This window comes from Coccinella septempunctata, chromosome 4 (assembly GCF_907165205.1).
Source record: "Coccinella septempunctata chromosome 4, icCocSept1.1, whole genome shotgun sequence".
Classification (NCBI taxonomy): Eukaryota; Metazoa; Arthropoda; class Insecta; order Coleoptera; family Coccinellidae; genus Coccinella; species Coccinella septempunctata.
The window spans coordinates 33233191-33377369 of NC_058192.1; the positions used below are offsets into that span (position 1 = coordinate 33233191).

The following is a 144179-nucleotide window of genomic DNA, read 5'->3' on the forward strand; positions in this document are numbered from 1 at the left end:
GACGATTAGCCATAATCTTCGAGAGAATTTTACCGGCCACATTAAGCAACGATATGCCCCTGTAATTGTTGCAATTCGACGTATCGCCTTTGTTCTTATAGAGGTTGATAACTAAAGCGTCTCTGAAGTCTTGTGGCACATCTCCCTGTTCCCAGATCTTGCGGAATAGTATTAGGAGACTATTGACAATGTCCTCATCCAAGGCTTTGAATATCTCCGCCGGAATGCCGTCTAGACCAGATGACTTATCATTTTTCATATTTTTAATCGCGCTTATGATTTCCGACATTGAAATTTCGTCATCAAGCGATGTCATCGGACTATACGCGGGAAGCAGGTCTAAAATGGATAAATCCGAGTCGTTATTTTGATTCAAGACCTGTGAGTAATGCTCCTTCCATCTTTCGAGAATTTTTCTATCATCAGTTAGAATAGCTCCATGAGCATCTCTTATAGGAAAGCTAGCTTTTCTGCTTGGACCGTAAACAGTTTTAATAGCTTCGAAAAAACGCCTGTAGTCATGGTTATCGGCGTAAGCTTGTATTTCCCTAGCTTTTTCTTTCCACCAGCTGTCCTTGATTTTTCTTATTTCTTGACGGACCTCGCGTTTTATGTTTATGAAACCTATTTGGGCTGCAACATCGCCAGGCTTGTTGATTGCGGTTTTCATCGATGAAAACACCACCGTATACTCCTCAGTGCAATCCTGTAGAAAGAGCTAACCGTACCCTGAAGACCATGATAGCACAGTTTTGTGAAGCCGATCAAAGAACCTGGGATGAAAAGATAGGAGAATTAATGTTTGCCATCAACACCGCTAAGCAGGAGTCTACTGGATTCACACCGGCATTTTTAAATTATGGAAGGGAACTAGAAGTCCCGAGGGCGATTTATTCGACAAACCCCCACAATAATGAAATGAACGGAGAATCCAACCGTACAGAAGAAGAAAACAGAGACATGACTTACCGTACTCAACAGATCAAGCATCTCCAGGAGGCTTATGAGTTCGTCCGTACTAAACTGTACCGTGCCTTCCAGCAACAGGCTCACCACTACAATCTTCGACGAAGAGAAATCCGATACCATGTGGGAGATCAAGTTCTACGCCGGGACCGTCCTTTATCCTCGGCCGTTGACAGTTTCGCCGCCAAGTTGGCTCCGAAGTTTTTCGGATCGTTTACCGTCGTTAAAGTTGTTTCACCTGTCGTCTATGACCTGAAAGATACAGAGGGTAGAAAAATCACTAAAATACACATTAAAGATTTAAAACCGTTTCATGCATAATATATATTATTGTCATGATCCGTTGACCGTTCTATAGAAATAACCTCTGAAAGGAGGGAACCCGTTATTTTTTTTTGCTACCGATTATATTATTATTTTCCGTTTACCTGTTAATCCGAATAACTGTAGGTACACTGACTAGAAATTGTCCTTGTCATTCTCATCACTGTCAAAGAGAGGCTGCCGTACAGTGTGATATCACCAGTGCATCCGGACAATCTGTCACCAAGAATCAGCAGGTAAAACCAGTAGAGAATTAGCCCCCCGTACCTGTCCAAGATGAAGAGGCCACCTGCAAGGAGAAACCTCGTAAATCTGAAGCCCGTTACTAAACATAGTTATAACCGATTACACCGTAACAATTCCGTTCAAATTCCGTACATGCACCACCGTTGACCGAAATACTGTATCTACAGATTTTCATCCGTTCAGCATGCAATTAAATATAAATCAAACCTGTTAAAACTGTCTGAAAATCTGTTATTTATGTAAGGAATACCAATAAAGGATACTGTTTCACATCACAACTGAGTATATCCGTCTATTAATCAAATGCATCTAACCAATTTCTATTCTGAACCGAATCGAAATTATGGTACCGTCAATTTAACACCGTCTACCTGAAAACAGAATACAGAGAAAAAAACCGTTCCAAGAAGAAAAGTGGACCACGAGGAACGATGAAGATCGGAGAATTTATTGTTAGAAATTACCCACCTGCGAGTCTCCTGCCGGCTCCGAGAGTCCCAACGTCCGTATAGCCAGGTCGAAAGGGGTGAACCGGTCCATTCAGTCCATTGAGCCCCACGTACCGGAGGTCTTCCACCTGTTGCAGCTCCCACGAATCCTGGGTAACCTACAAAACCACGATGGAATTCAAACATCCGCCAAACACGGTTAAATTAGGTACTCACCGGAGGAATGAAACATGGCACGTTTCCGACCAGCGATAAAGATGGATTTCCACATGGAGAAAGAAGATTTGCCACTATAATAATTGAACATCCACGCACGGAACGCTGAACAAAATTCTTTGACAAGATGACGGAGACCTGCGCCGAACTGACGGACGCTGACGTTTCTGCGTGCGCATTGGAACTACCACTGCCAACCATAGAGAGGAGTAGGTACTTCACTTCACTTGTAATAAGTTCTACTCTGTAATCTGTACTTGTGATCTGGTCACGTGCATATAGGTGGCGCGCGCGAAAGTAAGGTCATTATTTCTAGGGGTAGATAGAGTCGTGAAATTAAACTCACTATTTCATCGTAAGTTAATTTCTTCCGAGCTGAAGAGGGTGTAATGAAGTCCAGTTTTCTGAGGAAAATTGGAGTTCATTTTAGTGCATTTCTTTCGTTTTAAATTTCCGTCTTTGAAAATATTTTAATTCTCGAATATTCCGTACGTTCATTCCGACAGGCAGAGTAAATGTAAAAAACCGCTTATCTGTATTTCACGTTGTTTTTCTTACATGCCGCTGAAGATTTCGACGTTTTTCATCTGTTGATATGCGATAAACCGGAGCTGACAACGTTTTTCATTCTTGTCGCATTCTGGAATTTTCAGATTTTTACCGTGAGAGGGGATATGCCTATAAAAGCAAATTTTCCCCCCGCGACGGTCACTTTTTGACTTTTACTTCGGTTCTTTCACTTCGCTTCAGTATTTTCGATTTTTCGCTTTCTAACGTGGTGACTTCTGTTATAGATCCAGTTAATTTTCGGTATTTCTTTCGCCGTTGCAGAATAATCATTTTGTGTTTGCATCAGTGCTTAGAGTTAATTTTTTAGTTTTTTTCTTTTAAATCCTTTGAGTTCCGAGTGCTTGAAACAAAGGAGGTAGGTCCCCGTCTGTACCGTTCAATTTCTTTGTTAGACCTACGCCGTTACTTCCTTAACTTTGACACTGCTGTACTGTATCGTTTTCTGTTGTATTTTATCGTTCTTTACCCTGTTTCGCGAGTCTGACTTTTCCCTTCGCTATCAGTCATGGCGTGTTAACCCTTGGGGTACTGAAGGGAAAGTTCCGTCAACCCCCCTGTCCGCGTCATAAGTGTTAAATCCGAAATCTCTTCTTTTCTGTCAGTCATGGCGTGTTATAACCCTTGGGGCAGAGAATAAGAGATACCGCACGTAGTCAGTGAAATCCCGTAGTTGCGCTAAAAATAGACATTTTCTTCGCTGTCAGTCATGGCGTGTTAACCCTTGGGGCAGCGAATAAAAGTCTCGAACAGATCCGCCCTTATTGTGTTTCATTTCCGGGGAAATACAACTACATACCGATACCGTATAGCAAGTCCTTAGCATTCGTTCCGTCAGTTCTGGTTGGCGCATTTTTATTGAACCGTTAATTTTTCACTACACCCGGTATAAATTTCATAAGTGCTCGTGACCGGATAGGATTTCCCGAATGTATGTTCGCTTATAGAATCACTCATAGTTCGTACCTACACATATCTCACTTGTACATCTAATTAGTTTCCGAAGGTGTGAATAAACTTTTACATAATTCGATTTTGACTTCTTCGTTGTCGCTACCACCCTAGACAACATCGAGCTCTGTCTCCGGCTAGCAGCTTCTCTGGTAGGTTTTCTATTCTTCCTATTGAAAAGAATAGCTGGCGCTCGAGAAAAGGCTTCTCCGAGTAAACCTCGTTACAGACATCTCTGAACAACGTTAGACCTACTGTTCATGTATACGATATCCGACGATACGATGATCCGAAATTGCATTAATATGTTTTGATCGATGATTTCGAATATAATAAATTAAAAGAACAATAAATGCACTTTCGGATCATCGTTTATATTGTCGAATATCGTATGAATGAACATTAGGCGTATTTGTTGTTAGATATTACTGTTCTGAATATAGTCAATCTTCAACATTTATTATAACAACCTTACCTTCTTCCATACTTATCCTTTTCATAGTTTCGAATAAGACATAACATAGTGTCAATCGGATTTTAGGAAAACTAAATTTTTAACTATTTAGGTCTCAAACCAATTTATTCAGAAAATAATAAAATAGTAGTTTTCAAAATTTAGGTATATACATTGAGCACACCTCTTTAAATAAATATAATGGTCTATTCCTATATTTTTAGATTGCTTCGATCAGATGTACCCACATCAGCACTACGGCCTCTGTAAAATGTTATCTCAATTAGTTTTAGGAGAAAAAAACATGTCGAACAAAACATACCAAATATCTTTTTCATCATATTAGTAGACTTGAAAGTGGAGAGCTTTCTTCAAAATCGGTTATGTCATTTTGTTTTTTAGCAGATGTTTAAACATGTCCATCACTATATTGAATCAAAATCCATTTCAATCACTCATGACAAAGTACAATTAATTTCCTCCAGACAAAACAAACACACACAGCTTACGAAACTATTTCAAGATGGACGACAAGGAGAACGAACTACGAACAGCGTATGCCGCATAGCATAGCATAGAAACACGGCCGTGACTGCCACATGCGTGTATTGTAACGATAACTAATTGCCTATTGGCCGGTCGGGCCTGCGTAGATCCTCAATCCTCTGCCTACGTAAATAAGGCACCAACGTTGCCAGGCTATTAAAAATGTAGTAGATCTTGAACATTTTCATAAATCTGCTAGGCTTGTTTGAATTAGAACTAGTAGACTACAATTATATCAAGTGAATAGTAATTGAAGAGGGCTCATTCAGTTTTCTAGATCACAAGTATAGACAGCAGAATCTTTGATGGTTGAAGCAATCAGTGTATGGACAGGACATTATTTCATTTCATGTGACAACGCTGTGTCGATTAAGGAGACAAAGATATTATATGTGTAATATCTTTGCTTTTAATTGGTTGACGACCATCAATCCGAATGAATTAAACTCCATTTGGCGAGGAAACTATAGAAAAATATGCAAATATGCATTTTTCTCGTTCAATCTATATATCTTTTTTCCATTTATTGCACCTACGGTTGTACCCTCTATTCAAGAATATCTAGTATGAATGTTATTTATACATATAAATTATTCCTGCCACGGCTCAACCATTTATATACAGCTATCATTTAAATGGTGAGTTTTATGGAAAAAGATTAAGTTCGATGTGAGCTGATTAATTACCTACCTGGTGAAATCAGTTCAAACAATTGAAGCACTTATATAAGCTGAATCCGCTTTTTCAACTTCAAAATACTTGAATGTTTGGAACTATATGTACGATGTGTTTAAAACTCAGAAACATCGATATGACAATAATGAATAAAGGACCAGTATTTTTTTTCTCCTTGATATCTAGAAGTTATGTAGTAGGTATCTACATATGGCTTATAATAATAGTTATATTTGAAACCTTTCATATATTTGTCCAGTGTAGACCTCAATGATGAGTGTTGAAAAAATTCGCTAATAGACAGATTGAAAACCTACCATATATCCGTTTAATATACCTAAGTTCATGGAGTAGGAAGGTAGGTTGAAATATGTACGACTTATAGTCGTATAATTTGTGGAACTTTATAGACCTAGTTTATAAATTATGAAAAATTATTAAAGCTGGGAAATAAGCGATATATATTGTAGGATGCATATTGTTCCAATCGTAAAAACACAACTGGGAGACAAAATAGATCTCATTATGTATATAGGACTTCCACTTATAGACATTTCAAAAACCTATCACATATTCGTTTAATATAGGTGTAGGAAGTACGTCGGAAAGTACAATATATTCGACGTATAATTCCGAGATCTTGTAGACTTCGTTAATAACTGATGAATATGACGAAGAGTTTAAAATAATTGAAGTATATAAACAAAAAATAATCTTCAGTTCTTGAAAAAACTATTGATAAGCAAAAAACATATCGTGTGGTATATATAGCTAACGCTAAAAGAAGTTTTATAAACCTACTACAGAAAAAATGGTATAATATAGACGTAAAATACTTGTACTGTGATAGACCAAAACGAAAAATATACCATTAGGATGAATATTAGACGTATACTAAACCAAGGTGTGTTTCCTGGGTTATAACCGACTACACCGTTACAATTCTATTCAAATTCCGTACATGCACCACCGTTGACCGAAATATTGTATCTACAGATTTTCATCCGTTCAGCATGCAATTAAATATAAATCAAACCGATCAACACCGTCTGAAAAACCTGCTATTTATGAAAGGAATACTAATAAAGAATACTGTTTCACATTTCAACTGAGTATATCCGTCTATTAATCCAATGGATCTATACAATTTCTATTCTGAACCGAACCGAAATTATTGTACCGTCAATTCAACACTGTCTACCTGGAGAAAACACCGTCTACCTGAAAACAGAAAACAGAAAAAACCGTTCCAAGAAGAAAAGTGGACCACGAGGAACGATGAAGATCGAAGAAGTTACTGTTAGAAGTTACCCACCTGCAAGTCTCATGCCGGATCCGAGAGTCTCAACGTCAGTGCAACCGGGTCGGAAGGGGTGAACCAGTCCATTGAGCCCCCACGTCGAGCTGTTGGAGGCTCTCCACCTGCTGCAGCTTCCAAGAATCCGGGATACCCTACAAAACCATGATGGAATTCCAACATCTGCCAAACACAATTTAATTGGGTACTCACCGGGAGGATGGAGCACAGCACGTTTCCGACCAGCGATGAAGATGGATTTCCACATAGAGAAAGAAGATTTTCCACTATAATACACCCACACCATGTACCGGCGTACCGTCCTTGAACATCCACGGAACCGCTGAACAAAATGACGTTTCTGCGTGCGCATTGGAACTACCACTGCCAACCATAGAGAGGAATAGCAACTTCATTGACTAGGTTATTTCACTTGTAAGGGTTTATCTGTGTTTAACGTTGTTCTTCTTGCATGCCGTTGAAGATTTTGACGTTTTTCATATGTTGATATGCGATGAACCGGAGCTGAAGACGTTTTTCATTCTTGTCGCATTCTAGAATTTTAGATTTTCAACGTGTGGGGGGATTTGCCTATAAAAGCAGATTTTCCCCCGCGACGGTCTCTTTTACTTCAGTCCTTTACTTTGACTCTTTTCTGCTCTTTTACTTCAGTCTCTTTAGTTAGTTTACGCTCCGTACTTTCTGCGATTCAACGTTTAAGAATAATTTTGTGTTGCTAGCATCAGTGCTATTGAGAATAAATTTTTAGTTTTTCATTTGTTTTCCGGGAGTGCCTGAAATAAGGGAGGTAGGTCCCCGTCTTTGCCGTTCAGTTTCTTAATTAGACCTACACCGGTTACTTCTTTGACACTGCTGTACTGTATCGCTTTCTGTTATATTTTATCGTTCTTTACCCTGTTTCGCGAGTCTGACTTTTCCCTTCGCTATCAGTCATGGCGCGTAAGCCCTTGGGGTACTGAAGGGAAAGTCCCGTTCACCCCCCGGTCCGCGTTCCGCGTCATAAGTGTTGAATCCGAAATCTCTTCTTTTCTATCAGTCATGGCGCGTAAGCCCTTGGGGTAGAGAATAAGAGATACCGCTCGTCGTCAGTGAAATCCCGTAGTTGCGTTAAAAATAGACCTTTTCTTCGCTATCAGTCATGAAGCGTTATAGCCCTTGGGGTAGCGAATAAAAGTCTCGAATAGACCCGCCCTGGTTGTGTTTCATTTCTGGAGGAATACAATTACATCTCGATACCGTATAGCAAGTCATTTCACTTCGCGAGGTCATCCTTAGTATTCATTTCGTCAGTTCTGGTTGGCGCATTTTATTGAACAACTTTTGATTTTTCACTGCACCCGGTATAAACTTTATAAAGTGCTCGTGACCGGATAGAATTTCCCGAATCTATGTTTGCTGATAGATTCGCTCATATTTCATACCCACAAATATCTCCGTTGTACATATGATCAGTTTCCGAATGTGTGAAAAAACTAGTACATAATTTGATTTTGACTACTTCGTTATCGCTACCACCCTAGATAACAGCGAACTCTGTCTCCGACTAGCAGCTACTCTAGTAGTTTTGCTATTCTTCCTAGTGAAAAGAATAGCTGGCGCTCGAGATAAGTTTTCTCCGAGGTAACCACGTTACAGGTTTCGACACGCTGACCTATATCTGTATCACGATTCTGCGATGGAACACATGTTTATTTTTTGCGAGTATACGTAAACAGAAAATGTAACGTCCGTTCAAAAAAATTCGTCGTCAAGTAGGCTATGGAATTTTGAACGTCGATATTTCGTGTCTAAACGTAATTCTTAGCTCGTGCTTTACTATTTTCCAGGTGAACTTTCATTTTAGCATTTTGGGTTGTTGTTGAATTAAAATTATCAGCAAATTATAAAGATGGTTTTTACGGACGTGTGAAAGACTTTTACTATTGAATTCTACTTCAAAATTGGAAAGAAAATTGAAATAAAATGGAAATATTCTGTTCCGGCGACTTCATTGAAGCCTATGTTGCTGTAGATTATTAAGAATGAATTTTTCCATTGTACTGTTTTGCGATGTGTTGACGAAACAGGTATGTTCAAACAAAAAAGAAGTGGTATACCAAAAAAGAAAACTCTAGAGTTCAGTAATAATGAAAACATGGTGACAGAAGCTCGACAAACCTCTCTTCAGATTATATCTCAAATGGATGGAGTATCCGTTGTCATATGCCACCCGATTTTGAAAAAAAGATTTCCATTTGTTTTCATAAAGATTGACATGTTATCAGAAAACTGAAAAGGTTGTGATTACCTAACCTTGTAGCATCGAGAAAAATTGGAGTTCAGTATCATACTGAACTGATGCCTACTGACAGTATGCATCAGTCAAAGGCAAAATGTGGACCTACTTTCTTTTATGGAACTTCAATAGCAGAACGTTATGAAGGAGAAAGCATCATGCCTTTTTATAGCTGAATTGAATTTTAATAAATTGTCCAATAGCTATTTTCATGTAATTCAGTTCTTTTAGTTTAGTCATGGATTTTCAGTAATGACTGAATCAATTCAATACTAATAAAGAATTAATAAACATATTATTGAGAATCTTACTGTGATCTATTCATATGACTGAAGTAACTAGAACCTTCTTACGAAAAAACATACTACCACGATCAATTCAAGATTCATGTCTCTTACGTATGAAAGTAGTGGACGGTTAAAATTTTTACGAAGAACTTTTCTAACCGCCTCAGATTGTTTGGATTCTTGTCATCTTACTCAATGAAAGAAATGGTTTTCGAACGTTGGGTGAAATTTACAGGTAACCTTTTCTGAAAAGTGCCTTTCCGTACAAAATTACGATATATAGGTTAATGTCATCATTGTTTACACTTTGGGAAGATGAAGTAATTCAAGGAAAGACATACGTTCAGCCACCGAACATCAGCCTTCAAAATTTCATAGCCTACTTGACGACGAATTTTTTTGAACGCACGTTATTATTTTGCAGCGGATTAAAAGAAAAAAAATTTATGTTCGACTGCATCATAAACACTTTATTTATGAATTCGTTTAGTTTCCATACTTGACTACTTTATTGGACACCATTTTATTGGACTCAACTGTCACTATCATTCTGTCAAATAAATATACTAGATGCAAACAACACTTTATTCAAGGAAGAAGACTTTAACTTCAACTATTCTAAGCATTAGTGTGGTACCGAATATTAAAAACACATTCTGTGTTATTATAAAAATACACAGCACAGTTTTCGATCTGCAATACTTGATGCTTCATTATTGCTACTTCCTCGGACCAAGTTAGCATCAACTACTTTCTTGCCCAATTTCTGGAGGCAGCACTCATTTTAGTACTTTCCGATTCATCTATGTAGCCTACTTCCGCTACGGCTGAAGAACGCCAGCCTCCCAGACGCTTAATACTGTCCATTGTAGCCTCAGAATTTGCTAATATAGTTGCCGATGTTTGTCTATAAAACAGTGTATATGAAGACGGGTTTTCCAAACCGAGAAATTGCGCAACGAAGCTTGGTAGTTCGGCAATTTTGTGCAATGCAACTTTTGTAAGCAGACTGAGCCAGAATATAAAATCTTATTGGGCACAATGGGAAACGTTGAAGATTGATGGAGGTCTTCTAAAACGTTGTTGGAAAATGAAGATGGAACGGAGGAGAGACTTTAGTTGATTGTGCCGAAGAGCCGTGTGACGGACATTCTGACCAGACTACATAATGGAACTTCCGGTGGACATTTCGGGATAACTAAGTCAGACAGCGATTTTATTGCCTAAATTGTAAGAAGGACGTTAAAGATTGGTGTAGAAGATGCAAGATTTGTGCTGCTGCTGTGTGCTTCTCGCTGCTCGCACAGCGGAGGAGCAGGTAGTTCAGTACAGTATAGTTCACAGTGCAAACGACGGACTAGTGGAAATAAATACGAGTGTAAATAAATAATTTTAATCAGTCGGGCGTTTTAATTAAGCGAAGAAAACGTTACAGTATTAATAGTTTTGAATTATTCAAGAATAAAATAAAGTGGTTTTTAATAAATCTTGAGCCCTATGAGTTCTTTGGTGGGTAGTTTGAAAGTAATTTTTTGTTTTGAACGTAGTTTCATTTAACATCCTCAGGTTGTGTGAATGCTCATGTAATAAATATATTTCTGAGTATTGTAGGGATATTATATGAAATAAATGCATTATTTATTTTTTTTATTTATTATCTACTTTGAGCTATGGTTGTTTGTTCCATCTAGATCGTAACATTTGTTTATTTACGGCCGTTTTCAATAAACCTATCACCTATCTATCCATTGTTTAACTTACTGAAGATAGAAAAACCATCGGATTTCGTTTCTATGATATATCTGTAGATTTATTTTAGAATTGTTACCAATGGTTATCAATCGTCAGTAAGCGAAACGATGGATAGACAGGTTTTTTGAAAACGGCCGTTAATTATCGGCGGATGTTATGCATCTGAATTAATTTCGTTAATTATTCACCTTCATTAGTGTGAAGGCGTAATCCTTTTATTATTATACAGATTATATATTACTCTTATCTGTGACCGATATCCACGCAGAACAAAATAAAACGGGAGTGCATCATTGGACTTTCTTGGGTAGAACAAGGATAGAACGAAGCGAACGAAATGATAGAGTCGCCACGAAACTAATCGCGTAACACCGATTTGGTGAAATGTTGATGCTTGGAAAAAATGACAAGTGCACACACCAGTGTTTTAGACTATCTTACATAGGTACAAGCTTAGTTGCGCAGTAAAGAGTTACAGTCTGCCAATTTCATGTTTCACTTTTGAATATCCAAATGATAATATCTAAATTTCAGCCACTCAAATTTTTTGAAATTCCACTTTTTTTGCATCAAAAATGGTGTCTGCCGGGCATTTAGCAACGGTCAGAACGTCTGAAAAATTCATATTCTCTAGGTTTCCTAAGCAGATGTAAAAAAATTAAATCTTGCTAAAATAAATGCAAATTCATCATTTTTACCTATGATGTGCGCTGCGCATTAGTGAACGCAACATTTTACTCAGCTGGCAGAGGTGTCGTTCTCTATTCGGGTGAGTCCAAGGAATAATATATTGAAGAATCAGCCTTCCTATTTTTTGTTCTGTCGACGTTGCTAGCTCCCGTACTATAAGGTGCTGTTGATATACCTGCAGGTATATGCCTGTTTTGGTTCGACTTTCCGATGGTGCCAGATCTGCTAAAAACAGTCGCACATTTATTAAGAGTGATCTTGCGAGTAGCTTCTCACACCATTGCTGTTCAACTATGAACCTATTCTGAACCATTCGGAACCAAAACAAAGCTGGTATTTCATTCCCGTACCTGATACGGGAATTCCTGAGATGTTTCCAATGGTACTGTATCAACTGTGTTACCTTCAATAAATATAAAAAAATATTGGATTAAAGCATTTTTGGAATTTGATCTCTGCCCTAATGTCATCTGTCATAATGAGCGGTGTCACCTCTGGAAAATCGAAATTACCTTCAGCTGTGACACTACCCATCTGTGGATCTTTCAAACAGAGTTGTATTCAGCCAAAGTAACCAATTTTCAAATTTCACATACTCTACTATATTTGAACAACAAAGTACTCGAAAACGGCGCATTATGACAAAAAATATGAAAAATACTTTTATTTTACAAAACGTTCAAATATTAGGTCCTTTCGTTTGCACAAAAAGTGTAGCACTTTTCTAAACTCGATTTGATTTACACCAGTGTAGAGGAAGTGTAATTTATCTACACATAGTCAAAAGGAGATGTAGATAAACTACACTGGTGTAAATTCAATCAGCAAACGAATACTAAAATCGAGTGTAGAAATAGGCAACAAGAGTTCGAGCGCAAAAAGGATAGTTTTTACATGTAAATTATCATAAGGAAGTCTAAGGTCGATTTTGCAGAAATCGGTCAATTTTGAAAATTCAAGGTCATCCAGTAGGCGGGTCTGAGAGGGTGAGAGGAGAGTGGGGGAGAGGGTAACGGGTTTGATGATGAGGGGTGTGAGGGTGAGCGGGTTCGAGATTTTGTTTCATACTTTTCTAAACGTCGGGATTCGAACTCGGGACTTTTGTGTTACGTGATAGATAGATAGGTAGGTACCTTAGCGTTGATATTAGAGATACGTCATGCTTTTTAGGGTGGTAATGAGGAGATATGTCGCTAATCAAATAATGTAGAACAGCTGGATGCTTTCATGTTTATTTTTCAAATCATGAGTGAAAGGGTGATGGTGATTCATTGATTGAAACCTTGTGAAAGAAAAATCATTTATTTTATTTACAGTAACATTGATATTTGTTTGATGAAAACAGAGTGATCGCTGAAAAAAATTTAAATCACATAGTCAACAATTTTTCTAACATTGAAATCTTCTTCCTTGGTTCATCATATTCCTCAATCTTGCGTTTATTGAGTGAATAATGACCCCACGGTACAGTGTTGAATGTTCCGGGCACCAAACATCGTTTATCGTCTTCAGGACTTAAAGCTATTTTTTCCTGTGTCAGTGAATACACATGATGTTCCTTCGCCTGAATCAAGTTTTGAGAAATAATTTTATGTTTCCATGTTTCTAAACATTCAATGTAATCATCGAAACATATTCTGTTCTTAACGATTGATTTTTTAATACCCTTAGCTTTCTTGGTGGTACCATAATTTCGACACATGGATTCAATTTCATCAGCTTCATACTCTTCTTCCACCCATCGTTGTTTTTTCACATTCAGATCATCCTTAGAAGTTTTCACAGCATACAGTTTAGATCTGAGACCAACATAATCGGTCATAGGTATTCCATTGTTTTCATCCTTCATCATTCCTGATACCTTTTTATTAACTTGAGGAATACCGTAAGTATTATTCTTGGGATAATCTGAGGTATCAAATCTTTCATAACAGTCAAGTTTCATTCTTTCATAAGGATCTTCAGAGACCTCATAAATGAGAGAATCGGTATCTGTGTATAAGATGGTACAGCCAGCACTGAAAGCTTCATTCATGTAGTGGTAATGGAAGTCATAAATAGTATTTTTAGCCAAATCCAAGATACTCATTCCCACATAAATTGGCTTGTTCAAATAGATCTGCAGCTTTCGCATTTCAACAGCTACAAAGTTCTCATTGAAAATAACAGAGTTCTTGAATTCAGGTTTGGAGATATAAGTTTCCGCCCCATATCGTCCTTTCCATTTTGTTAGGACATTAACCCTTTTCCGAATATTCTCCATCGTTTTTCCTGTAACAATAGAAAAGAATATGTAGATATCTGTATAGGAAATCATATGAATGTAATTTAAATGGATATAACAACTTACCAAAAACAGCGTTGTTCATCAGTTTGAAGAGATTCTTCTCGAACTCATTTTCGGCATTCTTTCTCAGATCTGTATTGAGGTCGATGTAAGACTTGAGCCATGTAGATTGCTTGAACTTGAGCACTCGATGTATTTTTGTTATAATCAATCCATTCTTCAATGCTTGCTTCAGATTTCTGTAGTGGATGATATATTTCTTCTTTTGATGTAACGTGGCCATAAGTTTAGCGTTTTGCTGAGATGCATAACAAGGTGTTTGAGTTTTAGAGTTGTAATGTTCTGGACAGAATGGAAGATCTTTGTGCACATCATGCAATTCTCTAGGATATTCGAGATCGACTTCTAAAATATAACCCTCGGGAGCATCATCAGGAATTTGCAAGACATTTATATTTGTATCGGTCCACGTAAAACCGCCGTATGGTAGACATTGTGACATTGCCCATCCATATTGATTGTTGACATCAAAGTACATGAGGTAATTTTCTGGTTTAGTTGAATCATAGTTTGGTATATACTTGTTGTTCGCATGTGCTCGTCGTTTACCACATACTTGACTAAGGCCGCCCCGAATTCCTCTTTCAACAAACAAAAACATATCAACATCTGCGAGAAGTTCTAATTCCTGTTTTGTATATTTCAACATAGCATCCCACGTATATCCTGGTAAAGTAAAATAATGCGCAGGATCTAATCCATAAGTCTTATGGCAGATCGATCGAAATTGTTCAAATACGTCAGCCAGCAATAGAATGTCAGTTTTCATGTAGAGATCGCTGTATTCGCCCAAATTCTGACATTTGAATTTATTCCACACAAGTTGTGCTCTCTCATATCTTCTTCGTGGACATTTCCTACAATTCAATTTGTTATAGAATGCTTCAATAGGTGGAAGAGAAGTTTCATCGAATCGGTCATAGGAATCGATATAATCATATGGCATTACTCCTTTGTTCGTAAGAAGACTGATATGTTCTTCAGATTCCTCAGGAAATTGTGATTTCAAGTTCGGAAACTCTTCTAAATAGGACGCTAGTTTGTCTAAAGAGCAAGCCATGAATCGGAAACTATCAATGAATCGGAAATTAATGTGATAATCATCATAGTGTTTGGTGAAACTGATATATTTCTCCTTAGTTATCGGTAACAAATCGATTTTCCCTTCCATTCTTGTGGCAATATCTTGTATCAGAAAATTAGCGTCATATCCACTCAGGTTGTGAAATACTACAGGAATCATGTGACTATCCTTATAATTTATATTACACCCCTCATGTGCTGCTCCACGGTAATTCTTTTCGGGGATAAGATGATTATGATCTCTTACTTTTTTATCTTCAGGTTTGAACATTTCTTCACAAATATGACAGTGAGTTGCCTTCCGAAATTCGACTTCCTGTTTTGGCGTCATATCGATGTCGTAGGGACATAAGAAAACTGAGTCAACGTCTCCAGCAAATTGATTCATCTCATCTGCAAACCATTTCATGCAATTGGGACCTCGATGAGAACGATAAAAACTCAGAGAATCATCATATGAACACTTTACATAGTATCCTACAGCTGCAGCTTTATGTTCTTGATAGTTGTTTTTAGTGTTAGTAGGTTTTAGTATGCTCTCCAGATCTGCATAAATAATAAAAGGTACCTTCTCCTTGTTTTTATGATTTTTGAACTTGAGTGTATTGTTTCCTATCTCAGGCATCTTTATAGCTGTTTCATTCATGTTTCCACAATCCTCTGAATGACTTTTTAGTTTTTCTTCAGATCGTAAGTACCGGAGACATCTATCACATATAAATTTCTGTCCATGTTCCTTGCTCAATTGACTCGATACCAGACGAGAGAGATTTTTGATCCATACATAATGGTATCGCACTGGAGTATCATCGTTTGAATAGTGATCTTGTATAAGGAGTAAGTTGATATGTCTATTCATTTTAATTTTTGTTAGGTATGTTGGCAATGTAGTGAAGTTCTTATTTTCCTTTTTCAGAATATAAACATTAATGGATATCTGGTTTTGTTTTTCAAAGTTGGGTATCTGTTTCATTGTCATCGGAAATTGAATACCTTTCAACTTCAAAATTTTGGAATAATGAGGATATTTGGAAAATCGTTGGGGGTCCTTCTCAACAGGGTGTAATGCAGCCATCACAGACCATGCGAAACATGCTTCATCGTCGTTTTTCACATTGATACAAGCCTCTTTCCGTTTTATTTGAGGAGGAATTTCTATGTATGAGCTTCCAAGTTGGGGTGTGAACTTGTTTATATTCACCCCTAGGTTAACAACAATAACCAGAGCCCATCCGCTATCACGTTCTTGGAATTCCTCAAGATGTTTGAGAATTGATATCAAAACATTTATATTGAACCATTCAGTAATATTCGTGTCTCGGTAAATAGGTGTATTGGATGTTGTGAAGTACTTATATTCCTTTTGAATTTTATTGGCTGTCATAATCTGAAACTCTCCACAAAAAACCATATTGACCTTAACAGCTTCATCCTTCTTCAATGCATTCAGAATTCTTCGACGAAATATAGCTTCGCAGTCCATCAAAAAATCCTTAGGCTCCTTATGTTTCAGGTAACTAATCACACCTGTTCTTATTCTCGAGTCGAATGCTGATAATGAATCATTCCAATGGACTCTGTTCCAAGCAGTTTCCTTTCGTCTACTCAGACCTGCACCAATTCGTTGTTGTTGTTTGAATTGTTGTTTCAATGATTTTATAGAACGGATCTGAGCTTCGAGTTGCTGTTTTCCTCCAATTGAAGTACAACCTGGCAATTCCCGATACAGTTTTCTTATTGCTCTCGTACATTCCTTTATACCTTTTATTGCATGCTCATTATCAGATGTAGTGATAAATAAAGTCACAACGACTTTATTAGTCGAAGACAATTCTCTATGTTGAACATTTTAGATACAACTGAAACAAAATATCCATGTCAACATTTTAAATATTCTCAAAATCGGATACAACACACGAAAATAGCCGAAGATTCCCGAACATAGCCGCAGATTTCCGAAAATAGCCAAAGATTACCGAAGATACAAAACGTACACAAAAACGGATATAAAGCGGATACGAAGTGAATATAAATCGAGTACACAACACAGTTAAGCTGTGCAATACAGTTTCAAGCAGCTGAACAGGCAGCTTCAAAACAGCATCAGACAGACAGCTAAGCAGACATCTTCAGCACAGCTCCAGACAGCTTCAACACAGCTCCAGACAGCTAAGCTGACAGCTTCAGCACAGCTCCAGACAGCTTCAACACAGCTCCAGACAGCTAAGCTGGCAGCTGTTATGAAGGGTATAAGCGGATACAAAGTGGATACTTGTGGAATATATGGGAAAGAATTCAGTCTAACAAATAACTTGAGCAGGCATCTAAATGTATATAAAAAATTGACCTCTCTTGTCTTGTATGCAGGAAAAAATCACTAGGAACAATACTTTGAAAAAACACATAATCGAGAAACATGACGCAATTCATGATACTCTGAGAGAAAACTATGAAAAGATCTATTAGAAATATAAGTGTGGTAGACCGCAGGATGTAGAAGATAGTTATCCAAAATCGAATACTAGATGTTCTCATGAAGTTAGTAGTGGTGAATATTTTACCGAAATAAATTATATAGTCGATGAGCTGCGTACACTGCATAGAAAAAATAATATTCTCGTCTGAAAAGTACAATTTTTGTTGGAAGAACTATGAGAGCTTGGTGTCATTTATTATAATGATAGTATAGCAGACTGATAATATGATGTATGTATGAATCATACTTTTCTGATAAATATCAGAACTAATAATTTTATATTTTAATTAATAACATATATCCTAAGCATCCACAAGCAATAACTTATATCAGTCTTCAAGTCAAGTCATTAGTTTGATTTGCTTGCAACAATTTTGTGATTAAAACATAGAGATAAGAAGATTGGTCTCAGAGAAGTCCTTGGACTCAGTAAATCTTCATATAAACTGTCATCTATAATACATATTTATATAAATAAATAATGAGAGATTCAACGGCTTCTCCGGTTTTAAGGATTTACGTAAATTAGATGATAAAATTTTATCTAAAGATTTTTTCTGAATAACAGATACCTACTATTTTCATTTTATCAATAAATCTATCGAGGTCAACCAGGCGGTTCTTTAATAGCCATCGCATGCAACAATTTTCCTACACACACATATATACCTAGTATATAGCAGATGACAGCCCACTTTTCAGATGGGTCTTACAGACATCTCAATACTGATACTTGACCCTCGTAAGAGTTCTCTAGTGTGTTTTCGTTAATCGTCGTCCACCCTTTTATACCGCATAAGCGGAACCTCTATCGAAATCCAGATGAACATAATCTGAATGTTTTATAGCCAGGCGGCCCCTCAGGATTCTAAGACACTACACAGAGGTCTGAGGTTTAGATTATTATCATATAGAAAGATCGATTTTAATTGATAATATGGTAAGATATAATACATTATAATATGTGCATATCAACATGAAATAAGTACTTACGTGGTATGATAGGTTGATGAGTTGGGTGAAAGTTATGGTTTTTTTTAAAGAAGGAACAGTCCCTACGATCAGATTGGGGAACTGAAAAAAAAAAACGTTTATTTAGCCTGTATGAATTCAAGAAGATGTGCTAAGCAATAATGAAAATACCGCATAATTTTCATCCGTTAGTTTATTCTGTTATCAGCAGATCGAATGAATGTATCATGTCTATGTAGAATGAAATATTTCTTAGTCCAAATTTTCTCTTAATCCTGCGATATCTCCGAAATCATACATTATAGGGAAAAACTAAACCAAAAATCACCCCCTTCACTCCCTGTCGATTTACCACCTAATGAATAAGATGACAAAGTTTCAAAATCATATCTAATCATTTTATCACTTCCCCACTATTCAAATTCGACTATAATATTCATATCATAGGATACCCGGAAATGAAAAGAATTATTCTAAGTCCTAATTTTTTCTTCATCCTGCGATATCTCCGAAATCATGCATTTTAGAGAAAAACTAAATCAAAAATCACCCCCTTCACCCCCAGTCGATTAACCACCTAATGAATAAGATGACAAAGTTTCAAAATCATATCTAATCATTTTATCACTTCCCCACTATTCAAATTCGACTATAATATTCATATCATAGGATACCCGGAAATGAAAAGAATTATTCTAAGTCCTAATTTTTTCTTCATCCTGCGATATCACCGAAATCATGCATTTTAGGGAAAACTGAATAAAAAATCACCCCCTTCACCCCCTGTCGATTTACCACCTAATGAATAAGATGACAAAGTTTCAAAATCATATCTAATCATTTTATCACCCCCCACTATTCTAATCCGACTATAATATTCATATCATACGATACCCAGAAGTGAATAAAATTGTTCTTAGCACTGATTTTTTCTTCATCCTGTGATATCGCCGAAATCATGCATTTTAGGAAAAAATAAATCTAAAATCAACATCCCCCTCCCCCCGGATTTAACATCCACTAATAATTATTATTGTAACAGAGTTTCAAATCATCCCAGGTGACCATATCTCATAACAGTTATGAAGCAGAAATGTATTCCGCGCTCCTTGTTTTATATCAGATATATCACACTAAGAGTACAAATACAGAACGCTTATGTAGCAGCTATGCTCCTATGTCCGCCTCAAACAAGGAACACATCTCCTTTCTGAAAGGAGCATAAATAGTTCAAACATGGATCATGCAAATATTTGTTTCATGGGAGATCTATATATATTACCTTCATGTGCTATGTTTATCATGTTTCATTTGTTATTGAAAACGCTTTCAACAAAAAGATGAAAAATTATGGAAATTGCAATAATATTGAACTCGAATTTTGATTTTTCAAATAGTGTGTGTTTATCAATCATTTTTGAAAATAAAATTCAAAAATATCTCGCATCAGTTCGGTGAGGTATGTGAACGAATGAACTCATGTTCAAAAACAATATATTTTCATAAATTTCAGATTACAAAAATTAGAGCACACGTTAATAGAACTAGAAAGAATAAATTACATCATGCAAAATGCTGGGTTCATGATTGTTGTTCTCCAAGATTGATTAGGACATGTCTTTCTGGTCTTTGCACTTTCCTGCATTCCATAAAAAGAATAATCAACAGTTCATTAATCTTTTGGCTTAGGTCAAAAAGTTTTTAGAAGAATTGTGTCCATGCGTTGTGAGAATGAAAAGAATACTATACGCATATTTCATATCTTTCTGAAGAATTTTGATATATATAGGTATATGATTCATTCATTCATTTCTACATATGAGGTACAATACATGCAACACGTGAGGAAATAACCTATATCGAAATTTACACCAAACAGAACATTATTTATTCAAATATGGTTTTTATATGCTGGATATAACAAAAACATAGTCTAATATGTTTTATAGGACTGCTATGAAATATGAGAAGTGATTTATTGACCTACAGTTCGATATCCATCTAACTTTCTTTTCAGTAATTCCCCATTTCACTGGAAAATCACTATGGCACACAAATAACTTATCAAACGTACAATATCTGCACTTCACTTTCAGTAATCCACTATTCAACTGACAAAAGGTCTAAATGATAATAAAAATACATATCGAAACGACAGCAGTATCAATAGCATTTCTCACAATACTCCATATTTGCATAAAGTAAGTCAAGGGGGGCGTGTTCTGTGCATATTTGTTTACGTTTTACAGCGCCCTCGACGGTAGTTAAAACGCTTATGGTGTCATGCTCTGTTCATGATCTCAAAATGATACATGGCAAGTAAAGAACAATGTTACAAATATGTTACGTGGATATCATGGAGCGGGAACATGAAATTTACAAAATGCGGATGTAATTTGGATACGGCACAGGTACATCCCAAATATCGTATCAGACACGTAATGGTTACAGAAAAATAACACATAACAAAGTTCCCTATTTGATCTCCCAAGAAAACATAACAGATATGTTACTGGTCACCTGGGATATTATCTTCCCATTCTACCGTCTCTAAGATAAGATTAACAAAAAATAAATCTCGTCTTACTCACCTAGATATGTTTTTTTTCACGATTTCGTAACAATAGAACGCAACTAATCGAAACCCTGCGAACGAATGAAGAATTGATACAATACTGGCTGTATTTATATTCTCTCAAGCTGCCCTTAGTTTGAACAATGAAAATGATACCTGTTTGAAGACGATTTTGACGCGAATTCATGAAAGAACGATCCATATAAATTCGATATCCTATTTAATTTCGAATTAATTTTAGGTTGTGAGGTATCCTGGAGTAAATCACTGCTCCTTCACAACCATCCGGAAGGTATTTTAATTTTTTTATATTGATTTATTGAGGTTTAATCGGAAAATACTGTTCATTAAAGCTCCAATATTGTAGCCATTGGTATGTGTATATGCGCTGACGGGGTTCAAGTTACAGACAGGTCTGGACAAGAAAGAGTCATGGATAGATCGTGAGCCTTGTACCCGTCAGCGCATACACACATACCAATGACTACAATATTGGAGCTTTAATGAACAGTATTTTCCGATTAAACCTCAATAAATCAATATAAAAAAATTAAAATACCTTCCATATGGTTGTGAAGGAGCAGTGATTTACTCCAGGATACCTCACAACCTAAAATTAATTCGAAATTAAATAGGATATCGAATTTATATGGATCGTTCTTTCATGATTTTTGATTTAGTTTTTCTCTAAAATGCATGATTTCGGAGATATCGCAGGATGAAGAAAAAATTAGGACTTAGAATAATTCTTTTCATTTCCGGGTATCCTATGATATGAATATTATAGTCTAATTTGAATAGTGGGGAAGTGATAAAATGATTAGATATGATTTTGAAACTTTGTCATCTTATTCATTAGGTGGTTAATCGACTGGGGGTGAAGGGGGTGATTTTTGGTTTAGTTTTTCCCTATAATGTATGATTTCGGAGATATCGCAGGATTAAGAGAAAATTTGGACTAAGAAATATTTCATTCTACATAGACATGATACATTCATTCGATCTGCTGATAACAGAATAAACTAACGGATGAAAATTATGCGGTATTTTCATTATTGCTTAGCACATCTTCTTGAATTCATACAGGCTAAATACACGTTTTTTTTTTCAGTTCCCCAATCTGATCGTAGGGACTGTTCCTTCTTTAAAAAAAACCATAACTTTCAATCCCAACTCATCAACCTATCATACCACGTAAGTACTTATTTCATGTTGATATGCACATATTATAATGTATTATATCTTACCATATTATCAATTAAAATCGATCTTTCTATATGATAATAATCTAAACCTCAGACCTCTGTGTAGTGTCTTAGAATCCTGAGGGGCCGCCTGGCTATAAAACATTCAGATTATGTTCATATAGATTTCGATAGAGGTTCCGCTTATGCGGTATAAAAGGGTGGACGACGATTAACGAAAACACACTAGAGAACTCTTACGAGGGTCAAGTATCAGTAGGTATTGAGATGTCTGTAAGACCCATCTGAAAAGTGGGCTGTCATCTGCTATATACTAGGTATATATGTGTAAGTAGGAAAATTGTTGCATGCGATGGCTATTAAAGAACCGCCTGGTTGACCTCGATAGATTTATTGATAAAATGAAAATAGTAGGTATCTGTTATTCAGAAAAAATCTTTAGATAAAATTTTATCATCTAATTTACGTAAATCCTTAAAACCGGAGAAGCCGTTGAATCTCTCATTATTTATTTATATAAATATGTATTATAGATGACAGTTTATATGAAGATTTACTGAGTCCAAGGACTTCTCTGAGACCAATCTTCTTATCTCTATGTTTTAATCACAAAATTGTTGCAAGAAAATCAAACTAATGACTTGACTTGAAGACTGATATAAGTTATTGCATGTGGATGCTTAGGATATATGTTATTAATTAAAATATAAAATTATTAGTTCCGATATTTATCAGAAAAGTATGATTCATACATACATCATATTATCAGTCTGCTATACTATCATTATAATAAATGACACCAAGCTCTCATAGTTCTTCCAACAAAAATTGTACTTTTCAGACGAGAATATTATTTTTTCTATGCAGTGTACGCAGCTCATCGACTATATAATTTATTTCTGTAAAATATTCACCACTACTAACTTCATGAGAACATCTAGTATTCGATTTTGGATAACTATCTTCTACATCCTGCGGTCTACCACACTTATATTTCTAATAGATCTTTTCATAGTTTTCTCTCAGAGTATCATGAATTGCGTCATGTTTCTCGATTATGTGTTTTTTCAAAGTATTGTTCCTAGTGATTTTTTCCTGCATACAAGACAAGAGAGGTCAATTTTTTATATACATTTAGATGCCTGCTCAAGTTATTTGTTAGACTGAACTCTTTCCTATATATTCCACAAGTATCCACTTTGTATCCGCTTATACCCTTCATAACAGCTGCCAGCTTAGCTGTCTGGAGCTGTGTTGAAGCTGTCTGGAGCTGTGCTGAAGCTGTCAGCTTAGCTGTCTGGAGCTGTGTTGAAGCTGTCTGGAGCTGTGCTGAAGATGTCTGCTTAGCTGTCTGTCTGATGCTGTTTTGAAGCTGCCTGTTCAGCTGCTTGAAACTGTATTGCACAGCTTAACTGTGTTGTGTACTCGATTTATATTCACTTCGTATCCGCTTTATATCCGTTTTTGTGTACGTTTTGTATCTTCGGTAATCTTTGGCTATTTTCGGAAATCTGCCGCTATGTTCGGGAATCTTCGTGTGTTGTATCCGATTTTGAGAATATTTAAAATGTTGACATGGATATTTTGTTTCAGTTGTATCTAAAATGTTCAACATAGAGAATTGTCTTCGACTAATAAAGTCGTTAGTGGCTTTATTTATCACTACATCTGATAATGAGCATGCAATAAAAGGTATAAAGGAATGTACGAGAGCAATAAGAAAACTGTATCGGGAATTGCCAGGTTGTACTTCAATTGGAGGAAAACAGCAACTCGAAGCTCAGATCCGTTCTATAAAATCATTGAAACAACAATTCAAACAACAACAACGAATTGGTGCAGGTCTGAGTAGACGAAAGGAAACTGCTTGGAACAGAGTCCATTGGAATGATTCATTATCAGCATTCGACTCGAGAATAAGAACAGGTGTGATTAGTAACCTGAAACATAAGGAGCCTAAGGATTTTTTGATGGACTGCGAAGCTATATTTCGTCGAAGAATTCTGAATGCATTGAAGAAGGATGAAGCTGTTAAGGTCAATATGGTTTTTTGTGGAGATTTTCAGATTATGACAGCCAATAAAATTCAAAAGGAATATAAGTACTTCACAACATCCAATTCACCTATTTACCGAGACACGAATATTACTGAATGGTTCAATATAAATGTTTTGGTATCAATTCTCAAAGATCTTGAGGAATTCCAAGAACGTGATAGCGGATGGGCTCTGGTTATTGTTGTTAACCTAGGGGTGAATATAAACAAGTTCACACCCCAACTTGGAAGCTCATACATAGAACTTCCTCCTCAAATAAAACGGAAAGAGGCTTGTATCAATGTGAAAAACGACGATGAAGCATGTTTCGCATGGTCTGTGATGGCTGCATTACACCCTGTTGAGAAGGACCCCCAACGATTATCCAAATATCCTCATTATTCCAAAATTTTGAAGTTGAAAGGTATTCAATTTCCGATGACAATGAAACAGATACCCAACTTTGAAAAACAAAACCAGATATCCATTAATGTTTAAATTCTGAAAAAGGAAAAGAAGAACTTCACTACATTGCCAACATACCTAAAAAAAATTAAAATGAATAGACATATCAACATACTCCTTATACAAGATCACTATTCAAACGATGATACTCCAGTGCGATACCATTATGTATGGATCAAAAATCTCTCTCGTCTGGTATCGAGTCAATTGAGCAAGGAACATGGACAGAAATTTATATGTGATAGATGTCTCCGGTACTTACGATCTGAAGAAAAACTAAAAAGTCATTCAGAGGATTGTGGAAACATGAATGAAACAGCTATAAAGATGCCTGAGATAGGAAACAATACACTCAAGTTCAAAAATCATAAAAACAAGGAGAAGGTACCTTTTATTATTTATGCAGATCTGGAGAGCATACTAAAACCTACTAACACTAAAAACAACTATCAAGAACATAAAGCTGCAGCTGTAGGATACTATGTAAAGTGTTCATATGATGATTCTCTGAGTTTTTATCGTTCTCATCGAGGTCCCAATTGCATGAAATGGTTTGCAGATGAGATGAATCAATTTGCTGGAGACGTTGACTCAGTTTTCTTATGTCCCTACGACATCGATATGACGCCAAAACAGGAAGTCGAATTTCGGAAGTCAACTCACTGTCATATTTGTGAAGAAATGTTCAAACCTGAAGATAAAAAAGTAAGAGATCATAATCATCTTATCCCCGAAAAGAATTACCGTGGAGCAGCACATGAGGGGTGTAATATAAATTATAAGGATAGTCACATGATTCCTGTAGTATTTCACAACCTGAGTGGATATGACGCTAATTTTCTGATACAAGATATTGCCACAAGAATGGAAGGGAAAATCGATTTGTTACCGATAACTAAGGAGAAATATATCAGTTTCACCAAACACTATGATGATTATCACATTAATTTCCGATTCATTGATAGTTTCCGATTCATGGCTTGCTCTTTAGACAAACTAGCGTCCTATTTAGAAGAGTTTCCGAACTTGAAATCACAATTTCCTGAGGAATCTGAAGAACATATCAGTCTTCTTACGAACAAAGGAGTAATGCCATATGATTATATCGATTCCTATGACCGATTCGATGAAACTTCTCTTCCACCTATTGAAGCATTCTATAACAAATTGGATTGTAGGAAATGTCCACGAAGAAGATATGAGAGAGCACAACTTGTGTGGAATAAATTCAAATGTCAGAATTTGGGCGAATACAGCGATCTCTACATGAAAACTGACATTCTATTGCTGGCTGACGTATTTGAACAATTTCGATCGAGCTGCCATAAGACTTATGGATTAGATCCTGTTCATTATTTTACTTTACCAGGATATACGTGGGATGCTATGTTGAAATATACAAAACAGGAATTAGAACTTCTCACAGATTTCTCAAAATTTGATTCAGGCGAAGGAACATCATGTGTATTCACTGACACAGGAAAAAATAGCTTTAAGTCCTGAAGACGATAAACGATGTTTGGTGCCCGGAACATTCAACACTGTACCGTGGGGTCATTATTCACTCAATAAACGCAAGATTGAGGACCCGCTCACCCTCACACCCCTCATCATCAAACCCGTTACCCTCTCCCCCACTCTCCTCTCACCCTCTCAGACCCGCCTACTGGATGACCTTGACCGATTTCTGCAAAATCGACCTTAGACTTCCTTATGAGAATTTACATGTAAAAACTATCCTTTTTGCGCTCGAACTCTTGTTGCCTATCTACTCACATCAATGAACCCCACACTGGATATCGACATTTGCCAAAATAAACTCACCGATCTAGTGGAAGCACTTCAGAATTTCAATCACGCTAATGCGACTAACGAATTTTCGCGAATATTCACAAGATTAACACACATTCAGGGAAGACTGAATTTTATTATCACTTCCGATGAAACACAGTTACAACTGATCGAACAACTGAAGGCGACTACAACTAAGGCCTTGGAGACGCTGGAGCAACTGTGTAGTAGCAACACCCGTGGACAGCCATCCAGTCAGCAGGAACGGTCCCTCTTGGATGTGGAGGTTCCCAGTTCACCTGGGATGTCCCCGATCCAACCGGAAAGAGCTGAAACATCCCTGATTGATCATGGAGATGGGGTCAATCTTCTGACAGCTGCTGATGTCTCACATACTGGTACATCTGTAAGGAATAAAACATTAGAACATGTCATGGACGAGACAAGGCGGACATATACAGCATTATTGCGGCAGTTGCCGGCAATACTTGTCACACAGTCACAGGACTGTGGGACAGCATCACCTGAAGATCCGACACCAAGAAGATGGATTAATTCTACCCGCAGAGTGTCTTTTCTACACTTACCTGCATCTTGTGTGAGCTCTGGCAGGACCATGACCAGAGTGAGAGTACCATTGGAGCCGGAACCTCGACCGTCACCGGTGCCAACTATTCCTGTCCACAAATGGAATATTTCATTTGGTGGCACAGGTAGTGTGAGCGGCTTCATCGAGGAGGTGGAGAGATTGGCCGAATCTCGCAAGGTGCCCCTAGAACAAGTGTTCGAGTCAGTTTATGAGCTACTGCGGAAGGATGCCAGGGATTGGTTCATCCCCAGGAGGGGTACATTCAGGAACTGGCAGGATTTCAAGGAGCAACTTAAGGAAGCATTTTTACCGGTGAACTATGAGGAGAACCTGTTGGAAGAAATCAAAAGGAGAACGCAGGGCCCTGATGAAAAACTGCTGATGTACGTCACTCGAATGCAGAATTTGTTCCAGAAGTTAACATACAGTAGACCAACCGAAACGGAACAAATCCGAATCATCAGGCAGAGGCTATTACCGACCCTACAACAGGCCTTAACATTCCAGGAGACCAACACCTACGATGAGCTCCTGCGAAAAGGAAAGGTTTTCGAGTTAGTACAGTGGCAAATGAGCCAGTACACCAGGCCACCCTCTAAGCCAGGTCTTCTTGACGAGCCCCACCTGACGTATCGTCCGTCACAACAGAACCGGCAACAGGCCAGTTTCTCATTGGACGCCGAAAACATACCAGGAAACTCAGAGCCACCAGTACCAGTAGGTCACAACAGACCACAAACACCGCCATCACCGCCTAGAAACACCAGCCAAGACCGGATCGACCAACGGCACGAGTCGACAAGCAAAATACAGGTTCACCCAACCGAGCTTCATCACCTATACCAACACGACGATCAAACCAACAAGGAGACCGACAGGAAACACAGGGAAACCGGACTGATCCACCGACGAGGAAAGTATCTTTCCAAACACAGTGCTTCCGATGTGGTGAATACGGCCACATGCGACGGGAATGTCGAGGACGACCGAGGTTGTTCTGTTCTCGTTGCCAGAGGAAAAACATTCGCTCAAGCGATTGTCCATGCCGCCCGGAAAACTAAAGGGAGGTATGGAGAAGGGGTCGACCATATCTCCGGGGACGCTGACTCCTATGGCATCGACCGTGTGTAACGACAACCGTCCGCTGGTGGAAGTAAAAGTAGCCGGGAAGCGCTACAATGCACTGATTGACACCGGAGCCACGAGGAGTTTCATCAGTCAGAAAGTGGCAGAACAATGTGAACGCAAAGGAATCACCGGAGAACCCGTTGAGGATGGTTTTGTGGTAGTTGCCAATGGTCAGTATACCGCGACACCGAAACTTTATACTACCGCCATACACATCGCTGACTATTCTTTGACCGACATAAAGTTTTTGTTGGTGTCTGATTTACCGGTAGACCTCATACTAGGAACGGACGTACTGAGAGTGTACAATTTTTCCCTTAACCTTAGCACCGCCGAGTGCTATCTGGAAGGCCGCCTAATCTCCAAACCAACACCTAAAGTGGGAAAAACTGTGGAGGTACACGCCACTGGCGAACACTTACTGGAACTGACCGAGGCACAGAAAAAGAAGTTGGATGCTTTTCTCGCCAGAGAAATGAAGGAGTTCGAGAAGCTGTCCGGCACCACGAAACTGATAGAACACAAAATCAAACTCAAACCTGGGACAGAACCGATTAAACAGCGATACCGGCCACAGAATCCACAGATGCAGGAAATCTTCAACCAGGAAGTAGACCGAATGCTGGCTGAGGGAGTTATTGAGCCTTCTAAGTCGCCGTGGAGTTCACCTGTTGTGTTAATCAAAAAGAAGGACGGTAAATACCGGTTTTGTATCGATTTTCGAGCAGTCAACGAAGTGTCCGTTAAAGATGCGTATCCGTTGCCGTATATTTCGGGAATCTTGGACAAATTACGCAGAGCCAAATACATTTCGACGATTGACTTGAAACAGGGATACTGGCAAATACCGTTAGAAAAGGATAGCCGGCCTATTACAGCATTCACGGTCCCGGGAAGAGGACTATTTCAGTTCACCGTCAAGCCATTCGGCTTACACGCAAGCCCAGCCACGTTCCAGAGATTCCTGGATACCGTAATCGGTCCCGAAATGGAGCCCAAAGCGTTTGCCTATCTAGACGATATAGTCGTTCTAGGGGAAACCTTTGAAGAACACATGGAGAACTTAAGGGAAGTATTCAGACGACTAAGGGAAGCCAACTTACGTCTCAATCCTGACAAATGTGAGTTTGTCCGGAAGTCTCTGAAGTACCTGGGACATGTCGTCACTTCCGAAGGCATCTGTACGGATCCGGATAAAGTGGCATCCATAGTGTCATTTCCTGCTCCCAAGACCGTCCGAGAGTTACGCCGATTCCTGGGTGTTGCGAGCTGGTAACGTCGTTTCATCGAGAATTTCTCCAATGTAGTTTCTCCGCTAACCCTGCTGCTCAAGAAGAAACAGCGGTGGAAATGGGGAGAAGACCAGCAGGCTTTCGATATCCTGAAACACAAGTTGACTGAGTCACCGATATTGGCTTGTCCGGATTTCAACAAATCGTTTGTGATACAAACAGACGCCAGTGATACAGGCCTAGGTGGAGCTCTAACACAAGTGATAGATGGAGAAGAAAGGGTAATTGCCTATGTTAGTCGCACATTAAACCCAGCCGAGAAAAACTATTCCGTATCCGAGAAGGAATGCCTCGCCATCGTATTTTCCATAGAGAAACTACGTCCGTACCTAGAGGGATTCCGTTTCACGGTCATTTCCGATCATATGAGTTTAAAATGGTTAAATTCTATAAAATCACCGTCGGGAAGAATTGCTCGATGGTCCGTTTTTCTTCAACAGTTTGATTTCGAAGTACAGTACCGTAAGGGATCCCTGAATAAACTTGCTGACAGTCTGTCCCGGAATCCCTTACCGTCCGTAGATTCCGTATACCTGGCCGAAGTGGAAATTCACTGCCGATTGTACAACAGGAAACTACAGGAGGTTCAGAAGGACCCAGGAAATTTCCCAGATTATGCCATAATCGATGGGAAACTGTTCCGACATTTTTGGGATGCATCAGACTTCACGGAAATTGGAACTGGACAACCCTGGAAATTATGCGTACCCACCGAACAGCGTTCCGAAGTACTGAAGGAGAATCATGATTCGGAACTTGCCGGACATATGGGGATCGCCAAGACAAGTTCCAGGATTGCCCGGAATTACTACTGGCCTGGTATGTTCCGAGACATTGCGAAATATGTAAGAAACTGCACTTCGTGCCAACGCTACAAAGTTTCGCAACAGAAAACTGCTGGGAAGATGCAACCACACAGGATGGCAGATGCACCATTCAGGGAAGTATCTACAGATATCGTCGGACCGTTACCCCGAAGTAAAAAAGGTAATTCTTACATTGTGGTCATGCAAGATCGCTTCACGAAGTGGATCGAGTGCCGCCCGTTGCGAAAAGCTACAGCCAAAACCGTTTATTCTGCGTTATACGAACAAATCATCCTGAAATATGGATGTCCGTCCGTTGTTATCTCCGATAATGGAGTACAGTATGATAGTAAGTTATTTAAAAACAGCCTTCAGGAACTGAATATAGCTCACAGATTTACCCCACCGTACTCGCCACAGTGTAATCCGGTAGAAAGGGCAAATCGAACCCTGAAAACTATGAAATGAAAGGTTTAGCGGCATGCAGACAGGAATTGAATTCTGAAAAAAGTACCACCCAGAGCAGGATTCGAACCTACGCCCCCTGATTACCGGTCAGGTACTCTCCCAACTGAGCTACCCGGGCTGACGTGAGGATCCATCTGCATTGTCTGGCTACCACTATCCTCAGAATTCACATGTTAGTATTATCACTTTCGAACTCCGGCGTTCGGAAGCGATTGGAAATGTTATTAACATTTCCAATCGCTTCCGAACGCCGGAGTTCGAAAGTGATAATACTAACATGTGAATTCTGAGGATAGTGGTAGCCAGACAATGCAGATGGATCCTCACGTCAGCCCGGGTAGCTCAGTTGGGAGAGTACATGACCGGTAATCAGGGGGCGTAGGTTCGAATCCTGCTCTGGGTGGTACTTTTTTCAGAATTCAATTCCTGTCTGCATGCCGCTAAACCTTTCATTTCATTATATTTTCAGACACTAAACTATCATCACAATTGATATTTTCGGCTTAATTTGTTCAATGATCGGAGGTTCGCATCCGATCCCCGCTGATATCGCTATATGTCGACGACGCACCAGGAAATGGATATGTTGAATCCCGAAGATCATTGAAAGCGAATGTGTATCCCCTCCACCTTTAACATTTCCAATCGCTTCCGAACGCCGGAGTTCGAAAGTGATAATACTAACATGTGAATTCTGAGGATAGTGGTAGCCAGACAATGCAGATGGATCCTCACGTCAGCCCGGGTAGCTCAGTTGGGAGAGTACCTGACCGGTAATCAGGGGGCGTAGGTTCGAATCCTGCTCTGGGTGGTACTTTTTTCAGAATTCAATTCCTGTCTGCATGCCGCTAAACCTTTCATTTCATTATATTTTCAGACACTAAACTATCATCACAATTGATATTTTCGGCTTAATTTGTTCAATGATCGGAGGTTCGCATCCGATCCCCGCTGATATCGCTATATGTCGACGACGCACCGGGAAATGGATATGTTGAATCCCGAAGATCATTGAAAGCGAATGTGTATCCCCTCCACCTTTAACATTTCCAATCGCTTCCGAACGCCGGAGTTCGAAAGTGATAATACTAACATGTGAATTCTGAGGATAGTGGTAGCCAGACAATGCAGATGGATCCTCACGTCAGCCCGGGTAGCTCAGTTGGGAGAGTACCTGACCGGTAATCAGGGGGCGTAGGTTCGAATCCTGCTCTGGGTGGTACTTTTTTCAGAATTCAATTCCTGTCTGCATGCCGCTAAACCTTTCATTTCATTATATTTTCAGACACTAAACTATCATCACCTGAAAACTATGATTGCACAGTTTTGCGAAACCGATCAGAGAAACTGGGATGAAAAGTTAGGGGAATTAGTTTTTGCTATTAACACCGCTAAACAAGAGTCTACCGGGCTTACTCCGGCTTTTCTGAATTTTGGTAGGGAACTAAATTTCCCTAGGGCGATTTATTCGACAAAACCCCAAAATGAGGAAAACAGTAACCCAACCGAAGTAAATAGAGACATGACTCACCGTACAGAGCAAATCCGGCACCTACAGGAAGCACATGAGTTTGTGCAAGCTCGCTTGTACAGGGCTTTTGAACAGCAGGCTCATCATTACAACCTACGCCGTAGAGAAGTTCGCTTCCATGTAGGTGACAAAGTTCTCCGTCGCACAAATCCGTTATCATCCGCTGTCGACAGTTTCGCAGCTAAACTGGCTGCAAAATTCGCCGGACCGTATACCGTTATTAAGGTAGTCTCTCCTGTAGTGTATGATCTGAAAGATGAACAGGGTAAGAATGTTACCAACATCCATATTAAAGATTTAAAACCGTTTCACTCAGGATAGAGATATTTTTACTGTTCACCCGTTAATCAAACATGATCCCCAGTCATGTGAAATTTCGTTTTATTACCGTTCCGTTAACCATCACACTGGTGATTTGACAAACCCTTTGTCAATATCCTGACAGCAACCGTCACCGTATAAGATTTCATATCCTATTCAGTTCACCGAACAAATCAGTATCTACCATGTCATCTAACTAGAAACAATACTTTCTTTCTACATTTTGTTCAGTGGATTGAATGGATTCATGATACCGTTCAAGCTTTGCAGTTACAATTGGAAAACATTATCAAATGGTCAAATTCATCTAGATATAGCCAATCCGTTCAGCAGCACCGACATGTCAAAACGATATAAATTGTCAACTGTCTGTGTTTCTGAAAGGTACATCCTGTAGACAGAGCAAAGCACAGCTTGAAATCCGTTACATTAATTATTCTGTGAATTCACAAGGTTCCGAGACAAACCGTTGCTTTAAATATTGTATTCAGAATATTTAAGATGAATAACGATTAACAAATACTAACCGTACTACCTTAAAAACTGGATAGATAGTCTGAATTGTATCTAGTTCTCCTGTGTAACTTTTTCTATGAAATTGTAACACCGATACTGGTGAAAGTGCATATCCGTGATCTGTTCAATTAATTCTATCCAAGAAAACTGGAAAAAGCTCTGTATACTGTCAATGTTCTACTGTCAAAACATAACCTATGTGGCAATTAAGTATGTTCTAGGATATCAATTACTCCAACAAGATTTAAATGAAAGTTCAGCTGTTAACCTACCTAGCGGGGACTGTCGGATCAGAGAGCCTCCACCATTCCTCCGTCAGGGATTACGTTCCAACTCCGAACAATATTCTGGCACACAGTGAATGTCCACATCCACCTCCAGTCTTGTGAGAGGGTCCAATTCACCTCCAACAACGAGTGATTTCAAGCTTGGGTACATTTCCACCTACAACGAGAACACAAGTTAGTGAATGGTTCTTCCCACTTGAAGTACTAATCGAAAGAACTTTGGTTTGATGAAGGGGATATTCGAAACTCACCTGCTTGATCCATCTTCGTAGTCAAATGATACACCGAACCAACATCCAAGAAGGAAAAAGTGCCAACAAGTGGTCAACGTCAAAGATGCCTCATCAGCCCATTTCATCGTGAATAATAGTTCCCTAAAATCCAACCGTTAATAGGAAATGGAACAATCGATATGGAGTACTCACCGTTATATGTTGCCATCGATTTCATTTCCCAATTCTTGGGCGTGTGACACCCAAGGTTGCCACAGAAAGACCACAGTAACCTATCCCGTCCTACCCCATTTGTGTTCCGTTTAGACTTCCCGTTTAACGCAGACTTCTGTCGCCTGGCTATCTGGTGACGGAAACCAATCGGCAGAGGTCTCGAAGTTTTTCTACTGGTAATGCTTGGCGTGTGACACCCAAGGTTGCCACAGAAAGACCACAGTAACTTATACCGTACTACCCCTGTTGTGTTCCGTGTAGATTTCCCGTTTACCGCAGACTTCTCTCGCCTGGCTATCTGGTGACAGAAACCAATCGGCAGAAGTCTCGAAGTTTTTCTTCTGGTAATGCTTGGCGTGTACACCCAAGGTTGCCACGGAGAGACCACGATAAACTACCCCGTTATCCTGTAAATTGTTGCATTGTGTTTCACCTGCATCAACCCCGTCCCGTTTATTGAATAGTTTCAATTCTGATTGGCCTGTACACTGAAATTCACTGGAAGTGCTCGGGATCAAACCCATTGCTAAATTAACCGATTACACAGACTTGGATCTTTCTGAGACACCCGGTTGCTGTAAATTTTATATAAACCCCGTACATCCGTTTTTGTCTCAGAAGGAATCAAAGTAACTGCTATTAATTGTTTGCTTTCTTTAATACCTGATAGTTTGACTGAATATAAATTGATTTGAATATTCTTTGATTCATTGATTTCACTTTCTGATCACCGTGACAAGTTATTGCATTTCTATTTTCCTTATTTTTGAGCTTGGTCATCAGCTGTATATATTTCTTGACTTGGAAATAACTGTATGGTTCACTGTAATTTAGATTGTTGTAATAAATTCGGTTTTAAAGTACTTGTTATCGCTACCACCTTAGATAAACCCGAACTCTGTCTCCGACTAGTAGGTACCTGGGTGGGTTTGCTATTTCTCCCTATTGAAAGAATAGCTGGCGCTCGAGATTAAACCCTTTTCCGAACCAAACCCGTTACAGTATATCAAACTTTATTAACAAGTTGAATAAATCAAATAGTTTTACAGGCAGTTATACTTACTACTAACAAAGTACTCAATAACAAACATTATTTTTTTTTTCCACTCTGTAAAATGAAGGAATTCACCCAGCCTAAGATGCTAATATTGTGTGCTGATATGAAGTTCCCCAAAAACCTCCACCCATGAACGCAAAATGAAGAAAAAAAAATGAAGCAACAATGAGAGCGAAGAAAGCACAGCGGGCGAGCAAAAACAGTACAATCTTAACAACAAAAATCAAAAGAAATCGCTGAAGTATTCCTGGTTCTGAAGTAAAAACTTTTTGGTAATGATTTTGAATTCTTTCGAGTCATACCGATTCTTTATCCTACTTGGTAGTTTATTAAATAATTTAGGACCCAAATAAGTCAAAAATCTCTGACATAGATCAGATGGCATTAAAGGCACCGGCAAGTTTTTTTGACAAGCATGTCTCGTGTTGTAAAATCGATTTACATACAGGCTTTGACCTTTAGTTATGTAATCCAAAACGACGTGCAAATATAAATTTCCTACTCTCAGTATATTACAGTTACAGGTTGATCGAAGGGTAGTTGAACGGTTTTCTACACATGATTTTCAATATCAAGTTTTGGCAGGTCATTACTCTTCTAAAAACATTATTGTAGGCTCCCCCCCACACAGCAATGCAATATCTCAAATTTGATTCGACCAATGAATAATACACGATTTTGACCATTTCATTATTTAATATTTCGCGCAATTGATAGAATTTATAAAAAATATTTCTGATTTTTTTTATTCAAAAAGGCAAGGTGTTCGTCCCATCTGAGATTTTGATCAAGAAATATACCTAGATATTTCATTTTGTCTACTCTTTTGATTTGTGGGCAATTGCTGGTACTGTGTGTACAAAAAAGATTGTGAATTTTTATTATGGTTTGTGATGGCTGATCAGCCATTGTAGCACTGAAAGTCATAAAAAAGGTCTTGGTAAAATTTAAGGCCAGGAGGCCATCACTTAACCACGTGTAGACTGCACTGACACCCCTCTCCGCCCGCTCATACACCTCGTCCCAAGAATTACCCGAAAACAACAGAGCTGTGTCATCAGCATACGATATAACACGACATTCTTCGAAGAATGGTTTTCTCTTATGGTTTTTGCTCGATATAACAATGGTCTCTGTGTTCCTATCAATATATTTTCTCAGATTTTCTATAAAAAATGTATATGCCACTTCAACATCGGTATTATTTTCTAGAATTTCGTTCCAGTTTTCATTTTCTAAATCCTTTTTCAAATTAACATAGTTTATTTTATTTAACTTAACCTGCTTGTTAGGAATTGAGCGCGCGCTACCCGGTAAATTGATACTCAAAATAGTAAAATAATGGTCAGTTAGCGAACTTTGAATCACCGCCGGTATCATCTGGTGTTTAATTTTGTTTAAATTTTTAACGAAAATGTGGTCGATACATGTGGAAGAACTGGCGGTTACCCTTGTAGGTTTGTTTATACACTGAATAAACCCTTTGACTGCCATAATATTCAAGTAATTTGCAACAGAGAGCTCAGTCTCATCCAATATATCTATATTAAAATCTCCAACCATTATTTCAACTTCACTGTTCAACCCGAAATTTAACAACATATTTTCAATCTCATGCAGATAACCATCCAACCTTGTAGGTGGCGGTCTATAAACACCAGTAATGCCAAAACGTTCACTATTCACTGTAAACGTACATCTGATTACATTTATTTCAGTTAATTCAATCACATTTGATGAAGCATTAAAGGACTTTCTAATATAAATTATACAGCCGTCATTTCTATTGAACTTAGAATTGTTGTAGAATATATCGAAATCAGGTAATCGAAATATATCCACGTTATTAAGCTGAAAAGTTTCGGACAAAACCAATACATCTATCTCATCAAGATTCATCGCGTGCAAATATACCAACAGTTCGTCAAAATTTTTATGGAGACTACGAATATTCAAATGAACAATGTTCAACCTATTTGGACCTTCAAAAATCGTACGTACCTCTACCAAATCATCAATTTCTCTCGCGTCCAGCCCGCTGTACTCTCCAAGCTCATCACTAAAATCCAAAAAAGCAGAAATTTTACTGAAAAGTACGTCGGCAGCGTCACCGCATCACTCCAAATTATTTATCTTTAATAGATACTGAACTACAATTTAAAAAGATTATGGGAAAAACAAAATCAAAACATTCAAAACCCAACTCATTCAATCAAGTTTTTCATTGATTTAACATCACGTATCTTGTGGACTTTCTCGTTTATCTTCACATAAATATTTCCATATCTAGTGAAAACACTTTGTTTGTTGGTCAATTCCTGTGCCGAACGGTATAGTATTAGGCGATTCTTCGTTAAATCTTCAGCAATGCCCACCTTTGTTCCTTTCAATTTATAAACATTCTTCAAAACTAATTTTTTCGCTGCATATTGCTGAAATTTTATGATCACTGGCCGTGGTTTTTCACTGACCTTGCCGACCCTGTAGCATGTAGCGATGTTTTCTTGAGGTATTTTGATGTTCATTTTATCCTTACAAAGTTGGATGAAAATTTCCCTTGTATCTCGATCCTGTTCTTCCGGCAAGTTGTAAACACATATATCGTTTACCTTCCCGTTCTGCTGAACTTTGTCCATTTTCTCTTCAAGAATCCTTATCGCATCGGTATGTTTATCAACAGTTTTTTGGAAGGTAGCTAGTTTTTCCTCGACCTTGGCTAGTAAAGTACCAATGAATTCTTCATCGCAGAGCAGTTCTCGAAGCGAATCTTTTATAGCATTTTTAATGTCACCTGTTGTTTTTGGAGGCATACTTAATTTCACAAATCTTGATGGTATGCTTGATTAAAACAATTATTTCTTAGTTTGGAGATTCAGTTTATAGGGAGCGATACGAAGGCACGTCTCATACGTTGCGCATCTGGACGGTGAACTGTTACAATATTTAGTCAAAGACGCACCATGTAGATCAGAATCGGCTAATATTTTTTTGAGATCGACTCAAAAATCACAGGCGACCGACAGTTTGAGCACCCCTACTCTAGGGTATTATCTAGCGTTTTAAGTGTCCCTTAAACGTTTTCGAATGAAACCATAGCAGAGTGTCACCTAAATAGCCTCGGGTGTCCTTCAAATACAGGGATTGTTGGTCAAAACTGGTATAAAGCCTATGTGTACGTGCAAACTCAAGAAAATTGTAATAATTCATTTGGGCAGGAATAAAGTTTTGAGAGAATAATATATATAGAACTCACAATTTTGCATTTTTGTATATTTTATTAAATCTTTCATTCTCGCCCTTACATATGTAGTTACATTTAAACAAACATACACTCAGATATAAATAAATTCCTAGGAGGTAGAAAGAAGATTGAACCAAAATAACTGCTGTTATAGGTATTGAGCAAAGAGGCTGTTCGAAGAGAATATTACAAAATACAATTCAATTGAAGTAATAACATTATTAAGTCAAATTTGGCACAATATGGAGTATCAGAAAATGTAGTAAAAAATAATATTGATGAAAACTTCATTCACAAGAAACAACAGCAAATGTGTATATGTTAGCACATAAGTTTATGAGGAAATTTTTGATCTAGATCTTCCCAGTACAATTTTCTCACCCAATTGATCCGTCATTTCTGATCAGCTCAATTTAAGGAACTTCTCGTTAGACAGTGCTCTATAACGAAATATTATTTGTGAGTTGAATGAATATCTTCCAAAAACAAACGCAATATACAAAAATATAAATGCAAACACATTCTAAAAAAATGATTGATATCGATCAAGGAGAAAAGTAGGTCAGATTTACTTGATTTTCCTTGCATTGAAATTATTTTTAATGAACATCTATTGAATGAAGTTTCACCTGTAATAATTATCTTCCATAAACTCAAATCTATTGACAAACAATAATTTTTAAGATGAAAGAATAGTATTAGAAATTATATTTTGAACGAAATCCAATATCTATATATGTTTCTATTTTGATATTGTTCTTGATGGTAATTTACTAGTGGATAACAAACTTGACATATGCAATACTACTTACAGGAAATTTATCAGTTGATTGTTTCGAATTGAGCAATTCAGTTAACTAAGATTTTTAACGGGGTTATGTAGATTATATCGCATATACTTAATTAGATTCAACAAGTTCCTGCAAAGACTCTCTTGAAAAAATCTGCAAATCGAAGCTTTTGTGCGGAAATAATTTATTTTGAGAATAACATACCCATTCCACTTATTACTCAGCTTGCATAAAACATTTTTGAAAACTTCTATCCATGATACTCAAACCAAACTATATCAACAAGTTTACTTCTCTTAACACGTAAGTTAGGTTATTCCACTTGAAAACAGAATATATATTCCGAAAAATCAATAGAAATCAACTCCTTATTCACAAGTTTTCAATAATCTTGCTGCTATGAGGTCATCACATAATGTCAAGGAAAATTTCTTATGGATTTCATTTCCAAGATAAAAACAACATATTATGCTAATTTACTTACCCCAAAAATACATTTTAGTTTCTATATTGATATATCTAGCACGTATCAAGTATTTCCTAAATATTCGTATGATATTCAATAATAATATGAAAATGCTCTAGCGCTTCCATTAATGATTTATTTCTTGATTGTTTCGAATTACGTTAATATTTCTAAAATTTATACATCATCAGAAGAGGGGAAATCAAAAAAAGAAATATGTTTTTGAGGTATGATCAACAAGTTATGAAATCCATACTTTATTGTGTCATTTCTGAAAAGTTCAAAATCATTATGAGCTTAGATTATTCTTCTGAAAAAAGGAGATGTACGACAAAGTATATGTACCTTTGTATTCATAGTGATAACAGAAAAATGATGCGAATAACGAACACTGAACGATAACAATTTCACGTTAAAACATATGTTATCTACTTATATGGAGTAACAATTTTTGGATCAGTGAGTAGAATGAACTCATTCTTCCGAAGAAATAATAATTAATAATTATTAATTATACGCATGAGTGGAGGAGGATCTACCTGAAAATGTCTTTATGCCCAAACATTTATAAAACATACTTCCAAATGTCGCCAGAATTCATTCACACCAGCTATTATGTAGGTGATATCTTTGAGAACAAATTTTGTAATGATTTCTAATGAAGGATTTAAATAATCACCACAAATATCGAATAAAAGTTCTATAGATATAAAAACATCGAAATCGAGATTGTAGAACATCTTGCTTGAGCAATAGTAATTAATTATTTGGTTGATATTATTCTCTGAAGAACATTGAGTATCTTATGTGGAATTCTTATTTACGTACGTTAACGATTCTGCAAAAAACTTTTCAAACTGGTGCGCAACTAATCGAGTATTTTCTTTTCCTTCTTCCTTCTCTATTAAGACCAGCACGCACCTAATTAAACTGCTTATTATATATTTATGTTTCATCGTCGTTATTATTAATATTGATGAGAGAGACTGAAGATCAACATAAAAAGAATTAAATGTTTCGGATCATAAAATTCGCACTAATCCACTACAGTACTAAAAGTGGAAAATTAAGTACAGCCTAATATTTGTTCAACGTACAGGCTGAATCGACAACCCTTTTTCATTTTCCACCATAACTTTTCATTCAGGCTCATCAAAAATATGCATTGATATGACGATTTTTTTCTGGAAACTTCATTGCCGTTTAGCAGTGTTCGTAAATGTATAAATTAGATCCTTTAGACCAGTTTGCACCAAACGCACTTAGTGTTAATTGTCCCTTAAAATGAACCCTTTACTCAAATTACGTTGCACCAACTGTTAAGTGACATTCAAATGGCTAAAACTAGCCTTAAATTTAAGCGCTTCTGTAATTACCACTTAGGTATTCAAGGGCGGGATTCTTACCTATAATAATTTGTTGAACTCATAAACTGGCTGCAGAACTGCTGTGGTTTTTCTAATAACGTCAAGTACCTGTTATTTGACAATTCATTTCATTATCAATAATAATGCTGATTCAGCAACAAAAAGTTGTCACTCTTTGGTAATAATATAATAGTTTACTTGACACTGACTGACAGGACAATAAAGTTAGGTTAATGAAATGACAACGATCATCTTCAACCGGCCAACCAATGAAAAGGCTTTATTGGACTAGAATGAAGTTGCACCAAAATAAAAAACTGAAATATCACTACTCATTTTAAGAGGGATTGGTGCAAACGGGCCTTAGTCTGTTTTTGAACATCACATCCATATATTCTTCATTTGAATTTTTTTGTGCGCTAATCGGGTATATATATATATTCTTTTGAATGTCAGCAATACATTTTAGTTATCAAACAATATAGCATATGTATGAGTTTCAGCAAAGGTTAGTGTAACGGGGTACCATACAATTTGGAGTATGATACAAGAGCTTAGGGAAAAACCTCAGTAAAAAAACCCTGGCTACCCGTGAGTAGTGTAGTGATGGCAAATATGTTTACAGAATAAGCTTTTAATACTGAAGGGCTTCCTTTCCATTGACATGAAAATTTCTTTATCCTCTTTCCATTTCAAAATAATATCTGAAACAAAGAAACAGAGCAGAAAACGAGAAAAAAATGAATAATAAAGCGTTCATCCAAACTCATTCTAAGACTTGATGATGACTGAAGAAAAAAATAAATAATCATAGGTACATAACCTGTTTTTCAATTGCACTGGGAGGAATACCATCTCTGCGTAAAAAATCTTCTGCTGATCTTGGTGGAGGATCACTCTCGTCGTTAGGAATGCCTTCAGTACTCAAATTAATAATAGCCAAATCTTGCTTTTGACTGGGAGGGTCTTTCGACCAGGTCCAGTCTTCCAAGTGATGATTCTTCTATTCTTCAGTTATTCGAGGAACGCTACAGGCCCCTTATATTGGGGGATCATCTCCCATAGATATACCAGTGGTTATTCAGTAGAAAATTGAAAAAACGGGGAAGAAATTCAAAAAACTTCTGACACCTTATTGACAATTTGTCATAGCTAATCGGGTAAGTACACACAACGAAGTGAATCGTTAATACAAGTCGGACATTCGAAATTACAAAAAGTCGATCCTAAGCAACGAGAGAAGATAATGATGGTTTTTTAATGTTGTTCGGAAACGAAGCGAAACACATCATTTCTACGAAATCAATGAAATTTTCTTTTCAATGCATAATTTTTAATGGCCATGGTTTGATGCCTGAAAATTTTAATATAATGGAAAATTAACGGCATACAGACAAGAATTGAATTCTGAAAAATTAAAAACTATCGGATAACGTAGGCTTTAGAACAGGGAGTGGTACAGTTGGGGAGAAGGTCCAACCCTGGCAACCTTGCCCTACCATATGTTCAGGTAATAACCAGTCCTGAGTAAAACAGAATTTTTTTTTTACCAGTGACTTACACGTACTTCAGGACGTAGGTTGAATCGAGCTTCCATTATTAGAAGCTCCTCTAGTCACACCAAAGGATCATCATCTCATTTAGAAACAGCCTATGTAATAATGCTAGTAGTACATGTGCAGAAACTGGGTATTTATATTTTGCCATTCATATTGATTTCCCAAAATACTTTTCCTAAAAACTGATCCTCTTTATTCCTTCATGCTCCAATGGGTTCATGTTCACTCTCAATTATTATGATACCTTTTCATCTGTTCCATAGTGTGACATTGACTTTTTTCTACTCTCTATTTGCTACTTATTGGAATGTCATGGCGATTTTTTGGCAGTATGTTTTATGTTTCAATACTGGACGTACAAGGTTTATTATTTGATACAATATTTTCGTTTCGCAGTTCGCACTTAAAATAAGCAATTTGAAACCCACTCAAAAATATTAGTTTCAAATTCATAGTAATTATTTACCTAATGCGAAAGTTCGTTATAATGAGTCATAGTGTTGTTTTCCAATCCTTTGATATCTGAATTCACTTGGTGTTCAGATTCGTTTATGACACGATATGGTGTTTTAAGACTGTGCAAGTGTGTAAAGAAACGAAACACAGAATCGAGTTCCAGGAGGTTCAAAAAAATCAGAAGATTAGTGTTGATTGAAAGTATTATGTATTTCTAATCCGCCACTACTCGTTTCTACGAGGGACTTACGCGAAGCACTAAGAATGGTTGAGGAGTTTTCTCTGCCCTTGCGCGGGAGAGTGGTAGAGGTAGCCCCTAAACTACAGTCTCTTGGCTTCCACACTGGCGACCCTACAACATACATTTTCAATTATATTCATAGGTCAGTTGAACGTACTCAATTTTCAAGATCTGCCGCATGAGTGAAATTGAATAATACGTCTTAGAAAAGTATGATGTTGATTTATGAATTTTTCTGCAACATCATTTAATTCATTTTTACTCCATTTAGAGAAATCTGAATAATCGTACGTACACTTAGAAAATCTGCATATTGTTGGAATCTTTTTTCTATTGCTGAAAAAAATTCTTTTTTCTGTTAATATTTTCAGAATTCTGAGATTGCCTTTATAAGAATTGAGAAACTTACACCTTATATTATTTATCATATCAATATTGCTGTTATCGAAAAAATATCTTGTTTTTAATATTTATTGATCAAAAATTAGTAATTAATATTAATAATAGATTAAATAGGAGAAATAATTTCAGGAAAGTGAGTACGTATGCCAAAAACTTTTATTCAGGGTCGTTTGAAATCCAATAGACATAAAGCACTACAAGTAATGATGCAAAAGCAAGGGATGCTATAATAGTAAAATGTGAATAAAATTGCGAAAAGACACTGGTTAAGAACTCGATTTGATTCAAAAAATAATTTCCAAAGAAACCCAACAGCATATATTGTAAGCCGAATGAAATAAATATCAGAATTCGATGCTTACCCCTGAAAAACGAAGTAATTTGCTGAATCCTTTATGATAAGTCCACTTAATAATTGATTGATTTCTTCAACATTTCTGTTTTTTCTGACTTGTTTTCGGATTTCAAAATATGTACTTCTTAAAAAAAGCTCATGGCTACTTTCCGAAGTTTGGTAATTCGCGCTTCGCCACCTTGTGCACACTAATGCAGCCAATATATAAGAGCCGCTGTCCACCAAAATTCGGTACCGAATTCAGCACTGAAATTTGGATTGTTCACAAATCACATGCGCATGCTATTGATTTGAAATTTAAGTACTGAATTCAGCACTCAAAGAAGGAATTCGTAAGAATCTCAAGCGTATGGAATTAATATTAAATGTAAGTAGTGAATTCAGCACTTGAAGACGGAATACTTACAAGTCACATGCGCGAGCAGTTAATATAAAATTTCAGCACTGAATTCAGCATAATGGCAAGTCGCATGAACTTAGTCGATGATATGGTGGCAATAGTTAACCAGTGTCCGCTCAGAAGCTTGATACATATCACTTATGACTATCAAGAATGCATGTTAAGGAAGTGTGTATTGTGTTTATATAGAAAAAAAATATATATGATTTGGTGTTGTGATTAATTTTCATGTCATTTCCAATAAAACATTTTATTCAATTCATTCTTCGAATGGCGTTTCCATCGGCAAGTCAGGTGAAGATGATATAATGCTTCCTCTTCTGTCAGGTGCATAGTGCTGTGTGTTTTCAGACTTTCCCGACAGATAGCACTCTATGCAAGTTGGACTTTCACTGGTTAATATTTTGGCCGAGTTCTTCAGAGAAGACTTCAATTTTCTTGGGCTTTTTTTCTGGATGTCCCAATGATTCAGACCTCCATCTTTAGAACGTCGACTGAATTTAGGGCTGAAGTTATTAGGACCTTCCTTTTTGATACGATTTGGACTTCTTACTATCGGAGACTTTTTTGGGGATGGGTTTGAGGATATTGGCACATCGGAAATCATGTCCAATTCAATTATTTTCTTGTTGATCTGCTTACCTAATTCATCTGTCTTAACAGGCTGAAAGTCTTCAGGATTATGAGAGGATTGGATCAATTTCGCTTGACTTCCGGTGCTCCCTGCTGACAAAGTTGAGGTAGTGCTGAAAGAATAATAAAAAACGTTTTGTGAAAATATTTGAAAAATATAATAAATTCATGGTGAAACTGCATAATTGCATGAGGAAGATGTTCTTTTTATCGATAGCTTGGAAATTAAGATTGATAATAATGATATTATGTTTACATTGAATTCTGGTGCTGAATGCAACATCATTTCAACAGAGGTTCACTTCAAACTAGGATCAGTAGAAGAAATATCAAATGCAAGGGTATCTATCACTGATGGCGTTCGCTAAAAAAATGGTGATGGCGAGAGGATCTGCCTTATAAGGGGTCAATATCATAAAATACTATTTTATGTTGTAGATAATGCTGACACACCAATACTAAAATTGCAAAGTTGTTTAAATTTGAATCTGATCAAGTACATTATTATTCACCTTATTTATTCGATCAAAGAATTAAAATTTAAGGATAAAGCTCAAGTAGTTAATTCTTTTATGGAGGTTTTCAATAAATTGGTTGATATTCCTGCTGAAACTCGTCACTTGAAACTGAAGGAAAACGCCATTAGATTACATGATGAATCTTCAAAATTATGCACTTTTCCGAAACCTGTTAAACCATATTCTCCATCAGGAAAAAACTTTGACCTCACATCTCCGCCACTCCCAATTCTCAAGTGGTTGGGGTTCAGGAATGTCACCCGTAGGGACCTTTGCAGAAATTTTCAGATTCACTGTAACTGCCTAGACGTGCATGTCACGTTGTTTCAGCTTAGAAAAAATAGCAATAGATAAAGTTGTTAAGAATCACTGTGCTTTTATTCAAAACAAAAGGAGACGTGTTCAGGATAGCCAGTGGCTGAATACACACCCCTTAACAACTCCCTTTGGAAGATACACATTCTTTCGTATTGCAACACTGCATAGCGGAAACTGATATTCTTCGGTTGCGGCTGTCCAAGTTGCACACATTTTTAGCTCCGATTAAGGAGCCTTGGATTAGGGAAGGCGAGGTGAGGGGCCTCTCCTTCAAAGGTGGTATGCTGTTCTGCTCTCCCAAGGATACTAATCCGAGGGCGTGTATACTTGCTTCCACTGATTAAAGGGCTCAATTACTAACAAGTTTCTGTTTCAGAGATCCGGTAGGGCTTCAGATTCTAGACTGTAGAGGACCGCTGAAGAATTTAGTGGTATGTTCGGCACACCTTCTCTACGACTCCCCGAACCCACCGCCATCAAGGGAATTGGAGGAGCTGGTTAAATTATGTTAACAGAAAAGATGGCCCTTGCTCGTTGTGTGTAAAGCTAATGCCCACCACATTATATGGGGTAGCACTGGGGGTCAACCCGAGGGGTGAGGCTTTCTGTACCCAACAAGTGATGATGAGCCCTTCGAGTAGAAGGGAGGTGCTACTTTGTGTAGCAGGTCCATCGCTGACTTCATAGAGAATTGGCGTTTAGCAACGGAAGCTGTGTGTGGATATTTCAAAGTTTGGATATAAAGGTGATTCTGTTCAGGAGACAGAACGAACCTTTTAGAAGTCTGTAAAAGTTCTTTTTTATTGATAATAAGACAAATAATAATAATACTTTATTCATCCTGTCAGACAATTGTACATGTATAGGACAAGTTAGAGAAAAAAAAAAACAAAATCGAAATAGAAAACTACTCACAAGAATCAGAAAAATATTCAGCAACAGAATAATAACATCTACTAACTAAAATAACTTTAACTGCTTTTTTGAATTCATTCAACTTAAGACTTCGCAATGATTAAAGTAGGTGATTAGAAAGTTTGGTGAACTTATTTTCGTTTTCTTTGGTATAGATCAAACATTTGAGAATGAAAATCCAGGCTAGGGTACTGATTACCGATTACTGATTACTGGGTGTGTTGGAAGGATAAACCAAACCTGCCACTAGAGCGAGCAAGCGGTCTATTGTAACACACAGGCAAGCTCATAGAGCTAGATCTCTCCCTCCAGTCCCATCCTGTCCAAAAAGGTGATGATGTCGGAGGGGGAGTGATTCTTGATTTCCTCTAAGATCATCTTCGGAGAATCAAATACTCCATGTCTAACCCTCTCTGCCGCCGGGCAGTCACAGAGGATATGCTCAATTGTTTCGTCCTCCTCTGCAGAGCGGGTCATTGACGATGCTAAGCTTTTTAGGGTGGGCTCTGAGTCTACAGTGTCCTGTGAAAGCCGCCATAATTGATCTCATCTTTCTTCTAGAAAATCCTAGCCAACGAATGGTGTATGAGCTGGGAGGCACTGAAATAGCCCTATGCGAGTGACGCATTCCAGGACGGTTGCGCCAGTACTCCAGGACCTTTTGCCTTATCCAGCTGTTGTTTCGGTCCCTGATTAAGGAATTGGAAATTCCTATGCTGGGTTCCAGGCCAATAAGCGTTGATGTTGCGCCTTCTCTCGCTAGAGCATCCGATGCATCGTTGCCCCTGAAGCCAGAGTGTCCAGGTACCCAAATCAGTTGCGGTCTGTTTGAACTTCCTAGTTTGGAGAGTTTAGATCTGCATTGAAATACCTGTGCCGAGTTGCATTTGTCTGCCGCGAGAGATTTAACCGCAGCTTGACTATCCGTTAGGATTTTTATCGCACAACCAATGTTAAGCAAATGGCTTGCGCACAGATCAATGGCGAAGATTTCTGCCTGAAAATCTGTCGCCGACTTTCTCAGACTGGCACTGAGTTCAGTCAGCGGTCTACGACTGTAGACTCCGGCTGCAGATCCCTGACTGGCTCTGGAGCCATCAGTAAACCAGCAAGGTCCTTGTAGATAGAATTCCTTGTGACGGAGCCATTTGTCTCTGCTTGGAATCAGAGAACTGAAGGTTCCACCCGTGCTGGTTCTAGTGATTATCTGATCAGTTCTTATGCCCATCATATCGTCTGTCTCCAGTTGGACTGAAAGACGACTGGGCACGAAAGTGAGTTCGTCAGGCTCATATGCGGTAAGGTAGTGCAGCCTGTGGGTTGCTAGTCTTGCCTCTCCCTGGACAAAAATGTGAAGGGGAGGGATGTCTAATAGCATCTCCATGGACGCAGTTGGAGTCTACCTCTCAAGTCTTTCCACAAATCCTTTGGCAGGCCCATAGGGAGTGCCTGGCTTTGTGGATGTGGAGGCCAGGGTAAGGAGGCCATTTTCAATTAAAACCGGTCTACAGGAGGACCTAGGCTCCACATTAAATATCATACGCAAGATCTTCTTCTGTATAACAAAAACTCTGCCAACGTTACCCCAGAGTAGGATATTGTATGATAGGTGACTGTACAGCAAACTGTAGTATATGTTGAGGACGGAACGCAATGGAAGTGAATTCCGAACTCTACTCAAAGTAAAGTAAGAGCGATTGAGTTTTTTACAGACAGAATCGATATGTGTGCTCCACTTCAAGTTGGAATCGATCTGGACACCCAGGAAGATTCTGATCAACTTATAATATTGAAAGACTTTTTTTCCTTGTCTGAAGAAAGCAGCAATCGAGATTTCATAGTAAAATATTGTAAATAAAATTTTTTTTAACAAGTTAAATGCAAATTATTTTCCGGTAAATGATTCTGTTGATAAAGACCGACAGTTCATTTTCAGTATCATTTATAAGACGCTCCGTTGCACTTAACGCGCGAATGTTTAGGACGCTGACTGACGGTCTTGGAGTTGAAGATGCAGCTGACATCATTCATTCGTTTTGAGGTATAAACAGTCATATCTGTGAAATTCATGCGGTATCAAATGACTTTGTTTTTTTTAAGTTTGGTCGAGTACATACACGCGGCTGACGTGTAATCCACCATCGTTTATGCAGCTGACGGTTATTCTCCCATTCGGAATGATTTGAACAATCAATATTACGGATTATGGTGCGGTACCGAATCACTTGAAAACTTTTTTTTTCGGCAACTTTGACACGTCGCCAGCATTAGCCCCACTATTGGCGCGGCGACTGACGTTCACTTGCTACTTTCGTGATACTTGAACATCAATCTACCCCCAAAATGAATTTCATGCGGTATCAAATCACTAAAGAAATAGTACGCTACCTCATATACTATAAAGCTTCCTACCAGGCATAAAACATGCTCAGAGGAAGAAAGCTTAAGACATCTCCTAGAGGCTCATTTTCCGGGCTTCACAGAGAACAACAACACGCAGGGTGAGCGCCAACGACATGCCTCACGAGAGGACTGGAAGTTGGCTTCACTAGTGGTGACACAGTCTCGAATCCTATGAGCTATTAACGGATTCGAGCCCTACAAGGCGGCTGGCGAGGACGTCATAGTACCGGCAAGGGGCAGCCCCTTGCCGGAACTATGCCGTTCTCAGGAGCTGGATGTGTTGTCTTCCCCACTAATCCACATACTCCGAGCGAGTCAAGCTCGGTGCGGGTTGTTTTCATCTCCAAACCTGGCAAACCAACGCATACGAGAGCGAACGACTTTCGTCTAAAAAAGCTACGGTTTCCTCGGACAGCCCGTCGACCGTCGCGTCCAGAACGTCAACCGTCGAGGATAGCGATTTCCGCCCGAAGTGGTTTGCTAGAATTGAGTAGGAATTAGTTCGTCGGCTACATTTGTGTGCGGAGCGGTTGATTTTGTTAGTGAAAATAACACGAAATGAGAAATATTTGAAAATGGACCCAGAAAAATTTATTGTAATGTTATTGCTGGAAGAAGAAGAAGAGTAACTAGTGATGACAACCATCAAAGATTCGAATAATGAATTATTTTTGAGACGTCATACGGAAGGTGCCTTCAATATTACAGTGCACGGGAGCCTTTTTAGAAATGAAATGAAATTTAGGGACTAATTCAGAGTCTCAAATATTATTTTTATTTATTTATTTATTTATCTCTGTACAATTGGGATCCAAACGGGGTGAACCCCATATATGGTATCCACTAACTTTTATATGTAACAAGACAAAAAGGAAAAAAACCGTATTCGAACAACAATGAAACATCCAAAAAAATTCTCCTTCAAAATACGTTTTGCGGCTGCAGATTTTATCACAAAAATATCAAAAAGTTTGGAATACTGATTGACGTGTCTAGAGATCCTGATCATTGGAGAATTCTGGGAAGAATTCGTCCGCATGAACGAATACATTGTAAATGTCTTAAGGTACCAACAAATACCTAATTATTATTATTCTATCAATATATTAAGACGAACAGCTACAAATACGCGCCAGTTGTCCTCTTAAATGTTTATTCATGTGAAATTTTTGTTCAAGTTCATCTTGGCTTGAAATTTTCTTTAATTCCTATTACTTATATTGATGCAAGATTTTTGTTGAAGAATTTTAACATTCTAGTAACTATCTGTTAATTCCTTCGGGGGATACCCATTCCCAACCACTGCATCATATGCATTTCATCTTCGGGTTAATATTTTTGAAATCAACAACTGATGTATATTCAAATTTCAGCCAAAGAAGATAACGAACATTAACTCTCCTCAAGCCTCAAGCTAGTGCATAGTATATTATGATACTGATCTCTTGTATTTTACATGCAAATAAGTCAAATAACTGGATTTGGTATGCCTTCAATCAGTTTGTATAAATGTTGCGTTAAAAAACGCAACCAAGGAACGAACGAAAGTTCCTAGGGATCTTGCCGCGTACCTGCTTCCCAAATATGCCCATATATGGTAATGAGCTGAATCCGCAAAGATCATTGGTTGTCACACATGTGACGCAAAACTTCCCCAGACGCTCTTCCAAGGGATGGACCGCGGTACCCACGCCACATTAGCCGAGAATTACTCAAGAAACAAAGGCGTTCGACCCAAGCACCACAGGGGTGCAGTTCTTGTTGGCATTCCCTCTCATTTTAGTTTTGTTCTTCTCTCGTTGTCTCGTTAAAAAGTCTTCAAAACCGTGATAAGCAGTGTGTTTCGCTTATCATCATCTTTTATCCGTACTAGTGAAAAGTAATCAGTGAACCGTGTCCGACTGAATTACCAGTACAACTGAGTTTGGCCGAGTATCTAAACAGAAAGCTTAAGCAGAGTTGAGGTTCCCAAAACACAGGATACTCATATCGATCAAAAAGAGGACAATTAGGTTCCACCTGAAGGTCTCAAGCAGACGATTGGGGTATACTTTGAATTGCCTGCAACCTGCAATAAATCTAAAGCTAAGGGATATAAGGTCAGAAAATTCCATTTACTCATACAGCGGTTCAGAGCTAGGAACGTGAAAAAACCCAGTTTCTAGTAACACTGATGTTTTTGCTCAAATAACAACAAAATGCTCAAATAACAACAAAATGAATGAAATTTGGTGCCGGAAATCTAACATCTGATTTTAGATGTTTTTAATGTGCTGATTCCAAAAATGCCACCAGATTTTTTCTATCAGCTCTAGTTTCTGAGATACACGTTACAGGTTAAATGGTATATTTTTTTCTGATAAAGGTCAACAAATGTGTTCTTTTACATAACGGTAACAAATATGGCTCAATTCCTATTGGCCATTCTACTACCATGAAGGAAGAATATGAAACAATAGCATTAGTTTTGAGAAAAATTAAATACGAAGAACATCAGTGGTCAATTTGTGTTGATTTGAAAATGATTAACTTCCTCCTTGGACAGCAGAGTGGTTATACAAAATATCCTTGTTTTTTGTGCCTTTGGGACAGCAGAGCTAAAAATGAGCACTGGGTTAACAAAAATTGGCCTTCAAGAGATGTCATGATTCAAGGAATACAAAACGTGATCAACGAACCTTTGGTTTCAAGAGAAAAAATCTTACTTCCGCCCTTGCATATCAAGCTAGGCCTAATGAAGCAATTTGTGAAGGCTTTAAATCGAGATGGAAATTGTTTTGGGTATTTGTCACGTAAATTTCCTGGCATTAGCACGAAAAAACTAAAAGCTGGTATATTTGATGGTCCTCAAATAAGGCAACTTGTTAAAGATCCACAATTCACCACATCACAATGAACGAGACTGAATCTAACGCTTGGAGTTCATTTGTTCAAGTAGTACAAAATTTTCTTGGCAATCATAAAGCAGAGAATTTCGTAGAATTAGTGGAAACTATGCTTTCAAATTTTAATATTCTCGGCTGTAACATGAGTATAAAAGTTCACTACCTCCACAGCCACCTAGATCGTTTTCCAGAAAACTTAGGTGATTGTAGTGAAGAACAGGGGGAAAGATTCCATCAGGATATTAAAACTATGGAAGATCGTTATCAAGGACGATGGGATAGCCACATGATGGCGGAATACTGCTGGAGCCTTCAGCGAGACTGCCCTAGTAAACTCCATTCTAGAAAATCGTATAAAAGAAAATTTTTATGTGATTAGTGACTAATGTAATTATGTAAATTAAGTTTTTGCAATAAATACTTAAATCCATGTGTCTTTGTTTTTTTTTACTGTCAATAGTAATATTAATAATAATAATAATAATAATAATATTTATTTCCATAATCAAACAATATTGAAAAGAAAAAACGTCAATATAAGAAGCAACTGAACAAATATAAAACGCTCAGATTTGAAATTTATGATTTAGGTACTCCTTCACATCGTACGGTTCCAATTCTATCAACAATTTCTTGATTCTAGTCTTAAACTTATTAGCATCGAGAATTTGATAATTCCTCGGAAGTTTATCAAATAGTTTTAGGCACATATATTCCACATTCTTTTGTGTCAAAGTGAGCGAACACTTGGGAAAGAGAAACGGATGAATGCGCCTTGTTCTATTGCCGTTCTCATACTCCCTGAATAGATTATAATTGCTTTTCAAAAAAATCAAGCATCTAAAAATGTATGTCCCAGCAGTTGTGAGTATACCTTGACTCTTAAAATGTCCTCGACAAGATGTCCTCGCTGTTAGACCAAGCATAGCTCTGATAGCCTTTTTCTGGACCAAAAAGATTTTCCAAACATCCGAACCATTACCCCATGCCAAAATTCCATAGGACATGACCGAATGAAAATTAGAAAAATATACTGTCCTCAGCAACTCAGAGTCAGACTGCAGTGCCAAGACACGGAGTGTGTAGAGAACAGAGTTCAATCTACTCTGCAATGATCTTATATGTTCAGACCAATTAAGTTGATGATCGATAATCACACCCAGGAAACTAGTACTGGTGGAGATCTTGACAATTTGTCCAGAGAGAACAATATCTTCAGGAATATGAACTCTTGAATGAGAGGTACCGAAAACAACACACTCCGTTTTATTCGAGTTGATTGTAATTCTATTCGAATTACACCAAATCGAAATATCATAAAATCCCCTAGCAGCTATCCCAACAACCTCTGAAATACCAGATGCCGCCACCAGTAGATTAGTATCGTCCACAAACATGACGACTTCCCCCTCAGATTGAACTTCGAAATCTGCAAAGAGATCTCCCAGATAAATAATTTCTTCATTTGCAGGTCTGCTATCAATAGCCAAAATACTCTCAACAGCCAGAGATTCTTCCTCCACCAAAATATTTTCTGGCAGGTCATTGATATATATTAAGAACAGAAATGGACCGAAAATACCCCCCTGAGGCACACCCACCAAAACTTCTGAATCTAACGAAACATACTCTACACCCTGGATCACCAGAGAAACCCTCTGTCAACGATTGCGCAAATAGCTCCTCATAAAATCCAACTGTTTATCTCTAATCCCATAAAGGAACAGTTTTCTTAGTAGATCTTCATGCACGACGCAATCAAATGCCTTAGAGAAATCTATGAAAAGACCGGCAGGAACATCACCACCCTCCAGGGCCCGAAGAACAGAGCGGATCATCTGATAGATTGCAGTCTCAGTACTCTTAGATCTTAGGTATCCGTGTTGACACTTAGAGAATATTCGATGTTTGTTGAAAAAACTTAGGAGCCTATTAACAATCACCTTTTCAAAGACCTTAGAGAAAGATGTCAACAAACTGATTGGTCGATAATTACCGAGCACTTCTATACTCCCCTTCTTAAAAAGAGGTTTAACTACAGCAATTTTCAAAGAATTAGGAAAAATGCCTTCTTTGAAAGATGTATAAATAATATAGGCCAATGGTTCAGCAAACAATTTAATAGATTTCTTGATAACCGTCATTGGTATACCATCATATCCGAATGAACTCTTATTCTTCATTTTATTCACCGTACGAATAACCTCATCAGCTGTAATTTCAAAAAGGAAAAATGTATATAATATGTATATATGTATATAATATTATATATTATAACAGTTATAACGTAAATTATATACACAGGCACCAAAATGTGTGTTGGCCTGTGTAATGTAAATAATTGCTCAATAGTTTGTTTGACTGTAAATATAATTGTTACGAGTTAAATTAACCGTCTTTCATTATCCTTGCAATACGATCTCTACCAAGTTACATTTCTAGACTCCGCAATTCTGCGTAACCATTGACAAGGTAGCTCACTGTTCTTCTTTAAGCGAGCGAAGATATTATTCTAATCTTGCGTTCGCAACAAATGGTCCTTCGGGCCGGATCTAGAATTGTGACTTAGGAAGAATTTGCAAGATTACAAATTGTGATTTCTAGGTGATTACCTCTTTCGTGTCTTTCTTCTATCTGCTTGTTTGTATTTGATTGCATGTAATTCTATGTTCTTATCTTCATCGAAAATGGAAGATGTATCTTATAACAATTTGAAATCCAAACGTACCATATTCAAGTCTAAAATAACTAGAGTTAGCAATTGGGTTGAACTAAATTTACAGACAGAATTGAATCCCAAGGTTTTTAAGCGATATCTTGAATCATTAGAGTCTGCCTTTAATAATTATGAAGGTGTTCAAAATGCAATTGAACTCCTACCAGATTCTGAAAATTTCGATGACGAAAATCGTGTAGAGATAGAAACAAAATTCCACAATATTGCTGGAAAAATTGAACTTCAAATCGAAAAAATGTCTAGCCTAATCAGTAAATCTACTCCTCTAGGAAATTTAAAATCTCTCCCTCAGGGCCATTGTAATGTAAATTTACCCCAAATTAATATAAAACCGTTTAAAGGCGATGCTTCTGAATGGACTTCGTTTTTGCAGTTATTCGAAACTTTAATTGTTGATAATTCTTCTTTTTCTGAAATTCAAAGATTTGTTTATTTAAGAATGTCATTGCGAGATGAGCCACTCAAGCTTATTGAGGGCTTAGCGGTAACTCATGAGAATTTTAAGATTGCTTTAGAAATTCCGAAAAAAAGGTACGAAAATAAATAAACTGTTATCAATGCTCATTTTAATTCATTTTTGGAAACAACACATATGTCCAAATGTAATGCTTCGAATTTAAGAGAATTTGTCACAAATTGTAAAAGAAACTGGGATTCTTTACATAATCTAGGATATTCGGACTCAGAATAATTAGAATTCTTTTTGATCTATGTGTTGGGCAAAAAGATTGATTTTAATACACGAAGAGCATTCAAATCTGAAAGGGATATGGACCAACTCCCGTCATTGAATCAGTTTTTTGAAATCATTGAGAAAAGATGTTTAGTTTTTGAAAATTTAAGTAGCACTGAGACAATACCAGTTTATAAAAATCCGAAATCTCAAATGAAAACGTCTCTTCATGTTTCAAACAGTCAAGTTACTTCAAATTCACCGCCTTGTTCATTTTGTAATGACCATTTTCACAGAATTTATGCTTGCAATAAGTTCAAAGGTATACCTCTTTCTGAAAGGAGGCAGTTCTTTAACTCCAAACAACTCTGCTTCAACTGTCTTGGTAAGGGTCATCAAATTTCGCAATGTAGTTCTAAAAGATGTTGCACCGTGTGTTCAAAAAAACATCACTCTCTTCTTCACCACAGTCAGGGCCCACTGTCTACGAACTCCCAAAATACCTCTCCAACAGAGCGTTATGTCGAAGCAACAAGTCCATCTCGACACAATGCTGGTGCTGGACCTCTGTCCCAGTTCGCATCTGGATCTCAACCTAAAGGTCAATCAAGAGCCTTGCAGCAAGGCAGCAGTAGTTCTCAAGATTCTCATTCATTTTCAGGTGTTTCTACAAGAAAAAATCACGCCCTTCTGGCCACTGCTTGTGTTTTCTTATACAACTCGCAAGGTCATAAAATCAAGGCCAAGGCCATTCTGGATAACGGGTCCCAAAATTCCTTTGTTACTGACGGTTTAATCGAGAAATTAGGTTATGTGCCTTACAACCACTCTCCCATAGTTTCAGGAATTGGGTTGACTAATAGTCATTCAACCAAAATGATTGATCTTACCTTCTTTTCTAATGTTCATTCACACCAGAAGTTTAGAGCAACCTGCGCACTTCTTCCGACAATAACATGTCAACTCCCACAGTTCAAGGTAAATGTTTCTCAGTGGAATATCCCCAGTGAGTTGCCACTGGCAGATCCTACGTTCACCCAACCATCTGACATCGATATACTCATAGGTGCAGATGTATACTACAAGATTTTGTCTCAAGGTATCATTCCTTTGGGGAGGAATCTTCCCTCTCTTATCAACACACATTTGGGATGGGTGATTGGAGGTTCTTTTCCCACCCACCAAAAAGGAAAAATGCAGCAGCACTCATTTCTGAGCGTAAATCTTCCAGCAGAGAATGTGCATCCCAGAATTTCCCTACTGATTCAGACAGCAGCGGAGGATGAATTAGAACAACAAGTCTCTAGGTTTTGGAAACTGGAAGAAGTCGCCAAGGCAGAATCCCTCTCTCCAGATGATGAAGCAGCTGAAAGTTTGTTCTTACAAACTACAAAGGTTTTGAAGGATGGCAGGTTTCAAGTTAACCTACCACTAAAATCTCAGAGCGAGAACCTCAAGTTAGGTGATTCTTTCGCTATCGCTCGGAGAAGGTTCCCAATAAACACACACACGTGTATTGGCGAATCCAAAAATCTAGACGCCATCTGCCGACTGAATTACGAAACTACTTTGTCAGTACTGCAAAGTCAAAACAAGTTTAGTTCCTTATGTTTTTTCTTATCTCACGTTGTCCAACAAAGTATTATAATTATTATTTGGAGAAGTTATATTGGGATTATTGTCTGGGTTTCTGAATAGAGATATCGACTCCGAAAAAATATTGGAAAAGGTATTTATACCAGTGCTTTCAACTGGCAGGATTTAGGTTAAACGATTTTTTTTTGTGAGAGTTTTCTGCTAAATTCAATTGACGATTTAGAAATACAATTTCATAATTTTCATCCAAATGAATGCTTTTTCCCATCTGTAGAACTTGTTCCATGAGCTGAATCATATTTATGTCTCTTGAGATTTCAGTATGAGGAATACGTATATCATAACATGGAATTTAAATACTTTAAATAGAAACTTCACAAACTCAGTATATGCTGCCTCAACATTATTAGCTAGGTTTAATTCAAGAAAGAATCTGTGGAACAATAGGATTTTGTGTCTAGGTACAGTGGATCACCAATATCATCGCTCGATTTTATTCCACAATTCATCCTTTTCAAATGAAATATTTCCAAAGAATGTTGATCTTTCTTTACGAAACTAAATCAATCAATTCACTTCCGATAAATATCTTTCTATTTCTATTTTCTATTTTTCTATTTTTCTAGAAAAACTCTATTAGGCCATACAAATTTCGAAAAGAGTACTGACAAACGTCAAAGTTTGTTTTCATTTCGCAGCGCCCTCAACGGTAATTGGATTCGCGAATTATACGTTTATATGTGGTGGGGGGCGTTGATTCAAGGTTACTCGTTGAATTTTGAAACGTTATTTCGAAACCTAAATTCCACCATAGGTTGATTTCACATATAATCAACGTTTATGATCAACCTGGTTACTGAATCCACTAACATGAAACGTTGTTATTTTAGTGCAACCTCAACGTGTATTCAATAGGAAGTGAGAAACATTGAATTAACGTTGAATACGGTACCATTCAACAACTCGTTACTGTAGTCACCAATATGTAACGTTTCTTTAGCGTACTTCCCCAACGTATATTCAATAGGAAATAAATAACATTACATCAACGTTGTATACGAAATCATTCAACAACTCGTTACTGTAGTCACCAATATGTAACGTTTCTTTAGCGTACTTCCTCAACGTATATTCAATGGGAAATAAATAAGATTACATCAACGTTGTACACGAAATCATTCAACAACTCGTTACTGTAGTCACCAATATGTAACGTTTCTTTAGCGTACTTCCTCAACGTATATTCAATAGGAAATTAATAACATTACATCAACGTTGTATACGAAATCATTCAACAACTCGTTACTGCAGTCACGAATATGAAACGTGGATATGTGGTGTTTTCTAGAAGTATATTCTATTAAAAGCAACGAACATCCCATTCTTGTAGCCTCTATTACAGAACGTTTCCTTGTCTTGCCAAGTAGTATATATCGAAAAAAAATGAGTGTCCTGTATTTGGCATTGTAAGAGCAATAACGATCACTTTTTTATAATGGATTGAGTATGTTCTACCAGTTACCATTAGTTATGAGATCTGCTTATAATTTGAATCAATTCAAGAGACTGGTAATGGTAATAAAGAATATGTATCGAGCGGATGACTGTTGATGTAGATATATTGTGAATATAATGTTATGAAATTTGTAGCCTTAAGCTAATGGAATATTCACTACTACTACAATAAAAACTATAGGGTGCAGTGGTCTCGGTGGCAGCGATATAGGGTAGGACGCCAGAGGTAGCAGGTTCGAATCCCGGCGGTGATGGATGTTTGCGGTTGTCTCGATGAACCTAGTGTGGGAAGAGATATGTTGGCTAATGGGAACTATTACAAGACTAGTGGATGCTGGGCAGAAAAAAAAATATTTATTTTAGAATCAACATTTGAATTTCATATTGTAGCAACGTTATTTCAATCGAATGGCAACGTTATATTCTCGTAGAATTTCCATTCCAAAAAGATCGTCCGCTACGTTACTGTACCACTAGAACGAAACGTATTTCCTAACGACATTTTGCCGGTTTCTCAACGTAGCGTTACTTGAGGAACTCAACGTTACTTCCACGTATCTGTGTTTATTGGGTTTGACAACCTAGAAAAAAGGTTCATCCGGGATCCTTTGTATTATGCAGAGTACAAAAAATTCGTTGATGAATATGTTTCCCTCGGGCATGGCAAGGTCGTCCCCCTGTCCCTGACAAATGAATTTTTATTATTATTATTATTATTATTATTAAACCAGGTTACAGAGTTGAGGTACAATAACCTATAAACTCTAACTTAAAAGTAATGAAAAAAAAACACAACTGTAAAAAAATAGAAACAAGTGAAGTAAGATTAAAATCAAAAAGGAAGGTCATTTAGAAATCAAATAATAGGAACACGGAATCAACATAACGCCAAATGAACAATAACATTGCAACAAGCAAGCCGAACAAATTATGCAGCCCTGTTCGATAGCCAGGTGTCAAGTCTATTCTTGAACGCATTGACCGATACAGCATCCACAATCTCGCCAGGCAGGCTGTTCCAATGGTTGAACACACGGTTGCACAGGAAGTTTTCTCGGCATCTGGTTCGGAAGACCTCTCGATTCAGCTTGTATCGATGTCCACGGAGTTGATTCGTGTTCAGCTCATACAGGTGGGACATATCGACGCCGAACAAGCCGTGCAATGCTCGATATGTAGCTATCAGGTCTCCCCTTGAACGACGATCGGCGAAAGTAGGAAGACCCATCAACTGTAGCCGTTCCTGATAACTAGGAAGATTCACTCCAAAGGGAATACGTGTGACACGACGCTGCAGATTTTCCAATACTGTAGCGTCCCCCACCAACCACGGATGCCAAACCGGACCGGCAATCTCAAGTATTGGTCGAATATACGTTTTGTATAATTTGGAGATATGCGCCACACCATTACCACGAAAAGCGTTCTGGACGATATGTATAAGACGCTTTGCCTTATTAGTTATGTGTAATACATGTTCAGTCCACGATAGATCACTAGATATCACCACACCCAGATCCACGTGAGATGAACATCCGAGGATTTCAACACCATCAACGTAATACTTCAGTTTTGGATTGTTATTACCTAAATGTAGAATTCGACATTTCGAAGGGTTCAGTGGAATCAACCATTTGGCGCACCAACAAACGACCTTGTCCAAGTCCTCCTGCAAGGTTTCATAGTTGTTAAGGGGGCAATTGAAAAACTTAATATCATCTGCAAATGAAGCACTTTCCGACTTAAATTCATCAGCCAAATCACTCACATACACTAAAAAGAGCAAGGGCCCCAGAACCGAGCCTTGAGGAACGCCACTGAGCACGCATCGAGGTTCCGATCTAGCAGCACCAACCCTGACCTCAAACGACCTGTCAGTCGGATAGTCCTGAATCCATTTCAAGAGCAATCCTCGAATTCCGAAGTTGTCCAGCTTGTATAAAAGCCTATTTATTGGAACTCTGTCGAAAGCCTTCGAAAAATCTAGATAGACCACATCTACAGGAAGTTTTTTATCCAAGGAAAGGGTCCATTTGTTGAGGCAGCTGAGAAGGCATGTGACAATAGATCTTCCATTGATGAAACCATGCTGGGTGTCAGGTATGATGTTATGATCCAGAAAAAAAGTTAGCATTTTGTCGTATATCAACCTTTCCAGTATCTTACACAGAATAGAAGTGAGGCTTATAGGTCTAAAGTTGTTCGGATTTTGTTTATCGCCTTTTTTATGAATGGGTGTTACCAGTGCACTCTTCCATGATAGTGGCAGCATACCAGACTTCAACGATATAGAAAAAATGTTGGATATGGGTAGACTAAGAGTGTGAGAACATTCTTTGAGCAACCTAGCAGAAAAACCGTCTGGACCAGGAGACGATGAGACATTCAGTGATTGTAATTTCCTTCAACAGTCAAGGGATCAATGTCAAAACAAGCAAGAGAAGAGTCGTTGCGAGGAGAAGTCGTAGAAGGTAGTGGTGTGTCTGGTTCAGACGTGAATGCCATTGCGAAGGTGTTGGCCAAAATTTCAGCTGAAGATTTGTGGTCATCTGCAACCACACCATCAGTGTTTTTGACAAGAGGCAGAGAAGGTAAGATATTGAAAATTCGGCGTGTGTATTTAAACAACTTCTTTTTGTCCTTCGAGGTAGCTAGATCATTCTCAAATTTTGACTTGGCTTCACGTAATCTGTTAGAAAGGTTATTGGAGAACACTCTATGCCTCTGAAAGTCACAAGTCTGCCTGCTGCGAACATATCTCTGCCATAATGATTTCTTGAACTTAATCATTCCAAAAAAGTGGTTGTCAATCCAAGGTTTACTACTATTAATCCTTGTGGTTCGTGTGGAAGTGTGATCCTCAACAGTTTTGATAACATACGCGTGAAATTTATTCCATCTCGACTCAACGTCTCCAGTACCAATTACAGTATCCCAGTCTGTTTTGGAGAATATTTCGTTGATACATTCATATTGTACAATTTTTTAAGTTTTTGTTTCAGATGGCAACTTAGTAGGAAGGAAGAATAGTATTTTTGTTGACAAAACCAAATGATCTGATCTGCCTAGTGGTGGTAGGTATTCTAATTCGGAAACTAAATTAACATCATTTGTCAGGATTAGATCTGGGATTGTTGGCTCTTGATTTGATCGGTAACGAGTGGGTTGATCAACTAGCTGGTGTAAATTGGAGTTGTTCAACATATCGATGAATGGAACTGAAGGAGAATTTGCTGAGGGTGAACGAGATATTGGCCAAGTTATTATGTCGCCGAGATTGAAGTCTCCAGCGAACAAAACATGCTTATGCAGATTAGACAAGTTGATTAGATGTTCACATAGGTCTTTGTCATATATGGATGGTCGTGGACGATATATACAGCCAACACATAAGGTGAAGCCAGATGATTCTAGTTTCAGAAAGATATTATCTATGCCAGGGGTTTTCAGTGAATGTTTTGAGATTTTAAAGGAATTCACAATAGAGTTGTGGACATATATACATACTCCTGCATATCCCGGAGTAGTAAGACTGTCGCAACGGTTTAAGGTGTAATCAGGTATATGGGCAATAATATCAGACTTTTCTGGATGTAGCAATGTTTCCGTAATCAGTATAAAAGAGGGCTTATGATATTTGACAAGAAGAAGGAGCTCATTGAACTTCGCAGTTAGAGAAGCTGTGTTGGTATATAATACTGGCCATACATTCAAAGGGATGCTTGTTTTTTGAGGCCGAATTATCGGGTGTTATGGTGGGAACACCTTTGATGTATTTTATGGTGATATTGGCTTCCCCAGCTCGGCGTCTTCTTTCAAGCTCTGCGCGAAGGTCTTGAAGTTGTTTCGTCTGTACAGGGGTTTTATCTTCTGAAAGTGTGTATTTCTTGTATCTAGGATGGCTTGATAGGATCTTCTTATTGCGAAGAATACGAGTCACCGAATTTGGGTTGCTGAACTCAATTTTTATTGGTCTTGGTTGTTCGGGTTTGGATGACCCCACACGGTAAACAGCACTTATATCGGCAGCACTCCTAGCATCAACCCTCTTCACAATCTCCTGCACCAGTGAAACATCGAGACCGGAATCGCCATCTTCGGGAACATGGCGAATAAGAAGGTTGTATGATCTTTTGACACGCAATACCACTTCTTCCGGACAGACAGCAGGATTCGATGGGGCCAACTGACATGCTTGCTTAAGTGTCTTAGATACTTCATCCAGTTGCGATACCCTAGATTTCACCGTAGAAAAATCCCCATTGATATTATTATATGTCTCCTGCAGAGTTGAAATATCAGCTCGACAGATTTTGATTGTGCTAGTATGCTCACTTAATACGTCGCCCTGTAGCTTCAATGTTTCCACACATGCCGCCAGTCGCTCAGAAAGCATTGCCTGGTTTGACTTAATAGCAGCTACATCAATAGCAATACTATCGAGAATACTCAGTTTGGCTAGAATTTGGTCGAGCTGTGATGAACTGCCAGATGAGGAGCCTGTAGACTTCGACAAAGCTACTGGAGTGTTGCCACCAGAGTTACTCCTTAAAAGCCTCACATTGTTTATGCAGGTTTGGCAGGTGAACTTTCCACTGGAATCCCCGAAGAATTTGATGTCTTGAGGGGTGAGATTAACACATGACCCATGGAAAGAGCAGTTGGCACAGATGATCTTATCCTTAGAGGATACATTCTTCGAGCACGTAGTGCAAATGGGCATTGTTAGAATTCAATAAGTTTCAACTCAGAAATCCGAAAGTGTATGGTAGCCTTTAGTTCGCTCTATCTGCAGATAATCAGCTATCGATTGTTTTGTGACACCGCTACAGATGTTAACAATGAGATATCGATTCTTGATATTTTGATTCAAAAATTAGGAATTGTAGTGAATTGTTAGTGACTTTCCCAGTGACCAAATGTCGACGAAAATAGCTCGATGAAATGTAAATACCTTGTGTAAACACCTGCACAAATTTCACCAGAGAATATTCACTGTAAACCAGGAATTTTGTAGTTAACAACGGAGCTCTCAGTTTACGTGTTTCACAGTTGAGTTTTTCAAGCAAGAATGAATTGTCACAGCCTAAATATTTTCTTCCCCACCACGCTGTCTTCAAGGAAGATAGTGGGTCCACAAAAGTGCGAGTTGTCTTTGATGGTTCTTGTAAAAGCTCTTCTGGTATTTCCTTGAACGATATACTTCTAACTGGTTATCAAGTACAACCAGATCTCTTCGATATCCTGTGTAGGTTCAGGTCTTACAAATTTGTTCTCACATCGGATATTATAAAAATGTTTAGGCAAATTCAAGTTAATCCTACTCAAAGGTTTCTTCTGAATATTCTTTGGCGTGACAAGCCACAGGAAGAATTGAAGTGTATAGAATTCTCTACTGTGACTTATGGCACAAACTGTGCTTCGTTTCTTGCCACTAGAGTATTGAAGGCCTCCATTCAAAATGCTTCAAGATTTCCCATGGCTGCTGAAGTCCTCAAATACCAAACTTATGTCGATGATGTTCTAGGGGAAACATACGATATTGGGAGAGGCAAGACTAGCAACCCACAGGCTCCACCACCTTACCGTAAACGAGCCTGACAAACTCACTTTCGTGCCCAGTCGTCTGTCGGCCCAATTGGAGGCTGACGAGGTGATGGGCATGAGAACTGATCAAATAATCACAAGAACCAGCACTGAGGGAACATTCGCTTCTCTGATTCCAAGCAGAGACGAATGGCTCCGTCACAAGGATTTCTATTTACAAGGACCTTGCTGGTTTACTGATGGCTCCAGAACCAGTCAGGGATCTGGAGCCGGAGTCTACAGCCGTAGACCGCTGACTAAACTCAGTGCTAGTCTGGGAAAGTCGGCGACAGCTTTTCAGGCAGAAATCTTCGTCATTGATCTGTGCGCAGGCCATTTGCTTGATAGTGGCTGTGCGAGCAGATCAATAAAAATCCTTACGGATAGTCAAGCTGCGATCAAATCTCTCGCGGCTGACAAATGCAACTCGGCACAGGTATTTGAATGCAGATCTAAACTCACCAAATTGGGAAGTTCAAACAGACTGCAACTGATTTGGATACCTGGACACTCTGGTTTCAGTGGCAACGATGTATCGGATGCTCTGACCAGAGAAGGCGCGACATCATCGCTTATCGGCCCGGAACCCAGTATAGGAATTTCTAATTCCTTAATCAGGGACCGAAACAACAGCTGGATAAGGCAAAAGGTCCTGGAGCACTGGCGCAACCGTCCTGGATTGCGTCACTCGCATAGGGCTATTTCAGTGCCTCCCAGCCCATACACCAGTCGCTGGCTAGAATTTTCTAGAACTAATCTGAGATCCATAATAGCGGTTTTTACAGGACACTGCAGACTCAGAGCCCACCTCAAAAAACTCAGCATCGTCAATGACCCACTCTGCAGACTCTGCTTAGAGGAAGACGAAACAATTGAGCATATCCTCTGTGACTGCCCGGCGGCAGACAGGGTCAGACTTGGAGTTTTCGGCTCTCCGAAGATGATCCTAGAGGAACTCAAGAATCACTCCCCCTCCGACATCATCTCCTTTTTGGGTAGGATGGGACTAGAGGGAGAGATCTAGCTCTTTGAGCATGCTTGTGTGCTACAATAGACCGTTGGTCGCAGTGGCAGGTTTGGGTTTATCCGTCCAACACACCCAGCAATCAGTAATCAGTAAATCAGTAACATACGATATTACGGAATTGGATCAGCTATATTTCCAACTCAATTCTCTTCTTACTTCTCATGGCTTCAAATTGCACAAGTGGTGTTCGAATTCTAGACAGTTTTTGAATAAAATCTCTGAAGAAGTTACAACAGAAAGAGATTTCAACTTGGAAAATGTTTCTAGCAAGGTATTGGGTCTGAAATGGAAACCAGATGCTGACTCGTTTGGTATTTCTATTCCACTAAAATCACTCGTGGCACCAATGACAAAAAGGAAGGTTTTGTCGATATTATCGCAGTGCTATGATCCTCTTGGGTTTCTGTCTCCTCTAATAGTCAGAGGTAAGCTTCTTATACAGAGACTCTGGAGCAGCAAAATAGACTGGGACACTCCTGTCATCGACCAGTCTCTTCTTCAAGATTGGAGCCAGTTCGCTAATGACTTCAATTTATTGAAAAATTTGAATATTCCCAGGTATTTCTTCCTAGGCAAAACTGTGGAACTAATAGAATTTCATGGATTCGTAGATGCCAGCTTGAGGGCTTATGCAGCTTGTGTCTATATTCGGACAGTTTATATAGATAACACGGTCTCGTGTTTCCTGATTTCAGTCCAGAGTAGCCCCCCTCAAAACTGTCACTTTACCCAGACTGGAGCTGTGTGCGATGCTCCTTCTTTCACAGTTGACAGACAAACTGATGAACATATTCCAAACTCGATTTCATGTCGACTCTGTGGTTCTCTGGTCTGACTCTGAAATAGCTCTTAATTGGATAAAATCTCACTCTTCTCGTTGGACTATCTTTGTCGCCAACAGAGTGGCACAAATTCAGGAACTGACTTAAAATTTCACTTGGTGTCATGTTCGATCAGAGAATAATCCTGCTGATCTTCCTTCTCGAGGTGTTCTTATGTCGGACCTCCTCCACATGCAGCTCTGGTGGAATGGTCCAGAGTTTCTTTCGGACTCTGCTTGGAAATATTCAGATATGCCAGAAATCGTGGTTCCGGTAATGGAAGTTTCGGAAGAAAGAAAATTGGTTCTCGTGTCTTCCATCATGTCGTATCAAAACAATTATTGGGACTCCTGGTTTAACAAGTACTCTTCTTTCTCAAGGCTACAAAGAGTGATAGCTTATTGTCTTCGTTTTCATCATAACGTCAGGAGTGATGACAAATGGTATGGCTCTCTTCAAGTAAATGAGCTGAATGCAGCTCTCAAACTTGTGGTGAAGGTGCTGCAGCACATTCATTTCCACAAGGAAATCTAAGATTTTAAAAACCAGAAACCTTCTACGATCAGAAGCATCCTATGTTGTTACCTCCTCGCAACTATGTAGTGTCTCTCATGCTTAAACAGAAGCATGAATCTCTAGGTCATGCAGGTGCTCAGAATGTTTTATCTAACAATAAAAACAAATTATCGGGAATTTGGACTTTTATTGTGGATGTTAAATTATCTTAAATCTTCGCCGACGTTTCGGACACAAACTTGTTCCTTTATCAAGGCTAAAATGTAACAAAGTATAAATTGCAGAGTTCACCCGGAAGAGCACGAAACAGGTACCCACCTCAAATCTTCATTAATTTAACATATAAGTTTTTGGAAGGATAATCATTAATTTTAAAACTTTGTAATGCATTTGGTGAGTTTTTTCTCTTTCTTTCGGAAGTACGTGAATATGTGAACGGACAACAAAGTTTTAGGTTGGAGCATAGAATAATGTTTTTTTGTTTTTTCTTTTCTCAAGGTTTGTGATTCGGGTAGGCCCCCGAATCCTGCTCTGCCAAGCGCCATCCGCATCACCATGATTGAAACCGTATGATGTAGAAACTAAAAAGTATTCGACAAACAATCCACAAAACAAAATAACACACATAAACAATCAATTGGGCAACAATACAAATACAATGATGTTACATAAATCTTCAAATATAATTTCGACAGATCACAGTTATTCGAGCATTTCAAAGTTTTTTGAATATTAAAAATATATTAAAGCACTACAACCTTCCAAAGATTAAAGGATATTAGTTTTAAATAATTTCATTTTTTTATGAGAAATATAGTCACAATACCATCCACCAACCATTACTCTAAGTTCTACCATTATTATTCATTAGACTATCATAAATTTTGCTGAGGTGTTGAGTATCCTCTCTGAAGTTAACTGTATTGTGTGTTCTGATGTGAATCATTTCACTAATTAACCTTCTGTTGTAATGTTGTTCTACGTCCAATATTGTAACCCCGCCAAAGTCAAATCTGTGTCCTTCTGTGTGAGTGTGTGCCATCAGTGCCGTCTTTTGTGTATTGTCAAATCTCCTTGAGTCAATAGTATGTTGTCTGATTCGTTCTTGTAGAAGTTGTTTTGTTTGTCCTATGTAGCATTTTTGGCAATTAGAGCATTCAATCTTATAGACCAGTTCTGATTGTTTCAAAAGAGGTGTTTTGTCCTTTAATTTGGTGTAAAACAATCTTTTATTATCCATTTTGTTATAGAACGCAGCAGTACAATTGTGTTCTCTAAAAATTTTATTAATTTTATATGACAAAATTGGGTAGAATACTAACTTGGAAAATTTTTTCAATGTGGTCTGTGATGATGATGTTTGTTGGTGTGGTCTGTCTGTATTGTCCTGAGTGTCAGCATTTGTTGTCATATTTGGTCTTCTTGTTTGTCGATAGTTATTGATACATGTTTTTACATAATGTATCGGATAGTTATTACTTGTCAGTATTTTTGTGACCTTTTGGAGATTTTCAAAATGATATTCTTCATTACTCAACACCACTGCTCTGTTTATTAAATTCATTGCAATGTTTTTCTTTTGTGAGGCACTGTGGTTGGAAAAGTAGTTAATACATCTATTTGAATTTATGGGTTTTATGTACCAGTTAGTTTTGAGTTCATTTTTATCTCTGATTATCACTATGTCCAAGAAGGAAATGCTAAAATTTGTTTCTTTTTCTAAGGTAAATACAATGTTTCTGTGAAATGAGTTAAACACGTCGAGAGTTTCTTCGATTTTGTCTTTGGGAACCAAGATTAAGGTGTCGTCAACATATAATTTTAACAGTGGAATTGTAAAATCTAATCATGACACCGCAAAATCAAACAAAGCATGTATTATCAAATTTGCGAAAGTGGTACTTTCTGGTTTTTCTTTTAACAATGTTCATTACAAACAAATTGAAGGTAGAGCAATGGGATCTCCAGAAAGTACCACTTTCGCAAATTTGATAATACATGCTTTGTTTGATTTTGCGGTCTCAAGATTAGATTTTACAATTCCACTGTTAAAATTATATGTTGACGACACCTTAATCTTGGTTCCCAAAGACAAAATCGAAGAAACTCTCGACGTGCTTAACTCATTTCACAGAAACATTGTATTTACCTTAGAAAGAGAATCAAATTTTAGCATTACCTTCTTGGACATAGTAATAATCAGAGATAAAAATGAACTCAAAACTAACTGGTACATAAAACCCATAAATTCAAATAGATGTATTAACTACTTTTCCAACCACAGTGCCTCACAAAAGAAAAACATTGCAATGAATTTAATAAACAGAGCAGTGGTGTTGAGTAATGAAGAATATCATTTTGAAAATCTCTAAAAGGTCACAAAAATACTGACAAGTAATAACTATCCGATACATTATGTAAAAACATGTATCAATAACTATCGACAAACAAGAAGACCAAATATGACAACAAATGCTGACACTCAGGACAATACAGACAGACCACACCAACAAACATCATCATCACAGACCACATTGAAAAAATTTTCCAAGTTAGTATTCTACCCAATTTTGTCATATAAAATTAATAAAATTTTTAGAGAACACAATTGTACTGCTGCGTTCTATAACAAAATGGATAATAAAAGATTGTTTTACACCAAATTAAAGGACAAAACACCTCTTTTGAAACAATCAGAACTGGTCTATAAGATTGAATGCTCTAATTGCCAAAAATGCTACATAGGACAAACAAAACAACTTCTACAAGAACGAATCAGACAACATACTATTGACTCAAGGAGATTTGACAATACACAAAAGACGGCACTGATGGCACACACTCACACAGAAGGACACAGATTTGACTTTGGCGGTGTTACAATATTGGACGTAGAACAACATTACAACAGAAGGTTAATTAGTGAAATGATTCACATCAGAACACACAATACAGTTAACTTCAGAGAGGATACTCAACACCTCAGCAAAATTTATGATAGTCTAATGAATAATAATGGTAGAACTTAGAGTAATGGTTGGTGGATGGTATTGTGACTATATTTCTCATAAAAAAATGAAATTATTTAAAACTAATATCCTTTAATCTTTGGAAGGTTGTAGTGCTTTAATATATTTTTAATATTCAAAAAACTTTGAAATGCTCGAATAACTGTGATCTGTCGAAATTATATTTGAAGATTTATGTAACATCATTGTATTTGTATTGTTGCCCAATTGATTGTTTATATGTGTTATATTGTTTTGTGGATTGTTTGTCAAATCCTTTTTAGTTTCTACATCATACGGTTTTAATCATGTTGATGCGGATGGCGCTTGGCAGAGCAGGATTCGGGGGCCTACCCGAATCACAAACCTTGAGAAAAGAAAAAACAAAAAAACATTATTCTATGCTCCAACCTCAAACTTTGTTGTCCGTTCACATATTCACGTACTTCCGAAAGAAAGAGAAAAATCTCACCAAATGCATTACAAAGTTTTAAAATTAATGATTATCCTTCCAAAAACTTATATGTTAAATTAATGAAAATTCGAGGTGGGTACCTGTTTCGTGCTCTTCCGGGTGAACTCTGCAATTTATACTTTGTTACATTTTAGCCTTGATAAAGGAACAAGTTTGTGTCCGAAACGTCGGCGAAGATTTAAGATAATTTAACATCCACAATAAAAGTCCAAATTCCCGATAATTTGTTTTTATTATTGACAACATGGACGAGAATCCTGATACAGTTTTATCTAACTTCAGGTTGAGATTCTGGCCACTTGATGGTCTCCGAGAGGTAAAAAGGATCTCAAGGAATTTTATCTTGTGCTATCGTTTTAGATCACAGCCTACACATCAGTTGATGGCAGACTTACCAAGAGACAGAGTATTAGAATCACGCTGTTTCAGTCGAGTTGGAGTGGACTATGGTGGTCCATTTGTCATCAAATCTTCGAACTTGAGAAAGGCACCACTAGTTAAGGCATACATAGCGGTCTTTGTATGTATGAGCACAAAGGCTGTTCACTTAGAAATGGTAACAAATTTGTCTGCTGAGCAATTCATCATGACTTTAAAAAGATTCATTGCCCGAAGAGGAAATCCTTCTAGCATATACAGCGATAATGGTACGAATTTTGTCGGAGCCAGAAATCAGTTATATGATCTTTTCAAGGTATTTAAAAACGGCAAATTCCAAGAATCCATAAAAGAATTTGCATCTCAAAATGAGATAGAATTTAAGTTCATACCCCCCAGAAGTCCTCATTGGGGTGGTGTCTGGGAAGCAGCAGTTAAAAGCACAAAGCATCACCTAAAAAGATTGATTGGTGAAGCACACTTTACGTTCGAGGAATTTCACACGGTGTTAGTTCAGATAGAGTCTATTCTGAATTCACGTCCTCTCTGTCCCTTATCAAACGATCCCAATGATGTTCAAATATTAACACCTGGACATTTTCTGATTGGAGCGAGCTTGACTGCCCCTCCAGAAAGGGACGTAACAAGGATCAAAGAAAATCGACTGACAAGTTGGCAGAGAATTAGCCAAGTTACCCAAACCTTCTGGAATAGATGGAGAGTTGATTACCTCAACAGACTGCAGAATCGCCCAAAGTGGTTTCATCCTGTTCCAGAATTGCAAATAGGCTCCTTAGTCCTTCTGAAGGACGAGGAAACCCCACCTTTGAAATGGCCATTGGCCAGAGTGCTGGAAGTTTTTCCGGGAAGGGATAAAAGAATTCGAGTGGTGAAACTTAAAACAGCTGATGGCATATTCACAAGAAGCATCGCTAAGCTATGCCCACTCCCCATACCACAGACGCCTTCATAAATAATGGATCCCCTCATATTCTTTCTCTTCAGTGTTTTATTTTTCATTTTTTTTTTACTTTTTTGGTAGGTCTCGTTTTTCTTGAGGTTGGAAAACTTCAACAGGCGGGAGTATGTTGCGTTAAAAAACGCAACCAAGGAACGAACGAAAGTTCCTAGGGATCTTGCCGCGTACCTGCTTCCCAAATATGCCCATTTATGGTAATGAGCTGAATCCGCAAAGATCATTGGTTGTCACACATGTGACGCAAAACTTCCTCAGACGCTCTTCCAAGGGATGGACCGCGGTACCCACGCCACATTAGCCGAGAATTACTCAAGAAACAAAGGCGTTCGACCCAAGCACCACAGGGGTGCAGTTCTTGTTGGCATTCCCTCTCATTTTAGTTTTGTTCTTCTCTCGTTGTCTCGTTAAAAAGTCTTCAAAACCGTGATAAGCAGTGTGTTTCGCTTATCATCATCTTTTATCCGTACTAGTGAAAAGTAATCAGTGAACCGTGTCCGACTGAATTACCAGTACAACTGAGTTTGGCCGAGTATCTGAACAGAAAGCTTAAGCAGAGTTGAGGTTCCCAAAGCACAGGACAATCAAAAAGAGGACAATTAGGTTCCACCCGAAGGTCTCAAGCAGACGATTGGGGTATACTTTGAATTGCCTGCAACCTGCAATAAATCTAAAGCTAAGGGATATAAGGTCAGAAAATTCCATTTACTCATACAGTGGTTCCGAGCTAGGAACGTGAAAAAACCCAGTTTCTAGTAACACTGATATTTTTGCTCAAATAATGTAAATAATTGCTCAATAGTTTGTTTGACTGTAAATATAATTGTTACGAGTTGAATTAACCGTCTTTCATTATCCTTGCAATACGATCTCTACCAAGTTACATTTCTAGACTCCGTAATTCTGCGTAACCAGTGACAAGGTAGCTCACTGTTCTTCTTTAAGCGAGCGAAGATTATTATTCTAATCTTGCGTTCGCAACAATAAACTTCAATTATGTTCGTCACATATTTTCCGAATAGATTCGACATTGTGATAAAATACGTACCTAATAACAGAAACTTTCACGTTGACAGAGCGTTGATTCAAAACCCAAAAATGTTTTGATAAATGTCATAACCCCACATTTTCGTACTATCATTGTGTATAGGGAACTCTAACGATTTGTTAGAGCATTTGCTGTCGTGGGGCACACCAGCTTTTCCCTCCATTGATTCGTATGCTGTTTTGGTCGAGTAATGTGTTTTGTGCATGTTTTTGGAAAAAATGTTCCTCCCTACTTTAGATTAGAGTGATTAGACTATAACCTTCTAAGAAATGCCTCTTTACACTGATAATAAAGAGCTTTGTGTGCCCCACGGCAATGAAGAGTCAACTGATTTTGACAAATCGTTAGAGTACCCTATTAATACTCAATGGTACTATACAGAGTGAAATGTGTCAAATTTCCATAGCAAACCGAGTGCTAAAATAAAAGTGAATGCAGTATACGTGCATGATATTATTTTCGTTGAAATATCGTGGCTGAACGATAATGTAAGTGATTCGGAAATAGTCGACCTCGAGGAGTACTGTGTTTTTCGGCGCGATCGTTTTTCTTTGGCCAGTTTCAAAAGTGAGCGAGGCGGCAGGCAGGCACCTTTTTATAGCAGTTCATCGGTGTTTGAAACCCTGCTCTGTTTCCGATTATCAAAGTGATGTCAAAGATGATTTGGCTCAAATAATCGTTGCTGGAAGACAAATTTTTATGTGCGTTCTTAACATTCCCCCAGGAGATACGGCAGCTCTCCAAAGCTTCTCTTCCAGGTGAAAAACTCGTAAATACTTTAGTTTCAATCTTTCTACCATTTCTTGGGAAATCATGGGTCTGATGCATTTTTGGATCCAACCAATGTTGAACCTAAATTTTCTGATGGGATTGATACTTTTCCATTCTCTGAACTGCCGCAGTTCAATCATGTCAGGAATATCAACGATTGAGCGGGCACGGATGCTTTGGAACATTCGGGAAGAAAATAGGAAAGAGTAATAACCCCCAGTGCTGGAATTGCCAAGGCCTTGAGAAACCGGACCACATACAAATTTGCAAGAAGATGGTAGGGCAACAGAAGGAGACCCAGAATTCCAATTCAACAGGCAGAATATAGTAAACAGGATGAAAAATGGAATTTGATTACTGAATGGATCAGAAATGTGATGAAAGAAAAGGCCGAAGAAGAAAGGGAGAAAGAAATAAATGGAAGGTATGACTACCTAAGGAAGATAAAAACATAGGCTAAGTGTGTTACAGGAAACAAACAAACAAAGATAAAAAATATGAAGAACGGTAGGACAACCGATAGTAAGAAGTAGGAATGCATAAAAGACGGAGGAAAAGAACCCAATACAAGAAGGAGTACACAAGTAGATTTACAGGAAGTAACTATGACTCCATTGGTCCCTCGAATCTACGGACTCTAGGTAGACCCAAAGAGTAATGTTAGTGCTTCACACCGCAATATCCCAAACCCCAAATCCTTCCAATTCAAGGGCTTAAGTCTAGGCGTACACGTCGCCGGAGACATAGCTAAAAAGATAAGGGTTCGTATGATTAGCAGGAGGAAATGGCGTGGTAAACTATGGCTATTAGCCCCATTAGTCGACAGACAAGGGGTAGACCTAAGAAGCAATGTTAGTACCACATGCAAGAAGCAACTATGACCTAATTGGCCCCCCGAATCCACGGACTCGGGGTAGACCCAAAAGGTAATGTTAGCGCTTCTAATTAGGAGAAACTACCCCAGGAGAAACTACCCCCACCGGGAATCCGAGCGTGGACGCCAGGAGTACTTCTCACTTTCCCCCTCGTAACCATGGGCTTGGAATAGATCCAAGGGGCACAGTTTGTAGTGACGTCAGAGTGACTATGACTGATTTGGCCCTTCTGAATCGTAGGATTGGGAGGAGACCTTACTGCCTACTCCCCGAGGGATCAGGAACAAGGTGAGCCCTAGGGTGCGTTCTGTGACCATCCGAAGTGAGCCTTGTCAAGACATTCCGAAGATATACCCCTACAGTCTGGTGTTCCGTTATCATAGCTAGGGGGAAATACGGAACCGAGGTGAAACCAGTTACAAGTCCTCCGCGAGGGCAGACGAATACGAGACCGAGATTTGAGGCGCAAGCTCACCCTTACATTCCCAACATCCAAGTAGGGTAGTGAGCGGCTTCGAAATGGCCATACCGTAAAATTCTAATCGCCTTGGTGAACCGGTTCGTGCCCTAAGCGACGAAACACACAACAAGTTGGAATCGGTGTCCTTGGGATTCCGACTTTAGTATAAGAGGGGAGTTTTAGTAAGTGAAAGTCCCACACGAATCCGCAGCATTGCACCGCCCGCTGCGGAGAAGGCGGTATCGCTTTCCCTCTTCCTCGAGGACACAAAAAAAAGGAACACCTTTTTGGATCTCATTCTATGTAGCAGATTCAGTGTGAAGCAAGTTATGGAATGTTCTCATCCTTATGTACTGGAAGATAGCCATCATCCTTCTGTGGAATTCTTACTCAGCATAGATCCCCTCCGGACTTTGAAGAGGAATGGAACTACTAATATAATTTAAAAGCGGCAAACTATTCAGAAATAAATAACTGTCTGGGAAATACGCCCTGGAAGGAAATACTTGTAAATCGTAACATAAATGATGATTTCTCCATGTTTTATAATATTGTGAATGGCCTTATAGACACTCATGTACCTGAATTTAAAAGAAGTAGTCGAGGCTTTCTTAGGTTTTTTTTACGGGACACCATAAAGCTCATATAGCAAAAAAAAAATTTATATCATTTGAAATGGAGATTGTATAGGAACTTTGTCGATTATTAGATGTTTCAATCCTTACGTTCTAGATCTATAGATCTAAGAAACAAATAAAATCTGAATTCAAAAAGTATTCATGTTCCGTACAGTCCGGATAGTCCGAAAAAGATATTCGATTATGTTTAAGTCAAAAATAAGGGGCTAAATATTCCGAATTCTCTCACATATAATGATAGCTGTGTAACCTCAGGTGAGGACAAATGTGATTTGTTTTCTGACTACTTTGAGGATCTATAAACCCTGACTCCAAGAATCGTACTCAATCTTATGACTGTTCTCTTTCTCATTACTGTTTAAGTGGAATTCATATATCTGTTGAAAGTGTTCGTGAGGCACTTTCTAAGATAAATATAAAAAAGGGGGCCGGCCATGATTTTATCATCTTCGACAGATCTTGCTGCACCCGCTTGATCTCTGCTTCGCATCGTTCGGGCAACGGCAATTTCGTGCGGGCAAGTATCACTTGATAGGAAAATAACTATTTCCATTTCCTTTCATTATGGTAATTTGCTGGTAGATTTTTCCTTATATGCTCCCTCCATTATTGTGTTGTGGTTACTGCACAGACGCTGGTGTAGATTTTATTTGTTTCCTTTCTAGCGGAATCGTCGTTTGCGATTTACCTACTCTTTCCATGCTAGTTGGCCGTGGGCGGCTCTCTTGTTTGATTTTTTTCAGTTGACCCTAGGCGGCTTCCTTGTTGTGAACTGTTTGTTACAGGCGCTTAAGTTCCGGTGTTGACTGCTTGGCACGGGCGATTCCTCTCGGCACAGGGTCTGAATTATGTGAGGATTCCTTGGCACAGGCAATTCTCTTTGGCACAGGCACTTCTGTTTGGCACAGGCACTGAATCCTGCTTCGACGAACGTCTTGTCCGCCTTCTTGCTCGAAGGACCAAATGTAGAATCAGGTGATGATCGTACAGTAATTTGTATGGGGATGGAGGAAGGTCTATTTTGGTTGCAAAGCAAAGGTGGAGATTCCACTGAATTCCGTTTATTGAATAAGGTAACTGCCGTCTTGCTGATACAGAAATGTGTCGAAGTTCATATAGACCGATAATTGAAAATCGTAAACAATTTTTGACAATATGACTCATGACGCCGAACTTGCTCGATTGCCTATTCTTTCTTTCGTTTATTTAGTGCATGGCAAGGTGTTGCAGTGAATATTGTCTGAAACAAAACCTTCTAAAATCATACTATTTGATCATATGATTATGTTGAAATATTCCTCAGATGAGTCACAAAATGGGCTAAACAATCTTTATATAACGTATTTAGATTCATGAGCATCGTAAAGTCTAACCACAAGAATTAGTGAAAAATACTTCCCGGTCGTGGAGTAAAGACTGCTTCAAACCACTGATAAAAAATCTCGACAAAGAAACGTCGATATTATATGACATGTTGATCGTACAATCCACCCACAATCAAAAAAAACTTTGCAATGTCTTTCAATATCCCCCAAATAATTTTTCAAAAGGAGAAAATTTGCGCTGTCGAAAACTTTTATTCTATACAACAAGAAGGAACTAAAAAAAATGATACTTCGCATCAGAGTTTTGTAAAGCTTACCTTAGTGTAAGATGATTTGGTGTTTTTCCTAATGACCTTGTTTTCATGAACGATTGGCAGTCTTCTTCACCCTCGGACTTGAAACCTTGTTCATTTTCCGTTTTGGTATCTGAAATTTCATTACATCAGTTTTTTTATGTTTCGGTCAGTTGAGAGTTCTCTCTACCAAAATCGTTGTCTTGATTTTGATCGGCTACTAGATAATACTAGATAAAAAAGTCAGCACTGACGTTGACAGAACAACATTTTGAAGGTTCATGCGGAATCAGGCGTAATTCGGCGAATAGTTTCTGTGCTACAACATTTTTCATGCTTTTTTCGATAGCATTCACACTAAATTTTTCATAATGTTTCGTATTGTTACCTTACAACTTGAATCGGTTTTTTTAAATATTTAGAAAAATAATGCCAGAACTATTATAATTATGAAGATACCTCAATTACTAGGATATATTGAAAAATTCTCAGCCTACTGTAGAACCAAACAAAATTTCAATGTCAAAATATTTTATTACCCAATATATTCTCCTCTTAATTGGGTACATTTATTACAGCGAATCTGCAATGCCTCTAGACCTTTAAAAAAAATGTTTCTTCTTGCTCTGCAAACCAGACATCTAACTCCTTTTATTACCTCCTTCTTGGTAGAAAATTTATGACCTTTTAAACTCTTTTCCCGTAGAGTGGTCAGTTGTGTCGAATAGTAATTTCCGGTTATTGTTCTATCCTTATCGTAAAAATCAATTATGATTACTCTATGGCAATCCACAAAACCTCAAGCAAGAACTTTTCCAGCAGATTTTTGGACACGAAACTTCTTAGTTCTTGGAGAACCAGAGTGTCGCCATTCCATCGATTGTTGCTTTGTTTCTAGATCGTAGAAATGTACCCAAGTCTCATCCATACTAACAATTCGGTTTAAGAAGTCTACATCGTTTTCAAATCGAGCACCGATCGAACGCGATGCTTCTAAGCTTGCACGCTTTTGGTCCACATTCAAACATTTGGGGATCCATTTTGCAGCAATTTTTCACAATTTCGGTGGACATCTTCTTTCTTTTAATTTATTGCGTAACTCTGGTTTACTTTTTTGATCTCAAACTCCACACTGACACATCTGATAAGTTATTGTTCGTTGCTATGGTAACGCAATATTTTTTTATGCATGGAACTGGTCTAGGCTAACTAGATATCAAAACATCCTCGTACCCCAACCTTACATATGGTTTCTTTGACCCTGCTTTTGAGGCATATATCAGATACCTCATTTTTTTTTTTTTTCAAATTTGGGATAAGTCAAGTGGAGGACTGAGCGCAGGTCGGTCGTAATTCACGACGGTCCGGGAAAATTAATCGCAAATCGTGTAATTTGAGAGGTGAAAAATAATAATTTCGATCCAGTAACGATTGAAGTTAAGTACAAGTGAGAAAACGTTTCAAACGTTGTGAACAATAGTGAGAAAAGCAACTACTAGTTCAAAAACAACAGTGAGGAAAAAGACTCGAAAGTGAAAGAAAACAAACAATCGAAACAGATGGTCTGGATTTCTTGAATCCAGATAACGTCTGTTTACTTTATTCATTGGCGTGCCGCCAAATTACTCAATATGAGCATGGATACGTCAACCGAAAAATTCTGTGACCAATCACAGAACTCAACTACGTTAGAAGATATTCTTATTAACCTCAATCGAACACAAACAAAAACAAACAATTCTTACATAGTGAGAACGTCATCAACAAGTTCAGAAGAATTTCTAGGATTTGAGACAAATAAGTCTGAAGAAAATCCATGGCAATCAGTAAGGTCGGCGCCAACAAAGAGGAGAAAAATTAACAACAAAAACAACAACAACATTACAATCCAAAATAGATTCGATGTTCTAAAGAGTGTCGACGAAACAACTACAACAAGAAATGATGCCGCTTCAGAGAAAATTCCGAAACCACCCCCAATATTCATTTACGGGGTAGTTCACTACCCTGAAATGGCCAAAAAACTAAAAAGCGTAGCAGAAGATGATCAGTATACCACGAAATGCTTGCCCGACAATACTATCAAAGTAAATAGGATAACACCAGAAACTTACAGAAAATTTATAAAATTTATGCGCGACAATAATGTTATCCATCATACATACCAACCCAAAGATGAGAGAGCTTTCAGGATAGTGATAAAAAACTCACATCACACAACTGATGTAAATGAAATCAAGCAGGAATTAGAAAACTCTGGACACAGAACAAGGAATATAATAAATGGTAGACACAGGTCAACAAAAGAACCACTAAATATCTTTTTTGTGGACTTGGAACCAGCCCCAAATAATAAAGATGTGTATAAAATACAGTACCTAAGTAACAGAGCAATAAAAATAGAACCACCGAGGAAATCGAAAGGAATTACCCAATGCACAAGGTGCCAACAATATGGCCACACCAAGACATATTGTAACAGACCATTCCTCTGTGTGAAATGTGGAGGACCACATAACACAACTGCATGCAAGAAAAGCCGAGACTCTCCAGCAACGTGCGATTTATGTGGTGGAGCCCACCCTGCAAACTACAAAGGTTGTGAATTCTATAACAACCTTATGAAAACTGAACAAAATACAAATAACAGACTAAATATCCAACAAAACAAAAAGTTAACAACCGATAATAATACAACTTCAATAACGCAAACACAATATGACCAATATCCAAAAACCCAACAAAATCAACCAGACAAACAAGAACTTCTCAGAATTATACACAACCCAGGAAAAGCTATGCAGATGCGGTCAACAACAACAGGGAGCAACTAGGAAATATCAACGACACCATGGATCATTTTCTTGAGGAATTCAAAGCTATGTTCCAGCAAATAATCCAACAAAACAGTATGATAATGAATATATTGACAACGCTCATAAATAAAATTCAATAACATAATAAAAGTTGCAGAATGGAATGCCAATGGCCTTCTACAACATAAGAATAAAGTAGAAATTTTCCTTCATAATAACTCGATAGATGTCTTACTGGTGAGTGAAACACATTTTACTGAAAAATCGTACTTCAACATACCACAGTACAAAACTTACACCACCAACCATCCAGACAAAACAGCCCATGCAGGTACTGCAATTGTGATAAGAAACACCATAAAACATGAAGAACTGCCAAAGTACGAAAACGAATTTCTACAAGCCAAAACAATAATAGTCCGGGAGGTGACGTCACTTTTGAACTAGTGATCGATCTTCACACGAATTTTTTAGGATGAGTAGTTCTCCACTTGTACAGGGTGGGCAAATTTCGATGTTTTAGCACTACAGCTTTTGAACCAGAGGAGATAGACAAAATCTGATACCCCATTCTCGTTCTCTTTTTCTGAGAAACTAACAAGAGTAGTAGTCATTTTTGGCCACCTTCTTTTGTTTTCGAGTTATAAGCGAAAATTGGAAAAATGGCGATTTCGAAATAAATTTATATCTCCGCTAATACTGATGATAGAGCTCTGAAATTAAAACATTATACAGGTACTTTTTTGAGTAGAATCCAGTGGCGTGCTTGCCTTTTTAGCAGGATATTTAATTACGAAGCTATGACCCAAAGTTATGTTTTTTTAAATGGGAACACTAGATTTCTGTGCAATTTTTTGAAAGGTTAATTTTTACTGATTTCAAAAATATATAACATCATATGGTTTGCATCAATATAAATAAAAGAAAATGGTCAAAATCACTTTTTCCCAATATTTCTATGGTTTCAACTTTTGATGAGCACAGAAAATAGAGCTTCCTATAATAAGAGCAGTCTCCTTCCGGAAATGTCATTCTTTCTATGCTTTTTACCAATTTTCATAAAATTTGAATCTTGGAGAAATTGAGTAAGAAGCATAGAAATGAAAGGACTAATAGAAGGAGACTGTGGTAATAATAAGATGCTACATTTTTCTATTCTCAACGGAAGTTGAAACCATAGAAATATTGAGAAAAAAGGTTTTTGACCATTTTTTATTATTTATATTGATGCAAACCATATGATGTTATATATTTTTGAAATCAGTAAAAATTAAGCTTTCAAAAAATTGCATAGAAATCTAGTGTTCCCATTTGAAAAAACATAACTTTGGGTCATAGCTTCGTAATTAAAAATCCTACTAAAAAGGCGAGCACGCCACTGGATTCTACTCAAAAAAGTGCCTGTATAATGTTTTAATTTCAGAGCTCTATCATCAGTATTAGCGGAGATATAAATTTATTTCGAAATCGCCATTTTTCCAATTTTCGCTTATAACTCGAAAACAAAAGAAGGTGGCCAAAAATGACTACTACTCTTGTTAGTTTCTCAGAAAAAAAGAACGAGAATGGGGTATCAGATTTTGTCTATCTCCTCTGGTTCAAAAGCTGCAGTGCTAAAACATCGAAATTTGCCCACCCTGTACATATGAGGTCCGCTCGTCAGTCAGTCCAGTAGCGGTGGGCATGGGCGTGGAAGGCGGTGAAACTCGCCGGAAAAATCTCAAAAAAAAGTGATTGATCTCCACGTGAAACTTTGTAATAATGTAAATTATTCATGATTATGAGTGAAAATGGGCGTCAGTCATTCTCCCGATGGTGGAAACATCGTCAGTCAGGCGGTTGAAGTGGTCGGAAAAATCTGAAAATTGAAGTGACCACACCTTATGCAGTTCGAATGACGCATATTCCACCGGCATCGTGCCTACTGACGATTATTTATCGAGTGTACATAACAATTACTTGTTTATACAGGGTGTTTCATCATATAAATAAATAAATAAAATTTATTGATCCTTTTGGACCCTTAAGAAATGTATAGGACAAGTCATATATTATGACAAATACAAGAGAAAAAAAAATTACACATTCAACGAATGTAGTCCTTAAGGAACTCCTCTGCACTATAGTAACACCTGTTAGTTAAAAGGAACTTCTCTCTTGAAAGATTTTCCACTCATTGATTTCAAGCGATTGGGCAAATGGTTATATAATTTGATACCTTTATAACTCATATTTAACTGTATGACGCCTAGGGAAGGCTATGGTATCAGTGTGTCATGTTTCGTACCCATGAAAATCAGAGCATTTCCTGTATTTTCCGATGTTCAGGTGGATATAAACAAGACAATTAGGGATGAATTTACAAGGGAAGGGAAGAATACGAAACTCAAAATCGGACGACATGAATCACGTGACCGAAGTTTGAATATAAGCCTTATGACGCGTTTCTAAGAAATGAAAACTCGAAATTGTTGAAATGTTTCCTGATTGTAGGAAACTACAAGGAAATTGTTCGAAAATTGTGTTCATTCAGAAAATGAAATTCAATTTGGAAACCAAAAAAAAAAAATCACGAACATCGAAGGTTTTCCGCCATTTTGAATTTTTTTCTGAGTTCTTCATCCATTCTGAATTGCGCACTCAAAAATACTCCGATGTGACCAGAAACCGTTACTTTGTGGTTTATACATAACTGAGCACACCCAATAGAATATTGCTCAAATACGACGTTGAACACCTTATTTCTCGCTTATGCGTCGAAAACGGGGTATATGTCATAAGGCGAAAGTGATTCTACCGGTGTCATTTACCCACTATATATGTTTGTCCAGTTTATGATGAAACACACTGTATAAACAAGTAATTGTTATGTACACTCGATAAATAATCGTCAGCTAGCACGATGCCTGTAAAATATGCGTCAGTCGAACTGCATAAGGTGCAGCGCGAGTTATATTTATTAAGGCAGGATAAGCGTTTTTAAAAAAAGCTATATTTCATACAATACGTATTTACAGTGAAGGTTATGTCAGAACTGATTCAATGATGATGAAATTATAATTTATAACCTCGGTACACTTTTTTAGTTCTTGGAAAATGAGACGATGCTGAGATCGCACTTCCTGCGATCTTCCAACGAAGTTCATCGTTTTCGGATATATAACTCCTCCATCCTCAGAAAGGTGTCTACGTAGTGAAGAATGGAACTGCTCTAGCTTGGGATTTTTCTCTCTCTGGTTCATTTCGTGGAACTGATCGTGGTTGGAATTCTTCTGTTTCTGTTTGATTTCTTGGAACCCTTATAACGTGTCGAATTTCCCCTTGAATATTTCAGCAACTCCAAAAATTTTCACTGTGTTTCATGAGTTGCCTTTAAACCATATTTCCTCAATATTTTCATTTGCCTAATTAAGTTTTTATCAAACATCCAACATGTGTTCGGACCCGTTCTAAAATATTCATTCACGGCGTTTCTTTGAGAGAAAATCATCGATTGTTACTTCGAATAGCTTGCTTGTGCGTAATTAGAGGTTCTTCACTGAATTTTCTTGTGAAAATCCAAGTTTTGGGATAAAGTGAGATCGTCTATTGTTTCAATATTGCTAGTTTGTTTGTTGGAATAGCAATATTACCCTTGTGGGGATTAAACACGTACTTCTGCTACGACGAGGAGCATTCAATTTTAAAGGCCGCCTAACAACTTGAGGCCTTTTTCTTTTCCTGTCTACGTATGTTTTCATCTTCTAATTTCCTTCTGCGAGTATAAGAGTTTTGTGGATTTTGGATCGTCCCGTTTGAACGGAACATCGGAAATATCGTAGTTTCAATCTGAAGGAAAAAGGAGGAAAACAACTTGAGGAGGATTTTCGACATCGTGGATTGGTTGAGATCTTTGAATTGGTAATTTCATCGTTGGGATCTTCGAATTGGTAATTTCATCATTCGATTGGAAATTCCTGGTATGTACATAGAATTTTTCTGACATTGACGTCAAGGAAGCCATTTGTGAAAAGTGGACATATTGTTCATGTGACATCTGAATTTACGTCTTTCTCATATTAATTTGATCAAGTCAATCAATTATGGTCACTTTTTGAAATAATAATAGGGAGTTTAGATATTTGTCCTTACATTCATTCAGGAAATTTCAGATTTAATTTTATTCCATGCATAGACTGTTTACTGTTAGAGTGAATTTGAAAAGACAATATCTCAATATACAGTGAACTCTCGATAAGTCGAACATCGGTAAGTCGAACTCTTTGATAAGTCGAACTGTTTCTCCGGTCCCGATTCATGCGTATCTCACCCTGTGTAATTTCACCTCAATGAGTCGAACAGTGTTCTAGGGACTAGAGAGACTAATAGATGAGTCGAACTGCTAGAAAGGCTCTGCGAAAATCTCCACCTCTATGAGTCGTACTCCTGACCACCATCGCCTCAATGAGTCGAACTATTTGATCTAAAGAATGAAAGCTAAAAGGATTACGCAAACCAATCACCACATGTGGCAGCTATCATAATGTGTTTTTCAACCGCTTAGGACATTTGTTCCATTAATTCCTTATTTGTTTATAAAGCCGTCGTGTGGTTCTCGTTGACTAACGATGATCATTATTATCTCAAGTTTTTCCCTCAATGAGTCGAACTCCCACCTCAATAACTCGAACGTTTGGTGAGCCAAACTATAGATAAGTCGAACAGTTTTTTGTGGTCCCTGGGAGTTCGACTTATCGAGAGTCCACTGTATATATATATATATATATTTATTCCATCTATAAGCATTTTCACAAGGCAAGTACATTTAATAGGGTATATTTGTAAGTAAATAATACGTAACAATATATAATACATAAATACATAAGTATTTATAAGTACATAATACATTATTTTCCATCTTTAATAAATTTATGAACTGAAGTGAAATTCTGGTAGAACTGTTACCTAATTGTTATATAGTGTGTACCATAATTTGTTCGAAAGTATTTTGGGAACTACGCTTGATCAAGCATAGGGAAAAGTGTTTGTACATCAGGATCATAATCATTCAGAAAACAATAATTGTCAGAACAGACAGAATATCGCTTTATTATTTCTATAATTTTTGAAATTACTCTTTTCATGAGATATTGGACTTTGTTTACTTACCTTTTTTTTGATCGTCATTTACATTACTCTTTCAAAAGATACTCAACTTGATTTGGTTACCTTTTCTTTAATAGTCATTTACGTTCTATTTTATCTGTTTCGGAGTTTACGTATTTGGCCGAAGCAGTATTCATTAGTTTTTTTTTTTTGTGAATTTATGATTTTAGGATAATCCGTTCACCTTCGTTTTTTTTTTGCTTTGGATCGCTAGGAAAAAAAAATAAATACGTTGGCGCCCTATTCCATCAAACTGAACTCACCCCACTCACTTTTTTTTTTTGGGCGTTATAAATTTTGGCGCCCAACGTGGGGCCATTCTGTGTTTAGCTTGAATACTTGCTTGGAAAATTAGTTTTTATAATTTTTTTTGAGGAAGTATTGTATTCAAGATGTCAGGGAAAATAGTTGTTAACAGATTAAATCAGGCACAGTTAACATATTTGTTGGCTATAAGAGGTTTGCCAACGGGAACAGTTGATAGTATGCGCAAAAGTCTGTCTAGGGCGATGAAACTAGAAAAGGAAGGATCGTCAATATCCTATCCTAATTACCCGTTCACTTTTGAGGAAGATAAAGCAGCTATTGATGAGGTCATCGCGAAGGTAGAAGGTAGTATTGCTGGTTCGGAGTCCTTGACGGTGAGGAGTGGACGTTATGTGGTGAATGGTACACGTTTGAGATACGCATTGATTAGATTGGATCATATAAATGCAAAGTCACCTGAAGAGGAGGCGTATAGAAGGGAAGTTTTTGCAAAAGTTCTCAGTTTACTGGATCGGCTTGAGGAGAAGACAAATGTTGCATCAGGATCACCAATGAAACCGCTCAACCAGGAAGGCACTGACACTGAAGATGATGATTCTTTAGAGGGAGTTGATGAACAGAATTTGGCAAGTTCGACTCCACGTGTACCGGTAACACGGGTTATGGAAACAACTTTTGGTCAAGTGAAAGCAATTCCAGTTTACAAATGGGGTTTACAATTTTCAGGCGAAAAACAGGGAATGTCTGTCCATGCATTCTTACAGCGAGTTGAGGAGTTATGCGAGGCAAGAGGAGTGACCAAATCTGAGGTACTGAGGTCGGCTGTGGATTTGTTGAGTGGCAGAGCGTTAATCTGGTTTAGAGCTATCAAGGACACGATAGTGGACTGGGATTCTTTTGTTGAGAACTTGAGAGCCGAATTTGAACCCTTCAACTACGATGAAAAGCTCTTAGAAGAAATTCGAAAACGTACTCAGGGTAAGGAAGAACCTATTGGCATATATTTGGCTACTATGAAATCATTCTTTAATCGTTTACGATCACCCCCAACAGAACAACAACAAATTAGGACAGTTTTGAGGAATATTCTCCCCTTTTTCCAGACCCAATTAGCTTTGGTGAGTGTAGATTCTTATGTGGAATTGAAGAGGTTATGTCGTCAATTGGAGGAACGGCGCGAGTATGTCGAATCTTTCGCTCCGCCAGCCAGAAGGTCTCAGTCTTGCCTCGAGCCTGACTTAGCATATGCAAGCATCGGAGAAGGTATTGAAGAAATGCAACTTGTAGGACCTCAGCCTTCATCTGGGTCTAAATGCGAAAAACCGGTAAGCTGCTATAATTGTGGTAAACTAGGACATAGAGCGATAGGATGTGCTGCACCGAAGACTATGCGTTGCTACAAATGCAATCAGGTAGGGTATACCATCAGAACTTGTCCCAAATGCAATTTGTCGGGAAACAGATCGAGTCGTTGATTGCGGGACCACTTCCAACGACTGTTTGACCTGAAGGTCCTATTGATAAACTTCGTCCTATACTAAATTATGTACTAGATAGCGTACATGGAGACGAGAGACCATATCTACGGTTGTCAATTTATGGAAAGGAATTTCTTGGTCTGCTTGATTCTGGTGCATCCCGAACAATAATTAACGGAGAGTGTTGGTCGATTCTTCAAAAATTGGGAGTAACTCTGGATTCTCGAAAAGAGGTTACATGTACTGTAGCTAATGGACAGGTTTGCTCAAGCATTGGAAGCTGCAGGTTACCGATGAAAGTTAAGGACAAAGTAGTGTTGATGGAGGTTTTGATAATGTTAGAGTTACCTCGGATGATATTGCTCGGAGCAGACTTTTGGAAAGCTTTAGGTATAGTTCCCAATTTGCGAGATAGTGAATGGTTCTTTTCAGCTGACGAAGTTGATGTTGCCACTGTAGATACCTACTTGGATGAGGATCAGAAGAGGAAATTGGACGAATTGGTCGATAGAAATTCTGGTGTGATGGGAGATGATGCTATCGGTTGTACGAATGTAGTCGAGCATGAAATTTTAGTAGATGGACCACCTATCAAACAGAGGTACTACCCAGTATCTCCTGTACTTCAAAAACATATTGACGAGCAGTTGAATGATATGTTGCAGCAAGGAATTGTAGAAAAAAGTTTCAGCCCCTGGTCATCCCCAATAATTATGGTTAAAAAGAAAGATGGTACATACAGATTCTGCGTGGACTATCGGAAGGTAAATGCAGTTACGAAAAAGGATAGTTATCCTCTACCCTATATATCTAATACCTTAGATAAATTACGAAATGCGAAGTACATAAGTTCTTTAGATGTAAAGAGTGCATTCTGGCAAGTTCCAGTCAAAGAAGAATCCCGCCAGTACACTGCATTCACAGTTCCGAATAGGGGACTATTTCAATTTCGAAGGATGCCATTTGGATTAAGTAATAGCCCAGCAACTTGGCAAAGACTGATGGATGTTGTGCTTGGGAGCGACCTTGAACCGTACGTTTTCTTTTATCTAGATGATATCATCATTGTTACAGAAGACTTCGAGAAACACCTTTATATACTTGAAGAAGTATTCCGTAGACTGCATGAGGCAGGACTCACAGTTTCTAGAGATAAGTGTAAGTTTTGCAGGAGTGAAATGAAGTATTTGGGATATGTGGTGAATAGTCATGGTCTCCAAGTTGATTCAGAGAAGGTTAAAGCAATGGTGGAGATTGCGACCCCTCGTAATGTCAAGGATGTACGTAGCTTAGTTGGAACCTTTTCATGGTATCGTAGATTCATACCTAATTTTTCTGAGCTCATTTCGCCTCTCTATTAAAGAGAGGTAGCAAATTTCAGTGGACAGCAGAATGCGAGAAATCGTTCAGCTTGTTGAAGGAAAAACTTGTGTCTGCACCAATTATGAGCTGCCCTAACTACGATTTGCCTTTTCAAGTCCAAACCGACGCGTCAGGATATGGATTGCGTGCTGTATTGAGCCAACCTGATCCCGAAGGAGGTGAGAGGGTGATATGCTACATCAGTCGTTCTCTAACGAGACAGGAACAGAATTTCTCGACAACAGAGAGGGAATGTTTGGCAGTTCTGTGGGCTCTGGAAAAGCTGCGTCCGTATATTGAAGGGATAAAAGTCGAGGTGATCACCGATCATTACTGCTTGGTTTGGCTTCAGAATATTAAAGCTGTGTCTGGTCGTCTTGCAAGGTGGATTGTACGACTGCAACAGTTTGAATTTAGTGTCACGCATCGTAAGGGCTCTGACCACCATGTCCCCGATCTTTTGTCACGCTCTGTACCTAAGTTAGATATGGTAACCTCCGATGATTTTGGAAATATAGTTGACCCATGGTATTTGAGAATGTTGGGTAACGTTAAGAACCGTCCAGAAAAATTTCCCACCTGGAGAGTTCATCATAATTTTCTATATAAACATTTGGGATCACCTGGGAACGATTTGAGTGAAAATCCGTGGAAGTTGGTTGTACCTGAGCAACTGAGAATGAGGGTTATTCAGGATATGCATGATTCTTGCACGTCGGGTCATATGGGAGTGTTTAAGACTCATTCTCGGTTGTGCGAAAGATATTTCTGGCCAAAATCTCGCTCGGACGTGGCTCGATATATCAGAAATTGTCAGATTTGTTTGAGATATAAGGTAGATTCGAAAAAGCCTGCTGGTTTAATGGCATCACATCATCCTGAATCGTCAAAGCCTTGGGAGGTTGTTTGTTCGGATCTGATAGGTCCTCTTCCTAGGTCTAAAAGAGGAAATTCTTATATATTTGTCGTCACTGATTACTTCAGTAAATTCTGCCTAACTTTTCCTATGAGAAAGGCTACGTCTGCGGCGATATGTAGAGCATTAGAGGAGGGTGTATTTTTAATTTTCGGTGTTCCACGGCTCATAATTTCTGATAATGGTCCCCAATATAAGAAGGAATATCCGAAATTGTTAGAAAAATATAAAATTCGTGCTAAGTTCAATGCGAATTTCCATCCTCAAGCAAACCCCACTGAAAGATATAATAGAACTCTGAAGTTTCTTCTTTCAGCATATGCTTCTGATAATCATCAGAGATGGGACGAGAATTTAGCTGAGCTCACCTGTGCTATGAGGACTTCTAGAAACGAGACCACGAAATACACACCTTATTTTGTGAACTTTGGTAAAACGATGATGTTGTCTGGAGACGATTATAATATTGCTCTGCAAGGAGATTCTGCTGTTGATTCGTCCGAAGAAACGAGGTCCAAGGGATTCCAGAGGATTTTTAATGAGCTAAAGGGTCGACTAAAATCAGCTGCTGAGAGGAATGCTCATTATTACAATTTGAGAAGAAGGAATGAGGAGTTTATTGTTCACCAACCCGTCTATAGAAGAACTTTTGTACTTTCTGATGCTAGTAAGCATTTCACGAAGAAATTAGCCCCAAAATGGATAGGTCCGTTTCTAATTGCTAAAAGGTTATCACCTTGGACATACCGATTGGAGGACAGAGCTGGCAATGATAAAGGAGTTTGGCATGTAAAGGACCTCAAGTCTGACCCAACCGATAAAGACGACTAAAGTAGTCAATTCTAAGATTTATTAGGTGTTTTTGTTTTCTTTTCTGTGTTTGTTGTGAAATTTTGGGAAAATTTCTTGACGAAGGGGGAGAATTTATAACGTGTCGAATTTCCCCTTGAATATTTCAGCAACTCCAAAAATTTTCACTGTGTTTCATGAGTTGCCTATAAACCATATTTCCTCAATATTTTCATTTGCCTAATTAAGTTTTTATCAAACATCCAACATGTGTTCGGACCCGTTCTAAAATATTCATTCACGGCGTTTCTTTGAGAGAAAATCATCGATTGTTACTTCGAATAGCTTGCTTGTGCGTAATTAGAGGTTCTTCACTGAATTTTCTTGTGAAAATCCAAGTTTTGGGATAAAGTGAGATCGTCTATTGTTTCAATATTGCTAGTTTGTTTGTTGGAATAGCAATATTACCCTTGTGGGGATTAAACACGTACTTCTGCTACGACGAGGAGCATTCAATTTTAAAGGCCGCCTAACAACTTGAGGCCTTTTTCTTTTCCTGTCTACGTATGTTTTCATCTTCTAATTTCCTTCTGCGAGTATAAGAGTTTTGTGGATTTTGAATCGTCCCGTTTGAACGGAACATCGGAAATATCGTAGTTTCAATCTGAAGGAAAAAGGAGGAAAACAACTTGAGGAGGATTTTCGACATCGTGGATTGGTTGAGATCTTTGAATTGGTAATTTCATCGTTGGGATCTTCGAATTGGTAATTTCATCATTCGATTGGAAATTCCTGGTATGTACATAGAATTTTTCTGACATTGACGTCAAGGAAGCCATTTGTGAAAAGTGGACATATTGTTCATGTGACATCTGAATTTACGTCTTTCTCATATTAATTTGATCAAGTCAATCAATTATGGTCACTTTTTGAAATAATAATAGGGAGTTTAGATATTTGTCCTTACATTCATTCAGGAAATTTCAGATTTAATTTTATTCCATGCATAGACTGTTTACTGTTAGAGTGAATTTGAAAAGACAATATCTCAATATATATATACATATTTATTCCATCTATAAGCATTTTCACAAGACAAGTACATTTAATAGGGTATATTTGTAAGTAAATAATACGTAACAATATATAATACATAAATACATAAGTATTTATAAGTACATAATACCTTATTTTCCATCTTTAATAAATTTATGAACTGAAGTGAAATTCTGGTAGAACTGTTACCTAATTGTTATATAGTGTGTACCATAATTTGTTCGAAAGTATTTTGGGAACTACGCTTGATCAAGCATAGGGAAAAGTGTTTGTACATCAGGATCATAATCATTCAGAAAACAATAATTGTCAGAACAGACAGAATATCGCTTTATTATTTCTATAAATTTTGAAATTACACCTTTCATGAGATATTGGACTTTGTTTACTTACCTTTTTTTTGATCGTCATTTACATTACTCTTTCAAAAGATACTCAACTTGATTTGGTTACCTTTTCTTTAATAGTCATTTACGTTCTATTTTATCTGTTTCGGAGTTTACGTATTTGGCCGAAGCAGTATTCATTAGTTTTTTTTTTTTTTTTTGTGAATTTATGATTTTAGGATAATCCGTTCACCTTCGTTTTTTTTTGCGTTGGATCGCTAGGAAAAAAAAAATAAATACGTTGGCGCCCTATTCCATCAAACTGAACTCACCCCATCTCCACTGTAAGCAAACCGAGGTGTTCCTAGCGTTTCCTTCCGTTTTTTTTTTTGTTTGTTCTTTCAAAAGTTAAGATAGTTGAACTTTTTTTTTTTGGGCGTTATGATCTCAGCCATAACTTAATTTTCCTCGATCCAAAATACGAGATAATTATGAAAAATAGCAAATAAATGATAATTATCAGGACTTCATGCAATGATTTGGTACTTTTTTGCTTTTCCATTAAGGGTTGAATTTCCTCTTGTTTCTTCTTCAATTTGTGTATTTGGTCCAATGAAAAATCTTCAAGTTTTATTTTGAATGCAGTTAGGGTTGTTGCATTCAACTCGGCAGCAATTTGAGGAAGGTACATTGGTTCTCCCTTCAAGATTTCCTTGTCGTTGTAGGAAGTTTCCCTTCAGTGTGCTGACGTCGGTTCTTCTACATACTGTGCGAATTTTCATTCCAGTTGGAGCTAATATGACGAATCTTCCATTACCAATCTGCTGGACAACGTTCTTGCTAGTTTCCACAGGGTGATTTTGGCAGGAACCAGTGGATTTTTGGAGTTGCAGTAGCTGGAACAGGCAATCTTCTACTTCTGACCCATTATTGAGTTTGTCGTTTTCACAGTAATATAGTGGGTGTAAATCAATACAAGGCGAAGAGGCGCATTGATACCATTTTTCATTGCTTGCCAGATAGGTATTTTTGGGAATAGTAATAGTGTTGTTTATAGTTGGGATTGAAAATAAATGGTAATGAGAAAAAGGTTCGGGGTGTACAATAGGAAAATGAAGAACGAAAACAATTCTGAATTCAACAAAATATGCATCTACTTTTATCAATTCATAAAATCTGTGATATTCTCTCTCGTCGACGAATATCAGATTACTTGAACCATATAAATTTTTTGTTTTATTGATATTTGAATATAATTCGGAAAATTTAATAATGCTATGATGCAATATTCCGAGTCTGGAAAAACTAATGGCGTTTTCAATTTCATCGATTAATTCTATAATAATATTGATAGATATTCCGATTTGGTCCATGAGATTTTTAATCTGAATATACATATAAAAGTTATCACTTAATTGATCAAATTTTCCTGAAATTCCTTCAAGTTGGGAAGCAATTGTTTTTTGATTATTTCTGAGGACAAAAATAGTTTTATTGAAATTTTCGATTACTTCACCGGTTAATGAAATACCTGCATTTAAATTGAACATAATATCCTTCTGATTATTTTGAAGTTCTTTTAATGCCGATTCATAATGTAATGCGTCATTTGCATCTAAATTACCAGTAATATTTTTTATTATGGTTCCCAATCCATCAATAATTCCTCTTTTTGATCTTCCCATTGGTATCAAACTTTTCAATTTTTGTTTTGCTGAGCTTAATTGATATTCATAAAACATTTTATGATTTTCCAATTTTGTACGAAACACGGAACTTGAAGTATTTAAAATAGTACTAGATACTGTCTTATAATGAAATACTAAATATTTTAACTGTGTGGAGATGGGTTGAAGGTCATAGTAATGTATGAAACTGTGAAATTTGCTTCTAACTTTCGCTTTCCCTAGGAGAATTAGAAGGACTCCCGGATTGTCCTTCAGGTTTATTATTTGAATGTCCTGTGCTGTCACCAGAATCATTAGGATTAGCCTGAAAAAGTTTCTTAGATTTAGTTTTAGGTTTTTTGAGATTTTGTTTGTGCAAAATTTTCTTATCACTAAAGATTTCATTGCACTTCAATAATTTGAAAGCGGATTGTTTAAATGTTTTTCTGAGAATTTCGCATATTTCTTTATAATAATTATCTTTTTTGAAATACAAAGCGTAAAGAATATTAGGTCTTAAGTATGTTTTGAAGAAGTCAATAATTTCCCTTTTCAAATCGTTAGTAGAAATTTGAACAAAAATTCTTTGTTTGCTCGAAAAAAATTTTTTTATTCTAACCTCCACCGGGGAATGAAAAACAAATTCAAAAACTATTTGATTGTCAAAAATATTTAAAATTTTTTCAGAAATGGGGACTTTTTGAATTGGATTTTCGTGATTGGAATGTATAGTGTTACCATCCGATTCGTACTGATTTTCAATGTTCTTGGAATTGATTAAATCGTCTTGAGATAAGTAATGAATGTTAATATTTATAGTGGAATTTGCAAAAATATAGTTAATCATGCTGAATATTTTTCTCCATTCTAGTCCATCCAAACCACACGAAATTTTTGGTAATGCTAAGGATTTAACATTTTGTTTTTGACACAATTCTTTGAGATTGGAAAGTGATTCGAATACTGTTTCATATCGTGGTTTATGGTAATAAAATTCCTTAGTTATTAAGTAATAAATTTTTCTTTTGTTGTGTGAAATTTTAGCAACTTCTCCAGTTCTTTTATTCTAAGATTTGAGTTCTTGAACTTTACCGAATTTTTCTTTGAAATCAAGTGCAATACCCTTATTCATATAAAAATCTTCAGATACACAATGAGCAAGGGAGAAGGATTCCGGAGCATCAAATAAATTGCCAATTTTTTCGGTCACAGTTGAACAATAATATATTTCATTTGCATTAAAAAGCTTCTCAAATTTCTCGAATGATATCTCCTCAACGTCTGCTTCTTCCAAATTAACAATCATCGACTCGTTATCGTTATTCGTATTTTTCTCGGAAAATTCTTTATTAAATTTCTCCATATAATCAATAAAATCTTTGTTGTGAATCTCGACTCTCGATAGAGCATCTGCATTTGTGTTAGAACTACCTTTTTTGTAAACAATTTCGAAATCAAATTCCTCGAGTTTTAATCTCCATCTTAAAAGCTTACTATTAGGCTCCTTAAGTGACATAAGCCATTGTAATGGTTTATGATCTGTTACGATTTTAAATTTTCTGCCAAAAATGTAAGTTCTAAAGTATTTAGTTGCCCAAACGATAGAGAGTAATTCCTTTTCAATTGTACTGTAATTTTGCTCATTATCATTGAGAGTTCTTGATGCATATGCGACCGGCTTATCGTTACCAATTTTTCCTTGTGATAGGACTGCACCAATGGCAAAATTACTAGCGTCTGTAGTAATAACAAATTCTTTTGAAAAGTCCGGATATTGAAGAATAGGTTCGTTCATTAACAAATTTTTACAGTATTCAAAACAGTTGATAAACGATGTGGGGTGCTCGATTTTTGCGCCTTTTTTCAATCAGGCCGTTAAAGGTTTGGTAATTCTCGCGAAGTCACGGATAAATTTTCTATAATATCCTAATAACCCTAAAAATCCTTTAATTTCTTTTGTTGTTTTAGGTATTGGGTAATTTTTGATAGCTTGAATTTTGTCTGGATTTGGTTTGACTCCATCTGTTGTTACAATATGCTCCAAATAAGCTACTTCCTTTTTTAGAAATTCTGATTTATCTAACTGAATTTTGAAATTGGCCTCTCTGAGCCTTTTGAAAACTTTTGAAAGATTAACAATATGTTCTTGTAATGATGTTGAAAAGACAATTATGTCATCTAGATAGACTAAACAATTTTCAAGTCCTCTGAGTACATTATCCATTACCCTTTGAAAGGTAGAACCCGCATTTTTTAATCCGAATGGCATACGTAGAAATTCGTAGTGGCCATTCTCTACATTGAAAGCTGTTTTAGGAATATCAACAGGATCCATCTCTATTTGGTGAAATCCGCTAGCTAAATCTAGTGTTGTAAAATATTGACATTGGCCGATTTTATCAAGAACATCATTTATATTAGGTATATGATATTTATCGTCAATAGTCTTCTCATTGAGTTTTCGGAAATCTATGACAACTCTCCATTTTTGTTTACCAGATGCATCAGCTTTTTTTGGTACTACCCAAATCGGCGATGACCAAGGTGACTGGCTGGGTCTGATAATACCTTGTTCTAACATAGAATTTATTTGATTTTTAACTTTCTTTTTATGAATAAAAGGATATCTATAAGATTTTGTGTAGACAGGGATATCGTCTTTAGTTTTAATAGAGTGTTTTATCTGATTTGAAAAAGAAAGTAGTTGATTCTCTAACTTAAAGATATCTGGATATTTTCGACATAATTTTAAAATATGACATTTTTCTTCTTCATTCATATGATTGGTTCTAATTAATTCTTCTACGCTTATATATTCTGAATTATTATTAGTTTCCATTTGAAAGATTTCGAAATTATTCTGTATGGAAATTGATTCAATCGGTTTATTTAAAATGAAGATAACATCTTCGTTGGTTTCATTACAAATTTCTACGTTTGCTAGGCCATTTTTAGAACAAGTTACAATCTCAGAAATTTCACAAGATTGAATAATTTGTTTCGGTATTATCACGTCACCGGATAGGTGTTTGATTGGAATTTTAGCAATGATTCTAGAATTCGCATCAATTTTAATTTTGAATGGAGCTTTATTTGCTGATTCTTGATATTTTATTGGCATTGTTGAAAAAGGAGTGTTGAGCTTAGAACTATGAAAATTAAGAGACGCATCCAATAGTTTTAGATTATCTAATCCAATTAAACCGTCATAAATATTATGAAACTTGAATAGATAGAATTTGAAATTTTCATTATGTCTATTAAACTCAGCAAATATAGGAATATTGGCACAAAATTGATGATGAGAGGTTTGATGGACTGTTGAGACAGTGAATGGTTCTTTGAATATGAAATTTGAATAATATTTTTTAGCTAAATCTGGATTAATGAAAGCTTTTATTGATCCTGTATCGATTAGTAATTTAAGAGAGGGATTTTTAATTTCTATATAAGGTAATTCGCATTTACCATTAGAAACATAAAATTCTATTATGTGCTGTGGGTCTGAAATTGAACGTTCCGAAAATTTTGTTCGTAATCTTCAGCAACTCGTCATTTTTGAATTCTTCTTTAGAGCTGTGAGGATTATTATGATACTCGGTATTAAAAAGCTCTTCACTTATAAAATTTGGTTTCTGAGGAAAGGATTGATTTTGCCTGTTTGTAAAATATCTATTATTTGTTGAGGTACTCATTGGTTGAGTTCTCTGTTTAGTATGATTAGTAGATATACTCATTGGAGTAGGTGCACGTTGTTGCTGCTTTCCGAAAACTTGAGCGTTACTGAAATATTTCGGCTCTCTATAACTTATATTTCTTTGAATAGTAATGGGTCTGCTAGGAAATTGCTGATTCGTAACAAAATTTTGTCGTTCGATGGGTACCATTGTGGAAAAGTTTTGACGAAATTTTGAAAAATTATTTGAATTATTTCTGTGATTACTATAATTCATGAATTTTCTGGAATTATTGATTACCGTTTGATTAGATTTTTGGCAATGTTTTATATTGTCTTCTTCAATTATGAATTGTAGTGCTTGAGATGAAGAATTAGGCCTCATAGCCCTAATAATAGGATCTCTTAAACCGGCTAAAAAGGTTTTTAAAGCTTGTTTTTGGAAAAAATCTCTTTTACTTGCTCTAATTCCAACTTCACATTTCAAATCAATATAATTACAAATTATATTTAATAATGTTATTACTTTTTCATAGAAGTCATGAGGAGATTTTCCGAAGTTTTGCCTCAGATTAACTAGATCTCATCTCGTTGATCACCGAAATGTAATAAAAGTGAATTTTTTATGTCGTTCCAATTACTGGTAGCTCCATGAATTGCGACAACTTCTTCCGCTTTGCCGTGAAGCTTATTCAAAATACCATTCAATATCAACACATTTTGGAAGTTATTTTGATTTTCAACATCAAAATAGTGATTCAAAATTGCTTCCGAAGCTTGAATGAACCTATGTAATTTATTCGGATTCCCATCGAAATCGGGAATGATGCTTAAATTTTTGATATCAAAGTTTTCAGGTACGTTAGGCATATTCAAAGTTGTATTATTACTATTAGGTGAAAGATTATTAAATAATTCTAACAAATCTGTCTCTAATTCAGAATTGGTTTCCGCTACAGAATCAATACTAGGATTAGAGGAGTCTGACATCAACGAATAAAAATACGCTCACCACCTTGTTATGATTATCCACAACTGCATTATCTTCTTCCTCCTAGAAGGATTTTTGACTGTAACTGCTGTGGGTAGGTTCTCGTTTCACCAAAAAGAGAACTCTTAAGTTTTTCACAATGAAAACTCCGTGAAACTCCGTCGACTGCGCCAGTTATATTTATTAAGGCAGGATAAGCGTTTTTAAAAAAAAGCTATATTTCATACAATACGTATACAGGGTGTCCGGGGAATAACTGTACATACTCTTACCAGATATAGAGTTGGACTAGCTGGTTACGGATTGACTATAAAAAATTAATTTCTGGATTTCCCTAGAAAGCTACAGGGTGATTTTCCAACTTCATGGAAATACTTAGATCATCATAAAATCCAAACTTATTGACGGATATTATTGAGACTTGGGAGGTTATTGACACATGCTAAGGTCAAGTCAGAAAGATATCAATTATTTCATTATTCCAGGGCCGGACTCATTAATATTCATTTAAAGTATTCAGGGCAAAAAAATCACTTTGTATTTCAAATTACAAATAATTGATTCGTTTTTTAGGAAGAAGCTAAATTATGCTCCAATTCTCGGTATCACTCAAAGTTGTCACATCAAGAATTATTTTTTTATGAATTTTTGAATTTGGATAAAGTTCGAAAATATAAATTTTTCACCATGAAGAGAATTGAAAATCTCATGTTTGAATATAAAATGCGAATGTATTAGTAGAAGATTAACAAAAAAGTTCAGAGCTTTAATAAGCACTTCAATAACGAAACAATAACAAATGAAAAAAACTAAAATACAGTAAAGAGTACCTAATAAAAATAAAAATAGTAACGAATGAATTGCTGAGTCAACGATATTTCAAAAGTGGTTCGAAATTAAAACCATCAGCTTGTATACATTTCTCTTGCCGAATTTTCAAATTGGATACAGCCTTTCGAATTCTGAAATATGCTTCTGTATACCCTATACACATCACCAATTTTTTTTTCAAAATACCTTCATTTACTCCCTCAAAGTGAAATCCGCGTCTGGGGTAGCCACCCAGTATATCAACAAATTATTATAGTCTTCTTCACCTTCAGTGACTTTTTTAAGAAAATTTATTATTTATTTTCGACCTGCACAAGATGACTATGTCCTGTTCAGGTAAATAAATTGCAATTTTCGAACATTATCCAAATTAAAAAATTCATAAAGAAATAATTGTTGATGTGACAACTTTGAGCGGTACCAAAAATTGAAGCATAATTTAGCTTCTTTCTAAAAAGCTAATCAATTATTTGTTATTCGAAATACAAAGTGTTTTCTTTACCCTGAATATTTTAAATGGAGATTAATGAGTCCGGCCCTGGAATAATGGAATAATTGATATATTTCTGACTCAACCTTAGCATGTGTCAAGAACCTCCTGAGTTTCAATAATATCCGTCAATAAGTTTGGATTTTATGATGGTCTAAGTATTTCCATGAAGTTGGAAAATCACCCTGTAGCTTTTCAGGAAAATCCAGAAATTAATTTTTTATAGTCAATCCCTAATCAGCTAGTCCAACTCTATCTCTGGTATGAGTATGTACAGTTACTGCCCGGACACCCTGTACATATACAGTGAAGGTTATGTCAAAACTGATTCAATGATGATAAAATTATAATTTATAACCTCGGTACACTTTCTTAGTTCTTGGAAAATGAGACGATGCTGAGATCGCACTTCCTGCGATCTTCCAACGAAGTTCATCGTTCTCGGATATATAACTCGCGTCAAAGGAAGCTGGTCACTGCCCTTGAATTTGGAAGTGACGTAGAATCCACCACTATAAACGCGACTGACGTCCAGTTTTACGTTCAATTTGATTAAAATAATCATTTTTCAAAATTTCAAGTGAAGATGGGTCACTTGTCAATTTTCAGATTTTTCCGACCACTTCAACCGCCTGACTGACGATGTTTCCACCATCGGGAAAGTCACTGACGCCCATTTTCACTAATAATAATGAATAATTTACATTATTACAAAGTTTCACGTGGAGATCAATCACTTTTTTTTGATATTTTTCCGGCGAGTTTCACCGCCTCCCACGCCCACGCCCACCACGGTCGCGCTGACTGACTTTCGATTTCGAGTACAGTAACAGTGCAACTCTCTAATTAATCACATTTGAGTTGCAGATAAATCACTAATAAAAAAGTGACACCACCTCCCGGACTATAAGAGTACAATCGTTATCTTATAATCTCACAATTGCAGCAGTCTACTGTCCGCCACGACACAGCATCAAAATAGAACAATTTGATGACTTCTTTTCTACGTTGGACTCTAAATTTATAGTAGGTGGAGACTTCAACAGCAAACATACCACATATGGCTCCCGGTTGACAACTCCAAAAGGAAGGCAACTAGTAAGTCTTGCAGAACAAAAAGGCTATTCCTTCTTATCGACAGGGTCACCCACTTATTGGCCAACCGACCCAAAGAAAATTCCTGACCTTCTGGATTTATTTGTTACTAATGGCATTTCTTCAACAAACATGGATGTAAAATCTAGTTTTGACCTGTCTTCAGATCACTCAGCAATAATAGCGACATTTAGCAGCTTTATTATCCACAGAAAACACACCACCAGGCAACACAATAGAAAAACAGATTGGGATAAGTATCGAACAAAAATTGAAAACGATTTACCTCGGGGAATAAGTCTCAAAACTCAGAAAGACATAGAAGAAGCACATTCAACAACGTGATCACTAAAGCTGTTGAGGAGACAACTCCAACAATAGCCCAGCCAAATAAAATCTACCACATCCCAACAGGAATCAAAGAACTTATAGCGCACAAAAGAAGAGCAAGAGCAATATGACATTCAACACATTCTCCAGTTGACAAGAACAACCTGAACCGAGTGACCAACCGACTGAAGGCTAAAATTAATGAGGCAAAAGAAGCATCCTTCTATGAATATGTTTCGAACCTGAACAGATTTGACAACTCCATTTGGAGACCAATAAAAAACCGCAAGAGGCCAATAATACACATTCCACCCTTACGTAAACAGTCAGATTCCAACTGTGCCAGAAGTGATGGAGAAAAAGCCGGACTTTTTGCAGACCATCTAGCCGAGGTATTTACTCCAAACAGCAATACTATGGACAGCGAAATCGACAGAGAACTACAGAAAACATCTGATAGAACAAGATTCATTAGACCTTTCAAATACTGCGAAGTAAAATCTGAAATTAACCACCTAAACGTAAAAAAAGCTTCTGGAGTGGATAAAATCAGTCCAAAAATGATCAAAGAGCTACCAGAAAGAGGAATTGCCCAACTCATGATTATATTCAACGCCATCATCAAGCAAAGCTACTGGCCAGAACACTTTAAAGCTGCGGAAATAATCATGATTCAAAAACCAGGAAAAGACCCAAACTGTGTTACCTCTTACCGTCCAATCAGCTTGCTACCTGTTGTCTCGAAAATTCTCGAAAAACTGGTCCTTCGAAGAATAAAGAATGACCCAAATACAGAAGAATGGATTCCACTTCATCAGTTTGGCTTCCGGTCAGAGCATTCGACAGTGCAGCAAGTCCACAGAGTCACTCAAGAGGTGAATAAAACACTTTAAGAAAAGAAATACTGTATATCAGTGTTTTTAGATGTCAGCCAAGCTTTTGATGAAGTTTGGCATCCTGGCTTGCTATTCAAAATAAAAAAGCTCCTACCATCAACCTAGTTCAATCTACTACAATCCTATATTACTGAAAGGAAATTCAGGGTCAAAGTAAACGACAACATCACAGACTATCTCCCTATAACATCTGGAGTTCCGCAAGGAAGTGTCCTGGGCCCTCTATTGTACTTGTTATACACAGCCGACCTACCAACACACAGAGAAACAACAACTGTTACATTCGTTGATGATACCGCTATATTAGCAAGCCATGACGATCCAAATATAGCTTCTCAAATGCTTCAGAACCACCTCCTAGAAATTAAAACATGGTCCAACAAGTGGAGAATAAAAATCAATGAGACAAAATCAGTACAAGTTAATTTCTCTCTTCGCAAGGAACAATGTCCTAGGATACCGGAATCCACATCTACAAAATACCTGGGCATGCATCTTGACAAACGACTCACCTGGAAAGAACATATAACCAAGAAAAGAAAACAAGTCGACTTAAAAGTCAAGGAGCTTTATTGGCTAATTGGTAAAAAATCAAAATTATCTCTGGAAAACAAACTCCTCATATACAAAACCATCATTAAACCCATTTGGACCTATGGAATTGAGCTCTGGGGATGTTCAAGTAAATCCAATGTCTCCATAATACAGATAAGCCAATCAAAAATTCTAAGAATGTTAACAAACGCACCCTGGTACGTTACGAACCAAACGCACCATACAGATCTAAAGATCCCATACGTGAAAGAAGTAATCCAGGACAGAAGTTGCAGACATCACGCAAAACTCGAAAGCCATCCTAACGCCCTAATCCGACCACTGACCTAACCCCAGATACCAGACGACTGAAGAGAAACTGGCCAGCAGATCTGAAGGATGCCTGAGGACCTATCACTGGATAAGACCTCATAACGCCACTTAGGAGCCTACAGCTCTGAACCAGCAAACAGGCCCATAGAATGAATACATTCTGATTGCTTGTATACGTACTATAATAAAAAAAAAAAATTTGGGATGTATTAAACTGAAATTACAGCACCATAGGATAAGTATAACTATCTCTCAGTTTATCGCTTCGAATTTTTTGTATCAACTTAGACTTGACATGTATTCAGAATCTCCGGAAAACCAAAGAACAACTGATATTTACCAGAATATTGTTGAAAGTATACATCAAGCAGCAAGAGGAGCTATTGGAAAGAAAAGAAAATTCAACAGTGCAAAAATATGGTGGAACGGTGAAATAGAAGAAATAATTGCACAAAAGAAGAAAGCTTATATGAAGTGGATCACAACAAGGCTACAGGAAGATCGGAATGCTTACAACGTTATGAACAGAGAAACACGAAATAAGATTAACAAAGCAAAGAACGAAATATGGGATGAAAAATGCCAAGAAATAGATACATACATAGGGGGAAGGAAATCTATAGAAGTGTGGAAGTTTATAAAAAATGTAAAATCAACAGGAAAGGAAAAATCCAACATAAGCGTAATCCGATAACAACAATGGATACAGCACTACACAGAATTACTTCAGGAACGACGTCCACAATACAGAGAAGAGGAGAACCCAATTTAAAATTCAAGGTGAGAAAATTGAAATTGATATGGAAATGGTGGTGGAGAATATAAAAGTTCTGAAACCGGGTAGATCCTGTGGACCAGAAGGGATATATGCGGAGCTCATCAAGAACGGTACTAAAAAACTTTTCCACCTGCTCACTACAATATTCAGCCGATACATAAACGGTGAGGATGTTCCAGATGCTTGGAAACCGGCTTATGTATCCTCAATCCATAAAAAAGGGAAAAAAAATGTATGCTCGAAAGGCTCGAAGGCATCTCAGTTACAAGTACGCCTAAGCAGACTATACGAAAGAGTTTTAAGAACCCTAATAGAAAAAAAAATTGACGAAGAGAACAATGTGGATTCAGAGCTGGAAGATCTTGCACGGACAATGTGTACTGTATGAAAGAGATAATTGAAAAAAGAAGTTCAGTTAACCTAGCAACACATATTTTATTCGTAGATCTAACCAAGGCTTATGATTCAATACCTTGGTGTTTGCTATGGGAAACACTACAGATAATAAATATAAATCAGACTTTGATTGGGGAATGGAAGAATCTATATTATGGCTCAACATCTAGAATTAAAATAGGAAACAAATTGTCAAGTCCATTTTATGTCAATAAGGGCTTACGACAGGTATGCACCATATCAACCACTTTATTTAAAGTATATATAAAAAATGCTTTAATGCAATGGAAGCGAAAATGTTCTGGGATAGGCATACCCCTGAATGATACAAACATTTACACTTTACAATTTGCGGATGATCAGGTGATAGTCGCAGGAGACAAAGAAGATCTGGAATACATGACACGCAAACTAAAAGAAATATATGAATATTGGGAATTAGACATGAACCTGGAAAAAACTGAATAACTTTGTATAGGAGACGACAAGAGTGTACTGGATATTGGGGGTGCAGAAGGCATACAACCTTGCGAGGAGTTCAAGTATTTGGGAGTGAAGTTCGAAGTTCGAAGTTCGGCACAGATGACAATGAGATAAGATCTAGAGTAACAGAGGCAAGAAAAGTGATTGGCTGTTTGAATGGAATATTGTGGAGCAAAAACATAAGTAGATCACGAAAGTTCAACATCTACAATACAATGATCAAAAGCCAACATATGGGTCCTAGACACGGAGACTGACAGAAATAAATAAGAAGAGGATAGAAGCTGCAGAGATGGATGCGTTGAGGAGATCGGCTAGAATATCAAGAATGCAAAGAATAAGAAACCAGGACGTACGTAATCAAATGGGAGTAGAAGGCACAATCATGGATGATATAGAGAGAAAACAACTGATCTGGTATGGACATGTGCAACGGATGGGACAAACATGATTACCGAAACAAATAAAGGACTGGATACCAAATATAAAAAGACGAAGAGGAATAAGACCAAAGAAAAACTGCTTGGAGGGAATACGAAAAGCAATGAGCGATCGAAACTTACAAATAGGACAATGGGAAGATCGCAAACATTGGAATCTAGGCATTATCGGGTATGTGGTCAATTTTTAAGTAAAACCAGCCAAAAATGCTATGGGTTAATCTTTACTTCTCAATATTTCGTTGACAGTTTTCAACTTCTTCAGGAGAATCTGTAAATTATTGGACGTGAAACTGTGAACAAGACAAACTACAAACGAATTACTTACAAGATGTACAAACATTGACTATTTCAAACCAAAAACGACATATTAGCAATGATAATCTCTTCGGAGATAAATATTAACAACAATTAGTCATCTTCATTACGCAGCAAGGTGAGATAATAATGTGCTGCACATACGTTTTTAAGAGAACAACGCTAGATATCAGTACCCTCTATGGGTTGACAATTATACTATTATAAATCATTCAAAATCTTACTATAAAAGACACTCATTTGGTCCGTGTCTGATTTGAAATTAATTGTGTGGTTTTTTTTTTAAATCTGTAACATCTCGAGGAATAGCCTATTTCTATAATTCGAATTCGTCTCTAACACTTTTACATATTCCATCCCAAATTCGAAACTGTGTCCCGTTTCCTGGCAGTGCTTAACAACAGCACTTGAGTTCTTCCCGATGCGGCAACCACTTCTGTGTTGAGTGATTCTTCGTTTTAACCATTGTTGCGTTTGGCCCACGTAACAACCATCACAATGCTGACATGAAATCTTATACACTGGATCTGTGCAAAATTCCTTTGGCGTCTTTTCTTTTGTCTTCGAGAACAGGTCCCCTAATTTTGTCAAATAATATTTGAGAAGTTAGATGTCCTCGAATTTACTCAAAACCCTGTAAGATTAGGCGTCATATTTTTGAGGAATGGAATTTTCGTGAATTTAAAATTGTTTTATTGTATATTACTTGTTGCCGACCTTAATTTCCTATTATGTATCAATCTATTAGAAATATATTTAGGGTAACCGTTAACAAAAAAAAATATCAAACAAACTATACAAACAAACAATTTTGAATTCAAGAAAATTTCATTCGTTAAAAATTTGATGCCCAATCTCACAGGAGTTTTAAGTAAATTCGAGCCAAATATAATTTGACAAAAGTAGGGGACTCGAGAACTAAAGAAAAGACGCCAAAGGAATTTTGCACAGATGCAGTGTATAAGATTTCATGTCAGCATTGTGATGGTTGTTACGTGGCGTGGTCCAAACGCAACAATGGTTAAAACAAGGAATCACTCAACACAGAAGTGATTGCCGCATCGGGAAGAACTCATGTGCTGTTGTTAAGCACTGCCAGGAAACGGGACACAGTTTCGAATTTGGGATGGAAAATGTAAGAGTGTTGGAAACAAATTTGAATTATAGGAATAGGTTATTCCTCGAGATTTTACAAATTAAAAAACAACCTAATACACTTAATTTTAAATCAGACATGGACCAAATGAGTGTCACTGTATATACAGTTCTACAAGCTCTATGACAAACTTTGACAGATGGTAGCTATGATTATTCTGACCATTTTTTTCCTATGAGTATATCCGATTCGTTTTTGTTTAAAAGATACAAGCATTTGAAAAATCATATTTTTATGTTGAAGTCATAACAATAAATGGAAATTTTGAGGATAAATTGTTCAAAATGTCTACCTTCGGCTTGAATGTAATCTTCACATTGACGAACTAAAGATGCCGTAACGCGGCGGATCAGATTTGGGTTGTTTCGTATTTTGTTTGCTGCATCTTGAATTCTATCAAGTATGTATAATTGTTGATGAGATTGGATTTCAACATAATGAACAAGCTGCTTTCACGTGTCCCCATAAATAAAATTTAAGGGATTCAAGTCATTCGAACGCGATGTACCATTGTATTGGTCCTCCTTGACCTATTCATTTATTCAGCCAACTGACTACTCCTTCTACGTGGTAGTGCACCATCGTGCTGATACCACATATTTCAAACAATGCTGAGCTCTAAGTAATCAATGAAGTCAAAAAGGATGTGCTCCAAAAATTTTTATACAAATCTGCATTCAAACAATCGTTTACTGGCATCAAATCGTTTTTAGAAATCCTATCTAAAATGTTTACGCTGAAACGTTGCTGAAATCGTCTTTGTCTAATGGTATATGGGTTCTGCAGTGCCAATACATGTTCATTTATGGTTATTGTTGATACCATTCTCAGTGGAACAAGTGTCAAAAAAGTAAATAAAAAACCGATATTGTCGTCCTACTTAATCAAAACAGGAAAAAAAATTCAAATGCTTGTAACTCCTAAACAAAAACTAATCGGATCTACGTTCATAGGAAAAAAAATGTTCAAAAGAATTACAGCTACCTTCTGTCGAAGTTTGTCATAGAGCTTGTAGAACACCCTATATAGTGAAATTAGTGCCTCACCTGGTGCGTCTGTGATAGTCTTACTCCTCCTTCTAAAGTTCCGTGTATTTTCATCACCATCTTGGTTTAATTGATCGTAATCTATATTTCCAGCAGAGTGCCGTTGAGTGGGTTTGGATTTTTTCACTTTTCCTAAAGTATGGGATCCTCCGGCAATAACGATAGTATGTCTAGCAGTTGGTCTTTCGAGAGTATGACTGCTTAAACCTTCCGCTTTGTGTCCAGTCACTAGAAGAATGCCAGGTCCACTTCCTGGTTTTGTAGAAGGAATTGACATGTTTCTCACTGATTCTCTGATAATTTGACGTATTGTTTTCAGGAAGGCATTCCTGAAATCCGCCGTGCTAAAAGAGAAATGGAATAGGTTATATAAGAATGACTAATTTTTTTTAGAATTATTCTTGAAAGATCCATTTAATAGTGTTCGAATGCACATCTTTCTTCTTCTATTGAAGAATCAAGAGCTTCGCTACACGTTCATGTCGTGTGCATTAGAATCGAAGGACTGAAACAAAAAAAATTCTACAGAAAGAGTATTTGTACATTGTTGTCATCCTGTAGATTAATGACTTATTGTAAAACCATATTTGCTCAAGTCAGCCTTTCAAAAAATATATATAAGAATGAGTAAGGCGCTATCAGTTCATTTCGGATTCTCAGTTCAGATCATACAGTTCATTTTTTCAGTAGTCGTTGAGGTTGAAGATTGTTTCTACAGGGTGTTTCATCGACAACTTATCGATGTCGAATTCGATGAGGCGTTGTCGGCAATCTAATTACATCCGACAGTTTGCGTGTTAACAAGATGTACATACAGAGAATACTGATCATCTTTGGTACAGATTTTCAACTATTCGACTTAAAGATAAGGCAGGAAAAAAGGGGAAAAACGGGATTATTGTCGAGTCGTGCGCTTGTCGTGAGCTTGTGGTACACTGATACACTGATCCACCTACACAAAAACAGATTGTCTTAGCAGAGAAAACATTTCTCACTTCGCTTTCCCTGGAGTTTCCCTTGAGCAGAATGACGTGCGGGCAAATGAAATCTACTGAATCTCAGATTTTCTGCTCTTTTCAAATATCTCCATCAAATCCAAAAATTTTGAATCCCAGCTTGGAAGATGTCCCATATTTTTCAATAACGGACCTGAAATTTTTTTGGAATTCACTGTGCAAGTGAATCATATATTCCAATTATCAACCGACTATACTGGTTGGTTCAAAAGTTATCACAAATTGAAATTTTAGGTGAATACATGAAGCACCCTGTCTCTCAGTCATGGAATTGATTAGACCTATCATATATGGGTTTTTCGGACTCACCTAGTGTAGTTCTAGCTGGTTACTGTATGTTCAATTACCAATGAAACACCCTGTATATTTATTTTTATGACTTCCAAATGCATCACCTTGAAGTAGTAGTATTTTTATTCGTAAAAAAGTGACATATCTACCAGTGAAACCAGATCAATTATCAGAGTGGTTATAACTGCAGGTCTTAGGTAGCTTTATCTGCTGACAGCGACCCTATTTTTTCTTATACTTGTGTTCCGTGTGTTTCGACAGTAATACAACATAAAAATTGGTGCCAGCGGTTTGATACGTGGAGGAGGGCCAGACGGATACCTAAAGCAGCAAAAGTCAGCAAAATACCTAAAAGAGCAAGATACCTGAAGGAAAACCAACACGATACCTAAAGAGGAGCGTACAAGGACCAGCAGGATAACTACTGGACTGCAGTCACCGTGTTTCTTCTGTTTGGTGAAGTACAGTGAATAGTTCAGTGTCACTCGGTGGAGAAGATCACATCTTGACCGCCCCTTCATGATCATAGCTTTTAATGGGAAAAAAACAAAGCAACAAGACAAATCTACTTCCCCCTTCTAAGACTGGATCTGAAGATTCACCAGACTAACAAAGTCTATGCAGATGAATTCACCTATGTTAATATTTTTTCGAATATAGAAAAAACTTTCAATTCGGAGTCAATTATGAGAGGCTTCCGGATAATACTTTATATCCAGACACCTACCTCATCATTCCCATCTCATTAATTTATCTGTCAGTAATGGCGTATTTTCGAGTCTTTTAAAGACTGCGATGGTTATTCCTGTTGTGAAGAAGAAAAATGACATGCATAACATTTACAACTATGTACTGTCCTATATTTGTGCTCAGTTTCATGATGGACTTTTTCGCATTTTGGCAGCTCCTTGCCTTTGCTTGCGCACCATTGGGGCTATCAGTGAAAATCGGTGAAAACCCCGTCACAGAATACAATAGAGAGCCGGGGTAGACTTCGAACATCAGTGGAGATGGGTATCTTTGAAGACTGGGATGAAAGCGTCTTCTGAGTCTCTGCTTTTCAACGGTTTTAAGTGTTGAAAATAGTGCTAACCTCTCCTTACTGAAAACCTGGTTTAAACTGGATCTTAGACTAAACTCCTATTGGCAATATACGGCTACAAAAATAACATAGAGTTCTTCATTTCACTTGAATCCAATAATTTACAATTATTCACAAAAATAATGTACAACGATCGGATATCACCTCGCGGAACTTGTACGTGAGCAGTTAAGAAATGAAGGTATAAATCAGCTGGAGTTAATTCAAATTTAAAAACCAGGCAAGTAACTCCACTTCCAGTCGTGGATCGGTAACAGCTGTTGCAGTGGCGGCTCGTGATCTAGTTCACTAGGAGGCTACTTTTAGAATAATAACAAAAATATGAAATTTTAAAACCAGTTTACCGCAAAATTTGATGCAATTCATAATTCTTTTTGAAACATACCTGTTCTTATCTACTTGCTCGTTCTGCTTGATAATATTATGCCGGTAAGCTGAATCTAATTGAGCCGCGATATTAGTCGTACCCAAAAAACCTAATTCTTTCGAACAATTCACATGCTTGGCAGATAGCTCATGCTTCTCAATTTTTTCATTAAGGTGCTTCAAATCTCTAAATCCTGCCCTTCCCCACACGTTATCACTTCAAGCGGAGTTTAATAATAAGCAAGGAAAGCAAAACAACGCATTCACAGTATCACAGCCACACATATATATATATATATATATATATTTTTTTTTTTTTTTTCACACTGAATCGTGGTTTCCGTGTTACCCGGGCGCGAACGCCAAGAGCAATTCCGTGTGCTAGTAGGGATAAATTATTTTCCGTATGATGTTGACGGTTCCCAAAATAACAGCTTTCTGCATCCACATGATAGTATTCCTTGGTAGGTCTAGTTCTTGTAGGTGTAGGGTGGTCTTTTTATGAACGAGACCATTAACGCTTATTATCAAGGGCATTATGGTGACAGTTTTTAGTCTCCATATGTCTTTCATTTGCTGTGCCAGCGCCTCGTACTTTGTTATTTTCTCGGCACAGCTTTTGGCTAGGTTGTTATCTTGTGGCACAGCGAAGTCAACAATCAAGGCAGTCTTTCGCTGCTTGTCCCACACTACCATGTCCGGTCTATTGTGTTCCACACCTCGATCGGTCACAATTGTGAGGTCCCAGTATATTTTATAATGTTCGTTCTCCACTATTGTCTGGGGTGAGTAAATGTGGTGAGGCACGAAATGTTGAGCAAGTTGTTTTTGAAGGCACAGCAGTTGATGGACGACCTTACCCATATTGTTATGCCTGACGAGATATCTGGTTCCCGCTATTGCCGAACATCCTGAGGAAAGGTGCTGGATTGTTTCCTCGGCGGCATGGCACATCCTACATTCGGTAGTATCAACTTGTTGTTGCATTATGTATTTCACATATGTTCTGGTTGGAATAACTTGGTCCTGGATTGCCAGGACTGTTCCTTCGGTTTCGGGGAAGAGATAGCCTTGTATCAGGTAAGCATGAGAGCTCTGGTGATCTACCTCTGGCTGATTTAAGCTGGTGAAAAACCTGCCATGTAAGGGTTTGGATCTCCATCTTTGTTTTAATTTTTCAGGTAGATATTCTCCTGTGTCGTTCTCATCGATTATTTCGTTGTACTGGGCAGAAATCCATTGGTGTACAGGTAAGTTGTTTTTCCTGAAGTATTCTTTCATTTTTCTTTCTTCTCTTCGGCAGATCTGTTCCAGGTTACCGAGTCCACGTCCGCCATCTTTACGTGGTAAGTATAGCCTTTCTATTGCCGATTTCGGGTGCAGCATACCGCGTTGAGTAAATGATGTTCGTATTCTTCTATCGAGTTTTTCTAAATCTGTTTTGGACCAATTGAGAATTCCAGCAGTGTAAGCGAACGTGGGGATCGCCCAGATGTTTATAGCTGTGATTTTATTTTTCGCTGACAGTTGCGAATTGATTATTTTCTTGACTCTCCTGATGAGTTCCTGTTCAGCATTATTTTTGTTTTTCTCATACACTTGTCTTGAGAATCGTCTTGTGTAAGAAGTTTTTGGAGTTTTTTCTGCCTGGGTTAAATTTAAATCGGGAGTCGCGGTCTAGCCAGCAGTTTGATACGGCTTTTTTCCGACAGCGAAAGCCTCGCGAAATCAGTTTTTAAAATATTTTGAACACTACTGCCCGCCATGATTTCAAAACGTAAACAAACACGAACACACGCTAGGTTGTCAATGCGCTAACGGCTAGAGTGAAGCGGATAGGGGCGACTTTTATCGTAGCCCTTTTACTCGTTAAAACGACCGACACGAAGAGTTGCGGGTGGAGCCGAATGACTGTCCGAATGCAAGAAATCGGGGCTATACGATTCATCGCCCCTGTAGGGACGGACTGCTAGATTATTTATTTATTTATTTATTTGACATTGGGAACACAAACAGGTCAATGACCCATAAACAGTATCCACAAAGTACAAAGATGAAAATAAAAATCAGCGACAAAAAAATCAACCAAAGACAACAACAAAAAATCACTGCATCAAAAAATGTTTCTTCAGTTGAAGCTTGATGTTAGCACAATGAAATACATCGATAATTCGTAGCTCATTGCAGGCTCGGAACATTCTAATCAACGGAGAGTTTTTAGATGCATTTGTCCTTCTAAATGGTACATGGAAAATTTCAAAAGATCTTAAATTAACATTTGGAACATTAATGTTTACCTCCCGCAATAAATCCGGTACCTGCAACTCACCACTTACAATTTTCCTCAACAAAACTACATCGCCTATGCAGCGTCTATTTTCAAGCGAAATCAAGTTAAAATGTTTTCTGGCCATATAATAAAAATTGACATTATCTCCTGAAGCAGAAAATTTACTTCTATAACTTAAATATTTCAGCAACTTATTTTGTATTCTTTCGATTCGTTCTATATAAATCCTATATTGCGGGTTCCAAACAACCGAAGCGAAATTTAGTACGCTAAAAGCGTAGGCATAGTAAATACTGAGAACCGGCTTGATACCTCTAAAAACCCTACACCCCCTAAACAGAAATCCTAACATTCTACTGGCGGAATTGACAGTACTGTCGATATGAAATGAGAAAGTTAACTTTCCATCCAGAATTACGCCCAAATCCCTGATGTGATCAACTCTCTCCAGTGTCGCCTGATCAATACTATATTGAAAACGAATAGGGGCTTTATTACGTGTGAATGTAATTGTTTTACATTTAGAAATGTTTAAAAATAAATTGTGCAAGCGACAAAACTCCGAGAACCTCTCCAGCTCCCCTTGTATGATCATACAGTCCTCTATAGATCTGACAACGTAGAAAATTTTCAAATCGTCCGCATAGAGAAGCACTCTACATCTATGAAAAACGGAAATAATATTATTGATATATATCAAGAAAAATAAAGGTCCGAGATGAGAGCCTTGTGGCACACCAGATGGACATGTGAACTCAGCCGACCTACTTCCATCCACAGAAACGAATTGCACTCTATCAGTCAGATAGGATTCGCACCAGTGCAAAAGACTACCTCCCACACCGACCTCAGAAAGACGACGACTGAGAATTCTATGTGAAATTTTGTCAAATGCCTTACTGAAGTCGGTGTAAACAGCGTCAACCTGCAAACGCTCATCCATTGCCCCCTCCAAAACGTTCATGAATAACAAAAGGTTAGTCTCTATGGACTTTCCCTTCAAAAACCCGTGCTGTTCTGGGATTATCTGATTTTTCACTAAATTGTATAGATGAGCATAAACAAGTTTTTCAAGGAGTTTGGAAAAGACGCATAATTTGCTTATGGGGCGGTAATTTTCAATAATAGATCTATCGCCACCCTTGAAAATTGGGACAACCGATGCAATCCTCCAGCGCCGAGGGAATCTGCCCGTGCGGAGGGAGAGATTGAAAATATGTTCAAGTGGAAAGCATAAAGCAGGACAACTTCGTACGAAGTATGATGGAATACCATCAGATCCGGCACCTTTACTTTGATTAAGGGACCTTAAAGATTTTTCGATTTCCTTAGCAGTTATGACAATGTTTGAAAGGTAAGCAGGAGAATCAGCCACAGTAGAGTCAATACTGTTGGGTGAATTTAATGGATCAACAAAAACACTACTGAAATACTGAGCAAAACTGTTACAGATGTCTACTCCGCCCGTGCTAACTTCATCTTTATATAGCATCGAAGAGGGAAGCCTGCCATGTCTACTTTTGGCTGATGCAACATTGAAAAAAAGCTTGGGATTATTGGGCAGTTCATCTTCCACAAACTTAATATATTTAGAATAATCACTTTTGATCAAGATCTTCGACAATGCTCTGAGACGCCGAAACTCTAGTAAATCTTTTGTATTATTATAGATCTTCAATTTTTTATGGATTTTATTCTTTTTCTTCACTAACTTTATGGTGTGTTTAGAAAAATATGAGGGAAACCTAGAATTAATGTACTTCTTTGGAACGAAGTCCTCAAGTATACCATAAAATATGTCTAGATCAGAATCAACGTCTCCACTACAAAGCAATTCAGGCCACGGTACGGAAGACAATTTATTGTTTATGCTATCGTAATTGCCTTTTTTGAAATGATAAATACAAGTACTTGATTTGGAAAGATATTTAATATTTAATTGTAGCATAAACTCTAATGAAGGATGGTGCTTGTCTTCTCCCACCAATGGACTGTTACATGGAGTAACCTGAGACAAAAGAAACTGATTACACAAGACCAAGTCCAAGATTCTACCATTAGTGTTGTTGACACTATTGAACTGCATCAGCTCACATACTGAGAGTGCATCTATGAGATCAGAATATTTTGCCTCTACATTATTTGGTTCAAAGTATGAATCGTTGGCATCTGGATTGCCTATCCACCTAATGGAGGAACAATTAAAATCTCCGCACACAACAACCACATCACGTTCTATATTATTCTTTAGGGCAGTTAACTTTGAAGAAAAACCAGCACTGACACCAGAATCTCCAGGAGGCAGGTAGAAGCAGCACAGAAAAATTCTAGTGGATCCAATCATTATCTTAACCCACAGATCCTCCCTTATGATTGAAATAAACAAAACTGAAGGAGTCGCATGAAAGTCATACATTAATAAATTATTATATAAATAACCGTGGAATGTAATATTTTCATTTAAAATCGTATGGGAAGGTAAATCACATAAAAGGGTTGATTTCTTGTGATTTCTTGTATGGGGGGCTGTAGCCCTATAGCCCTCACAGACCAGCCGCCACTGAGCTGTTGGTACCTTGATCAAACTGCAGTGCGTCCTCACTCTCTCTGTCTCTTCGGGATGGCTGCTTGTCAAATAGCGACCATAGAGTCCGTTAACTGAAGTTGACGGCGTAGATGTATCACTTCTGTGATCGGTTAACCTAACCCTTTCTGCCCCGTGGCAAATGCCATCACACTCATTACAGATTTATAGGTACAGTTGGCAGGCATAGTTGCTCGAATCACTACCTGAGAATTTTACTGTAGAGATTTTAGATGACAAATATTTCGATCATTTCTGCATCAGTGGTGTTCTATTCTTGCGAGAGGCGATTATTGTTCACTCTATAAGCACAGATTTAGATAACCTAAAGGACGTTTGCTGAGATCCTATAATTCTGCATTTTATAGAAGTTCAGGTGTTTTCTTAAATAACAATAACAACAATAACAACAACTTTATTCTCAGAATTTTCAACACAAATATACAAAAAAAAGAGATACCGTCAACAATAGAAAACAAAAACAAATTATACTATAGTGTTCACATAGGAATAGTTTAAAAATTCTGAAATCGAGTAAGGTTCGATATCTATAATTAAATTTGTGAGTTCTTTTTTGAATTTGGCGAAATTCACCATATTCAAAATATTCTGAGGTACAGTATTATAGAATTTTATACACATATGCTTAGTATTTTTTTCAGTTAGAGTCCTTTTATGTATTATGTTTGGAAAGAAAAAGGGTACAGTACGTCTTGTGTTATTATGATTTTTTAAATCCTCAAAATAATGTGGATTTTTTTTCATAAAAAGTATGCTTTCCAGAACGTATAGTCCATAAAAAGTGAGAATTCCATTCTGTCTGAAATGCCCTCTGTAAGCTTCTCTAAATTTCAGTCCAAGCATAGATCTTAAAGCGTATTTTTGAATAACAAATAATTTACAGCCATCAGAACCATTACCCCAAATCACTATTCCATACCTAAGTATGGAATCGAAACTTGAGAAATAGATGGATCTTAAAAGTTGCCTGTCTACACGTCGGGATAACACCCTTATCATATACAGAGCACTATTTAGTTTTTTACTCAATTGATGTATATGTTCGGACCAATTCAATTTATTATCGACATGAACTCCCAAGAATTTGGTGGATTGTGCTATTTCAACGAGTATTATTGAAATGGATATTTTCTGGAAAATTTTCCATAGATCTATTAGTCCTGAACATAATGCACTCAGTTTTATCCACATTGAGAAGGAGCCCGTTTCGACTACACAAATTGCTGATGATAAGATCAAAAACTATCTGCGTTTGCTAATGCAGTATTTTATGTCTTCCTTTCTAATAAGTGCATTTGCGTCATCCACAAACATAAGAATATTAACCAATGTGCTGAAGGCAAAAAATTTATATATTGAATAAAAAGTGGGGGCCCCAAAATACTCCTCTGAGGTACACCCATATTAATGGAAACAACAACTCCGGATGAATTGTCGTTCCAGTAATGTGGGTTAGTGATGAACTAATATAGGAGGTCTCAGAGAAGTCGAAATAACCAAGTGCAACTGTGGACCGGTTTCGGGATCATTTTCCCTCGTCAGTACAGTTACAGTTTAGCACTGACTCTTCCGAACGGAGGAACGAGATCGCTAAGACTACCATCCTCCATCGGAAGATTCAGTTGGATTTAACGTTCAGACGCCGAAGTGTGAACACGCCCGTGTGAATACTCCGAAATCGTACTCATTAACTGATAGTCTCTTAAAAATCGCGGCAAAACACGAATTAGTGAAAACCTCAATCAAGGGCAAAAGGGATTTCGCTCACCAAGTCCATCGATAAATTTAAAAAGATGGATCAGCATCCATGAAGCAGATCTAGAATTCATATCTCCCAAGAAGACGTGCCGCAGACCAATCCCAACAGAACCGAAACCAACTGAATTGACCAATAAATTTGGTATTCTCAAAGATGTAGAATCCATGGAAACGATTCACAACAACCCCTTGGAACTACCGCCAACCCAAGCGAAACCAGTAAAAAGATGCCCAACTATCACAGGAACTTCGAAAATCGAAGACTACAAAAAGTTTCATCAAATGGGAATGAAAAATTCTCAATCATCCCTCATGACTTACGCAAATCTGATTTGGAGTAAGATGACTAAAACCATTCGAACCATTTCGAACAAATCCAGTGAAACTAAAATAAAAGAACTTAAGAACGTTAAGAAATAAACTTTCAAGAAAGGAAAAAAGAAATTTTTCAACCATAATAAAATTAGAAAAGACCTCCCAGCTTAAAAATTATTTTCTTCGGAGAATAAAACAGATTAATTCAACATTTAATTATGTGAATTTCACTGCCTTTTTTATTTAACCCATCTGAGCACTAGTTTGTGTTTTCTTCGCACACTCGATATGCCTTAGCAAAAAACTACGCACTCATTTAAAACTTATGTAAGCATGCTCTTTTTAAACTTTCAGACTAGGTGAAACATTAGTTAGGCACTAGTATCCAAAACTATATAATGTCAACATTGTATATATCCCCTTGTATATATAGCCCAGTAGCGTAGCTTAAAAACTTTAAATCAAAACAACTGCAAAGTAAAAAAAAAAGTTGTGTTTTCTTCTTCGGAAGGTTCAGTGCTATACTGTACTGATGACCGAAACCAGTCTACAGTTGCACTTGGATATTTCGACTTCTCTGGGACCTCCTATGTTAGTTCATGACTAACCCACATTATTGGAACGACAATTAGAATAGAATAGAATAGAATAGAATAGAAAAGTCTTTATTTCAAATAGAGAAACTTTACAAGTAACTCGAAATGAAACAGGGTCAAAATTTGGAAACTGATTTAAAATTGAAAAAACTCTTTCAGTGAATATCGCTCCATTTTCAGTAGCAGCTGGAAATATAGCCTCTTGAAACTGTTCAATGTCGTCTCTGCTCTTATTTGGGGTGGCAGTTTATTGAAAAATTTTGTGCAACAGTACTCAGCATTCCTCTCAGTTAAAGTAAGCCTATGTTTTGGGTATTTCAATTCAGTTGTTCTTGTGTTGTATTTGGTAATGGTTTTCCCTTCGAAGTAGTCTCTATTCTTATAGACAAATAACAGACATTCCTGAATTTAAATGGCGAATGCTGTTAGTAAATTGTTTTCATGGAATTTTCCTCTACATGCTTCTCTGAATTCTAGTCGGTATATGATGCGAATAGCTCTCTTTTGGAATCTCAAGATCTCCTCCATTCCCGAAGAGGCCCCATAGAAAATGATACCGTATCTCATCTTCGATTCGAATACCGCTTGATAGATTGTCTTCATAGATGTTGAGTCAAGGTATCTACTCAGGACACCCAAGGAGTAACATATAGAACTGAGTTTTTCACATAAGTTGGTGACATTATCACGCCAGTTGAGACTTTCATCTATGGTCAAGCCCAAAAAGTTACAATTTTTTTCCAGGGGAGCTTATAATCAACTGTCTCAATGCACTGAGGAATTTCAACATTTGCGTGGTTGGTGTGAAACATTACAACACTTGTCTTCTGAGTATTCAAACATAACTGATTTTACTCATTTACTTTTGTGATGGTAGAGTCAATCAGGCATTTTAGAGCACCAAGAGTTTTTGCTTTCAATAAAATATTGGTGTCATCAGCATAATTTCTCAATGAGCAATCGGTGATTGAGGCTGTCTCAGCAAATAGATCATTAATGAAGACAATGAAAATAAGTGGACCCAAAATGCTTCCTTGTGGTACACTCAAATCAACTGGAAGTGGATCTGAGACGGCTTGGGTTTCTTCGTTGGTGATTTAGACTTGTTGTGTTCGAGAAAAGAGATATGATCTGAGCCATTTAAGTGGGATATCTCTTATTCCATAGGAATTCATCTTTTACAGTATGTGTTCGTGGTTGAGAGTATCGAAAGCCTTCGAAAGATCAAGAAGGACAGCCATCACAATTTCCGAACCCTCCAGGGCCCCCAAGGTTTTCCTAATGAACTCGTATATTGCAGTCTGGGTAGATTTTCCTTTTATGAATCCATGTTGTGAGGAGGGCAGAGTATCCTGATCAATAAGGAAAGCCATTAGTTGTTTGCTCACCACGAGTTCAAATATTTTTGAGAAAGATGGAAGAAGGCTTATTGGCCTGTAATTTTCTAATGCATCTTCACAGCCCTTCTTGAACAATGGTTTCACAAGTGATTGTCTTAATTGTTTAGGAAATTCACCCAGTTCCAGCGAGTTATTGGTCAGGTATGTCAAGGGACGGGCAAGTTGTTCTTTACATTTTTTGATCACGTTCACTGGCACACCATCTATTCCAGAGCTGCTTTTATTTTTCAACAGATCTATCATACTTAGAATTTCCTTCTCATTTACTTTTTCGAATCGAAATGTATTAGGATTTGGTGGAATATTGGAGGAAACTTGTGATATTTTTTGTTTTATTATTATATGTTTTTAGCCGATGTTGAAAAATAAGAATTAAATCGCTCTGCCATCTCCTTAGGATTTTCTAAAATGGGGGAAGTTCTTGTACCTTGGCCTTTGATAGTTCTGACTATGTTCCACAAACTTTTAGTTTTGTTGTCTGACTCTACAATTTGCTTCTTGAATAATTTCCGTTTTTCATTTCTTAGAAGGTTGTCATATTCTTTACTTCTTTATAGGCCTCATTGAAAGCAAAGTTCTTTGTTTTGTATGGATGTAGGATGTCAAGTTTCATCTTGCAGTTTTTTATACATTCGTTCTCTGGTCTAATACACTTTGGCTTAATAACAGGCATTCTCTTCAGCGGACATGCACTCTAAAATTCATTCATAAACATATCCAAGAAGGTATTCCACTGCTTGTTAATATCGTGTTTCGGTATTTTATGTAGACCATTCCAGTTTACATATTCCAGTCGTTTTGCTAAGTTATCAGTTCTTTCCTTGGACATAATTCTTTTATATTGATATTTTGTAGATATTTTTTGTATAGGTATTGTTAATATTTGTGCTGTTTCATGGTCCGAAATTTTTGTTTGTATATTTTTAGATTCATACTTTTGTGTATATATATATATATATATACACAAGCCTCCTGAATCTAACAAGCTAAAAAACAAGGCAAAACGTTGTCACCTCCGATTTCGGAGGTGACAGCGATATATATGAGGTGAGAGCGTTAAACGAGTTACTATTTTGGAGGTGGTATTAACACTTTATAACTATATATATATATATATATATATATATATATATATATATATATATATATATATATATATATATATATATATATATATATATATATATATAGTTATAAAGTGTTAATACCACCTCCAAAATAGTAACTCGTTTAACGCTCTCACCTCATATATATCGCTGTCACCTCCGAAATCGGAGGTGACAACGTTTTGCCTTGTTTTTTAGCTTGTTAGATTCAGGAGGCTTCAGGGAACAACATATCAAAAAATCGTTTTGAGGTCACAACGCACCCCGTTTATGTACTGAACAATCTTTTAGTTCGAGTGTATATCACTGGCGCTAGTGTGCTGAGCTATATATCGAAGAATTACTGTGGGCGACTCTTTGCTCGTTAGCACCTCCGAAAATGGCAACGTTGTATTTTCAAAGCAGATGAAGACAGGCGGAATATAAGTATACGGAGGAATTAACTGTAGAGAGGCGCAGCGCGCTATCTCCTCCATAATCGCAATCCAGGCGGCATATTTCAACGATTTTTTATCGCATTCTTCTGTAGGGGAAAGAATCACGTGAAAGAAAACCAATCTTGGCTCTCTCGAATGGGATTATGACTGTTTATATTTCATCGTGTGTATCTATGCAACCGTTGAACTTCTTTCATCTCGAGCTAACACTATAATTCTGAATTTGGTGAACTATTTCATTACCTATCTGAAAACAAATCGATTTGAGTCTTGTCCATAATAATATTGCTTCTCTCTATGGAAATGATCTATACCGGGTGTCCCAGAGCTTTTAGGCCAGCAAATATCTCAGTTACCTGCGGAAAAAAAAAATTGAAAAAAATACTTGTCGTAGGAGACCATACGCTCTTTCATGCAGCATAGCAAAATCCACCCCCTGACAAACAACCCCCGAGAAACCACCCCTAACTTTTGTTTTTCAAATGGCACCCCCATGTTTGTTGTGCTTCAACTTACAGTTTTTTTCATTTCTCATTCAATGATGTATCATGGTAGCTAGAATGGCATGCAGAATTATGGAAAATAAAAATACAAATGAAATACGAATTTATACGCTCAGCTGTATTGTTACTGCAACATTATACTAAAGATACCGATACCGTAGGAATAAAACAAAGCACAAAAAGATCTAACATTTTATTGACTCTTTTTTTTCAACATCCACTTTTTCTTGTCTCTATAATGTGGACTAATTCGATCAGTCCAATTAACAGTACCCACTAACGAATTCAATTTTATCGAGTGACTATCTTTACAACTACATATTATGATATATCATTGATTGAGAATTAAAAAGAGCTGTCAGTTGAAGCCAAACAAACATGGGGGTGCCATTTGAAAAACAAAAGTTAGGGGTGGTTTCTCGGGGGTTGTTTGTCAGGGGGTGGATTTTGCTATGCTGCATGAAAGAACGTATGGTCTCCTACGACAAGTATTTTTTTCAATTTTTTTTTTCGCAGGTAACTGAGATATCTGCTGGCCTAAAAGCTCTGGGACACCCGGTATAGATAATTCTACCTATTAGAATAACGAATAATCAGTATTGTTACATTGCATATAATAAAATGAGCTGTTCAGAGAAAAAAAAAATTTTTGGAAAAGAATATTCAGATGTAAATGGTGATGAATATTCAAGGACAATGAGCCATTCCGAAAATTTTCATTTCAGAATCAAGAGAAAAAATGCTACAAATTTTACAATATCACAGAAATGAACAACGTCAGCTAAACCGAATGTTGGACATTGTTGTGTTATTTCAAATGGAACGCTCTATATATTTTTCTTAAATCGGATTGCTAAATGATTTTGAGGAATCCTTTGCTCAGATGCATCTATTTTATTATCGATTATGTTTGAATATTGGATTTTCCCGAAAATTTAAAGAGCTTGTACCATCTCCCTGGTTTAAATTTTTAGTGATGTATCATAAAGAAAATTACCAATTATATCGAAAAAAGTAAGATTTTATGAAGAATTATCCAAACAGATTTGCAGTTTTCGATAGATCATACAGGATGTAGGGGAAAAATTAAAAAAAATTGAAGTCTTTAGAAGGCCTCGAGTCACCATATTTTGAAATTGCAACCATGTTTTTGTCAAGACATGATGAATCTACAAAATGAAGTTAATAATATAGATACATACTCGGATACATATGATTGATATACAGATGATTGGTTGGTAAATTCCCAGAAGCTATAATGAACAGCGGACACTATGATGGACGCATGATGAAAGGAGAAAGACAAAAGTTAATTTAAGTATTTTCGCATGCTGTTTTATTATTCAAAATAAATGATTCTTATAATCAACAAATCAGGTGCAATTGACACTTTTGTTTTGGTCTTCGAAATTAAACTTCTACTATCCAAAATAAATAGGTACATGGATAAAATATATCTATATACAGGATATCTGTAAACAAATGCGGAGGACTAAGGGAGATGATGCCTTAATGAAAATAAGCGGGTGTAGTTCCTATAAATTTTTTGCCAAATCGACAGCCCTTCCAAAATACAGCCTTTGGAAGGCGATGACGAGTTTACAGTTTTTAATTTTTTTTTACAGGTTCTAAAAAACACTGAGTCATAAAACTATACATATTATGAAGCACTGAGTAGATTGTTACCAGTTTCAACTTCGGCAAGCTCGTAGTTTAGGCGGTAAATTGCTATCGATTTTTTCAATGTGTCTCTCCCTTAAATTCAAAAATTTCTGTGAAAATATTGAAATTTGAGTTATTATGCTATTGTCATAGAAGTATACGAAACTAGCAGGTCGGGGGATCCAAGATTTCGGGCCGATTCACCTTAAAAAATCATAATAAAATGAATTTCGTGAATACCTACCGAGGCTGAAAACCACTATTTTCTGCTATAAAAAATTAGTATTATTCCAATAATATACAGACTTTTTTTGAACTCTCATCATACTATATAGCAGTCTGATACTGAAATCCGTCATTTGACAAAATGAGTTGTCAGTTCATAGACTGACCAACATTTTCGAAAGCTATTGATCTATTAATTAAATCGTTCTATAATTGTTCCTAAATTGACAGTCGTATTGTGAACAACGATATGCAGCGGATTATCTAAACACGAAATAAATTCTGAAATGTTTCGGATCATGAGGTTAATTGAATAAGTATCTTGTTCGTATCATTTGTTGAACTTCATTATTCTTAATATTCTTCAATGAATGAAAATATAATATCAACACACATAATTTTTTGATTAATTCGTCATCAAATCATTAAATAAATCGTTTCTCGAAAAGTTTCGAGTCTTGAGGCAAATATAATATTGAATTATTTACATCATTATTTGTCGAACTTCAAAGTTCTGAATGAATTAAAATCTAAACTTGACAATATACGAGACAGTTTTCGCAAGAGTTTCAATGAAAATTTTCATCATTCTGGAGCATTCTGGACATCAATAATTCTCGAATCATCCATGGCATAAATTCAATTTTATCCAATATAACAATATAACAATATAACACGCAAAACGAAATGTTACTCGAACTCATCTTGAGCAATTCGATCCTAAAAAGCTCGAATCAGGTAGAAAAGTTTGAACCCTTCGTATCGGCATTAACACGTGTTTTGCAGTAAACAGATGCCGATTTCATTTTCAACGGGCAATGTAACCAGGGTCGGGGGGATGAACCAGAGTCTCTGGACGAACGTTTCTCACAACAAGAAGAATTTGAATTTTCATATGAGGGTGAGGGCATTTGTTTCAAAATTGTCAGAGTACAAGGAGTATACAGGGTGTTTCACGAATAAACAGACAAATGAAAACCGTGAATAGAGGGCATTGCGCTGAGTTCAAAATCACCCCATATACAGGGTGTCCCAAAACTAGTGAATCAAACGTCACACCACGATAGAGTAAACGAAATATTATCGAATGACCCCGATTTTCGAACTATTTTTCTTAATAACAGGGCCAGTTTGTGAAGAAGGATATCGAATTCAAATCATATTGAACTAAGATTATTGTTTTATCTCCCCTAATTGAAATTATTTTAAGTAGTTAATCGATAACCATAACCTAAGTCTCGACCTAAGTTGATGTTAATTGAAACAATTGTTTTTTCTACATGATTTTTAATACTCAGATTAAACAGGGGTGATAATATGGGAGAAAAACGCTATCCTTAATCACAAATTTGCCTTGTGATTGAAAAAATAGTTCGAAAATCGGCAACTTTAGGTAAGGTTTTCTCAGAAGCCGTACATTTTCGCTCAACTAATGTTGGTGTCATTCGATAGTATTTGATCTACTCTATCGTGGTGTGACGTTTGTTTCAATAGTTTTGGGGCACCCTATACAGGGTGTGGCGTAATGAATGGATAATATGGAGCCTGCAGGTAGAGGACTCTATGGCGGTTCAGAAAAATATATTTTACGTTCAGTAAATGTGCCTTGGTTTTCGAGATATTCGAGATTTTCGAAAATTCAAGAAAATCACACCCTTCGCCACTATTTTTGTAGGCAAGACTCCAGATGAAGGAATTTTTTCAAACTGTTTTTTGGATAGTATTCCTGGATAGATGCGCTATCGAATGTAAATTATTATTTTTGAGGCGTATGAATAGTTTTTCATAAATAAGAGAATTAACTAAAATTTTCCGTCTTGCTTATTTTTTTTCCTAAGTTCAACCCAACGTGGTGTGAAAAATAATATGGTTACCTGAGTGCCAAAGCAAGGGAAAACATGCCTATTTCACTGAGATTCTGAAATGGTATAACTCACTCTATTATCAGTATTTAATACAAAATAAATTTCTATTACAATGAGTCAAGGCAGAGTTTGACGTAAGCCTTTTTCTTTAATTTTTAGCAACTGAAATGAGACTTGCAAGCAGAATAAAGCAATTATTCATAAGAAGGTTTAGAGCATCACATTACAGCTCCTGATACACACTTTGAACACTTTTTGTAAAACTCGATTCAATATTTTAAAATTGGTTTTTTTCCCTCGTATTCTTTGATTATTGAGCCCTATAGTTATAAAGTTAATAGTTGTTAAGCGAATTTCAAGTAACGAAGTGAATTCTAGCACTTTTGTAATTAAGAAAAAAAGCTGAAAATTTGGTAATTTTTATTACATTGAGTAAAGACCCTTGTTACAAAAATTATGAAATTTAATGCATAATTTGAAATTAACTGGAAATAGTTATTTAATCAACAAGGTTATTAATAAAAGCGATTAATGATTGAGATATTTTAACGTGTGAGCGAAGCGAGCACGTTAATGTTCGAGATCATTAATCGCTCAATTAATAAACGAGTTGATTACAAGATTTTTCCGTCGACCACATTTCGAATTTAAAGTGAAATCTTGATTGCAAAAATTTTCTATCGATACCTAGTCAAATTTGACACCTTATAAATTTTCTATGCTCATATCGGAATGTTTATATTTATGCGGCCGATCGAACAATTCGAGAAGTTCATAGAGGGCATTTTCGAGTTGTGACATTTTGAGTAGGTAATTCCCTATTTCATCTGTTAAAGAATGTGTGGAGCTGGTGGAAGCTGGAGTTGTAGTAAATAGATATATTGATTACTCTCTAACCATCATAATTTTTCTGCAACCTCCACAATTCATCTCTTCTCAATTCACCCGCTAGGTACTACGAAAATCAATGCTACATAAGAATGAAATGATTATTTGGGAAGCTGCTGAATACTTCTATGTTCGATTACCCATGACAATAATGCATTAATAGGAAATTAATCAATAAAAGGGTTTATTAACAGCTAATTTCGTGTACGTTAAACAGTACTATTATTAAGAGGTCGGCGGAAAATATTTATTTCACAACGTTGGGGTTCAATGATAAAAGAAAACGAGAAAAAATAACAATTTTAAAATATCTTTTCATTGAATAAAGTTTCACAAATCACAAATGATGCTTAATTTGCTCACCATGAGTTCTGATACATGCTCTATAGTCTACACTTTCTAATAAATCATAGCTGTATTGCATGGATATCAACAATTTTAAAATGAGTATCTTTTCATTGAATTGAATATCACAAACGATTTTCTAAGAGGCCACCATGAGCTTCAGTAAATGCTCAATACCTTCTTATAGACGATTGCTTCATTCTGCTTGCATTTCTCATTTTTGCTGATAAAAATTTAAGAAACACTGTTCACATTAAACTAGGCCTCCACTGATTGCAATAGGAATTTATTTTGTATCAAATTGTGAGAATACAGAGAGTTATACCATTTCGGAATCTCAATGAAACTGGCATGTTTTTTCTTGCATTGGCTCTCAGGTAACCATATTATTTTTTACACCACGCTAGGTTGAACTTATGAAAAAAAAAATAGCAAAACGGAAAAGTTGAGTTAGATCTTCTTTTCATGAAGAACTATTCATGCGCCTCAAAAATAATTAATTACATTCGATAGATCATCTATCCAGGAATACTATCCAAAAAACAGTTTGAAAAAATTCCTTCATTTGGAGTTTTGCCTGCAAAACGAGTGGCGAAGAATGTAATTCTCTTTAATTTTCGAAAATCTCCAATATCTCGAAAACCAAGGCACTTTTACCAAACGTAAAATATATTTTTCTGAACCGCCATAGAGTCCTCTACCCCCAGGCTCAATATTATCCATTCATTACGCCACACCCTGTATATAGGTTTCTTCAGTGTTTTTTGAAATTTCTCGAATTTCCGTTCGGCTATAACTCCTGAAATTCTCTATCAAGTCGATTGAAAATTTATATTTAGCCTTAAGTTGTTAATTTCATTGAAACAGACCATTTAAATTCGACAAAAATCAGGACCGGGCTCAGTGAGTCTTTACTTAACTTCAAACTCATAAAAACACCGTGTATGTAGTTTTTTAATCATAATTTAAACTTTTTTGTTATCTGCATTATTATTGTCTCAAAATGAATTGATTTTTGGGTTGCCCCACCTGTTGATCATGTTCTAGAAGTAATTGTTTTGGTCAGACGCCTCTAAGGAATAGAGCACTTCATGAAAAATAGAAATTCTTAATTGATTTTTCTTCAAAGAAATTAAATGAATGTGTTCAACAATTATACCATATTCGATCTTCAAAATAGTTATTCACAATGATAAAATGTTTCAAAATTGATAATGCACAAATATGGATGAAAAAACTACGCTATCTTGAAACTAAATATTAAAACTTGATCTTCAGAATTAATCTTTTTTTCTATGGACAACTAGTTGTGTGAATGAAAACAAAGAAAGAAATCGGGGGGTGTCAGATCTGGACATCTAGCAGTCCAATGTTGGGGTCCTACCCTTCTAATGAAATGACCTGAAATACTGATAAATACTTTTGCTGGTGCATGAATATCATCAATGTTTCAATAACAAATTGTAATAAGACTAGACCAATCCATAGATTTCCATAGATCCAATAATGAATATAACGGAATAAGTGAAGAATTCGAAAGTGCATTTATCATACTTATTCGAAGTGCCAATCATTACCTTCACTAAAAGACCAAATGAGGTGAAAATCAATTCGGAAAATTACTTCAGGTCCACGATGTCCATAAAAAGCGATTCATTCGGAAGATATCAAGTTATAATTATCATTTTCATGATAGCGTAGTTTTTTATTGCTATTTTTGTTCATTATCAATAATAAAGCTTATTATCACTGTGAATGATTTATCTGAATAACCAGATATGCTAAAATATCAAAAACGAAAAAATTCAGTTGAACATTTCCAATTCCATTTTTAGATTTCCACATCTGATTGGCGATCATATTCATACCATTATTTATTGTGAAGTAAAAGTCAATATGCAGCACTGTTTTTTCTAGAGGCATGTCACCACCAAACAATTATTCATTAAAAATTATCCACTGATGAAGCATACCAAAATTTCATTGATTTTGAGAAAATCTATGCAGATACCTGAAAAATTCAAAATTATGACGAAAAAAAACTACAAACATAGTGTTTTGCATGAGTTTAAGTTTGAATATAGCCTCAATGAGTCCGGTCCTGTATTCGTCAACTTTTAATGTTCTGTTTTATTGAAACTTACAAACCTGAGCGGTTTTTAGCCGAATACAACTAAATTATTTGGAGTTATGGCTGAACGAACTCAGCTCAATGCCCTCTATTCACGGTTTTCCTTTGTCCGTTTAATTGTGAAACAACCTGTGTACTGAGAAATCGCAAAAGACTCCTCGAGCATTTAAGAAATGCCATTAAATCAGGTAGTTCTTTTGATCCGCTATGATGAAAAATGTCAATATCCAGTTATTATTATTATTTATATAATAATATCTTGAAAACCAAGGCACTTTTACCAAACGTAAAATATATTTATCTGAACCGCCATAGAGTCCTCTACCCGCAGGATCCATATTATCCATTCATTACGCCACACCCTGTATAATTATTATCATTATATCAATGTATTGAAAATAAACAGACATGAATAGGAGCCAGTTGTATATATATATATATATATATATATAGTTATAAAGTGTTAATACCACCTCCAAAATAGTAACTCGTTTAACGCTCTCACCTCATATATATCGCTGTCACCTCCGAAATCGGAGGTGACAACGTTTTGCCTTGTTTTTTAGCTTGTTAGATTCAGGAGGCTTCAGGGACCAACATATCAGAAAATCGTTTTGAGGTCACAACGCACCCCCTTTATGTACTGAACAATCTTTTAGTTCGAGTGTATATCACTGGCGCTAGTGTGCTGAGCTGTATATCGAAGAATTGCTCTGGAAGACTCTTTGCTCGTTAGTACCTCCGAAAATGGCAACGTTGTACTGTGCAAGCAGATGTAGACAGGCGGAATATCAGTATACGGAGGAATTAAGTGAAGAGAGGCGCAGCGCGTTATCTCCTCCATTATTGCAATCCAGGCGGCATATCTCAACGATTTTTATCGCATTCTTCTGTAGGGGAAAGAATCACGTGAAAGAAAACCAATCTTGGCTCCCTCGAATGGGATTCGAGTGTTCGACTGTTTATATTTCATCGTGTGTATCTATGCATCCGTTGAACTTCTTTCATCTCAAGCTAACACTATAATTCTGAATTTGGCGAACTATTTCATTACCTATCTGAAAACAAATCGATTTGAGTCTTGTCCATAATAATATGGCTTCTCTCTATGGAAATGATCTATCTAGATAATACTGCCTATTAGAATAACGAATAATGAGTATTGTTAGTATTGTTACATTGCATATAATAAAATGAGCTGTTCAGCGAAAAAAAAATTTTTTCGAAAAGAATATTCAGATGTGAATGGTGATGAATATTCAAGGACAATGAGCCATTCCGAAAATCAGAATCAAGAGAAAAAATGCTACAAATTTTACAATATCACAGAAATGAACAACGTCGGCTAAAGCGAATGTTGGACATTGTTATGTTATTTCAAATGGAACGCTTTATATATTTTTCATCTCTTTTATTATCTATTATGTTTGAATATTGTATTTTCCCGAAAATTTAAAGAGCTTGTACCATCTCTCTGGTTTAAATTTTTTAGTGATGTATCATAAAGAAAATTACCAATTATATCGAAACAAGTGAGATTTTAGGAAGAATCATCCAAAACAGATTTGCATTTTTCGATTAATCATACTGGATGTAAGGGAAAAAATAAACAAAATTGAAGTCTATTGAAGGCCTTGAGTCAACTTATTTTGAAATTGCCACCATATTTTTGTCAAGACATGATGAATCTACAAAAAGAAGTTAATAATATAGATACATACTCGGATACATATGATTGATATACAGATGATTGATTGGGAAATTCCCAAAAGCTATGATGAACAGCGGACACTATTATGGACGCATGATGAAAGGAGAAAGACAAAAGTTAATTTAAGTATTTTCGCATGCAGTTTTATTATTCAAAATAAATGATGATTCTTATAACTAACAAATCAGGTGCAATTGAAATTTTTGTTTTGGTCTCCGAAAATTACACATATTGATTAAACTTCTACTATCCAAAATAAATAGATACATAGATAAAATATATCTGTATACAGGATATCTGTAAACAAATGCGAAGGACTAAGGGAGATGATTTCTTAATGACAATAAGCGGGGGTAGTTCCTATATTCTTTTTTCCAAATCGACAGCCCTTCCAAGATACAGCTTTTGGAAGGCGATGACGAGTTTACAGTTTTTAATTTTTTTTTACAGGTTCGAAAAACACTGAATCATAAAGCTATACATATTATGAAGCACTGAGTAGATTGGTACCAGTTTCAACTTCGGCAAGCTCGTAGGTTAGGCGGTAACTTGCTATCGATTTTTTTAATGTGTCTCTCCCTTAATTTCAAAAATTTCTGTTAAAATGTTGAAATTTGAGTTATTATGCTATTGTCTTAGAAGTGTACGAAACTAGCAGGTCGTGGGATCCAAAATTTCGGGCCAATTCACATAAAAAAAAAACATAATAAAATGAATTTCGTGAATACCGAGGCTGAAAACCACTATTCTCCGCTATAAAAAATTTATATTATTCCAATAATATACCGACTTAATTAAAGCTACGTTGCTATTACTATAAGGCCCGGTTGATCAGTTCAGGATTAGGCCGAGATTTAAGATGATCCTAGATTAACCTGACAGAAATGAACTGAAAAGTCGAAATCAATCTATTAGGATGAACTTTAATCCAGAACTGATCAACTGGGCCTATTCATGTAGAGTTTCGGATTTTGCGAGAATCTACTACTTTTTCTTCAAAACAACAACTGCGCTGAAGGAAATGTGTCTCTCGCTTGAATTCAAAAATTTCTGTGAAAATGTTGAAATTTGAGTTATTATGCTATTGTCATAGAAGTATAGAAATTAGCAGGTCGGGGGATCCAAGATTTCGGGCCGATTCACCTTAAAAAAACATAAAAAAATAAATTTCGTGAATACCGATGATAAAAACCACTATTCTCTGCTATAAAAAATTAGTATTATTCCCATAATATACCGACTCAATGAATGCTACGTTGCTATTACTATAAGGCCCGGTTGTTCAGTTCAGGATTAGGCCGAGATTTAAGATGATCCTGGATTAACCTGACAGAATTGAACTGAAATGTCAAAATCAATCTAGGATAAACTTCAATCTCGAACTATTCATGTCGGGTTTCGGATTTTGCGAGAATCTACTACTTTTTCTTCAAAACAACAACTGCGCTAAAGGAAATGTGATTGACTGTTAGCGACACATAATATCAACCATCTAAATTCGGTAGTCTATACAAATTTTTTCGAACTCTCATTATACTATGTAGCAGTCTGATACTGAAATCCGTCATTTGACAAAATGAGTTGTCAGTTTATAGACTGACCAATATTTTCTAAAGCTATGGATCTATTAATTAAATCGTTCTATAATTGGTCCTTAATTGACAGTCGTATTGTGAACAACGATATGCAGCGGATTATCTAAACGAAATAAATTCTGAAATGTTTGGGATCATGAGGCTAATTGAATAAGTATCTTGTTCGTATCATTTGTTGAACTTCATTATTCTAAATATTCTTCAATGAATTAGAATATAATATCAACACACATAATTTTTTGATTTATTCGTCATCAAATCATTAAATAAATCGTTTCTCGAAAAGTTTCGAGTCTTGAGGCAAATAGAATATTGAATTATTTACATCATTATTTGCCGAACTTCAAAGTTCTGAATGAATTAAAATCTAAACTTGACAATATACGCGATAATTTTCGCAAGAGTTTCAATGAAATCTGAAAATTTTCATCATTCTGGAGCATTCTGGACATCAATAATTCTCGAATCATCCATGGAATGAATTCAATTTTATCCAATATAACACGCAAAACGAAATGTTACTCGAACTGCATCTTGAGCAATTCGTTCCTAGAAAGCTCGAATCAGGTAGAAAAGTTTGAACCCTTCGTATCAGCATTAACAAGTGTTTTGCAGTAAACATATGCCGATTTCATTTCTCTAACGTTCAATGTAACCAGGGTCGGCGTTGGGTAAAGGAATGAACTAGAGTCTCTGGATTAACGTTTCTCACAACAAGAAGAATTTGAATTTTCATATGACGGTGAGTGCATTTGTTTCAAAATTTTCAGAGTACAAGGAGTATACAGGGTGTTTCAAGAGTGAACAGACAAAAATAGAGGGCATTGCGCTGAGTTCAAAATCACCCCATATACAGGGTGTCCCATAACTAGTGAATCAAACGTCATACCACGATAGAGTAAACCAAATATTACCGAATGACACCAACATTAGTTCGACGAAAATGTAGCGTTTCCAAAATAATCAGAATTTTATTGAAATTCCTAAAGTTGCCGATTTTCGAACTATTTTTCTCAATAACAGGGCCAGTTTGTGAAAAAGGATATCGATTATAAGTTATATTGAACAAAGATTACTGTTTTATCTCCCCTAATTGAAATTACTTTAAGAAGTTAATCGATAACCATAACCTAAGTAAATGTAAATTAAAACAATTGTTTTTCTACATTTTTAATACTCAGAATAAACAGGGGTGATAATATGGGAGAAAAACGCTATCCTTAATCACAAATTGGCCTTGTGATTGAAAAAATAGTTCGAAAATCGGCAACTTCAGGTTAGATTTTCTCAGAAACGATACACTTTCGCTCAACTAATGTTGGTGTCATTCGATAGTATTTGATCTACTCTATCGTGGTGTGACGTTTAATTCAATAGTTTTGGGGCACCCTATAAATAGGTTTCTTCGGGGTTTTTTGGAATTTCTCGAATTTCCGTTTGGCTATAACTCCTGACATTTTCGATCAAGTCGACTGAAAATTTATATTTAGCCTTGAGTTGTTAATTTCATTGAAACAGGGCATTTAAATTCGACAAAAATCTGGACCAGGCTCACTGAGGCTTCAAGATAGCGTTGTTTTTCCATCCATATTTGGGTATTATCAATTTTGAAACATTTCATCATTGTGAATGACTATTTTGGAGACCGAATATGGTATAATTGTAGAACACATTCAACAGAATATTCTTTGGAAAAAAAATCAATTGAGAATTTTTAAATACATATTCATGAAGTGCTCTATTCCTTAGAGGCGTCTGACAAAAACAATTATTTCTAGAACATGATCAACAGGTGGGGCAACCCAAAAATCAATTCATTTCGAGACAATAATAATGCAGATAACAAAAAAGTTAAAATTATGATTAAAAAACTACATACACGGAGTTTTTATGAGTTTGAAGTTAAGTGAAGCCTCAGTGAGCCTGGTCCAGATTTTTGTCGAATTTAAATCCCTGTTTCAATGAAATTAACAACTCAAGGCTAAATATAAATTTTCAGTCGACTTGATCGAAAATGTCAGGAGTTATAGCCAAACGGAAATTCGAGAAATTCCAAAAAACCCCGAAGAAACCTATTTATAGGGTGCCCCAAAACTATTGAATTAAACGTCACACCACGATAGAGTAGATCAAATACTATCGAATGACACCAACATTAGTTGAGCGAAAGTGTATCGTTTCTGAGAAAATCTAACCTGAAGTTGCCGATTTTCGAACTATTTTTTCAATCACAAGGCCAATTTGTGATTAAGGATAGCGTTTTTCTCCCATATTATCACCCCTGTTTATTCTGAGTATTAAAAATGTAGAAAAACAATTGTTTTAATTTACATTTACTTAGGTTATGGTTATCGATTAACTTCTTACTTAACTTGTACTGATTTTGTCTCATTGATTTTTATTCTCCACTTGTTGGACCATTTTTGAATTTCTAGGAGGTGGTTCTGAAGCATTTGAGAAGCAATATTTGGATCTTCATGGCTTGCTAATATAGCGGTATCATCAACGAATGTAACAGTTGTTGTTTCTCTGTGTGTTGGTAGGTCGGCTGTGTATAACAAGTACAATAGAGGGCCCAGGACACTTCCTTGCGGAACTCCAGATGTTATAGGGAGATAGTCTGTGATGTTGTCGTTTACTTTGACCCTGAATTTCCTTTCAGTAATATAGGATTGTAGTAGATTGAACTAGGTTGATGGTAGGAGCTTTTTTATTTTGAATAGCAAGCCAGGATGCCAAACTTCATCAAAAACTTGGCTGACATCTAAAAACACTGATATACAGTATTTCTTTTCTTCAAGTGTTTTATTCACCTCTTGAGTGACTCTGTGGACTTGCTGCACTGTCGAATGCTCTGACCGGAAGCCAAACTGATGAAGTGGAATCCATTCTTCTGTATTTGGGTCATTCTTTATTCTTCGAAGGACCAGTTTTTCGAGAATTTTCGAGACAACAGGTAGCAAGCTGATTGGACGGTAAGAGGTAACACAGTTTGGGTCTTTTCCTGGTTTTAGAATCATGATTATTTCCGCAGCTTTAAAGTGTTCTGGCCAGTAGCTTTGCTTGAAGATGGCGTTGAATATAATCATGAGTTGGGCAATTTCTCTTTCTGGTAGCTCTTTGATCATTTTTGGACTGATTTTATCCACTCCAGAAGCTTTTTTTACGTTTAGGTGGTTAATTTCAGATTTTACTTCGCAGTATTTGAAAGGTCTAATGAATCTTGTTCTATCAGATGTTTTCTGTAGTTCTCTGTCGATTTCGCTGTCCATAGTATTGCTGTTTGGAGTAAATACCTCGGCTAGATGGTCTGCAAAAAATCCGGCTTTTTCTCCATCACTTCTGGCACAGTTGGAATCTGACTGTTTACGTAAGGGTGGAATGTGTATTATTGGCCTCTTGCGGTTTTTTATTGGTCTCCAAATGGAGTTGTCAAATCTGTTCAGGTTCGAAACATATTCATAGAAGGATGCTTCTTTTGCCTCATTAATTTTAGCCTTCAGTCGGTTGGTCACTCGGTTCAGGTTGTTCTTGTCAACTGGAGAATGTGTTGAATGTCATATTGCTCTTGCTCTTCTTTTGTGCGCTATAAGTTCTTTGATTCCTGTTGGGATGTGGTAGATTTTATTTGGCTGGGCTATTGTTGGAGTTGTCTCCTCAACAGCTTTAGTGATCACGTTGTTGAATGTGCTTAGAGCTTCTTCTATGTCTTTCTGAGTTTTGAGACTTATTCCCCGAGGTAAATCGTCTTCAATTTTTGTTCGATACTTATCCCAATCTGTTTTTCTATTGTGTTGCCTGGTGGTGTGTTTTCTGTGGATAATAAAGCTGCTAAATGTCGCTATTATTGCTGAGTGATCTGAAGACAGGTCAAAACTAGATTTTACATCCATGTTTGTTGAAGAAATGCCATTAGTAACAAATAAATCCAGAAGGTCAGGAATTTTCTTTGGGTCGGTTGGCCAATAAGTGGGTGACCCTGTCGATAAGAAGGAATAGCCTTTTTGTTCTGCAAGACTTACTAGTTGCCTTCCTTTTGGAGTTGTCAACCGGGAGCCATATGTGGTATGTTTGCTGTTGAAGTCTCCACCTACTATAAATTTAGAGTCCAACATAGAAAAGAAGTCATCAAATTGTTCTATTTTGATGCTGTGTCGTGGCGGACAGTAGACTGCTGCAATTGTGAGATTATAAGATAACGATTGTACTCTTATAGTCCGGGAGGTGGTGTCACTTTTTTATTAGTGATTTATCTGCAACTCAAATGTGATTAATTAGAGAGTTGCACTATTACTGTACTCGAAATCGAAAGTCAGTCAGCGCGACCGTGGTGGGCGTGGGCGTGGGAGGCGGTGAAACTCGCCGGAAAAATATCAAAAAAAAGTGATTGATCTCCACGTGAAACTTTGTAATAATGTAAATTATTCATTATTATTAGTGAAAATGGGCGTCAGTGACTTTCCCGATGGTGGACACATCGTCAGTCAGGCGGTTGAAGTGGTCGGAAAAATCTGAAAATTGACAAGTGACCCATCTTCACTTGAAATTTTGAAAAATGATTATTTTAATCAAATTGAACGTAAAACTGGACGTCAGTCGCGTTTATAGTGGTGGATTCTACGTCACTTCCAAATTCAAGGGCAGTGACCAGCTTCCTTTGACGCGAGTTATATATCCGAGAACGATGAACTTCGTTGGAAGATCGCAGGAAGTGCGATCTCAGCATCGTCTCATTTTCCAAGAACTAAGAAAGTGTACCGAGGTTATAAATTATAATTTTATCATCATTGAATCAGTTTTGACATAACCTTCACTGTATATGTACAGGGTGTCCGGGGAGTAACTGTACATACTCATACCAGAGATAGAGTTGGACTAGCTGATTACGGATTGACTATAAAAAATTAATTTCTGGATTTTCCTGAAAAGCTACAGGGTGATTTTCCAACTTCATGGAAATACTTAGACCATCATAAAATCCAAACTTATTGACGGATATTATTGAAACTCAGGAGGTTCTTGACACATGCTAAGGTTGAGTCAGAAATATATCAATTATTCCATTATTCCAGGGCCGGACTCATTAATCTCCATTTAAAATATTCAGGGTAAAGAAAACACTTTGTATTTCGAATAACAAATAATTGATTAGCTTTTTAGAAAGAAGCTAAATTATGCTTCAATTTTTGGTACCGCTCAAAGTTGTCACATCAACAATTATTTCTTTATGAATTTTTTAATTTGGATAATGTTCGAAAATTGCAATTTATTTACCTGAACAGGACATAGTCATCTTGTGCAGGTCGAAAATAAATAATAAATTTTCTTAAAAAAGTCACTGAAGGTGAAGAAGACTATAATAATTTGTTGATATACTGGGTGGCTACCCCAGACGCGGATTTCACTTTGAGGGAGTAAATGAAGGTATTTTGAAAAAAAAATTGGTGATGTGTATAGGGTATACAGAAGCATATTTCAGAATTCGAAAGGCTGTATCCAATTTGAAAATTCGGCAAGAGAAATGTATACAAGCTGATGGTTTTTATTTCGAACCACTTTTGAAATATCGTTGACTCAGCAATTCATTCGTTACTATTTTTATTTTTATTAGGTACTCTTTACTGTATTTTAGTTTTTTTCATTTGTTATTGTTTCGTTATTGAAGTGCTTATTAAAGCTCTGAACTTTTTTGTTAATCTTCTACTAATACATTCGCATTTTATATTCAAACATGAGATTTTCAATTCTCTTCATGGTGAAAAATTTATATTTTCGAACTTTATCCAAATTCAAAAATTCATAAAAAAATAATTCTTGATGTGACAACTTTGAGTGATACCGAGAATTGGAGCATAATTTAGCTTCTTCCTAAAAAACGAATCAATTATTTGTAATTTGAAATACAAAGTGATTTTTTTGCCCTGAATACTTTAAATGAATATTAATGAGTCCGGCCCTGGAATAATGAAATAATTGGTATCTTTCTGACTTGACCTTAGCATGTGTCAATAACCTCCCAAGTCTCAATAATATCCGTCAATAAGTTTGGATTTTATGATGATCTAAGTATTTCCATGAAGTTGGAAAATCACCCTGTAGCTTTCTAGGGAAATCCAGAAATTAATTTTTTATAGTCAATCCGTAACCAGCTAGTCCAACTCTATATCTGGTAAGAGTATGTACAGTTATTCCCCGGACAACCTGTATACGTATTGTATGAAATATAGCTTTTTTTAATAGTATATTATTTAACGAGCGGTAATGTAGGTCATAACTCACGCAGATGAAGTTTGCAGCGCGAGCCGTAGGCGAGTGCTGTAATTCATCAAGTGAGTTATGACCATTACCGCAAGTTGAATACTATACTTTATCTACGACATCAACAATAAATAGTAAGATACAAGTACGGTGAAAGAACTTTATTGACAAATCTCAATACACACCTATAACAATGCTATAAAAATTTTAGTTTAAATTTTCGGGCAATAATTTGTATGGCAACATTAGCAGCTTGTCTTATTTCTGGAGGTGCACATAATACTTCATCTTCATTATCTGAATTAATTCTTTCCAGCAAAATATTCACAATAATTAGGTATCAACTTAAATTCGAAACGTCAAAATTATTCAAGTGACATTCCTCCCCTCAATAACAATAATGGACTGTTCCCTTTCGGCCAATCGACTTGTAGAACAAGCACAGAGCCACCCTGCTATTCGGTTCGTAAAGAATTCCAAGAATCTTTTCCGATTTATTATAGTGAGTTATAGTAGTGAGTTATTATAACTCACGTTGTTTGTTTACAAATACTATTAATGGCTCAAAAGCAGTTGAATAGTGAATATATAATTTAATAGGAGTAGACAAAAACGCTTATCCTGCCTTGATAAATATAACTGGCGCAGTCGACGGAGTTTCACGGAGTTTTCATTGTGAAAAACTTAAGAGTTCTCTTTTTGGTGAAACGAGAACCTACCCACAGCAGTTACAGTCAAAAATCCTTCTAGGAGGAAGAAGATAATGCAGTTGTGGATAATCATAACAAGGTGGTGAGCGTATTTTTATTCGTTGATGTCAGACTCCTCTAATCCTAGTATTGATTCTGTAGCGGAAACCAATTCTGAATTAGAGACAGATTTGTTAGAATTATTTAATAATCTTTCACTTAATAGTAATAATACAACTTTGAATATGCCTAACGTACCTGAAAACTTTGATATCAAAAATTTAAGCATCATTCCCGATTTCGATGGGAATCCGAATAAATTACATAGGTTCATTCAAGCTTCGGAAGCAATTTTGAATCACTATTTTGATGTTGAAAATCAAAATAACTTCCAAAATGTGTTGATATTGAATGGTATTTTGAATAAGCTTCACGGCAAAGCGGAAGAAGTTGTCGCAATTCATGGAGCTACCAGTAATTGGAACGACATAAAAAATTCACTTTTATTACATTTCGGTGATCAACGAGATGAGATCTAGTTAATCTGAGGCAAAACTTCGGAAAATCTCCTCATGACTTCTATGAAAAAGTAATAACATTATTAAATATAATTTGTAATTATATTGATTTGAAATGTGAAGTTGGAATTAGAGCAAGTAAAAGAGATTTTTTCCAGAAACAAGCTTTAAAAACCTTTTTAGCCGGTTTAAGAGATCCTTTGGGTCCTATTATTAGGGCTATGAGGCCTAATTCTTCATCTCAAGCACTACAATTCATAATTGAAGAAGACAATATAAAACATTGCCAAAAATCTAATCAAACGGTAATCAATAATTCCAGAAAATTCATGAATTATAGTAATCACAGAAATAATTCAAATAATTTTTCAAAATTTCGTCAAAACTTTTCCACAATGGTACCCATCGAACGACAAAATTTTGTTACGAATCAGCAATTTCCTAGCAGACCCATTACTATTCAAAGAAATATAAGTTATAGAGAGCCGAAATATTTCAGTAACGCTCAAGTTTTCGGAAAGCAGCAACAACCTGCACCTACTCCAATGAGTATATCTACTAATCATACTAAACAGAGAACTCAACCAATGAGTACCTCAACAAATAATAGATATTTTACAAACAGGCAAAATCAATCCTTTCCTCAGAAACCAAATTTTATAAGTGAAGAGCTTTTTAATACCGAGTATCATAATAATCCTCACAGCTCTAAAGAAGAATTCAAAAATGACGAGTTGCTGAAGATTACGAACAAAATTTTCGGAACGTTCAATTTCAGACCCACAGCACATAATAGAATTTTATGTTTCTAATGGTAAACGCGAATTACCTTATATAGAAATTAAAAATCCCTCTCTTAAATTACTAATCGATACAGGATCAATAAAAGCTTTCATTAATCCAGATTTAGCTAAAAAATATTATTCAAATTTCATAATTAAGATTTTGTGTAGACAGGGATATCGTCTTTAGTTTTAATAGAGTGTTTTATCTGATTTGAAAAAGAAAGGAGTTGATTCTCTAACTTAAAGATATCTGGATATTTTCGACATAATTTTAAAATATGACATTTTTCTTCTTCATTCATATGATTGGTTCTAATTAATTCTTCTACGCTTATATATTCTGAATTATTATTAGTTTCCATTTGAAAGATTTCGAAATTATTCTGTATGAAAATTGATTCAATTGGTTTATTTAAAATGAAGATAACATCTTCGTTGGTTTCATTACAAATTTCTACGTTTGCTAGGCCATTTTTAGAACAAGTTACAATCTCAGAAATTTCACAAGATTGAATAATTTGTTTCGGTATTATCACGTCACCGGATAGGTGTTTGATTGGAATTTTAGCAATGATTCTAGAATTCGCATCAATTTTAATTTTGAATGGAGCTTTATTTGCTGATTCTTGATATTTTATTGGCATTGTTGAAAAAGGAGTGTTGAGCTTAGAACTATGAAAATCAAGAGACGCATCCAATAGTTTTAGATTATCTAATCCAATTAAACCGTCATAAATATTATGAAACTTGAATAGATAGAATTTGAAATTTTCATTATGTCTATTAAACTCAGCAAATATAGGAATATTGGCACAAAATTGATGATGAGAGGTTTGATGGACTGTTGAGACAGTGAATGGTTCTTTGAATATGAAATTTGAATAATATTTTTTAGCTAAATCTGGATTAATGAAAGCTTTTATTGATCCTGTATCGATTAGTAATTTAAGAGAGGGATTTTTAATTTCTATATAAGGTAATTCGCGTTTACCATTAGAAACATAAAATTCTATTATGTGCTGTGGTTCTGAAATTGAACGTTCCGAAAATTTTGTTCGTAATCTTCAGCAACTCGTCATTTTTGAATTCTTCTTTAGAGCTGTGAGGATTATTATGATACTCGGTATTAAAAAGCTCTTCACTTATAAAATTTGGTTTCTGAGGAAAGGATTGATTTTGCCTGTTTGTAAAATATCTATTATTTGTTGAGGTACTCATTGGTTGAGTTCTCTGTTTAGTATGATTAGTAGATATACTCATTGGAGTAGGTGCAGGTTGTTGCTGCTTTCCGAAAACTTGAGCGTTACTGAAATATTTCGGCTCTCTATAACTTATATTTCTTTGAATAGTAATGGGTCTGCTAGGAAATTGCTGATTCGTAACAAAATTTTGTCGTTCGATGGGTACCATTGTGGAAAAGTTTTGACGAAATTTTGAAAAATTATTTGAATTATTTCTGTGATTACTATAATTCATGAATTTTCTGGAATTATTGATTACCGTTTGATTAGATTTTTGGCAATGTTTTATATTGTCTTCTTCAATTATGAATTGTAGTGCTTGAGATGAAGAATTAGGCCTCATAGCCCTAATAATAGGACCCAAAGGATCTCTTAAACCGGCTAAAAAGGTTTTTAAAGCTTGTTTTTGGAAAAAATCTCTTTTACTTGCTCTAATTCCAACTTCACATTTCAAATCAATATAATTACAAATTATATTTAATAATGTTATTACTTTTTCATAGAAGTCATGAGGAGATTTTCCGAAGTTTTGCCTCAGATTAACTAGATCTCATCTCGTTGATCACCGAAATGTAATAAAAGTGAATTTTTTATGTCGTTCCAATTACTGGTAGCTCCATGAATTGCGACAACTTCTTCCGCTTTGCCGTGAAGCTTATTCAAAATACCATTCAATATCAACACATTTTGGAAGTTATTTTGATTTTCAACATCAAAATAGTGATTCAAAATTGCTTCCGAAGCTTGAATGAACCTATGTAATTTATTCGGATTCCCATCGAAATCGGGAATGATGCTTAAATTTTTGATATCAAAGTTTTCAGGTACGTTAGGCATATTCAAAGTTGTATTATTACTATTAAGTGAAAGATTATTAAATAATTCTAACAAATCTGTCTCTAATTCAGAATTGGTTTCCGCTACAGAATCAATACTAGGATTAGAGGAGTCTGACATCAACGAATAAAAATACGCTCACCACCTTGTTATGATTATCCACAACTGCATTATCTTCTTCCTCCTAGAAGGATTTTTGACTGTAACTGCTGTGGGTAGGTTCTCGTTTCACCAAAAAGAGAACTCTTAAGTTTTTCACAATGAAAACTCCGTGAAACTCCGTCGACTGCGCCAGTTATATTTATCAAGGCAGGATAAGCGTTTTTAAAAAAAGCTATATTTCATACAATACGTATACAGGTTGTCCGGGGAATAACTGTACATACTCTTACCAGATATAGAGTTGGACTAGCTGGTTACGGATTGACTATAAAAAATTAATTTCTGGATTTCCCTAGAAAGCTACAGGGTGATTTTCCAACTTCATGGAAATACTTAGATCATCATAAAATCCAAACTTATTGACGGATATTATTGAGACTTGGGAGGTTATTGACACATGCTAAGGTCAAGTCAGAAAGATACCAATTATTTCATTATTCCAGGGCCGGACTCATTAATATTCATTTAAAGTATTCAGGGCAAAAAAATCACTTTGTATTTCAAATTACAAATAATTGATTCGTTTTTTAGGAAGAAGCTAAATTATGCTCCAATTCTCGGTATCACTCAAAGTTGTCACATCAAGAATTATTTTTTTATGAATTTTTGAATTTGGATAAAGTTCGAAAATATAAATTTTTCACCATGAAGAGAATTGAAAATCTCATGTTTGAATATAGAATGCGAATGTATTAGTAGAAGATTAACAAAAAAGTTCAGAGCTTTAATAAGCACTTCAATAACGAAACAATAACAAATGAAAAAAACTAAAATACAGTAAAGAGTACCTAATAAAAATAAAAATAGTAACGAATGAATTGCTGAGTCAACGATATTTCAAAAGTGGTTCGAAATAAAAACCATCAGCTTGTATACATTTCTCTTGCCGAATTTTCAAATTGGATACAGCCTTTCGAATTCTGAAATATGCTTCTGTATACCCTATACACATCACCAATTTTTTTTTCAAAATACCTTCATTTACTCCCTCAAAGTGAAATCCGCGTCTGGGGTAGCCACCCAGTATATCAACAAATTATTATAGTCTTCTTCACCTTCAGTGACTTTTTTAAGAAAATTTATTATTTATTTTCGACCTGCACAAGATGACTATGTCCTGTTCAGGTAAATAAATTGCAATTTTCGAACATTATCCAAATTAAAAAATTCATAAAGAAATAATTGTTGATGTGACAACTTTGAGCGGTACCAAAAATTGAAGCATAATTTAGCTTCTTTCTAAAAAGCTAATCAATTATTTGTTATTCGAAATACAAAGTGTTTTCTTTACCCTGAATATTTTAAATGGAGATTAATGAGTCCGGCCCTGGAATAATGGAATAATTGATATATTTCTGACTCAACCTTAGCATGTGTCAAGAACCTCCTGAGTTTCAATAATATCCGTCAATAAGTTTGGATTTTATGATGGTCTAAGTATTTCCATGAAGTTGGAAAATCACCCTGTAGCTTTTCAGGAAAATCCAGAAATTAATTTTTTATAGTCAATCCGTAATCAGCTAGTCCAACTCTATCTCTGGTATGAGTATGTACAGTTACTCCCCGGACACCCTGTACATATACAGTGAAGGTTATGTCAAAACTGATTCAATGATGATAAAATTATAATTTATAACCTCGGTACACTTTCTTAGTTCTTGGAAAATGAGACGATGCTGAGATCGCACTTCCTGCGATCTTCCAACGAAGTTCATCGTTCTCGGATATATAACTCGCGTCAAAGGAAGCTGGTCACTGCCCTTGAATTTGGAAGTGACGTAGAATCCACCACTATAAACGCGACTGACGTCCAGTTTTACGTTCAATTTGATTAAAATAATCATTTTTCAAAATTTCAAGTGAAGATGGGTCACTTGTCAATTTTCAGATTTTTCCGACCACTTCAACCGCCTGACTGACGATGTTTCCACCATCGGGAAAGTCACTGACGCCCATTTTCACTAATAATAATGAATAATTTACATTATTACAAAGTTTCACGTGGAGATCAATCACTTTTTTTTGATATTTTTCCGGCGAGTTTCACCGCCTCCCACGCCCACGCCCACCACGGTCGCGCTGACTGACTTTCGATTTCGAGTACAGTAATAGTGCAACTCTCTAATTAATCACATTTGAGTTGCAGATAAATCACTAATAAAAAAGTGACACCACCTCCCGGACTATAAGAGTACAATCGTTATCTTATAATCTCACATTTGCAGCAGTCTACTGTCCGCCACGACACAGCATCAAAATAGAACAATTTGATGACTTCTTTTCTACGTTGGACTCTAAATTTATAGTAGGTGGAGACTTCAACAGCAAACATACCACATATGGCTCCCGGTTGACAACTCCAAAAGGAAGGCAACTAGTAAGTCTTGCAGAACAAAAAGGCTATTCCTTCTTATCGACAGGGTCACCCACTTATTGGCCAACCGACCCAAAGAAAATTCCTGACCTTCTGGATTTATTTGTTACTAATGGCATTTCTTCAACAAACATGGATGTAAAATCTAGTTTTGACCTGTCTTCAGATCACTCAGCAATAATAGCGACATTTAGCAGCTTTATTATCCACAGAAAACACACCACCAGGCAACACAATAGAAAAACAGATTGGGATAAGTATCGAACAAAAATTGAAGACGATTTACCTCGGGGAATAAGTCTCAAAACTCAGAAAGACATAGAAGAAGCTCTAAGCACATTCAACAACGTGATCACTAAAGCTGTTGAGGAGACAACTCCAACAATAGCCCAGCCAAATAAAATCTACCACATCCCAACAGGAATCAAAGAACTTATAGCGCACAAAAGAAGAGCAAGAGCAATATGACATTCAACACATTCTCCAGTTGACAAGAACAACCTGAACCGAGTGACCAACCGACTGAAGGCTAAAATTAATGAGGCAAAAGAAGCATCCTTCTATGAATATGTTTCGAACCTGAACAGATTTGACAACTCCATTTGGAGACCAATAAAAAACCGCAAGAGGCCAATAATACACATTCCACCCTTACGTAAACAGTCAGATTCCAACTGTGCCAGAAGTGATGGAGAAAAAGCCGGACTTTTTGCAGACC

General features: G+C 36.8%; 1 protein-coding gene, 1 long non-coding RNA gene and 2 other non-coding genes across 8 annotated transcripts; 1 reads left to right on the top strand and 3 right to left on the bottom strand.

Moving 5' to 3' along the window:
* Positions 1–30800: 30800 nt before the first annotated feature.
* Positions 30801–32474, bottom strand: LOC123312312. Its single transcript, XR_006537608.1, has 2 exons — positions 32253–32474; positions 30801–30931 (listed from the first exon to the last, which is right to left on the bottom strand). It is a non-coding gene; the product is annotated as an uncharacterized LOC123312312 (long non-coding RNA).
* Positions 30996–31067, bottom strand: Trnat-ggu. Its single transcript has one exon. It is a non-coding gene; the product is annotated as a tRNA-Thr (tRNA).
* Positions 32097–32168, top strand: Trnat-ggu. The gene has a single exon. It is a non-coding gene; the product is annotated as a tRNA-Thr (tRNA).
* Positions 32475–38362: 5888 nt separating the features above from the next.
* Positions 38363–106734, bottom strand: LOC123311467 (protein still life, isoforms C/SIF type 2-like). 5 transcript variants are annotated; one of them, XM_044895477.1, is made up of 5 exons: positions 106391–106734; positions 76800–76908; positions 45028–45131; positions 43238–43339; positions 38363–38788 (listed from the first exon to the last, which is right to left on the bottom strand). In XM_044895477.1, the coding sequence occupies exons 1-5, from the start codon at positions 106665–106667 to the stop codon at positions 38757–38759; spliced, it is 624 nt and encodes a 207-aa protein (XP_044751412.1). In that variant the 5' UTR covers positions 106668–106734; the 3' UTR covers positions 38363–38756. The 5 variants fall into 5 exon arrangements, with proteins under 5 accessions (XP_044751412.1, XP_044751413.1, XP_044751411.1 ...); XM_044895478.1 differs by lacking the exon at positions 38363–38788 and adding an exon at positions 39454–39876; XM_044895476.1 differs by lacking the exon at positions 38363–38788 and having other exon boundaries at positions 42553–43339.
* Positions 106735–144179: the final 37445 nt, after the last annotated feature.

Coding starts and splice junctions, on each gene's coding strand:
- LOC123311467 (XM_044895475.1), bottom strand. CDS start 106,667: ATGTCAATTCCTTCTACAAAACCAGGAAGTGGACCTGGCATTCTTCTA. Junction 76,909..106,390: donor GACTATCACAGACGCACCAG/GTGAGGCACTAA, acceptor ATGAAATTTCAG/ATACCAAAACGGAAAATGAA. Junction 45,132..76,799: donor CCAAATCATCTTACACTAAG/GTAAGCTTTACA, acceptor TTATTCTTTCAG/CACTACCTCAACTTTGTCAG.